Source organism: Acanthopagrus latus, chromosome 20 (assembly GCF_904848185.1).
Source record: "Acanthopagrus latus isolate v.2019 chromosome 20, fAcaLat1.1, whole genome shotgun sequence".
Lineage (NCBI taxonomy): Eukaryota > Metazoa > Chordata > Actinopteri > Spariformes > Sparidae > Acanthopagrus > Acanthopagrus latus.
In genome coordinates, this window is record NC_051058.1 from 18,865,215 (window position 1) to 19,009,393 (window position 144,179).

Here is a 144,179-nt window from a genome sequence, read left to right on the forward strand (position 1 = left end):
TCTCTTCCCTGTACACTGATATCAAACTGAACCACCGTCAGTTTAAGTGACCGGCTAATTAAATACTGATCGACCTGCTGATTGATTGTTTCAGCTCCAGATCTGACCACACGGACGTCTTCTCACTGGATTCTATTTTTAAAGAGCATGTTTTATGGCGCTGACCGGATGATCCCGGCGGGGAAGCTTCATTTTATTGACACAGCGGGACCATCTGTCCATCTTCGCCCCTCAGCCAGATCTGTTGGCTGCGGACTTGGCACCAAGTCAAGCGAAAACGAGGACGCACACATGTTTAAAAGGTTTTCCCTTCGTTAGAGCCACCGCGCCCCCGACGGGCCCGTCCTTTAACTTTCTCACAGGAGGCGGGAGGGAGGGGAGTGGCGTCTAGATTGCAGCGGGATTAGAGATTAGGATCTGGACCGGACAGGGTAGATGTTGCATAATTAACTCCACGAGGAGAGAATCGGGGTTTGTTCCTCTGGCGCGCCGGCGTTGTGGCACAACGTGGGCGGCGCGTCGAGGAGCCGCGATCCGTGGCCGCGCAGGAGGAGCCACAAGCTGGATGCGAAGCAGCGGGACATGACGGAGGACAGCACGCGTGTGGAGGGAGTCCTGGTCCGGGGCCAGCAGTGAGGAGAGCCGGGGGGGGGCACCGCGGTGTCCGGGGCGGATGGTGCGCGTCTTTTTTTTTCTCTCTCTCTCTCCGAGGCGGATTCAGTTTCCAGTCCGGTAACAGACACTGACGGAGGGACTTGATTTCCGCAGGTCACCACCTGCGGACCAGCTGACAGATCACCGCCGCTGGACTCCTTCATCAAAACCCATCTGAGGGGGATCGACTGGTGTCTGTGGAGGGCTGATCTGTGGCTCACCCAACATCTTCTTTCTTTCTTTTTTTCAATTATTTTTGCGCAAAACTCAGAGGATAAAAACAACAACAACAACAACAAAAAACCCCACTGTAAATCAAGTGATCAGAAGACGTTTAATGAGAATTATGTGAAGAGTTAACGTCTGGAAATGCGTCGCAAATGCTTCTATGTGCTCCAGGTAAGTTTGCGCTTTTTTTTTTTCTATATCTCATCTCCTAAAATTGAGTGTCTCTTAATAGCAGCGAGTCTCATGCTCGAGGATTTGACCGTAATCTTGATGCGAGGAGGGATTTAACACCATCATCCCATCCAGATGTCAGGTCTTTCTTTTTTCTTTCTTTCTTTCTTTCTTTTCTTTTTTTTTTTTGAGGGGTCTCTCCTTCTCACAGACATTTTGAAATATAATATCCATTAAAGAGAGAGAGAGAGAGAGAGAGTCAGGACTGTGATCCTCGGAGGGTTTTATTCATTTATTTATTTATTTTTTCTATTTTATGATGTTAACATTTAGAAACAGGCTGCGCTGAATGAGTTGAAGGAGCGCTGGAGCTGCAGATGTGTTGGAGGAACATGAAGCAGGACTCAAAGCGATCCCTCCTCTCTCTCTCTCTCTGTTTCTCTCTCTCTGTTTCTCTCTCTCTGTTTCTCTCTCTGGGGCTGCTGATGCTGAAAAACCCGGATTTGGGACACTGGAGATTAAAAAGTGTTAATGCAGCAAGTGCCCCGCTCTCACTGCTGCTGTCTTCAGTTACAAGAAAAGTGAACCGCACACAAAAATACCCCCCAAAAAATGAAGTCGTCTGATGTGAAGGAAGGAGAGAGGGGGGGGGACATGTGGTGTCTTTATTTTCTGGGGCTGATGTTGTTCCAGATGCCTGAAGGTGAATACTTCATCACCTCCTCCTCTTCCTCCTCCTCCTCCTCCTCCTCCTCATTGTGTGGAGCGGAGCTGCAGCTCTAAGAATAACTGAGAATCCTCTGAACCCTTCTCTGAAAATCCCCCCTGCTTTCTATTCGCGTCCTGCATTGTTGTGATTTAAGAGCAGGCAGTGGCCCCACACACACACACACACACACACACACACACACACACACACACACACACACACACACACATCACATGTCTGCTGAGGTCATAAAAGTAACTGAGTACGTTTACTCGAGGGCTGCGTCACCGCCTGCACAGTTTCCAGGTAGGACAGTACAGAAAGTACTCGAGTATCTGCAGTGGGGTCGATCGATGCGGCTCTTTCGGGGCCAATATTGACTCGGATGATCAATAATCAAAGAGGCGGACGCAGAGAAGATCTTTGTGTCACACTGTCAAACACCCGGAGATGAAATAAACAAGTACAGTTTACTGAAGTACAATTCTGAGCTGCTTTTACGTTAAAGTTATCTTGCAGTTTCATATTGTTGTGTTGTGTATAGGCTATTGATTGTGTTACCAATCAATCATGTTTATTATCAGCAATCTGACACAAAAATCACAGGTAGTTGTGAAAAAAAAAAAAATGCTGAATATCATCCCTGATATCAGTCGAGTGATTATTAAGATGCATCTGTCAGACGTGTCGGAGTCGATATACGTCGTCCGATACGCACCGATATGAATAATTGTCGTGGTCATTGATAATTATGAATTTGAGTGAAGCTTAACTAAAGTTTTATTGCAGTTTCAGCATTCAAACAATCACAGTTACGTTCCGCCTGCTGCTGTTTTTCTTCCTCTTCTTCTTTTTCATTTCCAGCCAAAACGTATGATGAGAAATAAAAACGATTAGACAAAACAAAATAAGACAAACGAGAATTCCAGCAGGAAGTGTTGAACACAGGTGGACGTGAGGGGAAGTACGATTGACGCAAGTAAACATGGAGCTGATGTGAGCATGTGTACACACACACACACACACACACACACACACAGACTAAGATACATGTTTGATTTAAAGGTGTACAAATGTTCAGATCACCTCACTGAACAAGCAGAACCTGGAACAAGGACTGCAGCCATTAATTATTATATCTTGTAGGAGTCTCAAGGAGCACGATGTGTCCTGATGTGTTGAGATTAGTGTCTTTAAAGGAGCACATGACTGAATAAACAAGCTGTTCTCAGAGGAAAATAACATTCCCAGAACACTATCTGAAGCCAGAAAAGCTGGCAGGGTCCGCCACACATAAACCAAGTTAAAGAGTATAAAACTGTCTTGTCCTTTAAGGTCAGTTTGTTCTCTCAGTGAAGATCCTCTGATTAAAAATGTCACCTCTCCAAAACTACAGACTGCTCCTTTAAGTGAAGGCAGTGAAGGCATGCTGAAAGATTTACGTGCAGTTCTGAAGGATCAGCGGTGGAGATATAGATCCTGACGGACGTGTCAGCCTCAGTGAATAATATGTTGTCCGATTCGTACCGCCGTGCAAACTTTCATATGGAGATTATAAATCTGAGATGGGACTAATTATGATTGTGCCACTCTAACTCACCTCGGGCCTCCCTGTTCACGTCATACATGCTCTTTAATGATGTTGAATCATGAGACTGTGTGAAATCCCACAGCTCGACTCCAGATACTCTTTAATCTATATATTCTTGAAGTTTGGCCCTCTGAGCTGCATTTCAGATGTTTTCTGATTCTTTGTTTGCGTATTGTGAAGCTCACTAATCACTTATTTGTCACTGGATTGAGTTGAAATCTGTCCTGAACATCCAATGAAAGATGGAAACATTCATTCAGTTGGATAGTTGCTGCTGAATGGATTCAATAATCAGATTTATAACAGGAAGTCACTCTCTTATGTGTCGTGTTGATATCAACGATTTCTGGGAAGCGATGGTGATATTAGGGTGTCAAAATATGCAACACAGAGATAACAAACAGATGTGTGATGAAGGCAGGACGTTTTACAGTTTTTAACAATGAGCTTTATTAATGACGATACAAATAACACATTCTATTCACAGAGCAAACAAACAGCAACGTATGAAAGGCAACAAGGCAACGAAATAAAACTAAAACTTCTACGTGACTACGTGTAAAATCATGACCCTCACAGCTCGGCGCTGGTGTGACACGTGGAGTCAGAAGCTCAGCGTGAGAAGACGTGTTATGAGACGGGATCTGAAGGTCGAAGAGAGTCTATTTTACTCTGACGGCCTCGGTGATGGCTGAGGACTTCGCGGCAGTCGAGCGAGGAGAAGGTGTCGTGGGTTGGACGGAGGAGGCGCGCGGGATGGTGTGCAGACATAAAGCATTTCTGAAGTTATTCGAGGCTGAAGGGCTCCGAAGGTGAGAGGCAGGATCCCAAAATCAATGCGATATTTAACGGGAGCCGGAGAAGCTGCTGATGAGCCGGAGTGATGTGATCCACGGAGAGGGAGCTCTGGGCCAGCTGAAGTTCATGGAGACACTCGAGACCAGAAGGGAAAGAGTCTCATCGGTCAATACGTGATGTAATGAGGGAGTGAATGATAATGGAGCTGTTCTGCGTCAGGCGATTAATATTCCGTAGATGAAAGCGTGCAGACGGAGTAACGTTGTTGACGTGAGCCTCCAGAGACACGATGCTGTCAGCGATGACACGGTTTTTTCACACGAGGGGAAGAGAGTCCACGGGAGTCATCAGTATTCAAAGAAAAACGATCTGTTTTTATTACTGTTCAGTTTGAGAGAGAGTTTCAGGAGAACAAGGATTTAATTTCAAAAAGAAAGAGAGTGGAAGTCGATAAATTAATCCGGGAGTTTAGTCGAGACCTGCTCAATTTGGAAAGTGTTGTGGGATGACTTTTGTTGCGATTCTGCAGCGTACAAATAAAGACTGATGGATTGATTAAGCTGGGTATATCAAAATGCATCAACTGCATCATTTTCTCACTCTGGACTTGTGTTTCTGGCGGTCGGTTTGTCGGCCAGCAGCAGCTGATGTCGCAGTAGATCCGGCGGTCGCACCGAGCACGTTCAGAGACACTCCGGTGGTTCTGGAGGATTTGTGATACCAAGAGGAGCAGCAGAGATCCAGGACGGAGGCTGGAGAGGTCGGTGTGTTTGCTGGTGGGGCTACGACTCGGAACCGCTGGATCAGAACATAAGAAATAGCAGAAATTGCCAAAGAAACTGACGAAGAAGAAGAAGAGTAGACCTGCCCTGCACTATTATCACCGATACGTAGTGCTATAATTTCATTTCCCAGGACTATTAGTGTACTAAAAGAGTAAATTTAGTGGGATTTTTTTCATTCTAAATGATCCAGAGCATCTTATTGTGAAATATGTTCTGTAAAAAACAAGGAAATTTTGCCTTTTTTTAAAAAAAGTGGAGAAAATCAGCCGATCTGGTGTGAATATTTATCATCTTTTTCGCGACTCCGGTGCTGCAACTCGACTGATTCTCCCGGCGAGCGACGAGAGCCGACCGTCGTTTTGTGTTTGCGTCAGTGACATTTCGCAGGTGAACTTCACCTCTGCGGCTGTCGGTCCTTCAGTATCCAGTTCATGCTGAGGTCAGCTGGTGTCTGTGTGGATCCTCTCCTGACCTTCCTGCAACACACGAACCCTGACACTGTATTACAGAGCACACTGAGGACAGCGAACTGAATATTTAAGCTGATAATGTTCAGCTGCCCTGCAAACACACATGAACCGACCTAAACTATGTTGAATAACGAAGGAGAAAAGAATCCAAATAGAAGTGAACATCTTATATTGATAGTCCCGCGGAGATGACAGAGACTTTACAATGTGGCGGTTCCTGATCGCGTTTGATTCACACAGCAATATTAATACCTGCTTCACATCCTGAGAGCCATTAAAACCCGGGAAAGTTAGAAGAGGGACCGCTGAGCATGTAAAGATGTTTACAGATGATGATGATCCGACCAGAAGACGGATGGAGTTAAACTGGCGATACACTGGCGAGTTTTTCGTCGTTGTGCGCTTCAGTTTGGGGGCACGAAGTCTCACAGGAAAATGAAGGTCGAGCGCAATTTTCTGTCGGCTTTCACGTTTCCATTAGCGACCAAACGACTCACTAAACTCAATTTTTTTATCCGGTGTTGTCGGCGCTCGCTGCCCCGAGGAAAGCAGAGCAATCCGTCTGTCTCTTTCCCGCGATTCAAATCATTAAAATAACGGCTGCGACTAACGAGTGTTGTTATTATTGATTAACATACATACATTCTGAAAAGTAGTCCACTGCTCTAACATAACACTGCTGGACTGAATGATCAGATATCACCCTTTTTTTTATTCTATGTCCTCGGTGCTTAGCCACTAAGGCAAATGTACACACGTCTTCACTCAGGGGGGATTTGTCCCAGCTGTTCCTGAACGCAGCACAAAGAGAGCTGACGGTTGAGTCTCATTCCCAGGGACGTCAGACAGACACGTTTTGTGTTTGTAAAGCATCCAGAGTGGAAAATAAGAGAAAATAAGAAAATCCAGGCAGAGGCCCCGGTCTCGTATCGTCTCGCTACGTCTGAAATCACATCTTGTGATGTCACGGAATGAAAATAATCCATAATTCTCCTCCGATGCTAAGTAACAACCCTGTTTTGAAAATGTAAGTGGGAGGAATGTAGAGATATTTGTGCTCAGATGAAGGGAGGAGACGTCAAAGCTGTCAGAGAGAGAAATACTGAAGTACCTCCCACCTCTGTTAGTCACAGGCCTGCAACCAGCTTTTTTTTTTTTAATTAATCAGTTTCCTCAGAAAAAAGAAACCAAAACGTCCATGAAATCAAACTCATTTATTCATATTTCAACATGAATAACTAAACTCAATATTTGTGTCAACAGCTCAAAAACTCCCAAATTTTCAGTTTACAGTGAGAACACACATATATGATACTACAAAAAAGTCTTTTTGGCTTATTTATTCTTCGCTGCTCAATTAACTACAGTCAATACAATAAATGTACCTTGTGTATTATACCTCGTACTACCTGTATTATACTCCTGTACTACTAACAGGAGAACGGGCTGTTTTTTATCCAGTCGTCTTCGTCGTGGCCGTCGGCCGTCGAGCTTTAATTACTTGGAAGGAGCTGGACGGCCGGCGCTGAATTGTGATACCCGCCCGAGACTCAGTGAGCGTGAAACAGACACAGTGAGCCGTCAGGAAGCCCGCCTTGGAAATCTGGGCCACTCTGGCATTTTATATGACATGGTTACACACACACACACACACACACAGTGCTGGTATTTCACGCTGCTGTAAGCATCAGGTATGAATGTGCTTTTTAAAACACACTTTTAATTAAAGGCAGAAGTCAGGTAATTTTTTCCCTCCGCTTTCTGTCTGAAGATGTGAAATGTTAACGGTCTCAGATGAATTATTGATGGGGATGTTTTATTTAAGGAGGAAATGAAACATCTGCCTTTATAGGTAATAGTAGCCACCCCTCTCACGCCCGCGGGGGAGCCGACTCGAGGACGGCTGCAGCGACTGACGTGTTAACCTAGTTTGGGGTCAATTAGAGAGGCCGGTTCAGTCCGCACGTAAACCAAAAGGATAAACCTTTTACAGCCGTGTCTTCTTCCAGTCAAACGGCCCCGACGGACGCTGGCACTCAGGCGCCGTCCAGATGTGTCACCACTGCAGCGTATCGCACAGATATGTCGCCAGACCTTTCCCCGGTTTGTTGCCAGCTGTCACACGTCCAACGTAAATCCAGCTGAGATCGCAGTGTGTGGATGAAATATGAAATATTAATGCAGAACACTTAATTCCACTAAAATGTCATTTGACAAAACCTTAAAAATTCACACACACACACAAAAAAAGCAGCTCCTCCAGAAGTCATCAGACGTCTCAGGATCTCAACGTGATTAAAGAGGATTTAAAGAGCACGCAGATGTAGAACTCACCTTTTTGTTTTTTAACTGTTATTTTATTATTCTTGGTCTTATGGCTGAAAACAAGTATAAGCTCCGCAACGGGAAAGGGAGCAGAGGATTTGCATTAATAGCAGCAGGCTTTGAGACCAGCCGGTCCACCCTGGGGAGGAAGAGAGTCGGGATAATAATCATGCTTTGTTTAATGCTGAACAACGTGAAATCAGAGACTGTTTTGCCCACATCTTTGTAGAGACGTATGATCACCACAACAGCCTGGATCAAGTTGTTACGCTCGACTGGCGGACCGAATGAAGAGAGGTGGACTCTGTGTTTACGGTGTTGATGCTCACGTGAACTTCGTCGGGCTGCTGCTGTTTACATTCACCCTGACACACAAATTCTCATGAATTCCAGAGACTTTTGGAGCTGTTTTATGTTTTTTGGTTTATTTTTGTTTTGTTTTAAGTCGACAGCTACTTCAGTCATTTAGGAGGTTTCTGCAACGCTGCTTTTCTGTGAGGCTCCAGACGGTGTATTGTGTTGTTTTTATGTAGTGTACTGTCCACATAATTGACTTTTCATGTATTGTGCTTTTATATGATGTAGTGGCTGACTGACTTTACTTTAAGTTGCCTCTTTCCATTGAATGTTGTGTCAACAATGTTCTCATGGTCTGATTAGGTTTAGGCACAGAAAACACTTGTTTCGGGTGGGTTCAAAATCATGTTTTTGCATAAAATACCTGTTTTAGGATTGTCCCAAAGGTCTCCTTAAAAACATCCCCCTGATTTCATGCTTACAAATGTTGGAACACAGTGGTGAACTGTGGTCACTGGCTTCACGGCAGTCTCACCTGCAGCTCCTCCACCTTACGGATGTCAAAGTCAGGTCGTAAACATGTAATATGAGGTGTGATGTGACATGTTTTGTAGAAATGTAAATGTGATAGTGTGACCCCATGTCAAGTCCACTAAACATGACTTCCCTCACTCACCTGGACTTTCCGTCTGCGTGGTGGCGAGCAGATAATGAGAGAGCTGTTCCTCTGACTCGAGGGTCTCCTCTGTTTCATCAGTGTGTAATTGGATCGTACCGGCACTTCTGTCGCATGAGACCCGGCAGATGTGAGCCCTTCCTGAGCGTCTTACTGTAGTTTTTTTCTTTTAATTATGTGCATTATTTAATGCTCCCCTCCCTCCTCTGCACACATGATAAGTAGGCTGACTGCAGCCACCCACACGATGCACAAACACAAGCATTTTCAATACAACACGATCAACCTCCTCCAGGAAGGCAGCGAGGAATTTCCTTTGCCTTTAAACATTATCGAGTCCTTGTATCTGTAAACATGAAAGAGTGGTTGACGGGGAGCGATGATTACAGACTACAAAGTGCTGCAAATTGGCGCGAGGAGCTGTTAATAAATGCATCATGTTGCTCAAGGGCACCCAGAAGTCTCTTAGTTTGATTCAGCTGAGCAGCGCATTAAAGGAGCAGGTTGTATCTGTCGCTGTGTTAATGTTTGATTCACTGATTAAACCCCCCCACTGTCTCGTCTCTGTTCTCAGGTGTGTGCCGTCGTCAGCCTCCTGCCTTCAGGCTCGCTGGCAGATCTGACATGTGAAGCTCTGCTCATGCTGTCGGGGAACGTCTCACGTAAGTCGAGGGCGAACATCAGCTGCTACAGGCTTTTAAAGCAGCACTCGGGTCCAACCTGAGAGTCCCACTTCAGCTCGCGAGGCCGCATTGATTTTCAGCCTTTCCCATTTTCGCGACCGCGACCACTAAATGCCAAACCCTCTACCTCGATTCCAACTTTCTCTGTGTGGATATTGGGGAAATGTCTTTTCATGTTGCTCCGTTTCTGTGGCGACCTCACAAGTTTGGTAATAGCAGCTCATTAAATGCACGCCCAGAGAACACAATCACGCTCACATTTGCAGGAATGATCTTTGTTTGCAATTTGCCTCGGGTGAAACTCATAAATATGTTCCAGGTAGATCCGAACAGGCTGATAACAACGGCTCGCTGCGCTTTGCTACGATGCCGTCACTCGACTCCGTGATGAGCCGACTGGGTGTGAACTTTCAGAACGACGAGTCTCTGGAGGATCAGGTGTCATAAAGCATCAAGCAGGGCGGCAGAGAACAACCACATTCATTACTTTGTGACTCATCATCCAGTCTCTCCTTTCTGAAAGTGTCACACGTGGAGTGAATCTCCTCACATGTTAACTTAAATTCGAACGCGAATGAATAAAAAAATCACATGTTCAAATTTAGATAAGATACAGTGCTTTGATATGGTTGTTTTTCTCACATGTTTTTCACGTATTTTCACATGTGACTGGCAATTAACATGTGGATGTAAGAAAAGATAAGATGTGCCTGTGTTGTCCACGTGTCGGGGGAATTCAAAACATAATGTTAAGATGATAAGATGATAAGATAAAGATCCTTTATTGATCCCCCTCGGGACGAATTTGCAGGTAACAGAGCAGTACAGAGGGAAATAAGTAGCAGCACAAGAGTAAAACTCAAAAAAAGCCAATAATAGAGGGATAAAATGTCACATGTTCATCGTACACAATGAACATTTTCACGTGAATTACAAACATTATGTATATATGTGATCGTGTTTTGTTCACAGGTGGTAAATGTCAAAAAACTGACTGATTATTCGATCTAAAAAACAAAAAAAAAGTTACCTTTTTAAAACACATGTGCTACTTTTGCTCAATGCAGCATGTAATCTGTAAAGTAACTAGTAACTGAAGTTAATGAAATGTAGAGGAGTAAGAAGTCCAACAGTCAAATTGTACAATCTGTGTTTGTAATGACGGTAACTCATCATAGCCAGAAGTGATGATGATGATCTCTCCGCTCAGCAGAATAAATAAAATATTAATATTACAGTGTATGAATGTTTAAATAGACTGCAGTGTTTTAAAATGCATTTATTCAGCCCAAATCCTGTCACCTGCCCCTCGACAGGCTTCTGAAAGTTTGTCCAATCAGAAGAGAGTGGGAGGGTCTGCGAGACTCAAATCTCTGAATATAAAGCTGGAAATGAGCAGAACAGGTCCGCTTTAAAATAACAGAGCATGAAATGACTTGATGTGATGAAACTTGTAGTCACATCAGATGTTTGTGTGCAAAACTGGTGGATTGTGCCTTTTAGAAGTTCCCGGATAAAAGAGGAGAAAGATAATTTATTGTGTTAAAAGAAGCAAACTATGACAGCTGGTGATAAAGGAGATAAAATGCCTTCAGTGGTAAAAATGAATCAAAGTCAGATTACAGAGCAGACGGATAAAAGTGTTGTAATTCACTCGGCTGTTCGAGGATTTTGGACAGGAAGTGTAAATACCTCACAGCTGGTTCTGTTGTTTCACCCGAGGACAGTTTTAAAACCACTTCGGGCTCATTTGATATTTTACATAAATTCGTTAATTTTCTCTTAAAACAGGTTGGTTATGAAACATCTGAACACGCAGGACGGAAGTGTCAACTTTTGTCTCGCAGGACATCCTTATTTCCGGCTCTTTTCCTCTAAATCGTCCTGAGTTATTACAGAATTAATAGCCCGACCCCTCGGGGGCACGTCTACATTCATATTTGCTGCTACCGTGCTGTTATTGCTCCGGGAAAAGGTCTGTCACCAGTGTTTACCGTTGCCCTTTAATGCTCAACCCTTTGTAGCTGTTAAGCTGAATCTAATGAGATTTTCATAGCCTCCATCTGAACCGAGCAAACATAGATTGAGGTTATTGATGAGTCTCTCTCTCTCCTCCCCCCCCATGCTTCTCGATTGCAGTGCAGTCCCTGGCCTCCTCCTGGAACCAAACCCTGAGCAATGCCACAGGTCAGTGGAGCGGTGAGTCGGACACGTCGCTCTTCCTTGCATGTGTGAAAACTGAATCCCAGAGCTGTTACTACAAAGCGGGGCCGTTGTGGAAGACCCCACGGGGGGGGCGGGGGGGAATAAGTTTGATCCGAGCTCAGATTATAAAGACTAACATCAAAAGACGAGAACAATGCTGGAAATAGACTGTTGGCGACGCGCCACAGGAGACAACGAGTGTTCATTAAAGCTCGTGTACACAAACAGCTAATTCAGCGCCGGCGGGTTTCGTTGCCAACATCTTTGGGAGCATTGTCAGAATTTCACCATGGCTATATGTAGATGTTAGGCGTGTCAGGAATGTACGTCCGTGTCTGACCCTTCTGTCCTCACGCTTCAGGCTCGGGACTCTACTGTGACACCTCCATCGATGGCATTGGCACCTGCTGGCCCAGGAGCAGCGCCGGCCAGATGGTGTCACGACCCTGTCCAGAGATGTTCTACGGTGTCAGATACAACACCACCAGTAAGTCCTCGCTGTCAGCCCAGATTTGGAAAACAAACAATAGATTCAAAAACAAGATTTAATTTGATTCCCCACCACCACCACTGCCTCCCCATCACCGCTGACTCGTCTTCCCCTCGGGCAGATCCTGTTTACGTAATTGTGTATACAGAAAATTAGCATGAGCATACAAATTAGCAAGAAAAAAGAAGAACCCCAAACGTGTACACAAAGTAGGACTGCGGATAATACGGCGTGGAGTGCCAGAAGAAAGGATGTAGTAAAAGGGAGGGGGGGAAAGACAAGTGGAGCTGATAGATGTATATTTTATCAGACGTTCTAGTTTGGAGAATAACCAAAATCCTGACAGTTGATTGGTCAGGATTAATCAGGATTGGTTGGGATTAATCCTGACCACCAAAGTAATGAGGATTCATCCCCTGAGGACCATTCATGGTCCTCAGGGGATGTTTCCTCGTTACTATGGTGATCCTCTGACATTTACTCTAGTGCCACCAGTAGATTGATATTTGTTTTATTGATCAAATTATCACGACACATTTCAGATGAATATGAATAAGGCGATGAAATTTGGTACAGATATTCATGATCCCCAGATGTTGAATGCTAATGACTTTGTTGATCCTCTGACCCCTAGTGCCACCAGAAGATCAATATTTGTTTCTTTATCAAATAGAAATATCTCAACAAATACTGGATTTAATTGTGTTACATTTTGCACAGACATTCGTGGTCCCCAGGGGATGAACCCTAATGTCTTTGGTCATCCTCTGACCTTCACTCTCTCGACACCAGCAGGTTAATATGTGTTGACATCTGTGTTTCTTCATGGAATATCTCAACACATATCAACTGAATGTCATTAAATGTAGTACAGATATTCATGGTCACCAGGGGATGAATATTAATGACTTTAGTGATCCTCTGAGCTTTACTTTCTCAACACCAGCAGGTTTATGTTTAAGTTATTTAGCAAAATGTCTCAACACATATCAGATTAAAGCAACTGACTTTTGTACAGACGTTCATGGTCCTCAGAGGATGAAACCTAATGACTTTGGTGATCGTCTGACTTTTGCAGAAAGGGAACCAGTGGGTTAATTATCGTGTTTTTTATTCAAATATCTAAACACAGATCAGTTGCTTGTCAATAAATGTGGTACAGACATTCATGGTCCCCAGAGGATGAAACCTAATGTCTTTGGTGATCCTCTCTCTCCGTCCGACGGGTTTTATTCAAGGAAATCCAAGTTTGTTTTTAAAAGCTCAATAATCATATAACATTTCACTAAGCAAGTCATTAAGTAATCATGTTAAATAACTGTAATTGACCAAATAACCCTGATTATGATTGTTGCCATAATGGAGCTGCCTTATTATCTCTTTCACCACTTTTTATTACACATTACAGAAATGTAATTTCTGATGGATGACTTTGTATCCACGAAGCGTCTCGTACTACTCAACGTCTTGTGCCTGAACACGGACTAAAAGCACAATGTTGACATACTGATGTTAAGATCCTCCTCGTCTCCCAGCGTCTCGCACCAACGAGGAAAAAAATGCTAATTAAATCAGATAGCGTCGTCATTGTCTCTCGTCTCAAATGGCAGTGATTGATAACCGTCTTAACCTTTTCTTGATCTCATTATTACGAGATTAGAAGTCACAGTTCTGACTGATAGAAGTCATAATCAGAAGATGAGGCCTCACACTGAAAGCAGCGTGGTTCAGTAAAAAAGATTCAAAACATTATTTGAAGCTGAAAACACTGAAAGCTTCGATCCTTTTGAGGGATTTCTTTTGCTCGAACATGATTGATAATTAAAATAGTTGCCAATTGGTATTTTGTCAATTCACTGAGGACCCTGTTACAACATAACATAGTCCAATCTAATATTATCTAATACACAGTTTGGTACGTCACGTTATGTCACGAAATTATTACCCTACATGTCAAGTTTGTTTACATTTTGTCACATTATATCACGTTATGTCATGTTAGGTCACGTTATGTTACTTCATTTTGCATTGCGTTACATCAAATCATGTCATGATATGTGACATTATATCACGTTATATCACGTTATGTCACGTTATTACACACCACGTTACATCATGTGTCATCATATCATGTCGCATGATATCACACGATGTCACGTTACAACTCATGTTTTGTCACATTATATCACATTATGTCGCTTCAAATGACATCATGTTATGTAAAATCACATCACGACATGTCATATTTTGTAATGGTCTATGTCTTGTTAAGTCCCATTAAGTCACATTATGTCACACTGTGACATTACATCCTGTTGAATCAAATCATGTGACATTTTGCCACGTATGTAACCCATGCCATGTTATATCACGTCCCCTCACACTGTGTCACATTGTGTCTCGTCGCATTGTGTCATGTCGGATTACGTTACCTATGTCTAAGTGTTTCAATTACGTCATGTACACGAGTTAAATAAGCCAACGTGTATTTATGGATCCACATGCACAAAACCTGCAGCACTCTCCCGGGTCGAATCCTGTGTTTGACCCGTTCATCCGCTCCAACATCCTCCCTATGCAGACCACGCAGACCTCTCCTATGTCTTTATTAGACTGTCGTTAAAATAAGAAGTTTGATATTCAACCAAAAATAAAAAATCTCCTGGCAGCGAGTCTCATCCAACGTGAATCTGCGCCCTGTGATGTGAATCTATCTGGGGCACTGCGGCACTCTGAAGGTAAAACAAACACCACAGAGGGGAAATACAGTAAACACAATTAAGTAAATTTAGGGAGATAAAAGCAAATGTGTTTCTTGGTAATTTAAAGTCGAAAACCCCCACAGGACCCCGAGGGTGGGCGAGAGAGGGGGGAGGGAGAGGGAGTGAGAGAGCCGGGCTATAATTCAGCTGCAGCTCGACAGTAATTTGACACTGCAAGGTTCATTTCACCTTCAGGATTAACGTAATCTCTATTCAAGCATAGCCTAAAAGCCTGAAAAAGACTGCCCATCAGCTGACATTACCAGCGAAGGTCAACAGCGTCCAGGATGCAGCATGATGACGAGTTTACTCTCCCGGGATCTGACATACTGAACCTTAAAAATCCTCTGCGGTATTGTTCCTGAAGGGAAGCCGTGGATAACTAATGAAGCAGAACTACTTCAAGGTGTATTTTTAGTGTGAATTTATTATTCAACATAACATAAATATTTGATATTTTACACTGATGAGGGAGAACGTTTAACGAAGCAGCCGACACCTGAGCCGTCACGTCCGGAACTAAATGTTCAGAAAAACACATTTTTACTGCACAAATGCTTTTTTTGTTGAAAAGGTAGAAAAACAAAAACAAAAAAAAAAAACACAGTGACCTCTCAGACTTTTTTAAAAGGCGTCTGTTTGGAACTTACTCTCCTCCTCAAGGTTTTACATCCATCACGTGGAGCTGAAAGCACCGGGCTGTTATGTTAAGTGCTCTTCAGTTGAATTCAAGGCTGCGAGAGCTTTCTGTTCACAATCAAGTTGTTCAGTAAACGGCAGCAACATTCAGACAAACAATCCGATTCAGGGGCGGAAAGTAACTGAGTACATTTACTCGAGTGCTGTACTTCACTATTTCAGAGAAGAGATATTTTATGTGACTCCACCACTTCAACACAAGCTTGGTATTTAAATTCACTCCACCTCGACCAACTACAATATTAATAGTTATACTGTAGTGATAATAATTGGATTATATGGTATATGATCTGATTAACATTTGTACTTTTTTGTCGATACTTTTACATGTTTTCTGCTGTCGGCACAGCTCAGTCAGTCGCTCGTCCAGCCTGAAGTATCTCAACAACTCACAGACGAATTCAGACTGCTCAGACTGACAGAATAAATACTTGAAATATCTAAAGTTAAAAGGACACATTAGGCAAGATAACCTTATTATTGTAATGACATTTGTAATTCATTACCGTCTGGCAGCATCTGAATGTTGTTAAGGTGGAGCTTGTTTTAATATCTTGATATATTCATACTGTCGTTTTCATGTTTGACAGTAAATCTCAACCTCAAGTTATTATCTTAAACTCTACTCGAGTACTAAAAACTGCCAGAAACTATAAGAGCCTGTGATTATTCCCGTCAGACTTAATACATTCCTGCGACTTTGGCCGGTTTCAGCAGAGTCATGAGGTTTTCATGTCACCAGACTGTTCTGAAATCTGCTCCACTTCACTTCTTCTTCCCTCGTCTGTTCTCAAAAAATGAAAAATTCGGCTGTGTCTTTTCTCCCCCTCGAGACCTGCCGAGACTTCAAACATGAGGAACAAACTTCAGCTTCCTCCTCGTGTAAAGTGTCTGAAGTTTGAAGATTTCAGCTCAGAGCAGCAGCGTTAGTTTGTTTGTTATTTGTACCTTTGTTGACTATTAGCAGCTCATCTTGAACGCAAATAATCAAACATCCCCTGATTCCAACACAAGTAAAAGTAATAATATTGTAAAAAAAAATTACAAGTTACCATTACAAGTTGTTTCAGCTGCAGTGGCCGTAGCTCTTGAGCCGCCTCCTCGTGTTTTACCGTTCCTCAATTTATTCCTTGTCTTGTATTCCTGACTAATCACGATCCTCCTCGTAACTCACCGGCCCACCAGCAGCCAGCTCTCTCCGGCCCCCTGATTCATCCACCCTGCTCCGGCCAATCCGGCCATACCTCACCGCCGCCCTCTTGCCCCTCGGCCTCCTCTCGACTCATTCCACCTCCATTCTCTAATAAATCCACTTAATTCATCTCACTCCTGAGGCTGAGGCTGCGCTCGCGTCCACGCTGCTAAATCACAACGCTGTCTGAAAAAACTGAGAGAATGAAACCTGATTTCATAAAACACTTGAAGCAAATTGGTTTGAAGTGAAAACAGACGGTAATATTCTGACTGGATCTGTGCACATGTTTTGAGGAAGAGGACTCAATTATGCTCTAAAATGACTTGATTAGAAGGAGATTTCTGCAGGGAAACAAACCATCAGATGATTTTGTACCATTCTTCTTTTCATGCTTCTAATCCGCAGCCTTTATTTACTTGTTACTTTACAAACTTAGCATTTTACATTCAAGAAACATGGGTTTGTAAGCAAGTGGATGACTGGAACAATTATTTGATAACTAATTAGTTGCCGGGTGAAAGTGAATGAATAGCATCTACTGATTAGGGCTAATCATTTTAATTTGATTAAGTGATTCTGAGGAATAAAGAAACAAATCAATCGGTCTAATCAGCAGAACATCATGCTAAAATAGCTTTTTGCCCTGTTAGCTACAAAGCTTTCTATTTCACAGTTAGCAAGCGAGCTAGCTCAGATTTCTCTCTGTTAAATAATTATTAATTGACTGAAATTATTAATTGACTGAAATTAGAACAAATGTCAGTAATTGTAAACTAAAGGGAAACTAGAGAGAAGCTTAGACAATTATCATGACTGCTAAGTGTGCGCATGTCACGAGCTAGTTAGCATAATGCATAGCTTCCCAATTAGCCTAAAGTAGTTTGCTAACTCACCATATCCAAGTTTCTTCATATTTGATGCGCGATTTCACGGACTAACATTTTTGGTGTGATACGGAGTTTATTTTCAGGATTTTTTACAACAAAAACAATTAGTTAAATCAGGAAAACATCATGCTAGTGCAGCTTTTTGCCCTGTTAGCTAACAAGCTTTCTAAGTGACTGTTAGCAAGTGAGCTAGCTCAGATAGCATTTCCTCCTCGTTAAATTAATCCTTATTGAATGAAATTAGGAGAAAATGTCAGTAAATAGTCCACTTCAGAGAAAATATTGTGACTGTCAAGTGTTAGTGTGTTCCTCGCTGGTTAGCATGTTAGCGGTCCAGCTAGTAGTTTTACTGTAGTTACTTTGAATACTTAAAGTACATTTTCCTGATTTACATACTTTTACTTAACAGAGTATTTTTACAGTGCCGTCAGAGTACTTTTATTTATGTAAATAATCTGACCGCTTTCCCCAACATTGATTGTTGTGGAGTAAAAAAATGGTTTCCCATATTTCCGTCTGAACTGAAGTGGAGTAGATGATGTAGTGTTTGAGTAAATGTACTTTACTTGAGTAAATGTATTTTACTCGAGTACTTTCCATGCTTACATGTCCATTAGGTGTTAAAGAGAACCCATTTTCTGCCTGATGAAAACTGTTAGAGGGTTTAATCTCCTCTCAGATTACTGCAGCAGTAACACTCACACAGCAGTACTCTTCTTTCTCATATTTATTTTTTCTCCCACGGGTTCAGTGTATCATCTGATGTCTCCCTCTCTGTTTATTTCAACACATTCCTGCGACTAAATGGATCGGCTCATTTTAACCACGAGCACATGCTCGACATAATCTCTTGGGTTTGAAAACACTTTCCCAGATTTTATTGCAGTTTAGAGACCCGGCCGTTCGGCTGAGGCGTCGAGATGCGATGCCTTTAAATTTTAAAAGTCGACGCGCCTCGCAAACCAAAATAGTCACAAAGAATGTGGAGAGTCGGGCCGAACGAGCGAGTCTCCGCTCCACAGCACGGGTGAATGATTTGCACAGAGCTGAGACGATATATATATATATATATATATATATATTCATTTTAACGCACTTTGAATGCAAATTTTATGAAATGACACAGCTCCAAAAACAAAACTTTAGCTATTACCCTTGATCTTGGACTTGTAGACATAATTATAAGTAAAATGGAGGAATATCTGCAACCTGTGATGCGTGGAGGACCAACGCTGCCAAATAAGTAAATAAACAAATAGATAAATGATTCAATTAATGAACTGATATGACATTAAAATCACAATGACTTAAATTGATATTTCTATTTTGAATTGCGTCTGTATTTATCTGTGATAGTCTTATTCCCTGAAATAAAATATAACCTGGAGGAAAAAACAAATAAGACTCGTAGGATTCTGGATTAATATTCTTATTTGTGTTCTCCAGTAGATTAAAACTGTATTTTCTCAGCGATACGACGTGTATCGCTGAGAAAATAGGTTCAGACGCAGGACAATGGTTTATTAAAAATAAATAAAATACTTGGACAACACTCAGTTGCCCGTGGAAACCACTTCAACAACCTCAGATTATTATGACAGTATTTGCAGTATTTGAACCAAGACTGCATGAAAAACAGCAGCAAGATAAGAACAAAATGAAATAAAGATGAAAGTAACACATAAATAAGTATGAAAAACATTTGATTCCGACTCCTATCACCTTTCAGAAAAGATCTGAAACATGTCCGCAGTCAAAAGCGTCCACGGACACTCACCGCTTTATTTTTGCTGTGTTATTTTTGGCGCTGGAGTAAAAGGTGTGAATTACAGCCGGGACGTGTATAACACAGTGATTTATGGACTGTGTTGCCCTTATTTCAGTCTGAGAGGAGGACAGCAGTCACTGCTCAGGGCTGAAATATCTCCTGACACTATCTGCTGCATTTCTGGAAGAAGCGATAAATTAAATGTCCTGCCTTGTTTTGATTATTTGCAGCTTTAGATGCGAGAAATACTGTGAAAGAATCAACATGTTTAATCCACGGAGAAAAACGCACAAAGCATTTATTCAGACGCCGCCTGCAAACGAGCTGTCAGCACCTCTGTGATGTTGTGATGTCACAACTGAACAGCCACGCCCCCATAGGCATGGTGGGCGGTGCCTGCTCGGGCCTGTGGTAGCTGACCAATCAGAGCAGACCAGGCTGTTCAGGTCTATTGGACTGTTTGAGAAGAATCATGTGTTTGTTTTTTATATTTAAGGATGTAAACATTTTCTAGAAAAAATGAGCATATGTAATCATTTGATCATTATGATGTCATAATCAAACATCGATAGATAGTTTATTGATCCTGAAGGCAATTAAGGCCAAGTGGATGCCATTGTTTGTTAAGGAAAAGATAAAATATGATATTATTTATAAATTATTGTACTTATTATTGACATTGGAGGTTAAATGGATGTCTAATAGTGTTTATATCTCGTATTCTTACATGACATAGATGAATATATTAACACAGGAAATAGTATTTGTACTTTCTTTACTGCTACCAGCACAACTACTGGTAGCACTGTTACTAATACCACCACTACTTTTACTACATCCATCATGATATTAAAAATAACAATAAAGATAATGAGAAGAAGAAGAAGTAAAACATGTAATATCATTCATTTATTCTTTTACATATTTACCAAAAAATGTGTTGCTAAAACATTCACATATAGAATCATTTGATAGTTTTCAGACATTTTACACTGCATGAATATGATTTTTTTCCCCATAAAAAATAAATAATTATATCAATAGCAAGCATTTCAGCCATGCTTTTATAATTTCAAATAATCTAAATATTTAGATTATATCAAATTAAAGTAGATAGTAATCTGTACATTCCTGAAAATCCTTAAAAAAGTTGAATTGCTTATCACAGTAAAGCACAGTGAGCCAGAGGAAGTATCAGCAGTAGTAATAGTGGTGTAAGTAGTATTAGGACAATATTAAGTGGCTTTAGGTGAAGGCAGCGCAGTGAGTGGCTATAAAAGCCTGAGTGGTTGTAGCTGCTGGTCTCAGATCCAGAGGGAGATTACTGCAGAGTTCAGGTCGACGAGTGCACGAGTCAACGTCCCTGTTTGTTCGAGGCGCTGATGCAGAAAAGAAAGCCAAAGATCCGCAGCATATTTCTGCCGCAGCTCGACTCTGAAGCCGGAGACAAATCCGCGACAAGATTTACAGACGAGTAAAAAAGATCTTAAATTGGATTCTGAGACTCGCTGCAGCGAAGAGGAAGAGTGATGTGAATTCTTGCTTCTGCTCCAGTTACAGAACAAAATGAAGCAGACGAGGAAACTCACAAATATTAAAGCGTATCCGACCTCGTCGTGACCCGCGTCGAAGATATGAAACTTTATTCACAGCGGAACATTCAGAAGATTACTGAAGGAGGAATCTGTGTACAGCTGCACAGACATAGAGGCGAAATTTACATAATTTACTTCAGCAAAACACTGTAAAAATACTCAGTTACAGCTGAAAGTCCTGCACCGGACACCTTCAAACATTACAATTATTACATTTATTTGATTATTTGACTAATTGTTTCATCTAAACTTGTTTAATTTATATCAAAACATCATATTGAGGCTGTCAGACAACCTTAACACAGTGGAGCAGTAACAGAGTAAATGTACTTAGTTACACTCCACCGCTGCAGCTCCAGGCTGAATGTTTGTGGCCGATGAAGTTACAACATGTTCGCTATAAATAAGCTGTTGCAGCTAAAAATAGTGAACAGAAGTAAATCCATTATGCCTGAGCTCGTTCGCAGCAGCACTGTTAAAACTGCACTTCTGTGAATCTGGACTTCTGGATTTTCCAAATTAGTTACCAGTAGACGTGCGCTTGTGTGGTTTCACTCAGTTTATCAACCTAATCCTATCAGGAAAGATCAATACATCACTGGCCTACATTAACCCGTCAGGTCCAGAGTCCTCTGTAACTGAATCAGGGCTGCAGGCTGAATCACAATGTTAGCTTACATGCAGGTTAACTGTCTTTTTTAATAATGCGATTCCAAAGTGTTTACATCCAAATTAATCTAAAATTTCTGTGAAGTGCAAAGTGACTGTTGTTGTTACCGCTTCGTCAAACTGAGTCGGTCCAGGTCCGGGTTAAGAGAGCGTTCACACTGGCACATTTTGTGTGAGTGGGCTAACTCCGACTTTAGCCTCGGCTTGCTAACTTTGTGGGGTTAGCCTCAGAAAATCAACAAAAATAAAAAAACAGGGCTAAAGTAATCAGAGTCTTAACATCAGCTGTGTGTTCCTGCAGTAAAGCCCTGGGCTGATGTTGACCCGGGTTAACATTCTGTGTGAAAAGAGGCTAACTGTTAGCTTTTAGGGCTAAGGGTGATCCTGGGCCAAGAATATACTGTGTGAAAATCCCTATAAGTGGACCAACCCTGACTTTAGCTCAGGGATCGCTGGCTCTACTCCAGAACAGTTATCTTTGGAGCTGCAGGGTTATTCCCTTGCATGCATGTTACCAGGAGAGCTATTTATCAGCTTTATCTCACACTGTGTTTTAGTTATCCAACCTTGGAATATGAGCCTGCTTGATGAAGGCTGGATGAACAAAACATGGTATGAAATAAAGAAGATAAATAGCTCTTCTGGTAAAGTACATCAGACTGCTGAGGTTGAGATCAGGGCTTCAGATACTCGCTGTAATGTTTGTAATGCTGCTTGGAGTAAATGTTAGCTGTCATGAAAACTTTAATTATGAACCCTGTGAGGACGTCACTTGGATGAAAAGACGTCAAACAAACTTTGAGTCTGGCTCTCCGCTGGACGGCAAAGACTTGTGATTGACGTCTTTTGGATTTTTGTTTTTGCTCAGTGGGTTTTAAACAAAGTTTAAATCAAAACAAAGATTCAGAGAATCACCAACGGCAACGTTCATTCTAGTAATTAGGTTTCAGATATCGTTAAAACTCTTTACCTCCCAATCATTACTTTTTTTTATGATGTCTTATTTGTGCTGAAAAACATGATAATTCGGCCTCAGCGTGAGATGGGTGAAGAAATACCAGCTCAGAAAGTCCAAGCTGCACTTGAGTTAACCTTCTCGCTGAGACAGAGAGAGAAGCCCTAATTGGAGCGATCACCACACGCTAATCGTGCTAATCATCGCGGCCTCCACGATACGTTTGATGCTCGCTCAGCTGATTGCAGCATGTTGTGAAGCATATGCACGGAGGGGATGACAGACGTCCAGAGGCCGTTGTCCAGATCGCTCAGCCGCCGATTGGTGACAGACCCTCGCGGCGCTGCACGTCCTCCTCTGGGCCCGTGACTCAGCCCGGCGTGGCTATCTTGACACGTCTTGCCCCGCCCGGAAACCCCTTCACAATACAATGCCGTGCTTGACTTTCCCCTTAAAGGTCCCCAGAGGGAGGCCAGTGGATTCTCATGTGTGTGTTCGCGAGCAATCCCCGTGTGAACGCACATTTCCCCGACTTGCTGTGAGTTGTCGGGTCTTGAGCCAGTCACAGCAGATAGAGGCTGAAGGGGAGGTGGTTTTATTTAGAGAAGTGCTGCCGGTCAGGGGGTTGGCAAAACCCCTCACCCCGACTCACCCTGACTCACCCTCCTGCTCACTCACAGGGAATGCAACGCGTCCGCTTGTTGAATGAGCTCGGCGGAGCATCCGTTGAATATTAATACGTGTGCGGACGGGCAACATCAAAGACGGGAAATAAATCTGAAGGGAAAGATCTGAACGCGATTGTGTGAAAAGTAGCTACCTGTGCTCCTTCCTCGCAGTCAGAAGAAGGAAAGTAGATTATTCCCATCTCTTTAGAGCTCCGTCCAAAAAACAGTCAAACCCTCGAGGTGTCTGCAGAACCAAACAGAAGTGAGCCAGAATACACACCCAGCGTGAACACTGGCATGTATTCCCCTCAGTCCAGACCGCCTACGACTCCTCACGAGGCGCTCCGTCTTCCAGTAGTTGGATGAATTTAACAAGACTTTATGAAAATGAGCTGGCAGCAAAACCTTTCCATGAGCAGCAGGGACGCATGTTTTCAGAGCACAGGTACGGCGGCTCGTCTGAATACTCGTCATTATTCCGGCGTGGAAGTGTTTGGGAGAGGTGGAAAGTGTCAGCGATGGAGCTGCAGTCTGGTTTAACTCAGAGACGGTCTTAAATTTGGGATTTATGAGTCGTTAGTGAAGAGTCTTGTTTGTCACGGAGAGAGACGAGAGTTACGTAAGGATTAATTCCACTTTCGACAGTAGTGGAGGAAGTATTCAGATCCTCTACTGTAGTAAAAGAACTGAAACTACACCGTAAAAACTCTTTGTTCAAGTGAAATGTGAGGATTATCAATAAAATGTCCTTCAAAGTAAAAGCAAGTTTATTATGTACCCTGTGACAGTTTCCTCCAGTCCTATGATCCACTGAGGTGCCACACTCGGACCGCAAACAGCAATAGAAATGAATTATGGTCCACAGGTGGTCCAGATCTGGTAGCCAGGACGAGGTTTCTCATGACATAAGCATGCGTTCTGGGCCAGAACAGCCAAACAGTTGGCTGATCCCCACCCTGCAGGCTCGACCGACCCTGTTGATGCTGTTGTTCATACAAAACATATTCATACATATAACAAGTTCTCTCTGAACTCCTTTAAAGAAAACGTCTTGCCGGCACCGGCAAACGTGACTGAATGTAACGTGGATGAATCTCGATTACGTCGACTCGCCTGCGAACGTCTCCACTTCAGTCACGTCGGACAGATTTGAACCAGCGGCTGTGGTTTGAAAATCCTGTTTATATTCTACTATTTTGCAGCGGCAACCGGGAGAAAAAAGGGAAACCTACTGCCGACTCAATTATGTTTTCAGTTAGAATAACTAGAAAATGTTAATCAGCAGAACAAAGTTGCAAAAATGTGAAATGTTCACTTCATTTGTTTCCTGCTGAAAAAAAAAAACGACTCGCAGCATCAAAAGGAAGAAGCGAGATGTCTCGCTCCTGAGCAACTGTGTCTAATTCAGAATATTATTATATATATTATCAATTAGACTTTTTTGGACAACATCTTCTAGATCTGCTGCTTTCTACGTCCTACCTGCCTGTTTTTCCAAAAACTAGTCGGCTGAAAGAAGCTGACTGCTGATCACTTGTGGGTTTACTCCTGTTTTAAAAACCTGCTTATACGAGCTTCCACCAACAACCGCTGAACCGCATGAACAGACGTCGCGTCACAGCTCAGGATCCCACCGTCGGTTCTGCTCGACGGAACCTGCATTAAAAAAACAATTAATTTAGTGCAGATAATATGTTATTTTCTCCTCCGCTGCTGCTGCCATGTTTTTAATTAGCTGCTCAGAATGCACAGAGGAGGAAGATCCGTCTTAGCTGCAGCCATTGATCCGACGTGTTGGAGTGCTGAGCAAGTGTGACTAAATTTGGGTCAGCATATTCACCGGTGGAGAAAAAAAAAAATACGGCAACATTTCTGCTCTGTTCTGCATTTTTTTTTCTATGGGGAGGACGCGCTGTAAATGATCGGTGAGCGGTGGGTTTGTTCTGCTTGGAAATAAAAATGAAAAGAGGATCGTTTAGCCTCCGGGGTTTTTGGAAATGCGCCTGTGTTCCATCCACATGTACCTCGAGCTCCTGTTTCCACAGGGAGGATTTAGCACCTGGCACGGCCCGGTCGCTGTTTTTAACACCCATTCAGAAACAACAATGGCCCGGTCGCTAAGCAAAGATTAAAACTCGTATGTACCATGTAGCGTGCATCCCTTCGAACAATGAAATCCTCCGTGAGCCGACCAAGATGCTCCACGGACGAACCTGACTGCCGTTAATAGAACTCCTGGAAAAACTGCCACTTTGGCAGCAGCTCCTAAATGACATCAGCAGTTATTTTAGGGACCTTTCAGCTCATGACCGCGTACAACTGGCGTTTTACGACGCTTTCAGTAGCCCATTCTCTGCGGCGTTAAAGCACCGCAGGAGAAGTGCCGCCGCAGTGCGAGTGAAGTGTACAGTAGCAACATAAAAAAAAAGGAGGTGTTCAGTCCGAACACGTGCTCCTCAAAGTGCACCCTGGGACTTTTTAATGAAGTGAGAGAGAGACGGATGATTCCAGGAGAACCTCAGGAGCTGGCCTCCGTCCCAACACGACCACACGAGTGCTGAGCTGGGCATGTTCTGTTCATGTACGGTATTTAACTCAGTACATTAAAGGAGGAGTTTCACATCTGGGATAGTTCTTCATGTTCTTTCCCAGAATGAGATGAGAGGATCGATATCGGTCTCATGTCTGCACGTCAAAGAGGCAATATGGAGGAATCTTAGAGGAGAGCAATCATCAACAGATGATTAAAAGAAGAATAAAAACTTTATTTATCACATCTGTGCATTGTGTTGCAGAGATCTGCACTGAAGTTAGCATGCTAACCAGCTAGCCCTGGTCATGTAAACACAGACGCTTTCCTGCTCTGAGCTCCAGGTCCGGCCCACTAGTTGCACGGCTAGCTGAGCTAACTAGCTAACAGCAGGTACAGCTAGCAGCAGTTAGAGGTCACTATGGTGATTTGTTGCCATCCCATTTTTTTTTTTTTTTTTCAAGGATAAGGGTGGCCAATTCTCCCATACTGCACCACAAACCTGCAGCGGAACGCCACCACAGATTCAGAGTCAGGAGGTGATTAGCCTAGCTTAGCGTAAAGACTAGAAGCAGGGGGAAACAGCTAGCATCGCACTTCCAGTGCCAAAGAATAATAATGGCTGCCGTAGCACCAAACTACAAGCAGCTTCTTCCCTCTGGCACTAAGTTTCCTGAATTCATCTCTTTACATATTTTAAGTATAATATTGCAGCTATCTTTGTACAGTCCCGGTTGTATTATGATTATTAAACTGACCTTGAATTCTGCAACGTGCACTTTTTTTAAAAGTGTGTCTGTATTTGGCTTCTAAACACTGAACAGATGTTTGCCATTAAACACAACTTCCCCTAAAAGAAACACACACAAACTGTTGTTGTTCTTCCTCTCAGTTTATATTGGGATTAGAGCAACCAGCTAGAATATGTTAATTATTGAGCTGCAGAGGTGTTGGATTGTGTGTCGCTGGAGAGCGGCAGCCTCAACCTCAAACATTTGCCTCTCGTGTATTTCAGCCCAAAAGGAAACAGACGACTGCTGCAAACAACTAGAAATCCAAACAACAGTGATGCTGCCAGAGTGTCGTCTGGGTATTAAATCCACTGTAATTTAATTCAGCTGTAAAACTCCCTCGTGCTCTCTGGCAGCAAACAAAATCACAAAACATGAGACTCAGACAAATCCAGTGACATTTATTCTTTGTCGTAAGCTAGCAGAGTTTATACTGTGTGTTTTTATAAGGTTTAGCAGTATTTTGTGTTTATATGTCGCCACCGTTCTGTCACACAGTCCTGTACCTGACCTGTTAGAGCTGCAGGTGAGTGCAAGTCTCTGAAGAATGTACTATTGTGTTCCGACCTGCTCACCCATTCGCCGGTGGAAGGAATTGTTCCGGCGTGCGGGGAAGTCCTCATGTTCGCTTTGTGCTCAGAGTAAGATGAGAAGATTCCTTTCCTGTTGAGCTGTGAGAGGGTTTTTTTTTTTTTTTTTTGTACCTTACTTAGATATCACATTTTTTCTTTCATAACCATCTCCTGTATTCTTCATTCCCTCCTTCCTAAAAATAATCATTTAAAGGTTTATTAAAGTCACAGTGTGCACAGATTATGTTACAGTCATACAGGTTTACAGGAAGGTCATCACAGAGGTGCTGAGTAACAGTAACAACATGTCGAAAACCACAAATTACCGTTTTAATATTTCTGGTCACGTATGGTTGGCTAGCTGTTTCCCTCTGCTTCCAGTCGTTATGCTAAGCTAAGCTAACAAATTGAGTCAAATGAGTCAAAAATGCTACGTAGCTTACAAAAACGGTAAATGCTGTTTACATTAGGCACTAAGCTAACTGTGACAGAAGTACGTGACGTTTAAGTTACCGTAGAGTCAGTTTAATTACTTTAGTTTCATACGTATCATTAATCGTACTTACCATTTGTTTATATGGTGTCATTTCAGATTACTTAAATAATCATCTCAGTGTCTTAGGTAGCCGTTAGCTTGCTGCTCAATGTAGCAACAGCGTTAGCCTCATTTTTAGAGCTGAGCTAACGTCACGTCACTACAGCCCCTCTGTGCTTGAAGGAGCTGCCAATAATCAAAGTGACAGCAAAACTCCAACCTCACTGGTTATAAACCTCACAGCATTTTTACTTCAGTATTCCAGTAAGTAATTATCAAAACCAGTGACGAGCAGCTAACTTGATGATGAAGTTTGGAGGCGAAGGTAACGTTACGTAGCGCTGACAGGATGCAGACAGACGTGTCATTTTTATAACGTATAACGTGAAACTGTAGCTGCCAAGAAATCTGACACCCATCAAAAAGCAAATATTCCTCCAACTTCTCCTGATTTTCCACACATTGCATCCTGAAATGAGCACTGAGGCAAATGGAAACAATAGTAATCCTCACAAAAATACGACTTCTACTGTAACTAACAGGTCATAAAACGGTGCCTGGGCATTAAATCCACCTTAATTTGACTCAGCTGTAAAACTTCTTACACCTTTTTCCTCATTCAAACGATGCCAGAAGATAATTTCACTGTTAAAAAAAAACAAAAAACACAAAGAGGGTTACTGACGAGCGACTTCATTTTGCTTAGAAATATCTTCAGAGACACATCCGCTCTTTGTTATCAGACGTCAGGACACATTCTGTCTGTTTTTTTTTTTTTCTTTTTTAATGGAGAGGTTTAACGGCCATAAATCACTCTGTGTTCCCGTGCCAGAACGAATCTATCTCAAGGTCACGCCGCTTAATTTGAAGGCTCCACCGTTTATACCTTTAAGCTTCTGGCTCGGCATGTCGGCTGTGATGTCTCATTGTTCGGGCCTGTTTTTGTTTTTGCTTCCACACATTTGGCTGGTGGAGCTGAAAGAAAAACCGTCCGCTGCTCTTTGTTTTTTTTCTTTGTTGTTATTTCTTTTCTGAATAAAGTGACTTCAGCGTTGTGACTGCGATCCCTGCAAGTTATTTTTTGCAACGATGAGCCCGGAGGGGGAAGTCGTCCGACCGCGCAGCATCGTGTGAATATGATTTGAATAAAAACGAGGAGGTAATGTGTTTGTCTTTTCGGTGGAGGAGATTTTTTTTTTTTTTGGTCCGATGGAAGAAAACTGAGCTCAAAATCCCCCAAAAAGACAAAATATTTGGAGACATTTATCCCTAAATCTCATCATAAATCCAGTAAATTTAACAAAACCGTGAACTCTCTGTGCGTCGTGTCTGTAGTTTGTTCCAGAAACTTTATTAGTCTTCACTTTTGACTTTGACATAATCCTCCGCAGACGGGTTTTAAAGCTCTCTAGGATATTCCGTCGGGGGGTTAAGGGAATATCACGAGCTAGGTAATCTTGATCGGGGATGACAGTCCCCTTACACTGTCAACATGCTATTTTTACCCAGCTCATTGCACATTATTGCCCTCAGGCGACCCAATCCAAACCATTTCATCTCTTAACCCTCCTCCCATCCCCCCCAAAAAATTCTCATTACTAAAACGTGCATTTAAGGTGATCGGCCCTCATCTCGGGTCACTTTCGCGCTGATGAGGATTCAGTTAATACACGGCTTTGTTTTTTCCATTTTGGGGTTTAACATACAAAAACAGAGCGTGTCTGCAACGTGGACGGTTTTATAACAGCAGCCTGAAATCAGAACAATTCCAAATGGACTTATGGACTCAGTCTGGTGGTTATAAATGATAATTGACTGAGGGGAGAGGTGTTCCTGCCTCTCTTTGTCTTCACTTATCGTGCTTTATTGTGTTATTCGCTGCTGTGGTTGTCAAAGCGGGTCGTGGCACCACCAAGGGTCCAGGAGGGGGTTTCATGGGGCCTCCTGCAAAAAGGAGAATCATACATTTTCAATATAATTCCACCCATATATAACAAACATATGAAAACATGCAAAAAAAGTTATCAGATGGGGCAAACTGTGATGAAACGGAGCTTTGTGGACCAATTTGTGTCTGTTTAGAGGTCAAAACAAGATATTTTCATGTCGAGCTTATCACATTACAAGGCAAAACTTTTCTTGGTAAAACAATGTTCTATTTAGATTGTTATAACATAGACTTAGATGTTATGAAGTGATAATATATTGTGAAAATGTCTTGTTATAACATGCAGCGTTTTCATGTTACAACGAGATGACTAAGGCGTTGTTATGACGTGAACTTTAATTGTTGTAACATAAAATGTTTCATGTTCCAGCAAGATATTTTCGTGTCAATACAAAACCTAAAATCACATTATAACAAGAAACTTTGTTGTTGATATCGCAATGTAATATTTATCTTAATATCACGCAAAACGTTTTATGTTATAACAAGATTAATAAAATATTGTCACGTTAAGAAATTATAATGTTACACTGTGTCTGGGTGATACGACCTTAAAATCACAATATTTTGTGGTTGTATCGCGATACGCGATATAAACCTCGATATTTTGAGACCAAATCAAATATCATGATATTTCAGACTTTGGATGAGACGAGACGCTGAGATTTATGATCTGAAATCATCCCTTATGTGGATATAATGACAACGTGAGTAAAAACAAGTATTAAAATAAGCCGAACAGTCTGGTAAGTTTCAGAAAACAACACAACTTCACTTTAATGAGCCTTTAAAACCAGGAAAATACGACAATTATGACATTTCACAATATCCAAAATCGAAAAACGTTCTATAACAATAACGATCCATATTGTGTTTATGATAAAGTAGCTCATTTTGTCGTGATGTGGGTTAGGGTTGGACATCAGATCAGCAGAACACCTGCGGAGAAGGAAATTCAATATTTGGCTCGATGTTTTTCCAACACAAACCTCCTGAAAACAAACAAGCGCTCCCTGTGACTGATGTTGCGTTTCATTACGTCTGGATGTTGACAGCCTTCAAACTGTTTCCTCTCAAACAAACAAACAAACAAACAAACAAAGCGACGCAGCCGTAACTGTGTCAGCGGCGAGCTCGTCTCCCTCCTCCCCGGCTCAGCTGTGACTGGAGGAGGCGGCCCAGCGACCCGAGTCGACCCCGCCTGGAGCTCGGGGTCAGAGCTGTCTGTTGAACTTCACCGAGAGACGTTTCCTGTAACGGGGACGAGCGATTAAATAGCTGACACATTCGAACGTGCTCTCACTGCTGATTGTCACCATCGTCCCACGCCGACAGAAAAACAAAAACAAAACCTGAATGTCGTTCCAGCAACGTAATTTTCACCTGTGCTCGTCATTAAATTAGCTGATCCTCGAGCTTTAGTCTTGAACGTGTTATTCACGATCCATCGGCCTCACCTGTTCCCCCTCCCCCTGCAGGCGGCCGCGCCAAATAATAACGATAAAAAATAAAAAAAATGTCTGACATCTCTCCTTTCAACTTTTAAATTGCCTCATTTGCTGTATTTCAACTCCGCCGGGTCCCATTTGACTATTTCATTTTCTTTCATCTCGGGAAATAATAAATGCGAGATGACAAATGTGAAATTTGTTCCAGATTATTTCGAGACGCGGGGCGAGAGAAATGTGTGCGATTATACGCCCGGGCCCGACAGGGGGAAAAATATCACTTTTCCCGTCACTTGTCAGAACCTTCACACCGACCCCCACTTTTTATTTTTTATTCTGAGATGATCCAGCAGCAACAATACTGTTATTTTAATAGGAAATCTGACACCCTCATGCTGCTTCGCTCTCCTGAGTCTTTCTTTTGATGCGACGCAGGAGCTACAGATTGAAATGTTATAAATAAATATGCACTTTAATCGGAGCTCGATGAGTTTCTGCCTTGGATGGTGAGTAAGGGAGGGCCTCGGCGTTAACTGTGAGCTCTGAAATGTACAGAGTAACAACAAAGCTTAAGCGAGGGAGAGGGGTGGTAGACTGTCCTGACAGCGGGAAAAACGTGTGAAAAATCACAGCTTGTGAGACTTCCTCTAATGATATCTCCCCCGATTAGTCTCAAAAGAAAGGAAAAAAGGTCACGGTGCCACTACGCATCGTGCAGGAACTCGCGTCTTGTACATCTGCGGCGGTACAAGGCCGAACAAATGAGAAGATCTGTAAAAAATGAAGAAGAAGAAGAAGAAGAAGAAGCATCTAACAGCAGCTCCTCTGTCTTCTTTCTTCTCCTCCTCAGATAATGTTTACAGGAAGTGTCTCGCAAATGGGACGTGGGCGCTGAAGGGGAACTACTCCATGTGTAAGGCCATACTTCATGAGGAGGTAAGACCTTCATATGTGTGTGTGTGTGTGTGTGTGTGTGTGTCCTGATTAACAAGGCGTTTCCACATAGAGCCCTCTGAGCATGAAACATACATTAATCAGAAAAAAAAAACAAAAAAAAAAACCCAACAACAAAAGGCGAGGTTGGCAGCAGGTGACTCCGGGCTTATTTATAGTAAATATGGATCGAGGTCTGGTTCGGAGCCCCGCGGCCGTGACGGGTCGCTACAGTCAGACAAATGCTAAAAATACGCCGAATGTGCTGTGAAATGCCTCGAGAGCGTCACTTGAGCGAAGCACAATGAATGTTCTTCGCATTAAAAGCGGCTTAAACGTCGTCTCAGCCAAAGATTTCATGTGTGTGTGTGTGTGTGTGTGTGTGTGTGTGTGTGGGTGCTTGGCTGTTTTTTTTTTTTTTTGGAAGGCGGGAGCTTGAAATCTGCAGATCAAACCTGCAGCTATTCCCTCTTTTCATTCGGTAAATTCCTCAAAAAGGAAACCGTAACAGTGATTTCTCCAAACAGCGCTGCCCACCACCTCCCCCTCCCCCCCCGAGCGGTGAGAGCGACTTGTGGAAGCAGAGAGGAAGAGAGAGAGAAAAAAAAAAAAAGAAAAACAGCCGGTCAGGTTTGGTTAAAGCAGCAGCAGCGTTCACGTCCCGCTGTGCTCCAGATTTTTATCCACCTGTGTTGTTGTCTCTGCTCTCAGCCTCCACCTGGACGTTTGCGTTGGTGACGGCGACCAGGCCGCTGATTTAAAATTAGGGTCGGACAAAAGCGCTCAGACGGGAACAGTCTGACCTAAATCAGGCTGTGACATGAAGTATTGTATGTGAAATTTAAAATGTGATAATGGAAGTGGGCGACGCAGCGTGTTTGTGTTGAACTGGGCCGCCTGCTGAAAGTGAATATTGAGCAGCTGAGTTTCCACAAACACCGTAATCCTGCGCTGGTTCAGTACGTCTGTATGTTTCATTTGCTCCTTTTCTCGGGAGAATTTCTGCTGAAATCCTTCAAAGATAATATTTACTTCATTCTATATTTTTGAAAGACCAACAACATGTGAGTCTCAGCTCCTTGATGATGAACAGTGAGTAGAAATATTGCGTTTGCTGGGGACTATTTTCAGCTGTGGATTGATTCGCATCTGGAGCTGTAGTTAGCATTTACAACAGCCTGAGTATCTTTTTATTTTGGAAACAGGCTCAGAATGAAGAGATCTTCATTCAGACTAGTGTTTTAGAGATAATACCCCACACAATGCAGCGGAAAACTCAAATATCAGCGTGCAGTAGTAAACAGGAAGCAGATTGTAAACGGCGGTCGGCTGCTAAGCTTCAGAGAACACTGTGAACGGGGCAGAGATACGAGTCAGCAGCTGTTAGTTTTGTCTCTTTTGCATGATGGTACAAAAACTGATAGACGTGTGTGTGTGTGATCATTATTCAGAGTTTCTAAACATCTGCAACATCTGCACGCTTGAATCTTGGTTTTAAGAAACGTGTGGACATTTAAGTTCATGTTAGTCGATGTTTGAGGGTCCGTTTGTTTTAACCAAATCTGTCTTGTCAACACAGAAGCGTTGTTAGAGGTCGAGTTAGTTAAGTAACACCTGTTTTACACCTGCATCAGTGTTTGTACGCAGGTTCTTTATATTAGAGGTGATGGAGACGGAGGCGTTGGATGTCACGACAGGTTTTTAATGTCTTTTACTTTTGTCTCTCTTTTAAACTCGACGGCAGCCAAACAATGATCGAACGCTTCTTGAGACACAGATATCTTTAACTGCCAACGCACGTCGTATGATTAGGGTTGAAGATTAGCACGTTCACCCCGGTGTCGCTCAGCGTGGCAGTAAAAAAACGACATTTTTGATGTTTCTGTTTCTTTATTTTGGCAGTGATACAGAACAAACACATGGTGCGAATGTGTTTTTAATCTGCAGACCGTCTGCTTCCAGAAACTTGTTCCTGTTAGATCGTGCGCTGGGACGACGTTTGACATTTGACAAACACGTCTCCGGTGTCTTAAATTGGCGGGTTGGTTCATCTGTTCACATTACTGTGGAGAAGCTGAACGACGGCGAGTACGTTCACCAAAGCGGGAGCTGAGGCGGCGATCGTCCAGCAGCTGTGATGAAGACGACGGAGATGCGGTGACTGAGGCGTTTGATTCGGAGGATCTGTACACAAACAGCGATGTGAAACCTCCCCGACTCAAACTCCTCGACGCGCAGACATCAGAGCAGTATTGATTTTCTCATCCAGCGCTCAGTGATAAAAATCAATAGGCATTTTGTACAAAATGTCGAGCTTTTCCCCTCAAGAGTTATCTCCGTGATGTGATGCGCATCAAAACCTGAATTCTCATCGAAACTGCTAAACTCAGACTGGGTTAATTGTTTTTCCACCCGCAGCCACACAGACGTCCAGGAGCTCAACGGCAGACTGTTTAAATCCTGAAAAATGAAAGACTGATTCAAAGTGAAGGAACGTCGCCCAGCGTGGATGATCGATCCTCTCATAGTTTCATCCGGCTTTTGATACACGCGGGACGCTCGTCGGCACGGTCGATTCTCGCTGATTTCTGTGGGATTCGTTAACAATAAGATAAATATAAAATGTCGCCTCACAGTCAGAGGGATTCTGTCTAACACGCATGTTGCTGTGTCAGTTCGGTCTCCAGCTGCATCACATCCGAACGTTATAGATCTGCGAGCTGGAGGAAGACGGCGCTGCGGACTGAGACCCTTCATTTAGTGTTTTCCGCGAGACTCAGAGCGTCTGATGGGGGATCGATCCCAGCGGAAGATGGATATAGAGCGTCTGACCTTTTTAAAATGTGGGTTTGATTTCTTCTTCTTCTTCTTCTTCTTCTTCTTCTTCTTTTCTTTTGTAGCCGTGAAATAAATCACCAGGTGACTGCGGCCAGGTGATTGACATGAGGGAAAATTGAAGGGGGGTGGCGGCTCCTCTTTAAAGTTCAGCCTGTATTGAACCACATATTCTGAGCTCCCACTGGGGAGAGAAACCGCGTGGCTCAAAGGCTTATGGGAAAGTTTGTTTGAGGGAAAAAAAAATAATAAAAATCCTCTTTTTTGCGTTTGGGACTTGCTCGCGGTTATTTTTCTGAAATATACGATGAGTGTCTTTTGTTGTTTCTTACAGGAGGAAGGTGAGTCAGGTTTGGGTTCTGACTCCGGGCCCACACACAAACACACACACACACACACACACACACACACACCGAGGCGGCTGGTGGTCTCATATTATCCCCTCGTCGTCCTCCCCCTCCTCCTCTGCGGCTCCCCAGCTCTCCATCTTAAAACCTTCTGTTGGTTTGATTTACGTGCTGATGTGTCAGCCGGGTCCGGCTCGAGTCCGTCTCTGTTCGCTGCCTGACTCAATTTTTTTATTTTTTTTTTCCTTGTCAGGTCTATATCACTGCACACACGCTCTCGTGAGCGCCGATAGTGTCATCATTCAATCTGTGATCACTCTTTTAGTCGTTCTAATCGTTCCTGCCGACAGTGAAATCTCCTCATCCTGCTGCTGCGAAAGACAGCGGGGAAAATGGAAAATGAACGGTCCTTGTTTGGTAGAAAAATGTATTTTACTGCAGCTGAGGGAAATGTCCCGCTAGAAGCATTTAGGTTTCTTTTTTTTCTTTTTTTTTTTACTGAGACAAAACACCAGCAACACATAAAACTCCCAGGATGAAAATACCCACGTGATTTGACTGCTGATGCTTCACATTAGCTGCGGATGAGCTTTACAACGCTTTCTCTTCCCTTTAAAGATTATTTTATCGGCTCTTTTTTAGCCTTTATTTGACAGGACAGCTTAGAGAGGGTGGCAGGAAATGGGGTGGAAGACGCACAGCAAAGGACTCCAGGCCGGATCAGAACCGGCCTGTAGTATCGCTTTGGACTTCAACAAGACATAAAACGTTCGCATCGGTTAAAAACAATTGCGCAATGTCGTATTTGATTTTGTCCTTTCTACATACGCCGCATGAACTTTCCCCAGAGACCAGGAACCTTTGGAGGGACTGTGTTTCCACTCCAAGGACCAGGGTCCACATCACATATGGGTACACTACGGCCCGGGGCGGGGGGGGGTCGGATCCAGCCAGAACAGAAGCAGAAAATAAGTTAATGTGGTCTAATATGAGTCTGATCTTTTCTTCTTCCAGTGCTGAAGGTCTGTTCTGCGTTTGGTACAGAGAGTGGTTTATGATTCAGCGCTGTGTGGTCCAAATTAAGTTCTTGAGACTTTAATTGACCCTCAAAAGGGAGAAATTAAGTCTGGATACAACCGCCGAGGCAGTCAGAGCCCCGTCCACTGCTCGTTGGTCGAACCAGCTCGACTTGCTTTCTGTGAGAATGAGCCCACAGAGCGTCCACACGAGGAAACACCTGAAACGTTTGGTTTGGCGCCCGGCCAACTGCACTAGAGATGAAACGATTGAATCACGCAACTTTCCAAGTGTTATCGGACTGAACGGCTCAAATTATGACAGCGAGACGAGTAATTCCAGGGGAGCTGAGACGCTCAAAGAATAATTAACCACGGTGTTAGTCGTGGTTTTGGGTTTAGCCTCGGGTCTCGGTGCTACCCAAACCCTCAGGAGGAGCGCCAGGCTTTGAAGCCACTTTTAAATAGTTGTGAAACCATGTAATGACATCACATGACACACAGGAAACCAGCTCACGTTTTAAAGGAAGCGGCTGTAAAATGGTGTGAAATGTCTCTCTACCAGAATCTGATCCATTTGGTCCAATAACATTTGGAGAGTCTAGAAAAGCAGCACAATTAAATCATTTGTGTCCCTCTTTAAGTCAGTGACGGGCTAAACTGAGGGGAAGTCATGATTCACAATTCACAACAATTAATTCTGGATTCAGCTTTAGAGGCAGAGTCCCGTTAATTCCTCTGAAAGCTGCTCAGTGGCGCATGAAGCCAGAAAAAGATCGATTTATGAATATAAACACACCCAGATCTGCGGTGCTGTGCGGCCCAAAGAGCGAGCGTACTACAGACTTCCAGTTTAGCTTCCAGTTTAACTTCAATAGAGATGAAATAATTTAATCAATTTAATCTATAATGCCTAAAAACTGCTTGTAAAAACAAGTTTGTCTTCCCAGGGTCCAGCAGCAGGGGGGAAATAGTTAATACTTGAGGTTGGATTCATTTTTGGCAGCTTAAACCACCTCCAGTCTGTTTAATACAATACTATAAAGACTCATAATCATTAATGTGATCATTTCTCCTCAAACCTCCTGACAATCACACAACATGTGTGATCTTTAAGAAGTGATCGTCGAGAAGCTGAGAGACGTGTAAAAGATCTGAACTCGTCTCTCAAGTCGTCACTTTTTTATGTGTGATAGGGAAAAAAGAAAAAAAACGTGAAGGAGCAACACTGTCTGAAAGCTCGCATCATCATCTCCATTAGTACATCTGCACATTGTGTCGATGTCAAGACGCACAAAAGGCAGGATTCTTGGAGAGCGATCGGGGGGGGAGGCGTGATGCCGCCTGGAGGAGGTTATCACAGCAGCGGCCTTCAGAGGAGACGACACTTCAGATCCACCTCTTCTGTTCCCGGCTGCATCCTGGATCTGACTGCCAGCGTGTTGTCTCTGGATTTATGAGCACAACATCAGACCACTGACAGGCTTCATGTGAGAGATATCAGCTTCAGCTCGGACAAGATGGATTACAGTATCAGCTCGTTTGCTCCTCATCCTGTCGAACTGTACGATCAGAGCTCAGGTTGGCAGTGGGAGTACGGAGCGCTCAACACACCTCAGGTTGAGGAAACACATTGAAATACTGTGAGGAGCTCGATCACTGGCTCTTAGATCCGACACTAGATCCCTCATTTGTCCCACGACTTGTGGAAATGGTCACCGATCTTCTAATCTGTGGTCTATAAATTGTTGTAGTAACGAGTCTGACGTCATGAAGAAGAATTCATCGTGTTCAAAATCAGTAAAGATGCAGCAAATAAATAAAAACAGGTTAATGTTACAGATGTCGGGGCAGAGGACGCTCACATGACGAGTTCTATAATCATCATATTGTGTTTTTCATGGAAAGGACTTTTTTTTATAGTCCAACAAATATCTGTCTCTCTTTAATCATTATTCTTATTATTTTGTCAACTCTTTTTAATGTGTTTTGGTGTCTATTTGTCTTATTAACTGTGTTTTTTAATAGTGTTTATCTACATCGATGCTCCAGCTAGTGGGTGGAAGGAGAGGAGATGTTTCGAGGGAGTCTTGACTGATGCAACGTTTCATGTAAAAAAAAAATTTAAAAATCAATAACGATAAAAAATAAAAGTCAGAAAAAGCTCTTGTCACATTCTGTAAGCATCAGCCGAGTCCCTTGGAAGGAAAATGACACATAATCAATTTCTTGTTTAGGTTGGAGGACGTTTTTCAGTCCCATGAATATCTTTCGCTCTGGATATTTACAGAAGCGTCACACAGACGCGAGGTGCTTTACATTCATGAGTCAGAGAGGAGCGAGTCGGCGGCATCAGATACTTTCAGATACGGTGTCACGTCGTTCGTCCACTGGAGACTTAGAAAGAGTTAAAGGTTCGAGCCGCCGCACCAAAATAAAGTGAATGGGGAAGATTACGTGTTTCGGGGCGGGTGGCGCGGGGATTAAACATGCCCACGTTTAATCTCGGCGTAGACACCAGTAGGTTACATAAATCCACTTACAGCGCAGATTACTGTTGGTTGTGTGGGGGGAATCCGATCACAATGGATATCTGAGTCACAGACAGTGGTCTTAGGAAGAGATTCAGAGAAAGATGTGTCCAGGTTCTGCGTAAAATACTTGGCTACGGCAGGAGTAACAGAATACCTCGTGCGGATATTGTCATGTGAGTGTGTGCACGTTCCCGATATTCATGTTTAATACCAGGAGGGAGGTCGGAGCGGTGACAGTTTGATTATTATTATCATGGATGCAATCCTGAACAGGCTCCTGTGTGGAGGGACGGTTGACATTTCTTATAGAAAAGTCAACAAGACAATATAAAACGAGGCAAATGACCACAATAAAATGCGAAAACGACAGCAGGGACACAAAAATGACGGACACAGAGACAGAAAACACCCACTGAGGGACAGAAAGTGTCCATAAAGTCACGTAAAATGATATCAATGGCACAAAAGATCCATTAAGAGATGGAAAAAGACTGCAGAGAGACAAAGAATTATCAAAAACATACCAAAAAAGATTCACAAAATGACGAAAATTACCCCAAACAGACACAGCAACACCCAGCAGACAAAAAGAGTTATTACAAATAGACAAAAGAGACAAGAAAGAAGAAAGAAGAAATAGAAAAAACACACACAGACACAAAACAGACGAAAAATGACGACAATGGGATGGAAAATTTACATTAAGAGACAGGAAATGACTACAAACATTTTTAAAAAATGACCACGAACACACGAACAAGCACTAAGTGACAAAGAAACATTACAAACAGCCAGTGAATGTCTAAGAACACAAAAAAGGGGCAAAAAAATATCCGTGAACAGACAGAAAACCTGCACTGAGACACAAAAAACAACCAGGTATGCTCACAAAACCGTTACAAACAGAGGAAGAATGACTACGGACAAAAAAACAACCGCAAAGAGACAAAAACATACACGACAGTCAGACAAAACACAACCACAGACACGAAACAACAACAGTAAGAAATGGAGGGTGAACCGAACGACCAGAATGAAATGGAAAAGTGACGAGACAAAAAATGAGCACAAACAATAAAATATGACAAAAATGAACACAAAGAGATGAAAAAACATCCCAAATGGACTGAAGGACTGCAAAGAAATAGAAAACAACCACAAACTGACCACAAAATTAGTAAAATGATTAAAAATGACCAGAAATAAATGGAAACCAACCATAAACAGACATAAAAAGCTGCAGAGAGATTAAAGCACCCACAAAGACATAAATAACCACAACTAGGAGTCAAAAAAAATAACCACAAGCAAACAAAAACGACTACAAAGAGATGGAAAATAACCAATGAGACAAAAAAAACGACTACCGTGACACACAAACTGACTACAGAGAGACAGAAACACATCCACAAACACAAACAAATGACTGCAGTGACACAAAATAACCACATTAAGATGCAAAACAATAACGAACGACCACAAAATGAGCACAAAGAGGTGAGAAGCAGTGGTCGGCGAGTGTGTCGTTACAAACAGCTGCTGGTTTCTGATATCAGGTCGTGTAAGAATGTTTCCTGTTGTTTGTTCGACAGTCATTTATCAAACAGAATAAACACTGGAACTATTAATAATGTACACAGTTTATTATTTGCCTCTTTAAAACCTCGTCCACTCAGAAGCCTCTGAACTCGTCTCCGTTTGAGAAAAGAAGCACAGCAGGAAACATAAAGATGAAAAACATTAAAAGAGGATTTTCAGTCTTTATTAAATGTTGTTTTCTGTGCAGCAGAAACACCCAGAGGACTCATCCTGTGTGTGTGTGTGTGTGTGTTTTTTTTTATCTCCCTGCAGAAGAAAGGCAAGATGCACTACCAGATAGCTGTGATCATAAACTTCCTGGGTCACTGCATCTCCATGGTGGCGCTGCTCATCGCCTTCTTCCTCTTCTTGTGCTTGAGGTAAGTGTCGGTCTCGCTGCCACCAGTCCGCTGATAATCCCGCAGACATCCATGATGTGACGGGAACGTCAGTATTCCTAAGATCCCTCGTTCAAAGCGCCTCTCGTTCTTACTCAAAAACCGTTTGGTCATGGGATGAAACATTCCCTATCTCAATCCCGCAGATGTAAAGGGGTTTAGACACCCGCAAAAAAAAAAAAAAAAAAAAAAAAACTAGGGCACATTTCCCCCCACAAATGGGAATAATATATCCATCTCCACCAGCAGTCGTGTGGTCGGCTGGGACGACCGGTGGAGGTGGGTTTTTTTTTTTTTTTTTTTTCTCCGACGATCCGAAAAAAGGTCTTAACACCCTCAGCGCCGAGACTGCTATCGATCCCCGGGAGACCACCGGGGTGAGAAAAGCGTGAAAGGACACGGAGAGACGTAATAAATAGACGTTTTACAGGACGGCGTTTATGGACAAGCCTTGTTTTTGTGGGCCAGAGTGGCTCGGACGGGAAAGGCGGAGAGGGGGAGGACCGGTTTCAGCCGGGCTAAAAAATGGCATCGGGACCGGTGGAGGACTTTGGCGTTTATCACTCACCTTCTTCTCTTTTTAATGAGACTGAGGACCATTTAAGGGAAGGTTGCCGCCGCCAGAGTGATGGAGAGTGATGTTGACACAAAGGGATCAGGGCTGAAGAGACGAGCGCTGAAAAGTTCATCCTGAAATCACAGAAATGGCAGCTGGCACATCCTAAGCTCCTGTTAATGTGACATACAGGGGGGGAAAAAAAAAAAAAATCACTAGCTCCAAAAATAAGTTTCAAAGTCAACACGAGGCTTCTAAGAAGAAAAATAAATCTGTCAGTTGACCGTATTCATCAACAGAGTGTGGGAATGTGACAGATTGTTGGCATTTCTCTTCCTGATTGATCAGAAACTGAAAAGACAACAGTGAAAGAATTAGAATTAGTTTTAATTTCTCCTATTGTATCTTGGAATGTGTATCAAACAATAACGTTAGCTTGGAAGTGGTTGAATGCTAACGTTAGCTGAAGTCTAGCGGAAGCTAACGAGATCTGACACAGAAATAAACCCACAGTGTCCTTCAGGATTTTCACAGCTGTTTCGCTTGATGATCAATCAAGGCAACAGTTCTGACAGCTCATTAGCTAATGTTAGCATTCAATGACATCCAAGCTAACATTAACAGTTTGATTAAATTAGTCTGTTGTACATCTGGGTTTAAATATCTGTCCAAAATGTGCACTGATTTTTTAGAAATAACGTTTACCTGGAGGTGGTTGAATGCTAACGTTAGCTGCAGTCTAGCAGAAGCTAACATACAATAAAATATATTATCTAATATGCTGTTGTACCCAGAGATATGACCCAATGTCCTTCAGGATTGTCAGTATCTTTCCACTCGGTGATCAATCACATTCGGTGCCTGGTGACTGACAGTTGGACCACTTCAAGGTAATGTTAGCTGGGAAGTGGTTGAATGCTAACGTGAGCTAACGGGTTTTAAAAAAAAATGTTGTTTACACAGATTTTCTGTCAATCATGTCCCCCAAACAGAAAAAAAAAAAAAAAACAGACCTGTTTAATTCAAAATATCTTGAATTTATTGCCAAGAGATTTTAAAATACTGACTTTGATTTTAATTGGCAAATCAGCATCAAATTAATTGGAATATTCCAGAGCTTTATTTTTCTCCAGAGATCCATCTGAGTCACAAGACGCAGAAAATCCATGAAGATAAAAAGACATTTTCCCTCGTCTTCCCTCTTCACACTGGAAGCTCAGAGTAACTCCTTTTCCTCTGCAGTCAGGCTTTAACCTTGAGAGTAGTTTGATTAAATACTTCAGATGGCCGTGATTCAGGAAGCACGAGGGCAGGCACTGAAATGTTGTAGCCGCAGACGACGGTTAGCCTTTACCCTCACCTGCCTCACCTGTGTTGTCAGATCAGGAAGAGGACAGCGTTAATAAATTAAACCGGAATCGCCCTCTGTTGGAGGTGTTAACAGGGTTCCTGCCGACAAACACACCTCTGACCCGTCGTATCGCTGCACCATCTATATCCCCACACACGAGTTTTACAGAGGACGGTTCAGAGCAAAGACAAAATCATCTCAGAACATGCAGGGGAAAGTTACAGAAGTTTGTTTGAGGAGCGTCCGTGTCACCTGGACAACAACTCAGTGTCGTCAGTAAGTAATACTTGTTTCTGTCTCGTGAAATAGTTCAGCAGTAAAGTGGTTCAAACTCCAGGTGTTGTATCATCTTGTTGCCGGTGTGTGTAAAGTGCGGCGGTGACGAGAGGCATGCCCGCTACATACGTTACGTTAGCATTAGCAACATGCGTCGTAAGCTTGATTAAATCTAGTCCGTGATACCGACACGATTAGAAAGTTTAAAGAAAATGTCTCCAAGATGTTTATGGTGATACACTATCAAATGTTAACCTTATTAGCCAGGGAGCACATGGAAGCTAACGTTAGCTGGTGTCTAACGATAGCTAATTGTTTTACCTTGAAATATGGTCTGATGGATTTTCCGTCTATCTATTTCTTTTCATTTGCTGACTAATCAATCAATATTAATCAACATTTGAGCTGATAGAAAAGATAAGTTGTTTGGGATTTGCTAACATGAACTGTTAGCCCAGATGCTACCTTGGACCAAAACAACAGATTCAAGCTAGTTTAATTGATCATTCGCAACTACAGTTGTGTAAATTGTTCCCCTAAAATCCAATCTGCTCTAATAATTCTCATGATTTTCAGCTTCAGTCTTGCTGTGAATCAGTGCTGAAGAGAGTGAGAACATTATTTTCTCTGCTGTTATTGATCATTTAATGTCCAGTAAGTATCCTCCATCGCTATCCCGCCCTGCTGGATTTATTCATCAAGCATCAGAGTATCAGCCTCTCCTTGTGTTTGCAACTGTGGACTATTCTCTGCATCTTGTTGACGTCTCGTAAAGTATTTTATTGCAGGAAAAAAAAAACGGGGGGGGGGGGGGGTCAATAAGAAGATCAATTCACTTTGCACACAATGCAGCCGCTTCTCCAAACAGCACGTCTGGGAACGCAGGAATGGATTATGTGACATGTGAGCTTCCCGGGAGCGATACGTTTAAAAATAAGGGCGTTCATTTGGAGAATGCATTTATTTTAAGCAGACCAATAGTTTGAACATCTTGAAAAAAATGGATTAAAGTTCCCATGAAACAGCTGATTGATCGCTGTAACATGTTACTTGTAAAAAAAGCATTTATTAAATTTATAATTAGTAAATGTCCTGATAGTGCAGGATGAGTCATCAACATTTTGAACGTTTTTCCAGGAAGTTACAAACATAACATACCTACAGAATATCTTCTTGCCGCTGATTATTTAATGGGGACTTTGTAGTTATATTATAGTAAATGTGGAAGTGGAAAGATGACAGAGTTGATGATGTTAGACAGACACACACACGGACATGATTAAATTGAGGATGTCTCGGAGGCTTGCAGGAAGGTATCGCCATGCTCGACGTGCAGGAAGTCCAGGACGATCTTGTCTCAAGCGGGAGGACAAGAAGACGCGGCGGCAGCTTGACAGCGTGCCGAAGACATTTCCCGTCACCCTGCAGCCTGTAGCTGAAGACCCTCTGGCCTTATTGTGAGAACTCAGCTGGGTGTTGAGGATGTATATCATCAGCGTGGGGAGGGGGCGGGGGGGCGTCTGATCCCCGTCCTCTGGAAAGAGTCGCCGAAGTCTGGAATCTTGAAGAGAGACTAGGAATCTGTAGCTTCTGTCAGCACGTGATAAGACGGCTTCTTCTTTCCACTCGTCTGGGGTGTTGAAGAATGAAATGATGTGTGGAATATGGCTCAACTGTGTTCGTCATTACAGGATGATGAAGAGCGAGGGGCCAGAGAAGGTGATGGAGGAGACTGAAGGGTGAGAAGCAGCAAGCCGAGGAAGATGATTAAGAGCCGTATACGCCTATTTCATGCCTCCCCTGATGTCTGATTGAGATCCTGGGCTGACATCAGTGTCTTTGCGGACCAAACGCACCCATAACTTGCATTATCTCTGACGTCACCATGACCTATATGGCTCCCTCAGGAGTAGATAGGTGCTAATAAAATACTAAAAATATCTGGCACACAATAGCACAGCATGCAGAGTGATTTCTGGGGACATCTGGTAGCCTAGAAAACATGCTGGTTTCACTTCGACAAAATGTCCCATTTTAGCTTAATTTCGTGTCCCATTTTATGTAATGAATTCAGGTAAAACGGGGACAGACGCTCAAAAAAAGTGAAGTGTGCTGTGGAAAATGCCGGCGATGTGTCGAAACACTTAATAAAATGAAACATCCTGCGACCGTTCTGGTGTTTTAACATTATCGTTCCACCTGCAGCACAGTTCTTGGAGCAGTTATTTTGTTTTTTTTGTGCATCATTTTCTTCACACATCATCATTATCTCCAATCATAATTATTGATTCGTGTCAAGGTTATTTTTGTGGCAACACATTAAAGAAATCCTCTAGATATATCCAACCAACCATGATATCTGAACTATATACTGCACAATGGTACATAAGTATAAGCAATAAAAATGAATAATCGTGTTTTTATATCATATTTTTAGCTATATCATAGTTTTCTCTTTTATTTTGATATTATACCACTATTACATGTTACAGTGTTATTGCTGTTAGGTGTGTGTATATTTGATAAACTGCAAATATAAATACATATACAGTATAAACTATATGTAAAGGCCAAACACTGTAAAATCTGACAAAGTCGTATGTATATCTTGTATAAAGTTGCATTGATTAACCCCTAATTACTTTAATTAGTTGTTTTGTTTTTATTTATTCATTAGATGAGATTAGATAAGACAGTAATAATAAATAAGTCAAATAAAACGTATTGTTATTAATATACGTTGTTCCCTTAGGAAGGAATAATAAAGTGTAATGTTGTGACTTATGTTATTAGTATAGTCACACTAATACAGAACTATAAACATTTTAACTCCACTACGTTTATTTACTTCCTTTGCAGATTTAGATGACTAATACAAAATATGAATAAAGTAGCAAATGATGATGTGTTATTATAAGTTAAGCATCCATAAGTAAAATAATTGAAATGACCTAAAAGCTTCATCAGCTGCAGTAATAAAACGATGAACACATTAATTTAACTTCAGTATTATATGTGTTATTCTGAAACGGGTCATTCTACAAATCAGCACTTTACTTTGAAGCTTTTGTAGTTTTACTGAAACGAGTCTCTTCACTCTGTCCTGCTACTTTTACATTTCCATTCATTTCTGAGCCGTAACAAAGACGTGTCTGCGGGAGTGTTCGTCCCTCTCCTCTTGATTAATACACATCGGGCCGGGCCGGGCCGGGCCGGGCCGACCCCGGTGGCAGGATGGAAGCGAGGTCACGAGGAGTAATGAATACGACTCCCTCTCGGTGCTTCTGGCTCAGTAGCCGCTGCCTTTGTGACACTAATGGAAACTCCACTAACAGTGCAGCACAGAGAGGGAGACCTAGCTGCTGGTTTGTGGGACAACACGCTTTATGAATTATAAGTTTACTTGTTTTTTTTGTTTTTTTTTTGTACCCTGGAGGATGTTTTTCACTTCTGTGTAATATTGTAATTATTCAGAACCACAGCCTTTGTTTGCAGCGTCTCTGTGCAGCTTGTTTTGTGTTAATGAGGCCGTTATTTTCTTTAAGAGATGCACGGCTTATACAAAAACATTTGTAACATTTTTAAAATGGAATAATACAACATCGCTGGAAAATTCTTGCTCGTGCTCGTCTGCTCCGTCAGCACAAAGCCAGTGCAAGTGACACCTATTAAGAATTCATGCTGCTGAAAAATAAATCATGCCATTCATGGCTGGCAGAGGAGGAAGCAGCCTCTGCCGGCTGATAATGCCGTCAGCTGGTGACAACAAATGAAGCTGTCACTACAGCGACCGAGCTTGGTTTGTTCTGTCCGTAGACTCGTGTGCTTCTATTTTCGGCCGCTCGCTCTGAGGCAGTTAAGCACATTTTAATTGTATCCTAAGGTCGATTTATTTACAGCATTAAAAAAAAAAAAAAAAACATCAGACGCTGAGGACATGACACAAACGGGGAGCACAAACAGTGGGAATGAAATGTTACTTCATATTATATCAGAGGTGAGGGGCGCCGGGGACTGATGGGGAAAGTTTCTTTGAGGCTAAATCGCTTCATTATTCATATTCGTCATCTTGTGTTGTTCTGAGCTTAATTAAAGGCTGATCTCACAGCTGAGGGAGGGAAAAAAAAAAAAAGAAAAACGCTAAACACAGTGACTTTAACGTCTTTGTTTAAAATACACGAGAGCGCAGATTTAATGCGGATCACTTCCACCAGTTTGCTCACATGTTTGCTTCCACATGAAACGTTCTTCTGTCATCGCTCTTCTTTCTTCTCCGTCTGAAGTCATTTTCTTCTCCCCGCCACTGAGTCTTTTATTCTCCTTTTATTTATTTTTTCTTGGTCCGTCTCGCAGGAGCATCCGCTGCCTGAGGAACATCATCCACTGGAACCTCATCACCGCCTTCATCCTGAGGAACGCCACCTGGTTCATCGTCCAGCTGACCATGAGCCCCGAGGTGCACGAAAGCAACGTGGTACGTGTCACCTATTGATCTTTGATAACATGCACTGAGAATTTAATGGTCAACAAGTCCCACGAAAAGATCGACAGCAGCAGTGAATGTATCCAACTCGGGCTGAGAGTGTATCCGGGACAAATAGTGTCATTTTCAAGTAAAAACCTGAATAAAATAAAACATTTTCATAACTTAGACAACTATTACAGATGACTCCAAAACAATATCTGACACGTTTCCATGAACAACAGGCAAACTGGACCTTCATCGTATGATCAGTTGGGTTTACACAAGAAAACTACTTGGTTAGGTTTAGGAAAACATTGATGTTTACATGACACACACACACAACTTGAGTTACACAACATACGTAACGTAACTTAATATCATCAGTCAGTTAAAATAACTCTACGTTGACGTTTTCTTTCACACCAGACGCGAACACAGTTTGGCCCAACTATCCACCTCCGTCCTCCTCCTCAGCGCTCTTTATACCTCTTTGCCTGACGTCCTCCTTTGCTGCTGTAATAAGTGATACAGCCACTAGAGGTCGCTGCTTTGCAAGAAACGTAAATTTCGGCTGTATTAAGCTGCTTTCACAGTCAACCTACATGGTCATTTTTCTGATGAGGGCTGTCTGGAGTAAAATGCGTCGATATCCGTCTTCGCGATGAAGGAAAATCCTCGCTGACTGACGGTTATTTCTTAGAGTTTATGAAGAATTGCTCTGTAAATAGTTCTCTTTTGATCTGAAGCTCAATTCTGAGGCTGGTCTGTTAATAAATATTGCAAAAAATAATAGATATAAAAACTTCTGCTCATCCCCAAGCGGAAATTAAACAACTTGACGTTCCAGCCATTTATCCTGTAAACGGTTTCTAATGTCCTGTTCTACATGTGTTAGCTGAATAAAAATGATCATCCTGCACTGAAAGAAAATCATTAATCAGCTGTAATGTATTCGATTGCTGAAGCACGACAGGCGACACATTTCAAGTGCTTTCTCTCTGCTAAAAAAGTTTGCGAGATTCTTCCTCGTTGGCGTTTTCAAGGACGGTGCAGCAGCTGAGAAGTCACGACTTCTGCCACGTCACGAACGGTGAATAATAGGCGTCAAATTAAAGCACACACACAAAAAAAAAGTGCAGTAATGTGATTTTCAAGGTGTTGTATAGCCATGAGCCTCCAGAAGACTTTGAATACGGCTTGTCACCCGTTCTGCAAATGTGTCAAATCTTTTGAAAGGAAAAAAAAGAGCACAATCTGACACGTCGCTCCAAATTCTCACATAGATGTTCAGTTGGTTCAGATCTGACAACTCTGAAGGCCACAGAATCACCACAATTGTGTGAGCCCTCGTCATATGTTATTACCGGTGTGTGTGTGTGTGTGTGTGTTGCGTTTAAGTTCCTTGCATTTAAATGTAAAGCTATAAATCTCCCTGATTACACGATAACGACCTGCAGAACTTGTAGCATAAAGATACTCGACAGTGAGATGATTAACTGGACGTCCGAGAAACTATAAAATGTTAAACGGGAGGATTTGTTTCGTAGGTTTGGTGTCGTCTCGTCACTGCCTCCTTCAACTATTTCCACTCCACCAACTTCTTCTGGATGTTCGGCGAGGGCTGCTACCTCCACACCGCCATCGTCCTCACCTACTCCACCGACAAGCTGCGCAAGTGGATGTTCATCTGCATCGGCTGGTGTGAGTAAAGAGAAAAACAAACAAACCTGTAAAGCTGGACGGAAAAAAATGACTCATCTTTCTGTGAATTAAATGAGAAGAAAACTATTATATATGTTGTATACATTTAAAGCGAGCCAGGAAGTGGTTAGCTTAGCTTAGCATAAAGACGTGTAAATTCAATTACAACTTCTAATTTTACTAACCATCGGAGAAACTGACTTGACCGCTGGCTTAGCGTAGCATAAAGAGTATAACCAAGAGAAAACAGCTACCCTGGAAATATCAACCGAACCCTCTAAAGCTTAATAATTAACAAGTGCTATACCTTGTTTGTTAATAAAAAAGTATAAAGTAATAGCGATGCTCAGCTAAGCTGTTCATCTTCCACCTGTAGCTTTGTCGGTATCCATATTTTCCTCTAACTCTTGACAAAAACAAGTGAATTTCACCCTTAAAGCTCAAGAATTTACAATTTCATATATCCTGCTTGTTTCATGTGTCTGCAAACACAAAAGTAAAAGGGACAAAAAGTGGTCTTACATGGTGCCGGGTTAGCTGTTTCTTTTGTTGTTTTGTCTTTATGCTAAGCTAAGCTAATCACCTTCGGACTCTAGCTGAATAGATATTGCACGGACATTTGAGTAAATATAAATCAGGCAGTCTGGGAGCCCGTCAGCTACCATCTAATGAAGATTAAGCTTGTGAGAGCAGCACCGAATAACTTCCAGGTAACGGATACACTCTGTGCCTCGGTCGGTGTTCAGAGCCCAAATATCAACTCTCCACGCAGACCGTCCACCTGCTAGGAACCGAAGTCCGCTTCAAAAGTGACCGAAGCAGAAAACCAAACCAGAACGCTTCTGATATCTAAATCTGGCTCTTTGCTTCCAGTTTCCACATTCATGTGCAGATATCTGTCTATAGAGATTAGAAAAGCAAGTAATTGTATTTCCGTAAACTGTTCAGCGATTCGTTTAACCGCAGTCACTGTGGGTGCATTTCATCTCGGCAGAACAAAACCCGGAGGTCAGATTCAGATTCAGTCGACAAAGGGGGAGCCGTTGACTTGATGGAGAAAGCGGGATTTCGTGTGGCAGCTGGGAAATGTATTGGTGTGGAGTTCACTAACACCCCGTTTCACACTGTCAAACTAAACTATGTGCTGCTGAGATTAGGTGTATTGTGCCAGCTGGATTACATTTCCCCCCCAGGGCAGCGTGAAGCCTCCGCATGAAGAGGAGATGGCAGCACATTTCAGAAGAAGGGCCGTGAAAAAAAAAAAAAAAAATAAGATCAGATTTTATTTGCTCCGCTTAGCTTTGACTCGGTCTTCAAGAAGCAGAGATATTATATTAAGGCAGGGCGGTGCGGACGAGACGTGAAAAACAAGAAGACAAATTACATTTTTCGAGTAATCCGGAGCCGTGAGCCGAGATTTTTTTTTTTCATTTTCCCGAGGTTTTTAGCATTCCGCTGATGACAGAGTATCGCTAATGATGTGGAAACTTTCCCGAGACGTGAGACTTGCACGTGTGACGCGGCAGCTGGCAGCGTCGTCTTCATGGCTCCTCTTAGTGTCATTTAGATGTAAGTAATGGCTGTTTGTCGGCCTTATTATAGCCCCTTCAAGTCAGCCAGCCAGACGCTCACTCCGCATCACCGTCAAACCGGACTCCAGCTTTTCATTCATTCACAAAGAAAGATTCAGATGGTGACAAGTCCTGGCGCGCATCTGCGGATCACGGCGCACCAGCAACAATTGCTCCTGACAGCGTTTGGCAGGCGCCGGTGCAACGCTGGAAAGAAAAAAAAAAAGAAAGGACAAGGATTTCATATTGCAGCGATCCCTGGAGGGATAATTTGTGATCTGAATGGCGGAGAGAGATGAGAGAAGAATCACTTTGTCACTGTCTTTTTTTTTTTTTTTCCCCTCCTCAGGTATACCGTTCCCCATCATCGTGGCGTGGGCCATCGGGAAGCTGTACTACGACAACGAGAAGTAAAAATGCTTTTGTGATGTTAAGATCCTACTGAGACACTCAACTAACAGTCGGTGTGATGAAAGCACAAGGAGCAAAGTCAAGCGCTGTTTGGCTCTAAAGAGATGGATGTCTATTAATAACCTGCTTTAATCACATTTGCATCGTACAATATCGTTAATTACACGTGAACCCCGTGGCCAGCTGCGCTCTGATTGGGAGTGCTGGGTGCCTGATTGATGCGAGTGTTGAGGGAGCTGTTAGGAAAGGTGAAAAAAAAACATTTTTTGCACTCTGATCAAGTCTCTGATTCAAGTCCTCAAAGGACAAGGTTGGTGAGATTCAGTTTTGTTTTGTTTTTTTAGCTGTTTTATGTGAATAAATCCCACAAAGAGATGACACTGAAGTGATAAGAGCTGCTCTGGACACTTCAGAGCTTCATTCATCACGATTCAAAGTTTTTAATTGACATTCAGATGCTGTGTGGGTTTTTTTTTTTTGTTTTTTTGTTCAGTCTGCGTCAAGGTTGTTCCTCAAGTGTTTGTTTCAAATTTACTACAAGGCTCAACTATTCACTGTCAGGCCCAACAGCAGCAAAAAAAAAAAAGTATTTTTAATGGCGCTTCAGAGTTTTTAACTTCCTGGAAACATCATTTACATTGTGACTGGACTTTATTTCAGGATTTCATATTTCAAGCGTTTTAAAACCAACCTTCAGTTTTTCCTTCCCTTCCAGTGCAGCAACTTGCCTCATTCTTCTTCTCGTTTCAAGACTGAGACGCCTAATTTCTTGCTAATTATTGCGACGAGATCCGTTTTATTTATTTGCATTAGTCTCGTTACACTGGCAGAGGAAAAAAAAAAAAGATGCGCAGGACTCAACTGTGAACTGAATTACGCCCTATAAATTATATTCTAGTACAATTACAGACTGGAAAATGTGTTTACAGTCATCAGCACAAATTAGAAAATTAGTTCCAACACGTAGGGAACTCGGAGGGGAATTCTTCTCGGGGAACGATGACTGACGGCATAAATACGTCGGCCTGTCAGAGCTGAACATGGCTGATTGCCTCTGTTGACATTTCAGGTGCTGGTTTGGGAAGCGAGCCGGCGTCTACACAGACTACATCTACCAGGGTCCCATGATTCTTGTGTTGGTGGTAAGAGTCTTTTTTTCTGTATTCGTCCTTCAGCAGCAGCAGCAGCAGCAGCAGCATTGTCCTCTGACAATTAGTCTTCATTATGTCTTTAAAAAGCCCGGCAGGTGTGAAACGTTGGAAGCCGCAACACATTCTTCACGTTAGCGATGATGAATGTGAAGCCGTTGTCGGGTATGACTTGTTGGAGACGTGCAGCGCGAGGATACTTTTGGATTCCTCGCTGAAAAACAAGAATGAAATCCAGGGATGTGTTCGGTCTTGTGAGGAGTTACCTCTAACATGGGGTCATTTTCGCACCCTGAGGGGAGGATTATCACGCGTTCATTATTTTATCAGGTGTTCAGGATTATGAGGCTGTGTGTCGTCAGTAAACCCTTTAAACCCTGTGGTAGGAACGATCCAGCAGAGCCTACTTTGGTATTTATTATCATTGTGATGTCATTTCTTGGAGTATCGTCAAGTGCTTCATATCCCTGAAATGTGTACAACCAAAGCTAGAAGCGAATGTACATCAGTTATTGAAATTATGCTCAGTATTCTTTACAAAACATGTTAGAAAACTACAACTACAACTTTGCTTTGTCTCTCTCTGAGAGCTTTCAACCTGCTTCCCTTCCTCCCCTCCCCACACTCACTGGCACCTCCGTGCACTTTCATCACATCTTACAACGTATGTCACAAGATGTTATGACATCATCATGTACTTACAACATGAAAGTCTAAGCTTCCTGTTGTCAAAAGAATGAATATTCAAGCTATCATAGTTTTTATATTAGATCAGTTTGAACAAGATCACGTAAACAGTGTTCCTCACCGCCATTTTGGGGCAATCCTCCGGCACCACTGCCCATTTCTCCTGCTTACATCACGTGACATGATGACATCATTACGCACTTTCAACACGATCAGGCGGAAGATTAAAGTTCAAGCTTCCTGTTGCAGAAAGAAGGGGTTAGCTTTCATAGTTTTCATTAGTTTAGATGGATTTGAACGGGATCATGTAAACAGCGTTCCCCACGGCCATTTTGGGGCAATCCTCTGGCACCACTGCCCATTTTTTCCTCATCATGTGTGGTGATGATGTCGTCATATGTATATTTCTGATTCCTGCTGCAAAAAAAAAAATTAATATAAACAAGGATCATGTAAACAACTATCTCCCGCTCTGTTTTCGTTGGGTTGATTGAAAGCCACACTCATCAGCATCCAGCTCCACGTTCAGGAGCTGAATGTTGAGTAACAGCAAAGAGGAAAGATATTATAACGTCTTTAACCAGACATCATCCACATGTAAGCCCTATCCTTCGGCATTTCAGCTGTTTCTGTGACTCTTCCTCACCCTGCTAAGAGTCTGTGATGCAGACGCTCGGCCCTCCGGCCGGGCTCGTGGGGATGATCCTGCAGATTTCGGAGATTGTCGGGGGAGTCAGCCCGGCTCCATGTACAAGCTTTAGTCATCTCTCGTCTGGACTACAGTAACTCCCTCGTGGCCTGGCTTCCAAAATACTGTCCTCAGTCGTTATCCACATGCGTGCTCTCACACTCTGACCACTACCTCTCCTCTCGCTGTGACGATTTGTCCGTTTTTCTGCTCAGTTTGGACAATTTCGTCCCTGCTGGCTCTCCCGTGGTGAAGTGACCTTCGCATCCCTGTCAAAAACAGCACATCGCCTCATCTTCCCTTCTTGTTTGAAAAAGTCATCCCTCCAAGAGGCACTTTCTGTGCTGTCTCTCATGCCGTACTCTCCCCTAAAGCACACATCTGCCTCCTTTAATATCTCTTTGCCTCTTTCACCAAAAAAGAAAACAAATCTCCAGTCTTGCTTTCAATAGCGAGTTTCTCTCAGGCTTGTATCTCTTTGCTTAGCACTTGATCCTGCAGGATCATCGTCCGGTCATCAGAATATTTGTGGTATCTCCCGCCAGGGTGCTGCGGCTGTGAACTTTCCATGCCTCCCAATCGGTGGCTTTTAATGTCAGTGAAAAACTGATGTAGTGTTGCAACGGATAAATAGCCCCCAGGATGTTATTAGAAATGTTAACGCAAGCACTAATACTTGGGGTTATTAAGGACCAGGAGAGTGGACGGTTCTTGAAAGACTGCCATGCATCTGTTCATCTCAAGGTCGGGTCAGCTGAGCCTGGAAAGTATTCCTGCAGCTATTTTTGCTCCCACGTTACATCATTCACACCTATTGCACGAGTTAGCCTATTGATTTTTTCATTCATCACAATGTGGGAACATATTCTCAAGGAGCACTTCGGATAGCCAAGAAACGGTTTGCTGCCTGGAGCCATAATGGAAGGAAGGCGGAGGCCGACGAAAGCCGACAAGAGATTTGATCGTACGTGCGTTTGATCTGTGCAGCTGAAGCCTGATTCTGCTCAGACTGAAGGACAGCTTAGTTTATTTAGAGTTAAATCCACATACACCATCCTGCTGCCACAGAGAAGCAACTGGATCCTTGTATTTAAAGGTATAATGCCACAGTGGGAAAACACTCAAATTTCAGCCTTTAAAACCATAAAGAAAATGAGTGTCGCCAACTAAATGTACTTAAAGAATTAAAAATACATGAGCTGCTGTTGTTGCTGTTGACACGCTCACCTTTATTACGTTTGTTTCCAGTCTTTATGCTAAGCTAAGTTAGCTAAACTGGAAATCTGTGCCCTGAATCACACACACGATGTTTGTCAGTTTAAAAGAAAAATAAAACAAATGAAATTTCAGACTGTGAAAAATACATTATGATAAGACTACACGGGCTGTAGACCTGCTTCTGTATGTTAAATCTCATTTCTCGTAACTGCAGTTGTCAATATGAGCAGATTTATTGGGATCTTCATCTTTTTTAGCACCTTCTCTGAGCTGAGTTGGCGACCGTGTTGGTGTGGAGAGAGGCGATGTAGTTCTGTGAGCGTTTTAACACAAAACGAGATGAGTTTTTTAATTTAATTACGACAAACGATGGCAAATCATCTTTTTAATTCCCAAACATCGTGTGTGTGGGGATCAATAACAGAATTTGTCGCTCTTCATTCACTACCAGACAGTTTTTCTGAGATGAGATCCTGTTTGGCTCTTGATCTGTGACCACGGGATGTTTCTTTTCTGTTTTGTTCATTTAAAAGGATTAAAACAAAATCTGTGTTAGCGTAAAAATCTTATCAATCATTTTTCCAGTTGTTTGACATGTTTCTTTATTTCTAAATGTTGTTAATTGTTCCTATATGAGCTGTTACTAGGCCGGGGGGGGACGGTTCCTCCACTGTTGATCCCAGTGGCTCCGGAACATAAACCAGCCTTTTATTTGACATTAACAGACGCTGTAATGTCTTTCTAAAGAGCCTCACGCTGCCTGTGTTGTGTCTCCCGCAGATTAATTTCATCTTCCTGTTCAACATCGTGAGAATCCTCATGACCAAGCTGCGAGCCTCCACCACGTCAGAGACCATCCAGTACAGGTACACTTAACCCTCACCCGATGTAGCTCAAGAGACGGAGCGTTTCAGCGTAAACACCTTCAATAATTCATGTTTTACACTCTATCCGTTGAGTGTTTTCTCCGTCCGGTGCCTGTAGACAAACGTCTTCCCGACACAGTTGTGTGCATGTGCGTGTCATCACCGGTGTCGTCATCTCTTCGCAGGAAAGCCGTGAAGGCCACGCTGGTTCTTCTCCCTCTCCTGGGGATCACCTACATGCTGTTCTTCGTCAACCCGGGAGAGGACGAGATCTCCCAAATCGTCTTCATATATTTCAACTCGTTTTTGGAGTCCTTCCAGGTACGATTCAGCGAGCAGGTTGTCAGAGACACGCGCAGAGTATAATGTTATCGTGTGGGCGTATCTTTTTTTATAGAGAGGCTCAGTAATTGTAATGAGTGTACAGTGGCATTACAGCGCTCCCCTCCAGAGATGATTGAATGAGTGTAACCAGTGTGATTAAAACAGGATCAGGCCGTTGTGATGTTTTGAACGCTGTCCTCTCTGATGATGATGTTTTGTTCCTCTCTCCATCTCCCCCCCCCACACCCTCTTCCTCCTCCTCCTCCTCCTCTCCCACACAGGGCTTCTTTGTCTCCGTGTTTTACTGCTTCCTTAACAGCGAGGTAAGCACATTCACATCCGCTTAATTGATCTAACATTTTCTGTTTCCCCCCCCTCCTCCTCCTCCTCCTCCTTTTTGGATTATTATTTTGAACACCTCTCTTCAGGCGCCTCAACTCTCCCTTTTGGTGGCGGTTGCTGCTGAGTGATGAAGCTCGGAGCACTTATATTTAGGGCACAATTAAGACTTGTCATGTTCTGACATAAGTGACATCACTTTCTACGCTTTATGACAGCGTCAGCCCGAATTTGGCTCCGCGGACGGATCGGGAGGGGGGTGAAACCCTCTCAGAATAGCGCCGATGGATTAATATGCATGCATGAAGAAATGCAGCCCTGATGTTTAATGCATGACGTTATTACTATTAATGTTAACGAGGAGTAGTAGTAGTTTTATTAGTCTCAATAGTACGACTGAGATCTTCGTGGTATTCTAGGGTTTGGTGTCCGTTTTGGGAGATGGACAGTGATACATGCGCGCTCACGGACGGACACGGTTTTTATGTCCAATCGGACTAAAGTGTTTTTAGATAACAAAAAATGATATCATTCCACCAAACCTCATAATCCTCCACTCCACCCTGCCTGTAATCCACCGCCCCTCTTTGCACAATCACACCAGATGTTTCCTCGCAAGCAAACAAGCGCGCTAATGTAAACAGTTATTTCATAGTTTAGTTGTTTTGGGTTTTTTTTTTTTTTTTTAACACTAACAGAAAAAAAGTGATAAGAAGGGGCGAAGCAGATGTTGCTAAGACATCACTAAGCTGTAGGTTTTAATGGCAGATCTCCTCTCGGATCAAGAATAAACCTCGGCCACGCTCAGAGCTCAGCGGTGCTGTGAGTGTACTTTAAATACCCGACTTGTCAGGTTGATCTCTGGAGATAATAAATGTTCATGGGATCACCACGTATCTGGAGCGAGGACCACTGGGGATGTACAATATATATCGAACGGTTAAATTATCATCCCAGTAACGGAAAATGTACATTATTGGTTATCAGCAGATAATTTAAGCCGATAATACGGAGCCAAATTGCTTTTGTCGCCTTAAAAAGTGCAGTGTCTGCACACAGTAAGTGGTGGTATGCACCTTTAAATTTGTTTTGTGAGCACAAAGAGAAGACAGAGAAGAAGAAGAGCAAACTCGCTGATGTGGCGCTCATGGTGTCAAACTGCTGCACCTGTGTGGAGCCACGCAGTGTAGACAGGAAGAGCACAACACGAGGGAAACAGTCAGCAAGATCTCACCGCAGCTGTGCAGTGTCTTTGCTCACTACACGTCAGCTTTTCTTACACTCAGGTGTGCATGAAAAAGCATGAAAATGTAACGTATCAGCTGAAAAAAATCCACACCGTGCATCCTCAGCGTGGACTCTACTGGTGCTTTTAGAGTCCAAACAGAAAACCAGTTATCAAAACTGTTCCAACTCTGGTTAAAGAGTTTGTGTTCGTGCTGGAAGCTGCTTGAGGAAGTAGCTTTTTTTTCTTTTCTTTTTTTTTTTTTAAATTAAAGGTTTTCTCCCGTCAACGGCAGCTTTTTACCCAAAAGCGTAAATTAACTGCCATTGCGCGCTCGCCAAAGTTTCGATCGTTACCCTTTTGGCTAAAAACTGAGAAATACAGCCTGACGTCACTGAATTGATCCTAATGGTGCCAAATGAGGCAGAAAGCAGACGTGTGGATAATTATAGTGTCACTTGACCTTTTTCCATCGCGGTAATGAGGTCTATTTTAGATCCTCAGGTTCATCGAGCAGACCGGCTGGTTCGTTGGCTGAATCATAACGCGGAGGCTGACGTCTGAAGACACAGTAATCATTTCTCTACTTGTTATTTTCTTGAATGGCGAGAGGATGTAATATCAGCTGACTGCTGCCCTTTGGTGACCGTCCCCGCACTGCGTTCGCCGGCTGGATGATGAATGAATATCTCATCATGAGGCGTGTTGTAGCTCCAACAAGGGGCTTAACCAACATGTGTAGCTTACAGAGGATATTGATTTAGTGTTTAGTTGCAGGCTGAGAGAAGCAGAAAAGCAGGAGGGGAAGAAATGAGACAGATGAACGGAGGATTCCCGGGGTCACATTCAAGAGCAGAGGAAAACATTTAGCAGCAGAGCATTCGGAGGATTAAATGATCCGACTTTGGTTCTGGAGGACAGCGGCCAAACAAAACGCCGGTTAGCGCGCTAATGGACCAAGCTGTAAAAATATTACAGCGTGTTAAAACAGCGTTGGGTATTTTATCTGGATCAGATCTGAGGCCGGAGCTCTTTGAGAGTAAACTGAGATCACTGCAGGCAGGGATGCACCGAGGTGGACGCGGGGGACGATTGATTTTGTGAATGTTGGAGAGGACGAAGCCTTTAAAATCATAATTAAAGTGATTCATAACATGTTGTGAGTATAGATTTATCCTTTACAAATACATCAAATAATTGGAGCTCAGTTTTAGAGTGCAGACAAATATAAATGAATTAGATTAATTTAAAAAAAATATGCAAAAATATAATAAAAATCATTGATACACTTACTAATTTTTACTAAACTCAGAAAATTTGACTTAATATGTCATAATTTTGACATAAAGCTGTTAAATGTAACAATTCTGCATTAAAATGAGCTCTTTTTGTATATATTTTGTTTACCAACATTTTCCCCAATGTTTCCGTTAATGTTCAAACCACAGAAATCCACAAATTCATTCAAGGTAACACAACAGTGTGCAATAAGATGACACTAAATGCACCACGACAACACAGTTGCCTCCATTTTCAGCTGCAAAAAACGACTTTAATAATAGATAGATCATTTTGAGTCAGTTCTTTAGAAGACATTCTCTGATTCCAGCTTCCTAAAAGTTGATCTTTTCTGGTTTCTTTCCTCCGCGACTGAATACAAACTGAATGTCTTTGTATTGCTGCGATGAGAACGAATTTTGGATCAGTTTAACCATGATCACACAAACAACAGCCTATATTTAGAAAAGACACAAACAGACACTGATAATAAAATCCTGGAGAGGAGATGACAACGGCTGCTGACAGCGGTTTGTTGATGTATTATCCAGAAAGATCCTGCAGAGAGCCGACACGTCTCACTGCCTCGCGCGTCGTATATTTTTGTGTAACTACGCAACCGACCAGAGTAAACAAACTGCTTCCTGTTTACAGCAGCGTGCGGCTGTCCAGTGTGCTTGGACGGCCGTGAGATGTGTGTTTTCAGGTGTGCTGTGTGGACGGAGATCATTTCTGAAAGATTTAAAGAATCAAAAAACTATTATTTGTATTTCCAAAAACATCCGTGTACACGGGTGTGTTTTTGGAAAGACAAATAATAGTTTTTTGGAGAGACAAATAATAGGTTTTTTTTTATTCTTTAAGTCTTTCAGAAATGATCTCCGTGTGTGTTTTCAAAAAAACTATTATTTGTCTTTCACTCTGCATACGCAAGTGATGTATCAGCAAACACATGAATCACAACTTAGTCGACGCGCAGATCAATAAACCGCCGTCCTTGTTTGACAGGTGCGGTCAGCCGTGAGGAAGCGGTTCCACCGGTGGCAGGAGCAGCACTCCATCCGAGCCAGAATGACCCAGGCCATGTCCATCCCCACGTCACCTTCACGGGTCAGCTTTCACAGCATCAAGCAGTCCACATCGCTATGAAAGAGGAGACCGGCTTTGTCCTACAGACGTGCTTTTGGGAGAAACCACCACCCCCCACCGCCGCCGCCGCCGCCGCTGCTGGCTGTCGTCGTCATCGTTTTCTGCCACATCACTGGAGTACACTGAAACACTTTCTGAGCTGGAGAGTGAAGCGAGAGAGAGAGAGAGAGGCTGCATCAGTCTCCGAAACCTCAGGAGGGACGTTAGACAGAGTTTCAGGAGGAAATGGATGACGGGGACGCGGATAAAGGACACTGCAGACTTTATGAAACGAGAGGTTGGTGGATCAAAACGATGCACGTGACCAAGCGGAGTTCGGATCTGCGTGACTCTGGACGTGAATGTACAGCACTTCGTATTCTCTCATGTTCGCCTGCCATAGAAATTCTTCTGTCGTTTTCCTGCTCGCACACTTTGTGTTTTGCTGCTCAGTGAGAACTCGGAGCTCGTGCTGCTGGACTGCACTGAACTGGATTCCAACCAGCGGACACTGGACTCAGATCCCACAGGAGCAGTGACTAAGTTATTAAAAAAGACAATTTCAGATTGTATTTTCTTTCTTTTCTGTTTTTTTTTTTTTTTTTTTTTAAATTTCGCCGTCACAAACAGTCGTCCGGTCCTGGTGTTTTGTTTAATTTTGTGTTATGCTATCCTTCCTCCGTTCTCAGTCAGCTTGCTGCCGTCGTGCTACGCTCATCAACTTTTCTGAAAACACATTCCAGACTTTCTGCCTGAAGAGTTTTGTTCCAAAATAACGAACAAAAGTAGCAGTGAGGTTTGAAGTCGCTCGCCGCCTTTGTGAGAATTAGCTGAGAAGATTGGCACCACCGTCTTGTTGTTCATGATGGAGTGCTGGAGCTTGGAGGTGATTAGCCTAGCTTAGCATAACGCCTGGAAGCAGTGGGCAACAGCTAGCCCTAGCCTTTCTTTAATGTCTGAAAATAAACCTATGAAATCAAACATCCAATCATCATGAACATTACAGCGAACCAGCGTCAGATGTACCGGACCTTGGTGGTGCCATACGCTCGCAGCTTGGTTGTTTTTAGGCAAGAAAACCACTCAGACGGTTTTAGGGAACACATTTAGGGGTTTGGCTAGAAATAACTATCATGTAAATTCAGTCGTGAATGTACCTTTAATGCGTATGTAACTGCAGTACATGATGTAAAGGACGTAAATTAACTAAATCGTACGTTGATATATCTCTTTGATTTCATGTTTCACTTGTTGTTTAACCGTTTATTGCTCTACAAGCTGCTCCTCCTTTGCTGCTGTAATTATGATTACATCCACCAGAGGTCGCCACCCAGCAAGAAACATAAACACGGGCGGTAATGAGCTGCTATCACAGAAGGAAAACTCATGTTGTGGCGATTTATTATATGCGCTTATTTTGGTGTAAAAATGGTAAATAGCTGAACCAAAATAATTAAAGTTGCAGGCTGGTGAACCAAAACCAGGAGCTGAATGTCATCGTCATCCCATTTTCACATTACTCATTCAGAGAAGTTATTGATTATTGCAGCTTTAAATCAAGTTCCTCTTATCAGCCTTTTCCTCGCGGTGACAGAAAGCAGCTACTACGTGATTGTTTCGTTACGATTATTTTGTCCAAGTCCTGTTCGGTCCGTAACGTTGTGGAACAAAACTCTTCAGCCGAACAAAGAGACTTATATATCGTTGCCTCTCGGCCAGCAGACGAGGAGAACCGTCGGTTCTTGTATCTGCACGGAGACGTTCTGAGGTGCTGGCTCGACTCGAAGTGCGACGTGCGAGCGGGCCAGCAGTAACTCTGTTTACTGATTCATTGTAAATATATAAATACCGCAGCGGGGGGGGGAGGGGTGGAAGATCCAGAGGAGTCATCACAAATGTAAACCAAAAAAAAAAAAAAAAAAAACCACAAACCACACACTGTGAATCATATGGGCACATCATCCATGTGATCAGCAATTCACAGTCCACATTCCTACGATACCAGTATGCCTAGCACCTGTGCATTTTTATCAACTGCTGTTTATGTCGAATTGTATATGAACCTCATCTTTCTGTCGCCCTGAACTCATGATTTCTTCTTCTTCTTTGTTTTTTTTTTTTTGTTTTTTTTTTAAACCCTTTCCAGTGATGTGTGAGCTCTGGTTGTGATGAACTGTGGGATTATTTAAGACAACAGAATTTCACATGCGACTGTGACTTGTTTTATTCTAACGTTCATCATCTGAGCAGCCTGTGCAGCTGCTTCCTGAGTCATCCGAGGGTTAAAGTTTAAAAAGGGTTAAAAACAGACTGAGAAGAAAAGTTATTTTGAGGTTTTGCAATGTGAAGGAACTTAGCCAAAAAGAAAAGTCTGTGGGGGAAACTATAAAGGTCAAGTCCACCAATTTTACACATTAAAGCCTGCTAAACTCTTGGATTTGACTCATTATAGACACATGATAATAGTCAGTACAGCAAAAGCAGAGATATCGCCTCTTTTGTTCCAAACGTTTCTCTTCTTTTTCAAAAACCCACCGCCCACATACCCAAAGACAGAGCTCAGCAGTGGCCACCTACTTTTTCAATGTTTCTCCAGCTCCATTCATTCACTCCATTGACGTTTCAGAGTTTTATTATCCAACTACCAAACATACCTCAAAATCAGACCAGACAGAAATATACACACCAAAGTTTCAGCCTGAGCCTAACCTACATGACAAAGAGTGTCCCACCCGGATATAACATAGCACGGACTTCCACTAATGGAATTAAAATGTCTAATAAATGGACCCCAGATACTTCCATATTTATCACACAAATTCATGTGAGTTGCTCCGGAGATGTCTCAATTTCAGAGCTCTCCATGGTAGTCGGTGTTACGCGATGGCTGGGCTAACACAGATAACATTACCTGTCCACTGCCCCCGCCATGGTTTTCCTTTTTTGACAATCAATACGTTGCCGAACAACGGACTGTACCATTACAAACTGCTGCAGTTAATGTTACTGAAGGGGAAAGGAGTTTGTTACCTCGCTGAGAAGTTGGCCTGTCACGGCTTCTGCTTGTCCCATTACTCCCACAGACTGAACCAAACTCCTCCTTGACATTCAAAACTGAGCTGCTGTCGACAAATGTTTTGCTCCGTAGGCGGCAAGTGTTAAACTCTCTGATATAAAGTTTAGAGAGAAGAGACTGGAGCACTACTCATCCCATAAACCTTTGTGAATTATTTTATAACAGCCACTTCCAACCCACAGACCAGGGCTGCCAGCAGTCCTGCTTGTGCCCAGGACGAGATGATCTCCAGAGGCCCCATCAAGCATATTTCTAAAAGATCAGATTACTTACAGCTTCTTCCTGAGCCACAAACTATTTCATAACACTATTTTCCACTCCCCAAGACCTGTAAACACGCATTAATGTGTAAAATGGGTGGCGTTACCCTTTAAAGGTCCAGTGTGTTGGATTCAGTGACATCTAGTGGCGAGGTTGTAGATTGCAACCAACTGATTAACCCCCCCCCTTTTGTCCAAACAACAAAGATATTAAAATCCCTCCCTGTTTAAATTAATTGAATCATAAAACAGTAGATCGTCCTGAATCCTGCACACTGCACCTTTAAAAAGAGTCGAACGTCAGCAGGAATCAGCAGCACAGGATGTTGGTGACGTGTTTTCATTCCAGCACAGTGAAAAAAGAAGAAAAAAAGAAAACATTTGGTCAAAGAGAAAAAGAAAGGAAAGAGAAAAAAAAAAGGATAATCGACACCGACTTCTTGATGGTTCTGTGGTCCATGTGGTGGTCGGTCAGTCACGATGTAACTCACGACATTATTTATTATTATTTATTTGCAATATTGTTGGGTTTTTTTTTTTCATACTTGAAGAGATGTGAAGAGATAATAAACTGTGTGTTGAATGAAACATTTATGGGCGCTGTGCTTTCGTACACGGAGATGTATCCACGTTCACCGCAGTGCCGCTCGGGCTTTAAAGGCTGAGACCCAGATCGCAGCGCCATTCGTCTCCAGCGTCCCCCCCTGAGACAGACGCAGACAAGAAATACCTCTCCAGCATTGTGTGATCCTTTTAAGCTTTGTGTGTGTGTGTGTGTGTGTGTGTGTGTGTGTGTGTGTGTGTGTGTGTGTGTGTGTGTGTGTGTGTGCGTCTCAGAGGGGGAAAGCTGCTGAACACCAGCTTTTAAATAAGATCCTTCTGCCCAAGTGAACATCCACCATTTTTTTTTTTTTTTTTCCGAGAGTTGCTCCTGCTTTTAATCTGTGATGTCACGCCGATGCACGGGCAGAAAACAGAGGGAACTCTGGGAGTTAAATGCAAAGACGCAGATGTCGACAGTGACGAGCGTTCGTGAGGGGTTTCAGCAAAATGTGTTTTGATGTCGAGCCTCTTTATTTTTTTTAAATTTTTTTTTTTACTGTGTCGCTTAATTGGATGTGAAGTCGCGTGTAAACACTTCCAGACACCCACTGAGACGCTTCGGGGGGAACTTTTAAAAGCCGTTCATGCTTCCAATCAGAGCTTCTGTCTGTGGGAGAGCCGCTCATCATCACAGTCAGTGTTTAGACTTCAGTCAGGATGATTTAAGTCTTACTCTCATTAGCGTAACAGTCAGAGCGGCTCCGATGATTACATGATGACAGTGTTAGTGTGCTGCGGTGGGGTGTGACTCAATCACTGTGTTTAAGTACAGTTTTGAGGTACCTGAAGTGACGGTGAGGGGTTGTGTGCGGTACTTGTTCCCCTTCAGTGTGTTACATGCAGTAGATGACGCCGCATGTGGAGGAAGCAGTGGTTCTGAAACTGTACTACACCTGAAATACATATCTGTTTGAGTGTACGCTATGTTTTTAACATTTTTTGCCGCTTTACGTTGCCGTTGAAAAGATTTTCCTTTGGCACTGCATTCCAGCAACCATCAAAGATCGGTATTCATATGCACAACTGGAGCTCCATCCACCATCATCCGCCGTTATCCAAGCCTCCAGAAGCCCTCAGATTCCAAAGCTGCTTTTCATACCAGCCCTCATCGGACGGGGGTATACTAAGGGAATGATTAACGTCCCACAGCTCCTGGAGACTTGGATTACGCTGGACTGAAGCATATGAAGCCACTTTTTACATTAAGATTTACATTTTAGGGCAGTTATCAGACACGTTTGTCCAAAGCGACTTACAGTTATCCATTCATACACTGATGGCCGTGGCTGCCATGCAGGGTGTCGTCCAGCACATCGGGAGCAGTTTGGGTTTCAAGGACAAAATCTAGGACACTTCGGCATGCAGACCAGGGGAATTGAACCAGTGACCTTCCGAACCAGAATGAATTGAGCAGCTCTTCTAGACTTTCCACATTGTACTGGATAGAAATAATTATGACAGTGAAACGAGTCATTTCACGGGGTTGTGATGCTCCAAGAAATGTACCTACAGTTGGACAGACCTTTTCTTTTTCAGTGTAAGCTTATGGGAAAAAATATTTTTCACGTGACGATGTAATAACACGCTTTGACCACTACGAAGGCTCGCTTCAGAGTCTGCCGCTCCTCCTGCAGGCTTTCGTGAGGAGACACCGACTGAATCTTTATCCTCCAGCGAACTGTTTCCTTCAATCAAGCGGAAACACTCCAGATGTCTCCTGCATCGTTTTACACACATTTCCCTCCACCCCAAAAGAAAAACTCCTACAGACATAATTGGTGTCTTTTGAGTCTGGAATTGAAAATAAAGATGAGTTTGTTTGTGAACTTTAAACTCTTCTGACCTCATAAACAAACAAACTCATCCCGTGCAGTCAAACATCATTCAGATTCAGAGGACGTCTCCAAATCACATTTGCCATCATGTCCAGTCCAGCTGAGGGTTTTGGAGCGTTTTCATGTTTGATTATGTGGTGCTGCCAAAAGAAAAAACGCACAGGTTTTGAATACATTACCCATCGTGCAGCTTCAACAAAGAGCTGAAACAGACTGTGTGGAATCAGATGAGTTGAAAAAGCGTAAAGCTGAAGGGAACGATGAATGCTCGGCAGTTAGACATTATGATAAACGGCGGAAATTGAGCTCAATTTGAGCACAGGAGGTCTCTGAGGTTGATCCATCACGACACACGCTGATTCTGAAAACACCAAACACGTCAATGTGAATCACAACCAAAATGCAGAACACCATGACGCACACAGGAAGTAGCGTTTGTCTCATGAATAGACATTATCATGCTGATGAGAGCGTTCGTTGCCTATTGTCTCACCTGTGTTTCGGTAATTGGATGATCCTTCATGGAGAGGAAGGCGAGCTGTTATCCACAGACACTGAAGAGGAACGGCAGGGTGACTATGTTTCAGCATGTATGATGGAAATAAACACTTTGTGGTCAGAAACAAGCTCAGCAATTCAAAATTCGACATTTTACCCGTGAAAATAAACTTTTGAATCAATATTTTTATATGAAAACACAAAGAATTGTTGGCTCTGTTAATTGATTGGCTGTGTGTTCAGTAAAATGTCAGCAAATGGTGAAAAAAGGTGAAAAATGTTTCCAAAACATCCTCAAATGTCTTGTTCTGTCCACAACCAAAAGATATTCGCTTTACTGTCACAGAGGAGGAAAGAAGGCAAAAATTATTCTCATTTAAGAAGCTGGAATCAGAAAACTACTATATTATTTTTCATGGGTGTAAACAACTCTGAAGTGAACTAAAGGGAATAAATCAATGCTTTCACTTAAAGACCCTCAATTTAACATTTATGAGCTCTTTATAAAGTGTTGTATGTAGATTTAAGTGTTTATTAATGTATTTATCAGCTCCATCAGGTCGAAAAACACCCTTTGGTTCGAAGCTGTTTAAAAACATTAAGATTAAGATATTTGACTAGAGAACCTGACATGATGCATCAGTGCAGCAACTAATGATTATTTGTCACTGTTGACTAATCTGTTTCAATTAGTGCTTATAGACAAAATGTCAGAAAATGGTGAAAAAATGGAGGAAAAACCTGAACATATTCACATGTAAGAAGCTGGAATCAGATAATTTTTACTTTTCTCTTCTTAAAAATGAAGAAGATTTAAAAAAAATAGTGGGAGACTCTCGCTCTACAAGACATCACATGTGTTATTCAACCAAATGATTACCTGTCTAAAGTATTCTGGGCCCCTAATTAGCATTTATAACACGCTATAATGCAGTTGTACACAGATTAATGTATATAAATGTATATAACTGGTCCTTTCAGGAGGGAAAAAACATTTTGGTTGAAAAATCTTTTGAAAATAATCTTTGAACATTTTATACATATTTTATACATTATAAATATTAAGTCCCTGCAGGTGTTGACAAATGTGTCTGACTGAGTACTTGACACAATATATATTAGTGCTGCAACTAACGATTATTTTCACTGCTGATTGAATGCACTTAGTTTCATTCCATCACAGCAGATGATGGATGATAATAAAGTAAAACAAACAGTTTAGCGTATAGAATATTTCTTCACATGAGACAAAAGTTCACATTAAGAAACACATAAAACGTTCTTTTATCTGCTCACAACTATTATAACATGATATAAACTATTAATAAATGAAAGTTTGCAGCTGATGGATGCTGATGTGTGATCAGAAGTGAGTCCAGCAGCTGAGTGATGATGATGATGAATGTGATGTTTCAGCTCCATCTAGTGTCCCGACACTGAAGCTACAGCCAGATGTTTCCTGTGTCACGACCTCTTTACATCTAAGAAATCATTATGATCAAAAATAAAAGAAAACACTGACGGTTTTACTCAAGTCTGAGTCACTTTACTGGAGTTTGTCCATTTTCTGCTACTTTACACTTATTTTATTTGATAACTAGCTGCTTTTCAGATCACCTGCTGCAATCAGAGCCAAATGAGTGAATGTTTTATCTAAGTCACTATATCAACAATCACATAAAAGTTACATTCATGTTAAGTTCATGTAAAATAAGACACTTTAAGACTTTTACTCAAGTACCATATATATGAGAGACTTTCACTTTTACCAAAGTAATATTTTAACAGTTTACTCAAGTATGACTTTTGGGTACTTTTAACAACACTGCATGAAATATACAGTGTTGTCAGTACTACCCCACAGTGATACTTGAGTAAAAGTAAAGACATCTTTTTGTAATACTACTCTGGGAAAAGTAAATGCCCCCTGTTTTTGATTTGATGTTCCTTTTTTTTAAAAAAAATCTGATTGCTGAAATAAAGTATTAAATAAAAAATGCACTACTCTGACAGGACATTCTGCAAAATCTGCAAAGTAAATAGTAACTTCAATAGTCAGATATATACCTGTACACAGCCGAAGCTCATTTTCAACACCGGTCACTTGATGAGCATTAATGATCCGTGTACTCCATGACAACAACCATCTCTGACACACACAAATAAACCAATCAACCAAACATAATGCAGGACTTGGTATCATGATTACAGCTCTGAGTGATGTTGACTTGAGATGTTTTCTGAAAGGACTGAAGACGAGCCGAGGATGGAGAGAGAGGAAGAAGGGAGGTGGAGAGGAATCAGTGCGGAGAAGCTTTAATCCAGACGGAGCTTTGCTGAGCTGAGCATCTCGTCCACAGTACTGCAGCTGAGATGGACGAACATCACCAACACAGAGAGGACAAGTCCAGGTTCTGATCCGAGGACGAGTCGCAGGTTCTCACAGGTCACATGTTGACAGGATGTGAGGGCTGTAGTCTTAAATGAAACCTCCCAAATTCAGAGTGAGGCCGGGTGTTGAGTTCGAGCCTGGATCGGGCTTGATTGACCTAAAGGGGCCCGCTGGGCCTTGGCGGAGGTATACACTCTAGTACTCAGTTCTGTACTTTAATCAAATAGTATTTGAATGCAGGAGTTTTACTAAATGTACCTGTATTTGTTTACATTGTGGTGCAGCAAGTAATCAGATACTTAACTTGAGTAAAATTATTAATACCAATAAAAGACCTCACTGTCATTTGGTGTGGTTCTGGATAAAAGGATCTGGTGATTTCTGTCTCACTTTCTTTAATCAGTTAGTCAACTGATGGAAATTCAACTAGTGCTGATTTAAAAAAAGTATGATTCCAACATGTGAGGGTTTTAATCTTAATTTTTTTGTAATAGTAGAGCGTGTACACAAGGCCCAACAGCCACATTTAGTTCAATCATGCCTGTTCCAATATGTTAAAAACAACAACATATTCAAATCTGCTCTATCTGGATTTTTATTTCAAATTGAGCTCGCCTGCCAAATCAAACCCTCATTCATGAACGCCACGATGACCTACGATCAATGCAGCTTTTACAACCTCATTTCCTCAGTGAGGCATTATCAGATTAATAAAGTAGATACGTTCCCTCTATTTGTATAAACTGCCGTGTTGTTTTATAACACAGCACACGTTTTGACTGCATGAATCCTCTTTTGTAAAGTAACTGAAGCTCTCAGTGGAGTAAGAAACTGTATTTCCAACTGAAATTTAATATAAGTGGCAAAAAAAGAAACAATCATTTAAAGAACAAGCTCCTCAAGTTTGTACTGAAGGATAGCACTGTATTTAGTTACATTCCATCACTGGTGGCGTTGCTACTGTACCTCGAGGAAAGGATCTAGATGTTCATCATTAAAAACACTAGTGTGATTAAAAGACGTATTTATAAGAAAAGTAGATTCTGATGCAGAGGGATGGTGGCCGGCCCGTCCCACAATCCCAAAGCACCAGCGTTTAAACAACCGAAAAATCTACTTTTGTTACAAATGGGACCTTTAAGTACTACAAATTTAAACAGTGCTCTATACCATCTTGATTTTTATCTCATTTGATTGGCTTTAATTAGTACTCTGTCAATTACTTTAGATTTAAATTGTCCTCTTCCTGTATATTTGATGTCTCACGTTGGTATTTTATATTCATCACATGGATGTAAAGCACTTTGCATGCTGGTTTGATAGGCGCTCCATAAATAAAATGTGTCAATATAGTACTTTTATTATCATTACTCCAGTAAATTGTACTTAATTACATTCCATCACTAGTGGTATTTCTACTTTGACTTGAGTAAAGAGTCTGAATTCAGACATTCACATTTATGCAGCTCATTCGCAGAAAAGTAAGGAAGAAGTTGGATACAGGTGCCAACACTGCATGCATAAGAAACATTATTGTAATCAAAGCATGACTAATATTTTTTAATGAGCTGTTATCCCCACATTTAGTATCAACATCACATCAGTTTTGGAGAAAGTCATCGTCTACTTCAGGCCCGTGTTGCTCAGCTGCCAGGCACGAGGGATGGGGGTCGTTTTAATCCACTCTGAATGTGACTGAGGGGTCAGACTGAAAGACTGAAACTTCACCGACACTCTGAGGAAGAACGCTCAATCATTTCACGGGTACATCTGAGGACTGGATATTCATCCCCCTCGCCTCAGCACTGCCTCATTTAGATTTACACCCATCCTCTGCCTCTTTGCATAAATCCCCCTCCTGTCTCCACCGGCTCCATCTTAACTCCACTCTCACAAAGTACAAGCCTCCTCTCGTGCCTCCTGTCCCGCTTTTTTAGGCCCGAGGTCTGGACCAGCCAGATCTCACCCCGCCAGCACAAATCTGTTTACATTTCAAAGCAAGAAATAAGATCAGTTTGAACATAACAAACAAACTCATCTTGCAGACATCAGCTGTGTCTGTCAGCTGGTGTCTGGCTGTGCTGTGGAAGCCAGAGGTTCCTTTATGAGTGAAGTCCCACAGACAGAGCATCAGAAACACCAGGTATTGTTAGTTAGATTGAGTGAATATACATCAGGTTGGACTGTGAGTAGTTAGCATGGCTGCGGTGTAAACAACACTCGTGTATTGGCGCGGTGGAGGCAGCCATTTTAAGAAGGTGGAGAGCTTGTGGGACTCGGGGAAACATTTTCAAATGAAAACAATATTTTCGGATATTGAAGTTTCGTGCTATGAACTTTCGTCCACATTTCCGCTGTACGGGCATTTGTAAAGACTGACAGCCGCGGCGGCCAATGGGAAGCCGCGAATGGAAGAATCGACCAATAGGAGCGCGGGGGACGGTTGTTATCAAGTCGTAAACGGTTAGTAACAGGACAAGCAGGTAAGTAAGATTTTGTCTTGTTATTTTCTCTAAATTAAATGAACGCTACGCGTGTCAGGAAAAACTAGTCATTTGGCTGAACCCTCTGCTGTTCGATTTGTGCAGGTTGGATTTTTTCCCCGCACTTTTCTGTCAAACGTGCAGAAAACGGTAGTCATTGAGAAGTCAGTGTGGGGATCGGGAAGCAAACAAGCTAGCGAGCATTAGCTTAGCTTGCTAGCTAACTCGCCTGCCATTGGCCAGCCGCTCGGCGTTAGCTCTCTACGTCGGTGCACCTCAGTCTCAAACATTAGCTCGGCTAGCGTTAGCTCCTCAACTAGCGTCAGGAGAAAGTACTGTTAACTGTATCACAAAAATCACTGGCGTTACATTCTTGGACTCGATAGTCAATAAAGAAACCCCCCTCACAACTTGCTTTTGAGTTTCAAAGCCCAGTGTCAAAATTATTCAACATGTAAAACTTTTTCATTATGAATTTGCAATGATAACGTTCGTTGTAGGTAACAATAGCCAGCTAGCGCTAGCTTGCCAGCTGGACGTAAAGAAAATCCTTGAGACTCGCAGCGCTGCCAGAACAGTTGACAACTTTATTTACCGAGCCTGGCTCTGTCCTCAAGTGTTTGTATACGATTAATTAATGCTCGTCTTTTTATTCTCCTTATATTTCAGCTGCCATGTTACCCCCATGTGTGGCAACTGGAGTCATGGACCCGTGGATAACTGAATGGAGTATGTCAACAATTGAGTCAAAGGTATTCCTCAACACTGAATATTCTTATTTGGCTTTTTCATTTTTGTTCGTTTCTGACGGGACCTGAGAGTGATGCTCTCCGTCAGTCCTCACCTGTGGACTGAACCTAGAACAAGAAAGTGAGGCTTGCGGAGACGAGACATGAGTTGCCTTTTTCGGATGGCCCACCCCAACAGGGACAGCTGCCCTGTGGCCTGGCAGGAAGCCACACGAGGTGCATCTAATTCGGATTGACACGCATCCCATGCTAGTGGAGGTATTTCAGTTACAACGGGCGTGTCCGACTAGGAGAAGACCAAAAAACATGCTGGATGGATTACATCTCCCATTAAGTGTCGGGACCCCTCTAAATCCAGCAGGAGCACCCAGGAGGAGTTCAAGCAGCGGGAGGCATATTCAGCTTTTCCCCAGCCTGTTGCTGTTCTGACCTCTGAAGAGGATCAGAGGATGGATGTATGGATGGATGGGTGCTTTAAACAATTCCCAGTATAGCACAGGAGGATTACCTCAACTCATTGGATTATTTAATGGATAACAGTCAAAGCCATCAGCTCTTTTTGATCCTGACATTTGTTGATCACCTCCTGAGAGTTTTATGCAGATTTGATTTTGATATAATAGACTGATAGACAGTTGGTCCCCCTCTTTCCCTCACACATACACACATTGATAATTACTTATTTATTATGCATGTCTACCCCTGTAGCCTGATAATGCACAGAGGCCATGCAAGACCCTGCAGGAAATAAGTGCTATGCATTCATTTGCATCACTTATCAGTAAAATTGATATACAGCAAGTCAGAAGCACTGTCTCATCAGAGGCAATGAAGCCTTTTTAATTCACACCACCTACGTAACCCATTTCTGGTGATTACCTGGCTTTAATTAATGACTTTATTATGAACATTTATGCATTATGAGTCATCAAACGCAATAAGCATTTCCTGGGATACATGAAGTCATAAGAAATTGTTTATGCAAAATCTGTAGCAGATAAACTGGATAAGCACAAGCAACCGTAAACAAATGATCAAGTACAAATAGGCAACTAATGGAACTTTAAACTTCCTCACGGGAAAAGATAAAGATATCAGTACTGTATATTAGGGGTGGGAATTATATCATACCTCATAATTCGTCGTCCACAGAAGCAAAACTATCACAATACAGTGATTCTGCAGTAATCTACGTTGCAGGACATTCATCTAACAATACAGCACGCTATCTGTCAGACTAAAGAATACAAAATACCCCTAAAATGGCATAGTGCAGGAATTAAGTATTTATTCACGGAACTGTGGCATCAGTTTCACAAAATTTGACATGAACTGAAATTTTAAAAAAAGTATAAAAAGCTAGAGTCTTAGCTTAGTGCCCCTTCATCACACACGCAGACTTCAGCTTGTCAGTGTGTGCCATTATTGAAAAGACTGAACAGTTCTGCAGTTAAAATGTTTGTTTCTTTAAAGTAAACCACTGTGCCTCACTATACATCCCTTTCAACCTTTGCAAATTACGTTTACAGAAGCTTTACACCATAAGGAGTCATTAAATGGTGGCTCTAGTAAGTACATTTGTCAGGGGAATCTGTTTAGGGCAAATGCATGTTTTATGCATGCCGTATTGATATTTTCTTCCATCTCTACTGTAAATACTGAACTGATCTTTGTGAAGAGTTGCACAAATCAGTGTTGTAACAATAACATATCAAAACGGATAGTTTTAATTTATAAAACACAGGGCAGTTACATCCAACAATTCTCTTTATGTACCATGTAATACACTGTTAAAATGTGAAAGATCTATAAATTACTTAGTGAACTATAACTTGTGTTCCACCACCACTCGGTAACATCATGCTTTATTAATAATAACTGCAGACAAATACTGAGCAGAATGAAACATCAAAGAGCCGAGTTACAATTCCCCCGTTATCAGTGTCACATGTAAATCTGGTCACCGCAGGGCTGAAGACAGACTTTCATTGTGTGACTAAATCTATTAGGATCTTAATATAGACCTGCATGCTATTGAATTTCAAGGAATTCAATTTATGTATCTGCCAGTACAAGTCACAATAGCTGAATACTAATAAAAGGCCTCATAGATACAAGTCCAATTTCTAGTTTTCAGGATTACATGAGGTGGACACATGTAAAGGACTACCTGTACAACAGAATGCTGTCCAACACAACAGCCCTGCAAAAATTTTGATCTTTTTAAGCTGAGGCTAACTACTTATTTGATACAGACTAATGTGTCCATTACACCCAATGTCTGTCAAAACTTGAAAGCTTGTTATCTTATTGTTTGATCAAGTAGTTTCAAATTCAAATCAAAATGGACTCTTCTTTTTGAACGACTGCTTGTGGTTATATAACATTTAACATTAAATTGTTATTTTTATTCACCATATTAAATTGTTAAAGTGCTTCGTGGCACATGAAAACAATACTCTGCACTATTCAAAAGTCCACTTTGGAAAAAGTTGATTTCGAGTCTTATTCCAACTCAACAAAGCTTGTATGTAAAGTTTTATTGAGTATTATGAAATATTATATTATTAAATTCAGTTTTAATCCAGTCCAACACAACCAACAAGCTACAGCCTTAAATTATAGCTTTTACACAACATTGGAATATTTAGGCATTTTAAAATCTCTTTAAAATCACCTCATAAATAGGACTAGGTGACAAATGAAATATGATATTTATGTCATCAGGGATGACTATTGGTACGGTCATGAATTTGAAATAAATAATCATGAGTAATGACTAAGTAGGTAAATGCAAGTGTTCAAACAAATAAAACAGTTTAGTCATTTCAGAAAGTGATGCAACTTTTAAAACCAGGAAATAACAATATGATATGTAGTTTCATATAACAGTAGTGTTGTAATGTAGACATATGGCACGGCCCTTTCCCAAATTACTAATCAACCGCCTCTGAGATGGACTAAACAAAAGATTAAATTGCATTTTAATAATATTGTTGTGTTAATGTCCACTCCAGTAGTTTAAGTAATCAGTGTAGGCGCTGTAGCTTTTTGATTGTTGTACATATTAGATTTTATTTACCGCTTTCCACCAGCCCGGCTCTCCCACAGCTGGATGTTGTTGTTGTTGTATTTAGGCTTTGGCTGCATTTAACCATCAGGTGGAGGAGAGCTCCTTCACGTGGCCGCTGGCTGTAGGTGTAAGGCTGCTGCTGCTGCTGCTGTTCTGGTGCTGTTGTGGTGGTGGTGGTGGGCGAGTTAGTTCCTATGAAATGTGACAGGAGAGCCAGGCTGTCTCGACTCGGCCCAGTTTGATCAAACGGGTGATCCCCCCCCTCCTCCTCCCCTCTCCTGTCCTGTAATTCCCAGCATTTATTATAATCATTATTGGGCTCTTTAGATTGTAGATATCAGGTTATTCTCTTGTGTGTACAGGGTTTTTTTTTTTTTAATGGATAATCCTAGTGTTTTTTTTAATGTAGGTCGACATGAAACATAATGGTGTATTTACTAAACGCGTTGGTGGAGGAGAGACATAAAAATAGCAGCGGTCATGTTCTCCCAGTTAAACCACCTTCATGCAGTCCGTGTCTAACATGTGCAATATTGACACTGCGCCGTGTTTTTTTGAAGACAATGCCCTCCTGTGGTATCTTCTTCTGGGCTTTTATGTCGTTTCTTATCTGCCCTTTACTCTAGTGGCGAGTATGAGAAATGTCTCCCGCCTACCAGCAAGCAACACACACACTCACACATACGCACGCACGCACGCGCGCACACACACACACACACACACACACACACAGCCCTTCTATGTTTGTCAGACTCAAATCCGAGGGAGAGGAGCTAGCCGCCATTTTCTAAGCGTCTCTCCCTAAAACGAGAGAAAAGGGCTCGCGTCAAACTGCCTTCTGGATTACCTTCCGCTTACTGAGAATCGGAATTTTTGGTACAGGATTGCGGTGAAATCGCCTACGTTTGAAGTATTTCGGGGTAGAAAGGACTGTTTCACGGCCTTGTCTTATATTCGCCGTAGCGGCGAGGCGAGCTAGCTGGCGAGCAAGGTGTAGATCGTTGATTCGCCCATTGCCCGAATCCGGAACGAAACCCGAGCGGCTCTGTGAACCGGGCCCTTTCGGCAATCTGGCTGCATTTTTGGACTAATTAATGGCAGAGTGATCGAATCGAGCCGTGTTTTTTTGTGTTAGCACCCTTGGTTTTTTTCCACCAAAACTGCAGGGGATTGTTGCCGAAATTCCCTCGGATAGTGCAACCTCGTCACGTGGTAGGTTCCTCCTTTTTCTTTGTTAGCGAAGCTAGCTAGACTGGCAGGGTCTACTCCCCAAGTTCTCACTTTTTGACATATGTGCATTAACGCTACGTAGTGTTTGATTACCCACCACATACTGTACTGAAGGCCAACGACGGTCCCCGTAGATTTACAGCGGGCTGCCTTGTATTTATTTCCTGAGTCTAATTGCAATGCACACCATGTCTCCGCTCTGCAATAGATCTCAAAGCGTTGTTTTAAAATAAGTTGTGATGCATAACGACCGAGGTGTCTTGTTATTATGGCCAGATTCTCTCCGTTCATGGTGTTTCACGACCCTGGATTTAACTCTGACGTTAATTGCACGTGTGAACCATGCCTTTTAACGCATAATAAATAATCCTCCAGGCGTTATTGACTGGAAGAAAAGAAAAAACTAGCACTGATGTGAGCGTAGGCTACGTAGTTAGTGTCTAAAATGTTTACTCGCCTAACGAGGTTGGCGTAGAGCTCAAAGTGGGCTAAAAAAAAAAAATAACCCCCCCAAAAAACAGAAATGGCCAAGTCGTGCCACTAGAAAGGAAAGCTACCAAATGATAGATAATGTGATGAGGGTAGGTAGCGTTTCACTGCAGTTGGCTTATGGGAGCCTCACGCTAGCTTTCCAGCAGGTTGTGTTTCTTACATCAGCAGCTTTCCCGAGCTAACGTTAGCACAGAAGCGAAGCGCATTAATTTGCACGCAGTGTATAGAGTGACATGGTTCACACAGATAATTATCTTTCGCTTCGCGCAGTTTGGTTGTGATGTGACGATCGGTGGCTGGGGGTAAATTTTTTTCTTCATTTTTAATTTATTTATTTATTTATTTATTTTTACTGGTACGGCTTCACGATACAAACCACTGATCTTATAATGGTTTTCCGCGGAAGCTGCTGAGAATGAGAGATTATGAAATAACGTTATTACGCGTGTACGCATCTAAAACAGAGGAGCCAGCCCTCATTTAAAAATATGAAATGTTTTTTGTAAACATCAGGAAGACATTTTGGTGATTACGTTATGGTTGGCTAACGTTGGATGTGGACATTTTTGTCGCATCTCTGGCGATAAGATTACAGTTTATATTACTGCCCGGTATTATGATGCATGATGAATCCAAAGGTTGTGCATTTACTGGTGTTGGTTGTTTAGTTTCCTTGCATGTAGCATGAACAAGTGTGTTAGGAGCGGAATGGGCGGTTTTAGGTAGATGAATTGCATTGCATAATCTGCTTCGGAAATACCAACATGGCGTAGTGCGCGCTGACTAGAAACTGCGGTGAAATACTGAGCCTCCATTCATCTGAGCCTGCAGACGATCCGCGGAGATGCAGCTCGCTTTTATCTCCTGTGTCAAATGAGGGAAGGCTTTTTAAAAGTTTGATACGTATATGAGGCAGGCGGTGTTCATGACATGTTAATCACGGAAGCAATACCTCGCCTTGATCTTTTCGTTGTGTGTGTGTCTCTCTCTCTCTCTTTACATAGTGCATTTTAGAATCGTTTTCGCTGGGAATAACATGTAGAAAATCGTGATGGTTCAATGAGTTCAGCTGAAATTGTCTCAGGAATATGGTCAGGATGACATCATGTGCTTTGGACTAATGCTGGGGCCTAAATCCACCTACTTACTTACACTGCCTGTGTGGAGCCCTGCTGCACACACTGACTTACCAGGGCACATATAGGGCAGTGGGGTTTGGACAATCTGCATTTGCTTTTCCTGTGTCCTCCTTCATCTGAATTAAATTCCAAAGCGTATTCTATAAAGGGGAGCCTTGTAAGTAAACAACAATGAGGGCTTGTTCACACTAGCATGGGTGTAGTTGGAATTATTTATTGGCCTGAGATGTAGCTCAGATGTCTGCTGTCATTCCATCTATATCGTTAGCATCCCATTCACAAGGTCAGTGCATGTTGTTAATTTTGTTTTTGTATTTTTGTTAAAGCCACGGAAGAGGGTCTCTGCAGACAGAAGCATTATTGTGATTACAGTGGAATAAGATGACATTTTCTGGAGTGATTGTGAGAGCTGAGTTAATGCACAGAGAGATGAGTGTATTTGATCATCTCAGATGGTCGTCCTCTCCACCTGAAGTGTTTCTGCTGGTTCCATTTATAGGATCAATTTTAGCAACACTTGCAACCAGTAGGTCAACAAAATGTCACTGAGTCACCAGTTAATTTCATTAGGCCTTTAACTGGATTAGTAGTAGACTTTCATTATAGGTTTGCTCTCAAGTCAGTATGTTAGATAACTTTAATCTATTATATTTCGTGGCAGATTTTTTAAAAATGTTGCTTTCTTTTTGGCAGTGGTTGGTAATTTTCCACTCACACTACCGCCATACAGAACCTGTAGTGCAAGTATTTCAGTTGTTTGTTTTATTGTATATAGGTACAGGCTGTCTTCATGTTGTCACCTAAATAATATATAGTGTGGAGTATGTAAGTATGTAAAAGCATATTAATGTCTTAATTGAAGTCAAAGAAAGATGTTTCATCCACTTATACATAAAACACACTTTCTGCCCTTTGAGGTCAAACTTGTGTTTTATTGTCAGTTCTTCCTTGAGCATGTGTTTACGCTATCAGGTTAAGTCTCATTCCTTACTTGACTTCTTTTCCTGTATATGCTAGTTTACACTATGTGGTTGTGGGTCTGTTACTGTACAAGGTTGTGAATGTTAACTGTTAAATGTTGATGGGAAAATGTCTCCACCTAACACCTTCAGACACCAACTTGGATTACAGTTTGATGTAATAATGGGTTTAAATCACACTTGAGTTCCTCTGACTACTTTGTTTAACTTTATTTTTGTCTTCCCTCCCCTTCTTTTGTCTTTATGTCCAGGCTGTCCTCAGGTGGGGCAGTAAGCGGGTGGTGTGGAGCAGGCCGCGGTGCCCGTCCCTCTGCACTGCATGGCTGCGATGGCGCCCGCTCTCACCGACGCCCCAGCCGAAGCTCACCACATCCGCTTCAAACTGGCTGCCCCATCCTCAAGTCTCTCACCGGCCAGTGCAGAGAACAACGGTAACGCCAGCAACATCCTTATCCATAGCAGCGGCCCCGCCAAGTGCAAGGCCACCTCCGAAGAGTGCCCTCTTGACTTTTGTGGTGGCGACCAGGAACAGCAGCAACCACAGCCCCAAGCCGACTCAGTGGCTCAGGCCTCGGCCCTGGGCAAGCTCCAGCCGCTGGTGGCTTCTTACCTATGCTCTGATGTGACACCTGTCCCTTCAACTAAGGAGTCAATCAAGCTGCAAGGAGTCCTCATCAAACAGTCTGTGTTGAAGAGCCACAGAATACTGCCCAGCTCCCTGCTCAACGGCGGAGGAGACTTCCTGTTGAGGAAGAGGCAGGCGATTGAACTCTCTGGCGGCCAGTTCAAAAGCCTCATGAGTGGCAGCACCAACGGAGGTGGCCAGCCCATGGCACCTGTCAATGGCCTGGCCAAGAAGCTGGCCACTATGTCCGGCCCTGGCTGTGTGGTTGCAGTGAATGGTGATAAGCCTTCTGCCACCACAGACTCTCAGACCCAGAACCTGCCCCTGGACTCAGAGACCTTGACAGCAACCTTATCAGGGCACATCCCGGTGAAAGGAACCCTTAAACAGAAGCATTCCTCTGGGGTTTCTCAAAATACAGATGGAAAAAACCTTGAATCACCAGTGCATCAGTCTGTCGCACTTTCCCCCTTTACCCATGACAACCCTAACCCCACTGAACAAGCAAATTTAGAGGAGGCTGACTCACACATGCCTACCAGCCAGCCACAGGGTTCTGATAGGGAGAGACCAGGTAGCAGCCAGCAGGGCTCCCCGTCTTGCTCACCTGCACCACAGCCTCCTCTGCCCTGTAGTTCTTCCTCGGACAGCCTTGATGCTCACGTTAGGGAGCGTACCCTTCTCAACAGCAGCCGCCAAGCTGAAATTGAAAGCCGGCTAAGGCGCCTGCGCAAACGTCTTCAGGTTGTACAGGCCAAGCAGGTGGAGCGGCACATTCAGCAGCAGCTGGGTGGCTTCTTGGACTCGGCTCTCAACCGGCTACTTGCAGGTAACCGCAAATCAGAGACGGCGACTCCTACAGCTACATGGAGGACTGGACGCCACTCTTCTTCAAACAACAGAGACGGCCTCCGTCGCTTCCTGAAAGGCGGCTCCATGCCCTTGGAACTGGAGAGGCTGTATCTGAGCGGAACTGCCAACCTTCATTCAGCAGAAAGCGCCTTTGACTCAGATGTAACAGAAAGTAGCTCTGGAGGGGACTCTGACCTGGAGGAGGAGGAGCTGGCCAGAGTGGACATCGAGCAGCGACATGTGAAAATGTAAGTTACACTGTCCTCAGCCACAGAGGCATCAAGCTTATACATATGTCCGTGACTCTGCACTAATTTCGAATTCATTGCTCAGACACAAGTTGAATGTTTAAAGCAGCTTTCGTGAAAATGCAAAACATTTTTTGATTGAATAGGATTGATTTCTTCATGCCCAAGTAACTCATTACACGCACATTTCCATAGTACATTGAGCTCTTCAACTGTCCTGGTAACGTCCCTGTATTTCCAGGCCCTGCAATATGCTATTCAGGCCTAGCAGGTGTTAATGACAATCATAACTGCCTGGTCTGCCTCACTAGTGGTTGGGTCAAACCCCAGGAAGGGGTAGAGATACCATTCGACCAGAGAGCATGTATAGTTATGTGGGTGGTATCATCCTGTAGAGAACGAACAGGCTCGAATGGACTCAAAGTTAAAAGCTCTCTCGTCACACAGTGCTTCCTCCTGAGAGGGCCAAGGCTGAAACTGAACGTTCTGTTTATCTGCAGAGCGGACAAGTGAGCACCCTCAGAGGTGGTGAATGTTTTTATTTAAACTGAAACCGAGAAGAAACCTAGAGTTGGGGGTGTTGGCGGTGGTTTTGCAGAAGGTGTGGGTTTTTATGTTTTTACATGCAGAATGTTGTGATGGCAGGTTCACCCACAGCAGGAGCTTGCAAACGTATTCCATGAGAAGCTCACACCAGAGTACTGTTTTTTTTTTTTCCTGTGTCATTAGTGTGTGAAAGGAAAAAAAATAGAGCAGGTGGGTTAGGAGCATTAATGGACTTACTGGCCTGTGTAGGATTGGGTAGATTATTAACAACACAGCTCAGAACACTGATTTTTATTATCCTTCACTGTGTTGACTTTAGACCTTTGACCTAAATATCCCCACAATGTAACAGGAAGCGTCTGTGTGTGTGTGTTGCATGCATGATAAGAAAGTAGAGAAATTGTTGTAATGTATTCATAATGTGTCTTTTGCCACTGAAGGTTAAAGGGGGTGTTGGACCAGCAAGTGTGCAGATTCATAGCATTTAATTTTGAAGCAGAATGGAGAGTGAGCTACATTCATGAGGCCTGAGAAAGTGACATGTCATTATGAGTACGACTGGTTCATGTAAACAAAGGAAGCAAACAAAAATGGCTTTGAGTGTCACATCTTTAATTCTAAAAACAAAATCCGACATTTTCTCTTCATAACCTGAATATTGAGTACTTCTTTTGACAAATGGAGTAACACTAAACATTTTCAGTGCTTTTATCTTCAGATAACAACTGTAGTGTATAAGTATTTATGATAGTGAAGGTAAATGTTGCAATGATGAAGTTTGTTGACTGAAACAGAGCATTTGATAATGGGAAAGAAATTTAGGCCTAACAGCTGTAGGATTTACTGTGTCATGACTTACAACATAGTTGAATTATTTTGAAATAGTCCTCTTTGATATAAATGTTTTATTGGATTCTGTAGTCATAAAATTACACATCAAGGCAATAAAAGCTTTTGAGCTGTTAACTAAATATTATGGCTGTATTTGAGTTGAAGTCCCACTGTAGCAGAAAACAATTTATGCTGTCTGGGACAGAGAAATTATGAGATTTTTCATCTGAATTCCCAGTATCCTGAGACTTGTGGAGTATTAGCACATTTTTATTATGGATTCAGTTGATGAATTTGTTTGTTAATCATAAGCAATCTTCCAGTGATGCAGCATGAATTGTGCATCCTCACTCTTGTTAGGTTATTTTCTAAACTGAAAGTGAAAGATGTATTTATAAAGAGGGGTTCTGAAAATCGATCCCCTGGGATTTGTAGGTGCTTTCCACAATAATTAAGGAGTATATAGACTATGGTGGAGAACAGTGAAGGATATTTGTCATGTCAGCTACACCAGAGTCATGATGAAAGTGGAAATGCTAAGATAAGTTTCTTGTTAAATTAAGAACATAATGATTGGATATGATATTTTGGTACGTCCTCATCATTCTGAATTTGGTTTTGACCAACACATACTAAACTATTACACCTCATAAATATAAATGCCACGCCAAGGAAATGAGGTTTAAGGCTACATTAATTATAGACCAGCGTGATGTTCATGAATGTGGGTTGATTTATAGGTGAAAATAAGATTTAAACCTTTTGTGGTGACAGTACATGAGCTCAGATGATTGACATACATTATCAAGCAGCATTTTTTACATACCAAAGTAATTATGTTTCTATTCGCTCATTATTTTCATGCTCTGGTTGTCTGCTGAGCTCAAGCAGACCAACCAGATTTCTAGCAGTCTGTAACAGACTGACAGGAATCCTAAAGACATGGAGGTTATTCGTCAGAGTCAACAGTAGGGATAAGGCAGCTACCTCAATACAATGGTAACATGACTCCTGCAGAGCTCATTACAGTCATCACTGCTTTTTTTTGTGTGTGTGTTCTGATCTTGACCTAGCGCCCTTTTACAGTCCTTAAACAACCGGGCAAAATTGCTAGTTGCGATCTTGTTTTATTCTCATCTTCTTCAATCTGAGCTGCAGTAAATCTTCTGTTCCAGCAAACGTGACACGTCTTGTTCCAGCTTTACCATGAATGTGCTCCAGCGGCCGACCATTGTTGGGGGTTTTATTGTGAAGCAGCTACAGCTTCTTGCAACAACAACACTGCTGTTAACGACTGCTAAGTCCTCAGTGTGTAGAAATAGGTTCCCGTAAATGTATAGACATTTTTAGTGCTTGTTCGTTAGAGAATCAGTACCATGGAATTGTGAAAGAAGTTTACAACCAAATGTGAATATGAAACCCCCAACACAAAAGAAAATAGTTGCTTTTGTACTCCTTATTAAAGAAGCTGTTGTTAAAGGTGGGCGATTTACACTCGGTAAACAAACTTGCTTAATTTCCCTGACTCAATAAACGTAATAAACAAACTGACCTCAAAGAACAACAGTTTCAGTTCTGCTTTGTTTATATTTAGAAAACTCCACCTTCCAGGCTTCAAGCGGTTTTCTGGGGACGTTATTTTCCTCTGAGAACAACTCGTTCATCCCGTATTGGAAAAATAGATATTAGAGAATACTTACTATTTCATTTATATTGTGTATATATAAAAAAATAATGTTTGCCTTTTTTCTCCAAGACTACATAGTGCCCCTTTTTGCGAATGTTTAACGAGTGTTCATAAACTACAACACCATTTTACTTTAAGAGTAAATACATAGTTCTTCCTGCACCTGTTTAAGAATGTTTGCCAGACCTAGTGTGCTACAGTATACGGTATGGTTCAGTATAATACAGAGTTAATCACTGATAACTGTAATACATTAGCTTGCTGTGTGAGTCCATATGAGGAAGACACAAGAGTCAGTAAGCTCTGAACAAATATTACAATGAATCTAGTCGACTGATTACTCAGTTACTGTGATCTTCAGATGCTGACCCACATAACAGCCTGCTGAAGCAAATATTGAGATGTTGCCTTCCCTGCAGGAGTTTTGTTGAGCAACCCAGTGTCATTTTTCACTTAAAACAATAACCCAGAACTGAGTGCACTTGACAACTGGTTCAGCCATGTTTTATAAAGGCACAAGAGGTTAGCTGACCTGTATTACTTGCTACACAATCACAGTAAGATGAAGGAAGGAATTTCTGTCCGTCTGTGTGTCCTTGGTTTTGTCTCAACAACCACTTATCCAATAAACTAAACAGTAGTCAGGTGTATTGCTAAAAGCCCAAGGAAGTGCAGGTTCCATGAGTGGTCCTCAAAAAGCTAAAAAATGTGGCCCTTCATAACCCCCACAGTTTTTGACTTTGCAGTTCCAGACCCACAGTTTCAGAGTTTAAATAATCTGATTATGCTATTGTAAGCCCTAACCCCATCTCTCAACAGCATGAATCCACAAGTTTTTATTAATAGTAATGATATAAGTAAAATATGAATAATTTGTTGTTACATCTGGATGAAAAGCTTCGTTGAAATTAAATTCAGCGGCAGGGCTTTTCTTAAAGCATCCCCCACAAATGTCGATAACATTAGTCTTAAATCTGATATTCAAATAGTGTATTCTGACATTTTCAATGCATAAATGACTGCACATTTGAATTTTCATGTGCGCTGTGTGTCTGGCCTACATTCAGTTCACTAAATGTCATTTAACAATGAGGCAGACATAACAAAAAGGAATTTTGTGATTATTAATAACCAAGGTGTGGCGCATGTTTTTGGGAACACCGAAGTAAAACCGGTGGTCTATAGAATGGAAATGTTCACTCAAAAATGAAAATATAGTCACTTTGCTGAAGCTTTTCAGCAATAAACTGTTGAAGCATTCTCCTTAACAACTGAAGCAGCTGGAGAGTTGTTTTAAAGCATAAAAAAAACAGCCAAAAAACATAAAATGGCTCCATACCGATCGTCCAGTGTAATCCAAGCCTCCACAAACCCAGAGATCCATAATTGATTTGAGAAGATGTTATTTACACCCTTGACATGTGGTTGAGCCTGTGCACCCATGTAAGACAGGTCCTCCGTAATGCTTTTACCTTAACAGCTACAGTGAAGATTTTAGCTTAGAGGTTGTAAAACGACGGGCCCAGAACTGTAGGTTCTGCAGGTCGATAACACCACAAGCCAAGCAGTGAGCCTGTTTTTGAACAGCAAAGTGATCAAAACAGGCTTGTAGAGCTTCGTTAATGTGCGCCGATGTTTTGAATAAGCCACTTGTGAAAGTTTTTTGTATTGCTGTCACAAGCACCTGTCACGTACAGATTCGCAAATGTTTGCCAAGTGGTAGCACACGTAAGCCTAATAATTATCTGTACAGGGAGTGAAAGCTGCCATGGACATTTAAAACTGTCCATCTGTAATGCCTGTAAGCAGCTGTCTGATGCACATTGTATAATCATCCATCCCACAACACATAAAGAACTGGTTTTCAGCTCCCAGCCCTGCACAGGAGAAACCCTACCTCACTGTGAACACTTTATTGTTCTAGCAGTAGGGTGTGTGTGTGTGTGTATGTGTGAATATACCCATAATGCCACATTTTCACAACTGACATTTTCTCTCACTTACCAATTATTGGCTTATAGCACTACAACGATCAACACTACAGACAATGTAACGTCTTCTTCAGGCAGCAGCACCTCAATTATTTAACGTCAGCTGAGTTTACAGCAGTGTGGAAAATAACCTATTTGGGCTGCTTGTTTGGATGCAACACTGCTTACAGCTAATCCTGTCATCCCTGTCTATACTGTAGACGTGGTTTCCCGTATCTTAGAGGATTGGGGGCCAGCCAACATCTGTTGCCGTGCTTATGCTGCAGGGCCATTCTGCTGTAGCCACTGTGTGTGTCTGTCTGTGAATGTGACGTCCACAATGGCCTCTACAGGGTGTGGGTGCTGCTAGCTCAACAGCTGAAGTCTGCTTTTAAACGAGCTGCAGAATCACAGAGACTCTTTCTGATATTCGTTGAAATGTCTGTTATTTAGGCATGTTACATGGAGCACGGGTTGTTCTGTGTTAAGAAGCGAGTGGGCACCGTTTCTGGTTTCTGAGGCAACAATAATGCTCATCAGGAAATCTCAGAGCTTACATAATAAGTCATAGACAGAACAATGAAATGTCTGAATTTTGTTATCTTAACAGCACTAAAAGGTACCTAACTGTGCAGGCTTCTTGGCTGTTAGATGATGAAACCAGGTTTAGGTGATCCAGGGTACAAGTTTGTATGATCTTTCATGCAGTAAGACAGTTAAAATGCCTGTCTGCCTGCTGCCCGCGAACTAGGGTAACTGGGTTGGCTGAGACTACAGCGTGCCTTTCATGCTTATGGCTCAGCATTACTCTGCAGTCTGAGAAGCTTAGCTACGTTTTTTTCCCCCTTTTTTTTCCATTCCTGTGTGTGTCTCTGTGTGTGTAATTTATGAATGTATGTGAGTGACTGTATAGTATAGGTTTCAGACCGGTTTGACACATCTGGATGTGTTTAGCTCGGTCCAAGTTCCTCAACACGAACCCACAGGCGTTACATAACCCCCCTCTTTTATGTAATGACTGCTGCAGCTCTCTGGCTGCATTTGCCCTCTCTAGTTTTTCCTGCCCCACACCCTGTCGGCCTGCCTCGTTCACAGTCACTGCTGCCGAGCACTTTCTTCCACTAGGAGAAGAGTTTAACCAGCTGTCCCATGAAGCACCAGCCAGCCATCCTGACACATTACAATAAACCTGAAAAATAAGGCAATGTTCATTTCCCATAAATGTTTCAGTGTTTAGATAATTTTCAGCTCTTTTAATGTGCTTTGAAAGTCTTTGACTCTAGAGAACAAAGAAATTAAAATGACAGCTGCTGCTTTGATTTCCCTTGTTCTTGTTACTGAGCATTAATGATGACTGAATGGGTTGTGAGGCATAATTGCAAAGTGGTATTTTTGCATTTCATATGAAAAGCAAAATGTCTGCAGACCTTGTTTTACCTCTATTCATAACTGTGTTCCTCTGAAAGATTTTTGTACAAAGAGCTCACGTTTCAATATATGAACATGGCTATGATAAAGAATCATTAGTTCTCACCTAATGCGCATTAAAACCGAGATAACTGCCTTGTGTAAACAGTCCTGATCTTTTCCCACGATTAGAGTTGATATTGGATATATGTCGCTTGTCTGTATACACTAGTTAGTTTTGCCTCTCCCATTTTGTATCTTAAAGTGTGTTAATAGGTCTTGGCAGTACTGCTGCATATCTGAAAAAAAGTAGTGCAAGAACTTTTGTAGCTCCAGAAGAAGCTCAGTGGCGTTGTGGGTAATGTAGGCACCAGGTTTTGAAAAGCGTGTTCTGGTGCATAGCACTCATTATGCACAGTTTCAAAAACAATTTGATTCAGCAGTACAAGAGATATCTGTAACGCAATGCAACTTAGCCACTGAGTGACATCATTGGACGCAATTTATCAGATTACATGCAGTTTCCTCTGGAGCCACAAAAAGCTTTATACTACTTTTTGGGGGTTTTTTTTTACATCTGCAGTAGTCCTCCCCACTACCTGTAAACACACTTCAGTGTGCGAAATTTGTGGAGTTACCATTTAAGTCCATGAAAGCAATTTGGCTTTGTCTTACTGTCTGTAGTTAGTGGCTGGATTTTCACCAATATGATTATCAGCTTTATATGTATGTCTACATTAAATATGTTGGTCCTTGGTGGTCCAATGACTGCATTTAGAAAATATAACCTGCATCACTGCTTTGGTGTAGCAGTTTTGTGTAACCTTGTGTCTTGTAAGTCTCTAAAGAAAGTTGGATGGCGACCCATTTGGGAAACCTTACCTCCTAATCGTTGCAATTCTCAGCAAAATATAGATATTTGAATACTATTTTCAGTCAGTAGCAGCAGATATGTCTGCAGATGTGCCACAACTCTTTTTGGTGAATAAAATTAATGTAAGTAAGGAACAGGGACAGATGCAACTGCAATTCTGTCTATAACTCACAACTGTCTATATTGGGGCTGCACAGTTATTTGACATATATTTGAATTTGCACTGTGGCTCAGTACAATATCTGTTACAGTAACTGAAGTTTTTTGATGATGAAATGTGACAGACAGCATAATGAGGTATAATTCTATAATAATAATAATAATAATGATGATAATGATGATAATGATAATAATAATAATAATAATAATAATAATAATAATAATAATAATAATAATAATAATAATAATAATGCTACGGAGATGTTGCAGCCTACAAATGTTGTTCTTCAGATTTAATAAAACATGTTTGTGCCGCACAAACCCCAACAAATATCACATCATTATGATTTGATATTTTTCCAGTGAACATGGAAATAGTGATGTGAAATGATCATTCCAGCTAATTGTGAGTCGTATTGCTATTTTAGTAAATGTCAAAATAATCTCTGATTTATTTGTACCAAGCCATTCAGCCCCAGCTTGCATTATGCTCTGAGTCAGAGGACACAGCTGAGCACCGGTCCAGAAATGAGCAGCAACCGGTGATGGACTTGAGTTTGATGGCTTAGTATTTTGTGCTGTTTAGAGGCAGTTCAGTTCACTGCCTTCATCATATTTAATATGGTCTGTGCGCACTGTTTTGCCCTAAAAATATTTATCATTTTGTATGGTTGGTCCAGTGTTTTCTTTAGATTAATTCAGGAGTGGTGGACACCCAGAATGAGAACATAACCATCATGGCTGTTTAAAATGGGAATTTGAACATTTATAATCCGGATAACAAGACAAAAACACACAATACCAAGAAGCATATGGCTGTCTTGTAGAGGCAGCCCTTAAGTCATTTTGCTTGACAAATTTAATAATATTAGTTCTGTAAATTACTTGTAACACCAAAACCAAAACTAAGATAAACAGGGATAGACCCAGAACAAAAAACAAACATTACCTACTGCCACCACAGCTACACAACAGTTTTTTTGGTTTTCCTGTCACATTGTATTCTAATTATTGTTCCATGAACTAGGGTTTGATAAGATCATTGAAACAGAATAACCAAAAACCTGATACAATTGGGATACTCTGAATTGTATTGCATTCCTTAGGAGGCTTCCCTGCTGCAGTTTGTAGCAGCAGTATATTGTGATAAAACTGTGCAGCAGCAAACAAATTGCAGTGCAGTCAGTTCCATCTTGTGTCTAAATGTCTGCATAGTGGAATGTGGGTTTAAATGGGTTTGTCAGAAGTCTTGTTTCTGGGTAGCCCTTTCATAAAGAAGCTTGTATATGATCCAAGAAAGAGAGAAGATGATTGGTTGCTGTGTGTAACACAGTATAGATTGTGTCGGATACTCAAGAGAAAAGGGAGATCCCAAATTATTCATGCACTCCCTAAAAGATAATATGAAGTAAACAAGGAGGTAAATGTTAAAGAGCTTTTATTCTCATGGTGATCATTGGAAAAAAGCCAACATTTTTCAACCACCAGGTCTTCATCGTGGCATGTATACAGTCTGCTGAACATGCACTCATAGTGCTGAGTGATGACAAATGATGAGAAACCAAAAATGGCTGAGCATGATTATAATTTCTAGAGAATTACTTATGAAATGTACAACATAATTGCGCTGCTTCTTACAAGCGTATACTAAGTGGAGCGGTAATCTTGTACCAGTCAATTGTGTGTCTATGGAAAGGAAGTACACACTCCTACAGTATGAATAAACACACACTATGGAGGGCAGGATGAATGAGTGTAGAGAAAGACAATTGTACGAGTGCAAATTTAACCACAAGGGAATGAGTTGTTGACAAAAATCCATAGTTTGGCATTGATTGATCATTCTGTCTGGTAGCATGAAGGAATATCACACACAAATTTTTGGTGCAAAGGTTTATCACGTCATCTCAGACTTTGGTTTTATGGTGATGAGCTGCATCTAGGTTTGTTGGTTTTGGAGGAGACTGTATGGTACAGGGGTGTCCAGCACCATACAACATATGTGCTGCATCCAGAGAAGCACCACAATGGAGAATGTGCTGACGGCCTGAAAACGGCGGCCGTAGTGATTGCCGCTGGTGCTTTGTGTGTGGGAGTAGGGGGGAGGAAAATATGTCCTGGTTAGAGGGGGATGGAGCTCCTGGTGTTGGGAGAGGGGGGGGTTCCTCAATGCTGCTCGCTGACCCCTCCTCTGTCTCTATGACGATTAAGGTCATTGGACTTGTAATGGCCTCTATGTGTTTATATTTTACTAAACTACAGATTTAGCTCTTCCTGCTGTAGCCTGAGAACTGATGAGTTTTCATTTTATTAATTGGTTTAGATCAGAGCTCGGGTTGGGATCCTCCTCTAACCTTAATTTCCTCTCTTTCTTGATCAGTTTCCGTCCCCGTGCTCTGTGATCTATGTGGCCATATGGTGTTTTTTTTTTTGTCTGCATCTTTTTAAATTGTTCCGAATGAGGAGTGAGCGTCTGCAGCAGCATGCAGTCACCCAGTGAAAAGGCGCAGCGCCCAGTCTCTTTTTTTTTTTGACCACTCCGCCTATTTTGTGCACCTGCTTCGGGTTCAAAATCTCTCAAATTTTCAGAGAGGCGCCGGTGACGTCACCATTGCTCTTAATGTTTTTCCTGACATCAGTTATAATATTCACCATATTTTTTTGTCTCTGACGGAGCACGTCATGCGCCCACGTACTGCACCTTTGATCGTACAGCGGCGGTTGTCAAGATATTTGTTGTCATAGGTACGAGATGCACGTGCAGCACCTTTTCTCTCATTTCCTCCTCAGCCGGCGCCTCTGCCCAAAAAACAGAATGCTATATGGACCCGGGCCTTGCTCGCCTTTCTAAACAGAGTATGAATCTCCTTGAGATCATCTTCCAGTTCACCCTGAGGGACACCACACCTGGCCTGTCCTCCCTTTGTTGTATCAATTGTCCACCCACCCACCTCTGGGTGAATCACAGCTCACAGTCTCAGACTAATTTGTGCAGTAGATCGTGCGGCACACTTTGGGCCACCCGTGTTATTGTAAGATGGGTCTCCACAGGGACTCTGGGATGCAAATGAATTGCCCGTGCATTGATCTAATGCACAAACCCTGGGCGTGTTCAGGAGTGTTGCAGTGTTGGTGAACATTCAGTGGCATGTTTGTTTATCTGTGCAGATCCAGTCTATAGAAAAGCAACAGGAATTGTCATTAACACTGCAGCAATGTCCTTGTTCCTGTAGTGCAGTGAACGAGCTATAGATTTGTAATTGTGGTGGCTGAGTAAAGACGGGAATCAAGACATCTCTCACTGCTCTGATTAGTGGCTGATGTCTGCGTTGCAACCTCAGTAACTCTCCTTCCGCTCAGCTCCACAATAAGACAGGATGCCTGCTTGGATTATTGGTGATCCCAGTGTCTGCCGCACTGTTCCCTGACCCAGCCCCACCCCCTCCAGCACCCTGTGGCCTGTAGATTGCTTTTAAAGCCCTTCTGTTCCTCCTCAGGCTGCCAGAGCTTCCCATTCCCTGTTGTCTTTCTTGTGCTCCCCCTCTTCCTCCCCTGTCCCTTCTCCCTCTCGCAGCAGTAGCCGTTCTCGACTTCCTCCATCCTGGTGGAGCTCTGGAAATTGAAAACAGAGACGGGTGGAGGGTGGGGAAAGCGCAGAGAAGTGCAAGGTCTATCTTTGTCTGCCATCTGAGTCATTTTTTTCATTGTTCAGCCACGGTCGCTGCAGCCCACAGTTTGATGAAATGGCGCCCTCTGTGGCCGCTGCTGCACGGTGCAGAGCAGACATTTTCCTCTCATGTCTGCCTTTGAAATGCCCATTCTGTGTGTCATACTGGTAAAATGGAGTACTCTGTTCTCAGCTGGCAACCACTCTCTGCCACGAAATAAATCACTGCACTGAAAATCCCCATTTTTATCTCTGTCCCACACTTCAGATGGATGCCTGGTCTTATTGTTTCTCTCTGGAATGTTTTTTCCAGGGTGCCTGCTGTTCACATTGCTGGGAGCTTTGTAATATGCTGATTCACTGACCTCTGCAGTCTGACAGGGGAAATGCGTGAAGACTCACTAAATATTTAATTAATGTTTCAATGTTGATAGGGCAGTGATGATGGCAGGTCAGGCATTTATCAAACTAGCCTATACACTAGGGCCATGGGTGATAATGTTGATTAACGTGCTGATAATTTTCTTGATTTTAACGTTAGTCTTGAGAAAATAGGGAAGCTCTTTAGGGATGTGGTTTACCATTCTTTTCATTGTCAATTAATCTGTCAATTGTTTAACAGTTTTTTTGCAGCCAAAAGTATTATGTACTTTATCCATTTGTGCAAAAAGAAAATGGATCACATTTCCCTTTTGATTTTTGGGCCTCAGTTAAGGATTGTTTTCATAGTTGTCTTATCTCTTGATTGTTTTCTTGATAAATCAATTCGTTGTTACATCTGTTAAATGTTGTTTCCCAAAGCCCAGGATGATGTCCTTTTTAAATAGCTTCAGGGTTAAGGTTAGGGTCTTGTTTTGTCCACAACCCAAAGATATTCAGTCGCTGCAGCTCTAAATCACTCCATTTATATGTATCATCAGTGGTGAACAGTTTTTGGTGCAGAATTTTATCTAGAATTTCATCTCTCGACCTTAAAACAAGCACTCACACCTATTTTTTCTTTTACCCCCAGATGGAAGCGGGCGGAGAGCCGCTACACCGTGGAGAGAGCCGCCATCATCAGCCACTGGAACTGGCTCCAGGCCCACATCTCGGACTTGGAGTACCGCATCCGACAGCAGACCGACATCTACAGACAGATCCGCGCCAGCAAGGTCAGTCGCTCACACCTCTGTTACATATGTATGTATTCGTATGTCGGTCGTCTGAGCTGTTTGATCAGTTAGTCACATCAATATGGTGCTTATATTTATCTTTGGGGTGGAAGTGTAACACGCAGGTCTTGATTCTGTAGGGCTCAGTAGAGTTGGGAGGTGTTCCCCCCAGCATGGTGTCTGCAGGTGGGGCAGAAGTGAAGACTGAGCCTGTAAATACTCAGGTAAGCAGAGTGAAACTCAACAGAAGCTGAGCTTTATTCTGTCTCGTGGGTAGAAACCAAATTTTTCTGCGATATCTGCTGCCTCAAAGCAGACTCACCAATTAAGACCCATCCACGGTTGGAGGAAATCTTAAATCTAGCTTTCAGTGTTGGGGATTTTGTGTTGCATCCTCCTTTATAAGCCTCACCAGGATGTTGAGGTGTTTTTTTTTATAATCTTTGTAGCAGAAATGACAGAATTTGCTTGTCCTTTTTTGGATGATACATCGTGGAAATGATTAAAAACTGCAAGGCCTTTGGGGGGTAAAGTTGTACTTGTTTAAAGAACACAGTTATTGTGAATGAGTAGAGTGGGAAGAACAAGCCTTAGTGACGCTGTAAATTAGGTCATTTCTTGTAACAAAGGCTCAGCACAAAACATCAGTGCGAGGTTAAATCTTGAGGCTTCAAACATTCTCAGTGAAAAAGCTGCTTGAATAACATGTGAGCCCATTCAAAATTAATATACAATGTGAGTGTGGGCTAAAATCACACTTACGTTGCTGTTAATGCTTGTTGTAGAAGAAATGAAAGAAATCAGTCTCCAGATTAAACCAGCCTTCACTCAGCACGAGCCTGTGATCATTTATTGGCAGGTGACTTCATTCATCAGCTACCTGACAATCAATGAAAGGTTTAAGTTGTTTTTGTCAAATCATCTGCTGCAAATGAAAAGAGAAATGTTGACAGGAAATTGTTTTTAGTTGTTTTTTTTCCTGTCTCTGGGGTCTGAAATGAATCAGACACACAAGCCTTTGTGTAATAAACTCCTTCAACCTTCATTTCCAGATTATTGCCAAATAATTTATCACAGGATCTCTCACAGGTCTCCGGATATGTTTGTGTTGTTTGTACAAATGCTAAACCAGTTAAACCAGCACCACTGCAGGAGTGGCCTCCTCTCCTGTTTTACATTTGCACTGCCGTATTTTGTTTAGTCATACTGTCAGTTTTCACTTTAACCTTGTGGTAATGGTGTCATTGTGTGTTTGCTGAGTCACAGTGTTGATATAAAACAAACATAACCTGCATTCATGGAAAGATTTCTGAATAAACAGTATAGAGAAATTAGAAACTAGACATGTGATTGAAAGTTGTGTTAATTCCTGAGTTAAAAGCTCATGTGGAGCGAGCTGGCAGAGAAGCTTCTTGATGACAGTGCAGAATAGGTTTTTAAGTTTTGGGAGAACCCAGCACTTTTCCACAAATCTAGCCTGAATAATTTAAGACCACAGGACCAGGATGATTCAGTCAGTCTGTGATGTAGTTTCATTAAATATGCTGGGTTGGTCACACAGCGTCTCTGTGCCAGTTAATACGAGGTGCGATCTCACTGGTTTTGTCTTATCTGTCGATGCAGGATGGTGGTTCAGAACGGCTGGAGCACACAGGCACCGCCCACGTCACCAACGCAGAGGCCGGCCCTTTGAAAGGTCAAAACGCACAACCAGTTAACGGCGTCCTCAGCAGGTACAGCTCGTAACGGTTACCTCATGTCTAGGCCGAATCACAGGAGCTGCCATGGTTTTGATAAAGGCAAAATGTGACAAAGAGATATTATGATGGAGTACTGTAGAGCTGCAGAGATGTCCTGACCTACTAATCTTGTTCTCCAAAAATGTTGTTTGGTCACATAACGAATTTGATAGTGACAATGGAATAGATAATAAAAAAATGTTTGCAGCAGCTTGGCTTCGTTCAAGTGCGTACATGTTACAGTGACACATATGGAAAGCCAAAATGACTCTTTAAGAAGGAAATAGATGACGAACATCCATCTTTCTCACGGGTGAAAAAAACAATCAGTTATCAGCTTGAGAGTCAAGGTGACCTGTAGATGTGATTTTAATATTTTTTTTTCAGTGAAAATGAAACTTGTGTTGATAAAATTATTATTGCCACAAATTGTGAATCATATCACAATCATAATATATCCGAAAAAAATGTTGCAGCCCTACTTGTTTCATTACTCTCTGTGACACACAAGAGGGGAGGTCTTGAGTAATAATGGATTTTAGCACTTTGTAATTATGAGATTTTTTTTTTCTTTTACAGCTGTTAGTTGCTTAATCATTGGATCGCTCAACAGAAAAGCAATAGGCAATTATTTTGATAATTTATTTTGTCATTTTTTTCAAGCAAAGTCACTGAATATTTAACATTTTCACTATTTCAAATGTGACAGTTTAATGCTGTTCATCATAAATGATGGTGAAGTAAAATGTTTTCCTCTGTTGCACAGTTTACAGGGCTGTTTCTAACAATTGATTATTCAGGGAAATCTTCAAACTCATCTATTTGGAAACAAATCTGTTTTTGCAGGTCTCAAACTTGGATTAAGTTGGGAGGATTTTACCCTTTAATATCATATTATTTCACTTTTCTTGCTTAACTCAGAGATGATAAGACAACTACTAGTGTATGTGACGCATTCAGTTTTAAGCCACATTGAATCTTTTCACGTAGGCCAAAAAAAGTTTCATGTCACTGATATCTTTAATTAACTTGGTTGTCACTTGAGACGAAGTGTGTTTCTGTTTTAATCTGAAGGTGTGAGATCTGTGGCCTCACCTGCTCTGCCTGTTGTCTCTGTTTTAGGATGGCAGAGAGTGCGGACACCAAGCACCAGCAGCCGTTGCCGTACGACAGCACATGTGTCGCTGCGCGTACACGACCGCTCGTCAGCTGTCGACGACGGCGGCTCATTCAGCCCAACACGGTGCCCAACCTCAACGGCAAGGTGAGCTGGACTGTTTGTGTCTGTAGACTCGTACATGCCTGCATCCTGAACTGTATCCAGCCTATGAAGTCATTTAATACTTTAACCTTAAAGGAACTGGGAGAGTGTGGTTGTATAAATGTGTGCGAGGTGAGAATGTAGGATTATTGGTTGCAGAGAGTCATGAAGTGAACTTTTTTATTCTTGAAGAACATCCTCTGTGTTTAACGCTGAACTCACTGATGAGTTCTGCGGTTTGTAACTTTATGGCTGACTTTAAAAACTAGGGCGAACAACAAAGAGGAGTAATCAGCCTTGTGACAACTCACAAGTTTTATTTGAAAAAAGGAAAACATGGAACCATTGGCTGCTTTTCCTCTGCACGCACACACGCACGCACACACACAAAACACCCCCACTCAAGTTTGGCATTTAAAATGTCTTACATGAGCTCTATGCATACATTTTTTTTAACAATGCAATGAGATTTCTCATTGGTGCTTTTTGTAGATTTTGATGGTATGATTATACTGCTTGCTCACAACACAGCGGATGTATAAAGTCACATGAGCATCTCTAATAAGAGGTTTTATTGTATTTTGTCTCCACTCCATTCTCCTGCCTTTCAAAGTAGAATTAATACAGTACAAACTAATGAATAAACATACACACAAATCAAATCAGGTCAAAGTGCAGATTTTGTAAAAATAACAGACAGAAATTGGAAACATCCCTTACGCAGGTGTTGTGCCCTTGAAGGGATTACATGCTGTTTTGGTGAGGATTAATTTATAAGAGGTGCAACGCTCCTTTTCCTGCTTTGTTATTGTTGGTTTACATGGCAGTGAAAGCCCAGTTCTTAACACTGCTCTCGTGAAAAATATTGTGCCATAGGGAGCAGGAACACTATGTGAAGTTGAGCCTTGACGGTTACGAAGCTGTGGCATTTGAAAGTGCGGGTACTTCCTCATTCTCTTCCGGGTTTTTAAATCGACACTCCCAGTTAGCTGTCCGTAGAGACTGTTGGGTAGGTTACAGTGCTCAGACCCTCACAGTGGTTACGTTCTGAAGCACAAAAACAGTCCTGTGGGAAGCTGCATCATTGCTGGATTTTTGTGTGAAGTCAGCCGAAGCTTACACGTCATCCTGTCCACTGTTTGGCTGCGGACCAGCAGTTCAGTCACACCCATGTTCACACACAGACCTGTAGCTCTCAGTCAGACATGGATGTTATATAGTGGGCTGTATATATATCAGTGTCCTGATGCAGAAACAAACAAACATACTTTAATCAGGACTAAAATCTTTGGATTTGAGTACATAAACTTAACTGTGAAGCTACAGAATGATCTAAAAATATTCAATATCACCTTTTAATCACGGCATCCCCAGTGCCACTGTTACATTAACAGTTTTAAGTACAATCTGAAAAGGTGTGTTCAGTCCTTTAGATTTTACTTGTATTTATTCTCGTTTATATGCCTTATCATTATGAGCAGCCAATTCAAATGCCCTATCTCAGTAATGCTTTGAGGGGGATTTCTTCAAATTTGGCACAAACACCCACTTGGACTGAAGGATGAACTGATTAGGTTGTGTTGGTCATAGTTTTAAGGTCACTGTGACCTCACAGCCATGATTTTGTCCTCAGCTTCTTTAGCAAACAACTTACAGGTGCAATATGTAAGAATTTAAGATTAAAACATGGAACAGATAGAACTTAAATTGTATAGAGAAAATGAAGACACACAGGTTGTCTATGTATTGTAATGTAGAGATCTCTGTTGGGGTTAGCATGTTAACCAGCTTGCCCTGGTGTTACCTGTCTAAAGCTCCTGTGCTAGCTGTATAAACAACATTTCATTCAGTCTGAGTTGTCCTTGTTGTGTAGATTGAAGAGACGCTAGCACAGCAATGTAATACGTGGAGAAAACACAGCAGAAGCAACTGATCAGATCAGATCAGGTCAGAATAACAACTTGAACTTTACATATTGTTGCTGAAACTGACAACCAAAGTTTGTTGATTTCACATATCTAAACAATGTGACTCAACATCCCTTTTTCTGCCCGGAAGTGACAGTTGTTGTTAGACGTCACAGTGATTCGCTCTATACAGCCGGTTTGATTATTCTGCTGTCCAGTTCTGAGTACAACTAATATTAGTCCCTTTAAAAATCCAGGCACTCTGTCACCATGACGCTGATGGCTTTTGAAGAGGGAAATGTTTTGTTTGTTTTTTTCTGGGGTGACTCACTTTACTCCTGTGGTGCATTAAAATGTAGAAGATTTCCAGAACCCTGAGTAATATGTTCTTAATGGGTTAATCTCGACTTGTTATCCACACACGCTGCTGAACTTTACATGGTTTTCCTGTTGTGCTCCCACAGGCCCCGAGAAGCAGCTGTGTCCAGTGTAACTGCAGGGTCAACCCCAGCTGTGTGATGTGTGGTGGCTGGCCCACCCCCAGAGAGGACCCTCAGTATGAGCTGCCCACCCTGGAGCGCCTGTCAAGACTGGATCTTGGCGTCCACCCCATCCTCTCCTTCCCTGACGGTCAGTGCTCAGTTTACGCAGGCATTTCCTACTTTACATCTGGAGGGGAAGACAAACAGGGAGTGGCCTCACACAGGCAGGAAGTCCTTCGGGAACATTTTTCAGCGATTTGGACAATCTTCTCAAGCTGTAATGGGTGTCATGTTCCCCTGAATAAGTGTTGTTTTCTCAGTGGCTGGGTCCTTTCACCATTCAGTGATTCACTGATGTCCTTTTAGCTTTCAGAGTCTTGTTTTAATGTGTGTATTTCAAGGAATTTGTTTTATCTCACAAAACAAAACACGAACTACATTAGACTGATGCATAATTGAGACAAAGTTGTATTTACAACCACACGACCACAATGGATTTGGCTCGAATAGCAGATCGCCCATGGCATTGTATAAATCTTGCATGCCGTCGTGAATTGCTAATGTTGAGCTACAGATGGCAAATCTGACGTATGCTGCTTCACACTTGGTTGCACGCTGGTGAGATCTCCTAATTTAGTTTCCTAACACCGGTGTTTACTCGTCCCTCAGACGTTTGTATAGGCCTACGTCTGCAGCAGGTGATGAAGAGCCAGTGGCAGAACAAGTCGCTGGAAAGGAGTAAACCACTGAAGAAGCTCTCCCTCAAACACAAGCTGTCCTCGTCCAAAGAGAAGCACAAGTTCACCAACTCACTTATGGCAGTCAGTAAGTACAAATGAGGCTTTCAAACGCTTTGACAATCAGACACATGACTACAAATTAAACTTCGTGAGGTGTGTGCATATTACCTACAAGCTGGTAAGTAATTCAAGACTTATCAGTTTTAGAAATAAACATGAGATGAGGAAACACTCATAAGAATAAGAGGCAAACTGTGTCACCATGAAATTGTGATAAAAGCCAATAAATACTAAAGTCATGATGAAATATTTTTTTCATACAACCGGTTCATCTCAGGTTGTTTTCGTTTCACAACGTTTGTCCTAGTAACTGTTTGATTTCACAACACCTCTTACCGTTACGTGATTGGCTGTTGCCGCCCAGCCCCGGTGAAAACAACCTATGTCACAGCTCCACAGAAGCTTCACTTTTTTTTATTTTAGTGCTGAAATATACATCGACACATTTCATACCCTGTGTAGTGAATATTATGAATTTAGGAGCTCGTGGAACCCCAGTAAAATCATCAACTGCCTGTCAGCAGTGTTTCCAGTACATTCATTCAGGAGTTGTGGAGTTCAAGGAGTTGTCTTCAGCTAGATGAAATTGGAAATTAAATATTAAAATTTAGATGACAAAAGGAAGAAAAAAATCAAATTACTACGAGAAAAAGTTAAAGCCAAGAACAACAGGGATGGACATGGAGCAAATATCTAAATGTATCCCTCCACTGTAACAAAACACTGATCTGTCTAGTATGTAGAAATACAGCTAGACTCATTTCTAAGTTTTGAATAAGTATGTAAGAAATATTTTTATTTTCTTGCTGCTTTTTTATTCTGTAATATAAAATTCTGAATGTCTGAAGACATATTGATCACAGTAGCAGAGCATGGTGTTTACCAGTGAGGTATGGCTTGTGACTGAACGCACACTCCCACACAGAGCTTCCTCTGCTGCAGCGCTGCAGTGTAACGAACTGCATGTACTGAAGTTCTGTACCAAAGCACTGTTTTGAGGTACTTGTACATAAGTATGTGAGCTTCCATCTATGTCAAAATGATCTAAATAAATCTATGGACAAGCCTGGAAGTTTTAAGTTATGGAAAAATGGCAAATCTGTAGGAGCCCCTATTAATAAAAATATTATGGCTGTTTGCTGGTGTTTCAGGACTGGGCCACTATAAGAACCGTGCTGAGAAGCCGAGGACAGTGGAAAGCAGCGTGGGCAGCAGCAGCGCTGTTCTGAACACGGCCCGGCTCGAGGGCCAGGCCGTGTGCAAGACCGAGCGACTGCAGGCCCTCTCCACCCCGCTAGGGCCCTTCGACAAGAACTATAGCCGCAAGAGGTTAAGAGAGCACTCGCTGGACAGGACTGACTGTGAGTGTTAAATGAATCCAGCCCTGCTATAAATGTACTCTCTTTTAGGCCTCTTTTTGATGTGATGTGTGTGAAAACTGTAAGTAATTTGAAATCTGTGTCCTCCAGCCTCCCCCAAACTGTTCCTGGATACGAGCAGCCCCTGCACGACTCTGGCCAACATGCACTCATCACTTCACAGCCCCCTCCAACGCCAGCTGTCCACGTCCTCAGAGAACTCCACACCGCTGGGCCCCGGCAGCCAGAGCGTCCCGAGCACACCTGTAAGACAAACACCGCACCACGTCTCACTTCCTGTTTGCTTACTGAATTAGCTGTCTGCAAAGATGTCCCCAAGTAACACACCCTTTTTATTTCCTTGACTGATGTGTGCAAGTCTCCCTAACACGAGTGTAAATCATTTAAATTAGAAGCAGTTCAGTGTGAGGTGGCTGCTGTGTGCTTTGAGACATGAAACTTGAGAAATACAATAAGTGTGAGAGTATGTGGCCTAAATACAGTCTGATATCAGACACGGGTGACATGCAAAACAAAGATAAAGCTTGTGAGAGAGCAGATGAGAAAGAGAAACCAAACTGAAACTTCATTTGCCTTGTGGGTTTTTTTTTTTTTGTTTGTAATGTTTTTTTTTTTTTGTGGTTTCGGAAGCAAAGAAAGTGCCGGCAAACAAAACACTGCAGACTCTGAGTAGTCTGAACAGTTATCAGGCAAGCAGTCGTTTTGGATGCTACTGCAGATTTTACAGATGAGCATGAGGAATATTTTCAACTCTTTTTGTGTTAGAAATTGCCCTCAGAAGTCACACAACATAACAACACAGTGTATGGTCTGTGAAAGCCCTGAACGATGATGAGTTGGACATATTTTTTTCCTCAATTTTCCCATCATGACAAGTGAAATTCTGTTCTGTCAGATAACAAGAAACTTTTCTTGAGATCTTTTGAAAACAAGCCTTGTTATCCTGAGATGACAAGATAAATGAATCCTTATTTCTTATAGTTTAATATATTTTTTGATCAGTGGCATGCCGGCATCCTTACATGGCATTTTAACAAGTGCATCAACTGATTCATGCTGAAAAAAGTTGAGGTGGTTTTGCTTTGAAATGGCCAAAACCCAGCTCACAGAACAGTGTATGCAGTGGTCTGCTCTTATGACTCATATGAAGTTGTTTTGTCGTGATAAATCATCTCGTGATCTTGGGAAAACAACATTTGTTATCTTGTGATATTGATAGTGATAATGTTTTCTTGAGCTCTCGAGAAAATTATGTCATTATCCCAATTAATTCTCACCCCCACCTGCAATAAATAACACCTCTGAAGATTTCATAGTTCAGATGTTGTAGAAATGATGTCACAGAACTGCTGAATGGACCCCGATGTCACTTGGTGTTGTATAAACTAAATACATCTATATTCAGAGTGTCTGCAGGTTATTAAAAAGTCTAAAAATGTCTTCAGTTGGATAAATATTTGATTATTTAATATTTTTGGTCGAAATGAGTCAAAGATTTCCTGCAAATCCACATTTCTTTAAACATAACGCCCTCTATAACACTGTATGTTCACTTCATACTTGCACTTACATGTTAATTAAATACTTGAACTCACGCTAATAACCATTTGTCCTCCATACAACCTGCAGGGCCACACATGTACTATACACACTTTATGCTTGCCTGCAAAACTTGAAAAAGAAAAAAACATGATTAATCCAGGAATCTGATTTGAAAATAATCTGAACACGTTCTAAAAGAGATTCAGTTTAATTATCAGAGCCTGATATTGACTCCTCGCACCCTGTTTGTCCCCCAGCAGCAGCCCATCAAGAGGAGGCGAGGTGAAAGCTCCTTTGACATCAACAACATCGTAATCCCCATGTCTGTGGCTGCCACCACCCGGGTGGAGAAGCTGCAGTACAAAGAGATTCTCACACCCAGGTAAATTATCCACATGATGTGTATTCTGTGAGTCACTGGCTCGTCTGGTCGGGTTCCTTTTTTCACAGTATTTATATTCTTCTCAAAAAAGCTGGTCTCCTGTGCTCATGTTTGATTTTTCTGTGTGTGTAGTTGGCGATCAGTGGACATCTTCTCTCAGCCCATAACTGAAGAGGAAAACGAACGAGAGGTGAGTGTTTACTGGTGTTTATATATCAGGTGTCCAACATCAGGATCACCTGAGTTTCACACATGGTACTTTAAAATGTGCAGAAGCTCCGTCGTTATTTATTAACACATAATATCACCTGTAAACTCAGTTATGCTGTCTGTCAGCGAATGAACAGTGACACCTGGTGGTCAAAATTTCAAGGTTATCTCTTTGTGCTGTCAGTAGTACACACAGTCTGGAAAATCCCCAGACTGTTTTGGTACTATTGCTCTGAACTCTGACCTAAATATGATTCATATTAATTAGTTTTGTGTGAAAACTGTTTGATTTTCAACATAATCTGGTGTTTCATCAATACAGTCACTCATAAAAAACACAAACTGTTAAACATTTACAAGAACAAATAACATTGATGTTGCTGTATTTGTTTTTCTCCGGGTGTAAAAATTGTGCGGATTAGAAAAATCATGATCAAGTGATACAAAACAAACATCCATTTATTTCTGTAGATTTAAAAGATCTCTTTATCTTTACAGTTAGATTTATAGCAAGAAATATAATGCGATGAAAGCTGTCGGTTTAAAAATGTGAAAACAACAAATTTCTGTCAGCTGATTAAAAGTTTTCTGTGCGTCTGCAGGTGGAGGATCTGACAGACGCAGCCTTCACGGTGCTCCATCAGGCCCAAGAGGATCAGGAGCGTTCCCGCTGGACCTGGATGGCGCTGGCTCCGGCTAAGAGGAGGGGCAGCAGGTTGGTACAGCGCTGAAAACACACACAGTGACACACTCATTTTGGGTCGCAGGCTGTAGATGTAAACTCTGATCCGTGTCGTCCATCAGGTCGTACAAGTCTGTGGACGGGCGAACCACTCCGCTGCTGTGCGGGACCAACCCTCCCACCCCTCAGCCCGCGTCTCCGGACCCGGGTCACTGCCCCATGCTGCACGACTACAGTCACGTGCCGTCACCCATGAGTCCAGCCAGCCCCGACACCACCTCCAACCCCCACACGCCCTGCTCCAGAGACTCCCACCGGCTGCTGTCCAGTGAGGACACGCGGTGCTCCACGCCGGACTTCACCTTTGAAGAGCGGGTACGTGCTGTGACTAACTGTGGTTCAGGGGCTGGACAATGGACTGTTTTCAACGCTAGTTATGTGCTTCAATTTGATCATTTTCAACATAAACTGGTGTTTCATCAACACAATAAAATGATCCCTTTGTCACTGGGTTTGTTGACTTCTGGTATTTTAATAGACAAGACGATTTGTTAAACTGAAGAGTCCAATATTTGTAGACAAACTTAGTGCTGCATGTGTTCGATGAAAAAGACTTTGTGAGTCTGGAAATATTTGATTGAGGCACCATGAGGTGATTGAATTTTACTACTAAAATCTAATATGAGCCTTGTTGTTTGTTAGCCAGGATTATATAGAAATGTTCTCATTGTCTTTACTGAACGTTGTGTGGTATTTGCAGACGGTAGCGCCGTGGGAACGCCGCAGCTTCCCGTTGCCAGAAGACCCGGCCCCGGAGCCCGAGTCAGAGAGCGACCACCACATCAGGCCCAGAATGCGCAGCATCTCAGGGTGCCGAGCCGCCACCTACGGACGGCTCGATTCGGACGAAATGGAGCTGCCGTGTGACGACGACGGCAGCGGCCCGAAACACAAGGCCCCCACCCACCGATGAATGACTGACAGGCTGAGGTCCCCCCCCCACCCCCCGACCCCTCCACCCACCTACAGCTCCTCTCTGGCATTAACAAGCAGAACCTCAAAGCAGAATAAGATATTAAATGGGTTCCTGTTGTTTGATATTCAAACATCAGTCTAATACTTTTCACAGTTTTTAGTGAACATTATGGAGATAGAAGCCTTTCCCTACACTTGTTTTTGTCACAGGAAAAAAAGGATAAATGTAAAAAAAAATAATAAAATCCAAAAAAAAAAAAAGTATAAAACAACACGTTACAAAAAATGTTTTCTGTAGTAGGCTAAACAATGTACATGGGGGCTTAGTGGTGTTTCATATGTCGCGTGTACACTTGTAGCGCACTATGTAGCGGACTCCTCAAAATATGGCCAAAGGGTGTTTTCTATTGACTAGTTTGCTTGTAATTCCCATGTACATTTTTAGTGGAGTGACAAATAACAAAACAAGAAAAAATCCCCCCTTCCTCCCCCTCGTCCTCCTCATCCAAATAAACAGGTACATTTGAGATGTGGTTCCCTTCTTCTCCCTCTAGAGGTCGCCTGAAATCACCAGAGCACTTCTCCAACTGCCAAGTCTAGTTTTTGTTGCTTTCTTTGTTTTTCATTCCTGACTTGTTTTATTTGTTGTAACACATTATTTTGTGTTTTTTTTTGGTTTTTTTTTTGTTTTTTTTGAAAGAGTAAATCATTCCTTTACAGAGTGTCCAGCTCCCGTCTCCCCACCCCCCGCGGCCTCCTCTCACACTCTCAGTTCTGTTTCTCAAAGAGGCGTGGAGAGGACCGGGGTGTCCTTCGAGCACTTGCCCTACAGAAAGCGCTGCTGCATGCTGGAAAACATGCTCATGTTAGTCTTATCACAACAGCACACAGTAAGAGTTCCACTTATTATAAGGAAGTAATAAATCGCAGGTTAACAGGGATGATTGTACCATCTGCTAAGTTCACTCCCTCCTCCTCTTTGCGTACAGTCGTTGCTGTATTAGAAAATTGTGGATGAATAAAGACGTAACACAATTGTCCCCCCCACCCCACCCTCCTCTTCTTTCTGGTTCAGCTTGACAAGTTTTCTCTCTTGCAAAACATTTCAAATGTAGCAGCTCTCGGCTAGAAGCCACCCCGAGCTCAGGTTTTTCAATTTAAGGGAAGATTTTATTTTCTGCTGTTTAATAGTTTCACTCTCGGATCACTCTCTCTGATCAGATTTAGACTACTCTGTTGCAAGATGGATTTTGTTTTCTGCCACCCCACAGTGTCATAACCACACTCTTTGCCCCCTCCCCCTCCCCCCATCCTTAAGTAACTAATTGCTATGCAAAAAAAATCTATGGTTGTTTTCATTTTACACCTCTTTTTATGCCACAGCCATTCAATCACTGTTTTTTCTTTCGTAGTTAAGCAAGATGTCAATGTACCTGTTCGATTGTTGCAGCAGTTAACCTAATCAAAAAGCAGACTTTTTTTTTTTTTCTTCTTTGTTTTTTTTTTTTTCTTTTTTGTAAATAGTACCATTAAAACATTTATGTTTAACTTGGACTAACTGTTCTGGCCTCAAGTCCTTCAGTGTCTGAATCACTCCCTCGATCACTCGCTCACTCATTGTTCACTGTGGAATTTACGTGTTTACACTTTGTGGCATCATGACTGTTAGTTTTGCACCAACGAACATCTAAGAAGACAAATTTAGGATGCATCATTTGGATTTCTGCTGATCTCCAGATCATCTACAGCAGATATTTTCTAGCAGAAAGAAACCCTGAAAACAAGATGTTTTCATAACAATATGGAGGAACTGGTACTTTGAATTTAAGCCATCCCAAGTGTGCAATATACACATCCAGGCTCCCTCCTCAGATTTGAGACTTGATTAGGGACACTGACTGCAGAACGGGTCATGGTCACGTTACCTTCCAGCTTCTGGATGATGCTCCAGTGGGATTTGAACCCTCAGTGTTCTTGGTGTACCATTGGGCACATGACAGGTCATGCCCCACAAATGCATTTCACCATCACCGTCATGCCACTAACAGCAGCACTCAGCCTTGAGTTTAATCTTGTGATTAATACAGTTACCAGCTAGATTAAAGATGTGGTGTCTTATCAAAATGTATCAGTCCTTTAGAAGAAATCTCTCAAAATAATAACATCTTATTTCAGTTTCCTGGAAACACGTGAGACAATTTCTAGTCTCTCTCTGCCGACCAGCCAACTAATAATAATTAGACTGATGGTAACACGCATGTTTGTGAACTATATTTGATGGCTTGCATGATCTTTTTAGTCTTCCTTGTCATTCAAATACCTGAAATGGCCCCAGTGTGCTCTTTAAAACACTCTGAGCAACAAAAAGTCCATGTTGTTCCCACATTGAGTTGACGCACATAACCACTCTGAAGCTGGAAGAACGACTTTAAACTCAGGCATTGTGAGCGTTGGTTTTCAATCCGGGAGTCAGGACACCCAAGTGGATCACAAGTTAATTTCCAGGGGTTGCCAGATGTGTAATACGGGGAATAGTTTGTACGTTACGTTGCCTGAACCACTGGTATGATTTGTATTTAAATAGATTTAGAGTTTGTCTGTGACAGTTAACATCACTGGACACACACACACACACACACAAAAAACATCCTTGGGTGTAAAGTCCAAAGATAAAGTTGGGAACAGAACCGTCCCTCCTGTCATAATGTCATGAGTCAAACATGAGGATTGTTGTGACGAACACAAACCTGATTTTGCCGATTGTGATTCTCAACCATGTGAATTTAAAGAAACACAAAAACTGATTCTGATAATCTGAAAAATGGTAAATATCAGATCCAATAATCAGTTGACCCACAGTGTAGAGTTTATTCTGCACATAGATGTAAATGTGTTATTTACTTTAACATGTTCTTTAGTATATTAACACTAGAAAACAATAACTATGTAACACCAACGTCGAATATGAAGCTGAAACAAAATGGTGGACGAGTGGTGTGTATAATGTGACTTTGGTGATTTTTCGTTTGTTGCGTCTCAAACTGACCACAAGCCCAAAGTGACTTCATAGCATTTATTTTCAAATACACATATACAGCAACGAGAATCATCATAAACCAGTTATTGATAAAATGCACAATAACGAGAACAATCACATTTCCACAACTGTACAGCGTCAGAAGTAACCAAAGAAAGGTGATGAGTTTTGTTACTGCAGAAAAAGAAGAAGAAAAAAAAAAAAACCTCTCCGACTGCTTCCAGCACAAACATACATGGAGAGGAGCCACCAAAAGCACACAAACTTTACCGCACACTCATCATCTCCTCCTCCTGCGCCGTGGGAGGGTTGAGACTCCCGTCCCTCAGCATCACGTCTGTCCTGCACACTGAGACGAATGTGGTCTATTTGTAATAAAAGAACCAAGAATCTAGCATGCAGGTAATGTTTGCAAGCACACCCTTAAGTCCTATGTGTCTGCTCTTCGAGCCTAAAGTAGCATCTCTGCGATCACAGAGACACGATTTTAATCTCAACACACACAGTTTGGGAGCAAAGTGTGGGACGTTTTGACTCTTGATAACCACCTACGACCACATGTATTTTCAGTATATCCCTCCAAATCCAGAGAGTCGAATATAAACAGGATATACGAAGAGACCACTTAGTGAAAGGGAGGCAACAAGCAGACGGCCGTCTCTTACATGAGATGCATGCAAGAAGTTTCACTTATATCAATGCAAGTATTAAGTGATGAATCACCAGGAATACTGATCAACATTAGGACATTTTTTTCGAGCACATGAACGGAGAAAACTTTTGAGGAAACAGGTAATTAATCTCCGGCTGGTTGCATTCATTTCATTTAAACTCCCTCGAACGTATACGGAGAACCCTGCAAACTTCCTATTCGCACATTTGGCAGGAACATTTTTTTTTTTTTTTTTTTTTATCAAATGCTCAAAATCTCCAGTCCAGTCAACTGAATGAAATGCTGGCATTTTACGTTTTCTGCAAACCACGGACTTGTTTCATACATCAACATTCCTGCGACGTCTACGTGTCGTATGACGCTCTGATTACAGGACTCTCTTGTAACGAGGTAGAGGAGGAGGTGGTGGCCTGATCGCATCGGAGGTTCAACAATTTGAGCATTTGAACGTGTGACACTACTGGAAATTGTTGGCGCGACAGCTAGGAGAGATGGCTGCCGAGTGAGAGACCACTGATCAAGATGCACCTTCAACATTGAATACTGGACATTGGACATCATCAGCCTGACAGCTTGGTAAGATGGCTGCCAAGGAAGACGCCACTATATGAAACAGAGTTTCAACATTTGTTTTTGCAAAACCAGTGGATATTGTTGGCGTGCCAGCTAGGAGAGATGGCTGCCGAATGAGAGACCACTGATCAAGACAGAATTTCAACATTAAATACTGGACATTGGACATCATTGGCTTGACAGCCTGGCAAGATGGCTGCCGAGGGAGAGACCACTGTTCAAGACAGGGTTTCACCATTTCTTAAAAAAAAAAACTAGACATTGTTGGCGCGCCAGCTAGGAGAATGTGTGTGATTTCTAGCTATTACAAATGTGAAACCACTGAATATTTTTAATGAGACGTTGAGACATTTTCCAGCCATGTTTGTGGCAACAGCACCTGGGAAGAAAAAACATGATCTTTTCCAAACACTAACCAAATGGTTTAATGTGCCTGAGGTTAACCAGACCATGAGAACAGCACCTTCACGACATGACATTAAAAACTGGACATAAAGATGCATAAAGTTTCAGTGGTTTCAGTTTCACACTTGTGAAGCAAATGGATGATTTCCTGGAAAATCCTGCAGCCAGGCTCCAACACTGCAGTTAAAAGGTGAAATATCCAGATGTCCACCTACATTTGGCCATTTAGTTTCTTTGCAGAGAACTGGAGTATATTTAAATCAATGAACGTAAACGCAACCAGCGGACAGTGACGCCCTCATGAGTCCTACATGTTCAGTGCTCAGGTACAGATACAAGCGTAATGATTAACCAGCCCGAGCAGATGAACTCAGCGCTGTACAGTTTCACTCTTGCTGCGTTCCGAATCCTTCTTTTCAACTTGGCCCAATCAACCCATCCTTTCATCGTCCATCATCCATCATCATCATCATCATCATCATCATCCATCCATCTGCTTCAAATAAAACAAGTCATTCTGGTTGAGTGAAGTTTAAAATACTAGTTGTTGTTTTTTTTTTTAACCTTCAAAGTGAGACTACAGCAACGTTAGAGAGACGAAGTAACGTTATTTTGATTTGACAAAGTCGAATTCATTGAGCAGTAGAAGCACCTTCGATCAGTTAAATACACTGAAGAGTTGTTTTTTTTTTTTTTTTTTTTGCGTAAGCCTTACCTGGTCTGGTGAGACCATTAGCTTATGGTGGCTAACGTTAGCTGAAGTAAATATAACAACACTGGGTCGGTGCGTTTACTTTTGTGCTAGTCTTACCATAGCTTAGCATTTTAGCATCTAGCATCGTCTAATAAATTTCCCTCCTGGTGGCCCTGTTTGTTTAGCAGAAGTTACGTAGTCTCGCTTTTAAGAATCGTCGTATTTTTCCATAAAATTGCAATGAACATTATTCTAGCTACCTTTAATGTGCATATAGCAGTTTAAATACAGTAATCGGTGATGAGCTCGCCCTCCTCTTCAATTTGGCCATGAAAGTTACACTTTAAATGCCTTAAGGTTAATTTTTCCTCCTTGTACGTCAAGCTTTTAGCGCATTTACAATAGAGCAGTAACAAAAAAAGAAATAATAATAACACTGACAGTAGCAGGCACAATACAAATGTTTTCTTCATATCAAATACATGTCATATATCCACAGAATACGATTATAAAACTGTGCCCAACACAAAGTTTCTACTCTAGCCGTTCGTTTTTTTGTTTTTGTCTTTTTTCAATCCGGGTTACACCCCTACAGTAGCCGGAGGTGCAGCACATGTCGGGACTACATGAAGCGAAGACAGCAGTGAGGTCTGAAAGCATTTCTTTTTTTTTTTCTGCCTTGACGAAAAAAAAAAAAATGTTGCTACTTTTCTTTCTTTCTAACGGTTTTTCCTCTCGTCACACACCTCCTCTTTACCCTGTAACTGCTCCTTCTGCTTTAGCACAAACTGGCACCTAACAGTCTGCATCTCCCTCCAGTTTACAAATTAATATTCTGTGTTTTGTTTTGTTTTTTTTATCCAAAATGAAAAAGAAAAAAAAGAACATCAGGGGGGAGGGGAGAGACACCCATCGAAGGGGAGATTAAAGACCATTTCCTAAAAGGGTTCACAGTCAATGTGACAGGAAACCGAGAGTTAATGACGTCAGATTTTTACGAGGATATGCATATGACGATAGTTTCAGATTCACAGGGAGAATTTTGCTCTTCTGGGGTGCTTTAACTCTTAAAGGGAGACTTACAAAAGGTAGAAAGAGCAAATAAAAGAGATCAAAGACCACAGAGAGAAATCAAATACATTTTGGCCTTCTTTGTTAATGTGTTGGTTTTTTTCTTTTTTTTTTTTTTTTTTCTCAAGACCTCTACGAGTAACGCCTCAAGAACAGTTTCAAAGGTTAGTGAGGGATAAAACAGTGATGGGTAGCTAAAAAAGTCCTGTGGAAATAATGAGGAAGGCATCACAACTCCTCTACGTGGTCGTGTGTTGGAGGTGGAGGTGGAGGTGGAGGTGGAGGTGGAAGGGGGGCATTCACAAGCCTTGTTTGGCCAGAGAGGCGGACACCTGGTCGGCCAGTGTGGAGAGCTGCGGGGAGTCGGCCATGTTGATGCTGCCGGAGGAGGACACGGTGCTGAGCTGTTGGGGGGATTCTTCCAAAGAGATGATCTCGGCGCCGTGGTCAGTGCGGGCCTTGGCCGTCTCACGGAAACTCAGTTTGTGGCTCTCAATCTGCGGGAAGGTCACAGGTGGAGGTCACACACTGTATGGAATATCAACTTAACATGTCCAAAATTCAACAACTAATGATTATTTTGTCATTAAAAGTTTGATTGTTTTCTTGATTCATCTATGAGACGTCTGGTCTAAAAAAAGTGTTCCTGAAGCCCAAGATGACGTCCTCAGATGTCAGTTTACTGTCATAGAGGAGGAAAGAAGCCAGAAAGTATTGGATCTATGCAGCCCTGAAGGGCAAGGAAGGTTTTTCTCTAAGTTTATTCTAAGTTTTAAAAAGAAGTTACATGTCGTAAAGCGCCCCCTGCTGGACGACAGTGGCGCTGACTGATGCTCTCAGTCTGACTGAAGCCGCTGGATCGCAAAATGGGACCAAAATCATTCAGGGTCTCTCTGTGTCATCTGTTGTAAATTCGCAGGTTTATAATTGGTTTATTGGGCCCCTACTAAAGTTTTCGGTACATTAATCATGTGTTTTCTGTAACACTGTGGCATCTTTTTATTCAGGTGGAGGCTTCAAATAAGCCCTCTGGATTTTCTGCCTCTTCCTCCATGTGTGTTACTTTCTATCCTTACTTTTTTTGTGCAAAATAAAACCCATTGTTTTTCTTTACAGGAATACACAAAATATACTATGTAGATAAACCAGCGCCATAAAGATGTTGGATGTGAAACCTGTTTGAATGCACTGATGAAAACAAACGTGTGTGCTGCAGGTTGAAGCACATCTGGCGAGTACTTACAGGAGTCCTCAATCTTTATGAGGGGGTTCGTCAGGATGGGGGTGATGGGAGCTGAAGGGACAGTCGGAGGTGACTGAGGGGGGGTGACAGCGGGGGAGGGGATGGAGGGGCTGTCTGAGGTACTCCCCTCTGCCTCCTTCCCCTTCTCCCTCTACAGACGAGCCCCAGCGAAAGGAAATGACACGGCATGCAACGAAAATACACGTGATGGCGTCAAACAGAAATCAAAAAGGCAACACAACTCGTGTAAAAAGCAAAAACAGAAGAGAAGAAAAAGAAAGAAAAGAAAACGACAAATAAATTATGATGAAGGTGAAATCAGCTGGATGAAGATAAAACGTGAACAAAATGTGATGTCAAACTCAGGAGGAAAGGATGAGATGAACGATATAACGGTGTGTTTATACCCCCAAAAGTGTCTTTGATAAATCAATGTGGACGACTTCACTTCTGTTGTGATTAGAAAAAGTCATCAGGCCCTCGTTGACTTCATGCAGACGTAACACCTGAGAAGCTTTCACAATTTTAGAGTGAACATGAAGGAAAATGCAGAAAACTGCATTGTTTATTTCAATTTCCTACATTCTCTTTCACTTCCTAAGTTTTCGTGTATTTCCTGCAATTTCCTTCATTTCCTACATTTTCCTGTATTTTCTACATTTTCCTTAATTTCTCTCATTTTGCCTTATTTCAACATTTTCCTTTATTTCCTGCATTTTCCTTTATTTCCTACATTTTCCTGTATTTTCTGCATTTTACTTTATTTCTTGTATTTTCCATCATTTCCTGTATTTTGCCTTATTTGCCTACATTTTCCTTATTTTCTGCAATTTCCTTTATTTCTTGTATTTTCCTTCATTACCTGTATTTCATTAATTGCCTACATTTTCCTGTATTGTCTGCATTTTCTTTCATTTCTTGCATTTTCCCCTATTTCCTACATTTTCCTGTATTTCCTATATTTTCCCTTATTTCCTACATTTTCCTTATTGTCCTCTATCTCATGCTGCGTTCAAGTTCATCCGTCAGTCATTATAATGGGTGAAAGCTTTATGAGCTCCTGTGCGATCAGTCGAACATGACACCATGAACACTGAGTCTGGTCTCGACGTCCTCACCTTTCTCTGTCCGCCTCCAGGAACGTGGCCGATGTTGTCCAGAGAGCCGATCTTAGACTGGACTTTAAACTCCAGCTTCTCATTCTTGATCTCGATATTTCCACCGCCTGATGAAAACACAACATGATGACATTATAAAACCAAACGCAGAAGCACGTAGGACGGCAGACGACCAGATGAAACACGCCGATACTTCATTGTGTCTTAACTCATTTTCTTTTACCTTGAAGGACAAACAAGCCCGATCGTACCTGGTTTATGGCGAATGTTGACTTTCGATCCACATTTCGACTGCACGTTGCTCAGATCGATCTTTTTGTGCACAATCTGAACCTGCGAGGGCAACAAAACAAAAGACGAGCAAAGTTTGAATTCAGCGCGACACTCAGACTCTAAACTCAGTGTACATGCAGCTGATCCTACAAACTATCAGTCGTCTACACGTGTTACCACATCAGAGACACACTGATCAAACGGGTGAGGACACACTGGGTTAGATGTTAAACTTCTGTCATCCGTGACCGTTGCAACGTTTACTGTCATTCAAAAACAAAATGCAGGAAAATGATCCGTGTTAAAAAAAACATTTAGTGTGAGGTTCAATGGATCATATTCTGCATCTTTAATAAAAGCCGTTTCATTGATCATCACAGTGACCTCATCGTCTCTCCTGTCATGGCCGATTGTCTCCCGACACAAAGACTCGAGTCTCCCGGCTGAGGTCACGTCAGCGCTCAGCCCAGCAGGCACAAGAGAGGACAGAGCCTCTGTGTTACTGACGGAGACTCCCTCTGCTCAGCTTCATGACACGATCACTTCACTCTACCACTCTGGGATTAAGATTCTCCGCTTGTGAGGAGGATTTTTTTTTTCAGTTTTACAACTCGAGGCAGGGATCAGTCGGACTCATGCAGGTTGTTTCAGGGTCGGTTTAGGTGGTAAAAGTCTCTGAACATCAAACTGACTGACGAGCACAGAGTCAACAGGTTTATCACGCTTACATTAGATCATGAGCATTACATCACACCGTGTGCTGCGACAGAAGAGACCCTCGACTCAGTGACTGTAGACAGAAATACAAGGTTCTTGTTCCTGAGTATTTTTTTTATTTTGGACAACTTCAAGCTTCTCTCTCTCTCAGAGGAAAATAATTTTACTCTACTAGATTTGCTGTGATGAAATGTAACTTGGTGTATTTACTCGAGTACTTTGTAAATACTTTTTACTCCTCAACATTTATCTGAGAGCTTTAGTTACAAATATCCTGACAGATTTTTACATACATAACATAAAAGGAGCTTATAAAATATGATTTATTTATTATAAATAATATTATACATTCAAAAAAGTACTGTACATAAGGACAATTTTGAGGTACTTCTACTTGAGACTAGAATATTTACATTTTCTGCTTCTTTCTACTTCCACTCCACAACAATTTGGAGGAAAACACTGTACGTACTGCAGCTCATTTATTCAATAACTTAAGTAAATTAAATTTCGCATTGTCACAAAGCTGTTCCTGCATTACAAAATGACTTTTCAGAGAACAGCTACGCTACAAACGTGATGATCTTATAGAATATGAAGCATTTATGTAGATTAAACTAGCCGACAGTACATAAAGGAGTCAAACGGCTATAAAAAATGCAACCTACACAATCGATACGGCACTAATTCTAATAAGAAACACAGCAGATATAAGAACCTACATGTACTTTTTAAGATCTAGCACATGCAGAGAGGAAACTACAGGTGCGTCTACGGTTTAGTGTTATTGTAGCTGTGAGTATGAAATGCTCATGACTGTAAAGTCTGATGATAAATCTGTTAATAGGAGGTGTTAACAGAGTGTTTGGGGTCATCGAGGTTTCACACAGACGGGAGGTTTCGTGCACTCGGACATCCTGCTCCTTTTGTGAAGATGCATTAAGTAGAAGCAACCAGAAGGTTTCTGGCAACTGCTGCCCGTCAGCAGCTGGCTACTCACGTTGCCTCCACCGGGTACATGTTTTATATTATCTTTGGAGCCACACCGGGACTGCACATTGCTTAAGTCCAACTTCTTATCAAGAATTTGTACCTGGAAAGTTGATATGTGGGGAAAGAAGATGGTTATCCTGGAGAAAGCAACAGCGGCAGGGCTGCGAATGAGGACCATTTTTCTGGAGAGGAAATTAGATCTTTGAGGGACGAGTCGGAGGCTCGGGGGGGGAGTGAGGTCTGACCGGGGCTGATTAAAGAGGACGGGGGGGAGGACTTTCATTTATTTTTTAACAAGTTCAAGATCAAAACTGCAGAGATACTCAAGAATCTTCTGATGAGCAGATCCTTTAGTTACTCACATTACCACCTCCGGGTGTGTGTTTGATATTGTCTTTGGAGCCACACTTAGCCTGCACATTACTATAATCCACCTGCTCATCCAGTATTTTAACCTGGAAGAGTGCAGAGGTAAGGGCAGTCACTGAGAAGAGCCAGGCTGCAGGTGAAGCCTCACACCACTGTAACAGCACCAAGTCAACCTCCAGTTTAAAGGCATACTATGCAGGATGTGTCGGATTGTAAATGCGCCATTCAACACTGGCTGAGGAGTGAATGAGGAGAGTACAGAAGCCTCGAGGGACAAAGGAGGATTTATTATTTTTTTTCCAGTTGATTTGAGAGAAGAGAACTGTTTTCTCTTCTGTGTTTGTGACTTGAAAACTGATGGAAGAAAAATGTTTTTTTATGTGAGAAACTGGATGAAAACAAACAAAAAAAAAAAATCTGAGACAATTTTCAGAAAAAAACATCAGACAAAAAAATATTCAGAAATTGTTCTGAGACAAAAAGTCTTTACATGTTAGAAACAGAGTGAACGATTTTTTCCCCATCTGTGAAAACGTGAAAACATGGAAAGGTTTTGCCAGGATAATGTTTCTAATTCTCTTGAAAAACAAAAAACAATTCCAGAGAAAAAATATATTTCAATCTGTTTAATGGGTAAAAAAAAGTGAAAAAAACAATTCATGAGAAAAGTTTCAGAAAAAAATGTTCAGAAACTTTTCTGAAAAAAAAAAATAAAGAGAGAAATTTAAAAAAATAAAATAAAAATAAAAATCTTGCCAAAAAACAGAGTGGGCCTTTTTTCCCCCAAATGTTTTTCTGAAAATGATTTTCTGACAAAAAAAAAATTTAAAAAATTTCCTGACGGTTTTTTTCTTAGTCTCTTATTTTTTTTTCCATCTGTGAAAATGTGAAAAAATGCTTAGATACTTGTTTTAAAATTGTTTAAATTTCAGTTTCATACTTCCTTAATTCTCTTTCCATCTGTGAAAACATCAAAAAAAAAAGAAAGAAAATGTTTAAAACTGAGTGATTTTTTTGTTTAACCTTTCTAAAGTTCTTTTGTTTTCACATCGGTGAAAACGTCAAAAAATTTAAAACTTTAGGGGAAAAAAAAAGTCATGTATGGAACTATTTTTCAGAGTGAAAAAATAGATTTTTGAAGATGACAAGATAAAAAATGTTTCAGTAGAAACAAACACCAACTAATTTAATAACGGAGCCTTAACTCGTTCCTCTATAAGTCGCTCAGAAGGAACGATTCATTTTTTTTTTAATCTAACATAACAACCGAACACAGAAAACACAAGCAGAGAGCCGATTCACTGCAGATACTGACACCACCACACACGTCTAGTGAGCCATAAGTGACGACTGAGACAGATCACTCCTGTACGAGTCTATAAATCCTGCATAGTATACCTTTAATAAGAAAACAATATCAGTGAGAAATGTTGATACCACAAATACTGTAGCTGTTCTGTATAAATAAATGAAAATGCTCCAAACATGCGACATGTTTAAATTCCCCCTTATTCCTACAAACTTCCTCCACTTCGCGCCGAGGAATCATTTTCGTGAGCTCAGAAATAATAAAAGACTCAGATTCCTCACCTTCCCTCCTCCAGGCGTGTGCTTTATGTTGTCTTTAGACCCACAGCGAGCTTGGACGTTGGACAAATCCACCTTCTTGTCCAGGATTTGGACCTGCAAGGTGCGTGAAGACAAATAAAATCCTTCAGACGTGACAACGGGAGTCGCTGCAGGAAGGGGATCAGCCCAAAAAGGAGGAGATAAGATGTTGAAGGGATGAAGACTAGACATATTTTGAATGATCTCATTAAAGCTGCCATCCATAACTTTGTACTTCTGTTCCAGCTGTTTGATTTAAGCACAGAAACACTGCCTGAGGAGGCAACGTGTGTTACTACAGCAGGTATTCTTGTACTCTTTAGTGCATGAAAATACAAATATTGTGCAAAATGTGACAAATAGCAGTTTAAAAGTGTCTTCAAATGTCAATATAAATGTATGAATAGCTACTAAAAATGTTACAGATGCCAACTTTAATCCATTAAAGCAGTGAACTTTTGGTTAAATTCACATTGAGCTTTTAGTGCAAGAACTAAAAAGAAAAGCTAATTAATTATTTAAAGGTTTTATTAGTGATTGTGACTGTACATCTTCTGATCATTTATTTCAACATGGAGAGCACAAATAAGAGAGAACACTTTCTGCTTTTTACCAAAAGTTGGTTTTGATGATCATAACTGCAGAGATACTCAAGAGTCTGGTGTTGAGTTCATCCCTCAGTTACTCACATTGCCGCCACCGGGTACATGTTTGATATTGTCTTTGGAGCCACACTTAGACTGGACATTACTATAGTCCACCTTCTGATCAAGGATTTGTACCTGGAAAAATGAAAACGTCAGCTTTTAGAGTTTGAGCGTGGACGATGTTTTGAGACATGAGCTGTGAAGCCTGAAAGAGACCGACTGATTCAGGAACAAAGACTGTACGATAAATAGTGGGCGAAGCCATCGTGACGCACAGTTTTGTTTGGCATTGTTGTCACCGCCATCTTGTTTTTTTTTTTTTGGATTCACAAGTGACCATATTTGGGCAGAACTTGGGAGGATATTCGAAGACTCGTACTGCGCTGAGGTGATGTAGAGGACGGATCCAAAAACTCTTGGTAGGTGTGAATCATTTATCCACCAGAACAGACAGGGCCCTGGTTTAAAAATACAGGAATGTCCCTTTAATGAACATCATGAAGTATTGAAGATGGCTTGAAACTGGCAACTGAATTCATAATACTTGATCTGAGCTGCAACCCATCACTGTATTCAGGTCAAGTGTAAGTGGGCTGCGTGGCCCGTTACTGAACCGTTACTGGTCCAAACTCATTTTGTCATGTGGTTGTGTGAAAATGTTTACAAATGAACATTTTCTCACAAGATTACAAACAATAAGACGTCATTTTGCAACCAGTGGTCACCCCCTGCAGACTGCAGCGTTAAGACACTTCTCAGGAACCACCGTCCACTATTTTATACAGTCTTTGTTCACAGCTGAGAACTTGTGTTGCTTTTGTGTAACCACATGCAGGTTGAGGTGATTTTATAAACAGAACAAGACCGAAGAGGAAATATTACAAATCAGCAAGAAATGAGCAGAAGCACCGTTTGTATGCAAGCCAGCTGTGAGGAGGTTTTCAGGAGATTTGTATTTTCTTGTTGTTTTTTCTGGTGATTTGATCTGCCATTTAAATGTCACTGAGACAAAGACGCCTCCACAGAGTGAACTCTCTATAAATATCACAACTCCTTCTAAACTTCGGCAGGGAGGCATCTGACACGTGACTGCGGCCTACGCGCTATTAGAACAAAGACATGCAGAGCTTTTGATGCTAAAACACATTTACACACAAAAAAATGTTTAAAAAAAATGTTATATCCCAGCAGTAGTGTGTTGTAGTGAATCTAAAAATGTTTTATTTGATATTGGATTAGGCTCTACTGACTGTAGCAGTGTGTGCTCTGGTTACAAAATATATCTCTGTTTCGCAAACCTCTCCTACTTCTTCTGCGTTTATCAAAGTGTGGCCAACGTCTGGTGAAACTACACTTTGCATATCCTAGTTTAAATACTACAAACAAGTTGATGGATACGTGCCAAGTTCTCCTTCTGGGATGTTTCAAAATCTTGCTTCAAATTCGCTTGACAAAGTGTCTTTAATGTGGAAACATCAGAAGCTGTTTCCCGCGGGACGGTTGATGAGGCGTCTGGATCTGCCTACTGATCAAACCTACCAAAAATAGTATTTCTGCCTCCAAAGCTGCTGCAAACTAAACTGAGGTCTTGGACTGTGTGCAGTGTGAGGTGTCGTTACCTTTCCACCTCCTGGCTGGTGCTTGATGTTGTCTGTGGAGCCGATCTTGGACTTGACGCCCTTCAGGTCCGGCATGGGCGCCGCTGCAGCCAGAGGAGCCGGCGGGCGGCCCTTCAGCGAGCCCGGGGACTTGGGCGTGGAACGCACCACCGCCACCTTCTTCACCTTGTTGGCCTCGGCCGCCGCCTTCGCTTGGCTGGCGGGAGATTTTGGAGTACCAGGGCTGCTCTGTCCACTCTGGGCATCTTAAAACAGTCGGAGAAGTGACGGGTTAGAGGTTTGAGGCGAGAAAAATAACAGAGAAATCATATTAAATCATAAGGATGAAAACATACAAAGAGCTCTGTTGGCTAAAAGCTGGCCAAGTTTGATCCTGGTCCGGATCAGACTGTGGCGCTGTGGCTGTGCGCGGCTACAAGTGCTGTCTAATGATTCGTGCTTTGGCTTTCTTACGTTTTACCTTTGTCATTTTTTGGAGTGGGAGGTTTCTTGGCATTAGCTGTATCACAGAAAATATGACACATCATAAGTGATTCTTAAAACCCCAGAAAAAACATAAATAAATGAAAACAAAAGTAGGTTAAACGAGGTGAGGTCCTGATTCTGTACCTGGTTGAGCTGAAGTTCTGGGAGTGGTTTTGGCTCCAGGGGTTTGAGATTTTGCACCCTGGAAATCGACAACACAACAACAAGTTATTCAGTTTTTGAGCGGAGACGTTACCTCAGAAAATCACACAACTCTGATGTGATCGAGCGCATGAGCGTCAAACTGTGATGAGTGATGAATGGACGAGGTTTTGGTTTGTTAGTGTTCGTGGCGCTCCAGGAAACATCCATCCATCCGTCCTGAACCGGGCTCAGGTCTAACCTCTACGCTGCATTCAGACCTGTACTTACTCCGGCCTGCCTGGGCCCTGTGCTGCTGCTGCTGCTGCTGCTGGTGGTGGTGGTGGTGGATTTAACGGGGATGGAGCTCGGGCCGTTTCGGGGGGAAGCGCGTGTTTTGTTGCTCTTGGCGACTACAGATGGTCTTTTAAGGGAAGAGGTTGGTGTGGTGGCAGTTTGAGTCTTTTTCATGAAGAGGAAAAATGATAATGACAGTGACTGAAAAACAGAGGAATGATTCAACAAAAGGAAAAATGATGGAAAATAACTGAACAGGTAAAATGTGAAAGGATCATCCTGGTTCAGTACAACTTGGGTTTTATTCTCAGAGTCTTGGTCGTCTTTTTCTATTTGTTGTCAAAAACTTTGCACGTGCCAAAATATTTGCTGCGGTCACAGAAAACATTTGTCGTGTTTTTCATTTGTTGGTTCATAACTTCACAGTTCAGTTCTGCTCTCATCACTGCAAGTTTTGTTGGTGTCCAGCTTATAAGTCAGCGACTCGCTCATGAACATACCGGAGCGAGAGGCAGCGAAAGACATTTATTCTCCTTCAGGAGTTCAAACAGACAAAAAAAATCAACCGCCCTCGCAGGCTGTTTGCCTCCGCGCTCCGGTCGAGCTTCCTGAACATCTTTTACAGAAGATCATGACGCCCCAGTGAAGCTGACCTTTGACCTCGTGGATATAAAACGTCATCATTTCATCTTGTTAGACATTTGTGCAAACTTCTAATGACTTCATCCTCGACTTCAAGTGGATATTTGCATCAAATAGATAGATATTGTGTTCACACTGATTTAAAAAAAATGCCTCAGCCATGGCTATCGCAGGGGTGAAGTATAAAGACGTGTATCTAGAGGTGTGTGTCAGACTCACATCCATCTGGTGGTCAGAGAATTGACTTTAAATTAAAGCTGATGTTTCTCCATAACCGTAGAGTTTAGACATCAAAACTACCAGGTCAGATTTAAGAAAAAAAATGATGGTTTTGGTTTAAATAATTACATAAGTTAAGTTATGCACATAAGTTCTTTTCATCAGCCTATCCAAGAAGTTTCTGAGCCTAAACTCAACCAAAATCCAACCAAGACTGTTTCATAAGGAATTATATTAACACAGCTTGGAAATAATTGCCTGTGGGATCTCGTCCCAATAACCTCCTGATCTGGAGATCTGATCATCTGGTTTCTCGTGTTTCACTTTCTCCAGTGCCGCCACGTTCCCATATCTCAGCAACACTGTGGTGTAATAAATGACAGAAGGAGACGGACGAAGCCGCAAAAATATGCTCCAAGTTGTAATAAAACAGAATCCTCCTCTTTAATGAAAAGAAAAGTGTGACACACCTTTAATAATGTTCTCGGTCACATACCTTATCTGCAGAGCCGTTATCCATCTTTGGAGCTGCAGAGAGAAGAGAGAGTAAAAAAAAAAAAAAAAAAAAAAACAGGCTTGAAACATTCTGACCCAATTTAACTGTTAACATCTATAATTCCTGCTTTAAATCCACCCGGGTGAAATAAATGAAGACTTCCAGGTGTGTGCCTCAACACATTCTCATGGCAAAGAAAGGAAATGTCACTGGTGATGTGAAGAGATGCAGCATGCGCGGTGACACAAAGTGCTCGTGGACAAAACAAAACGTGGCTTTTTGTTTGGGGGGGGGGCTGCAAAACCAGCAGAGTGAGCAGAGATGGAGACATGGAATACATTTGTAAAAGAAAAAACAACAAATAAAAGAAAGCTAAAAAGTGGGGAGGGAGGACAACAAGCTTCTCCTCGGGGTCAAAGTTAACGTCCGGAGAAAGAATTCGGAGGGAGAGTGCAGCGTGACAGACAGTAGAAGCTGCGTTGTAAATGAAAGAAGTGGAAGGAGTTTAACTGAGGAGGACTCTGAACTGTGAACATGACAGCAAACAGACCTTTGAAAACCGGGACCGGCACCAAAGACTTTCGGACTGGGTTGGGGGGTGTTTTCTGGGGCCCGGCGGTACCGGTGGTCTGAGCCACATCGCTCCTCATGACTGAGTCATTAGAAATGTCAGGCTTTGAATAGCCGGCCCTATGTAACGATGAGTCACTGCTGCCGTTTTCAGCGGCCGTGCCAGATGGCATTTTGGTTAAAAGGCTACCCTCGGAAATGTTCCTACTGCTATGAAGATCCTCTGAATGAGGATCAGCGAAGGGCTGGGACTCATTTTGTTGTGTTTCTGTGCTTTCAGAGTCACTGCAGGGCTGAAAAGCTTCTCCATCTGCAGCCACTCCGTCTTGTGTTTGCTCCTCGTCTTGATTCGCCCACATGCTTCTGTCTCCGATGGACGTCAGGTCTTCCAGCGCCGTGCTGCGAACCAGAGACAGATTGTTGATTTCAGTCAGGCACTCGGAGGCGTCCAGGCTGATCGCCCTCTGGGCGTCTGCAGCTCCGGTCCACTCAGGGCTCCTCCTGCTGGCTGGTGCGTCCCCTCTTATCTCCGGCCTGCAGCTGAGGTCTTCGGAGGCCCATAAAGAGTCACTTAGCCTCTTCCCGCACTCTCCCACCGCCTCGTTTCCTGGGTCCGGGGAGCAGGAAGCTCCCACGAAGTCAACGCCCTCCCCAGCAGCTCCGTCTTCATCGGGCTTTGATCCGTCGCCTGCGAACGCAAACTCACTGCGGACTCCAGAACCAGGCTTTGCTAATTTGTTTGGAAAGCAGATTAATGGTGACATTCACAGCACTCGTTTTCCATCTCCCCATTGAAAACCAAAAAGAAATAATCAAAGAAGGGAACAGAACCGGGCAATTGATGTCCGTAAGGAAAAATAAGAGACTAATTCATGAACCAAATTTTAAAAAAAAGGAAAAAAAAAAAAAACACTAAAGAAACTATAAGAAGGTGAAGATGCAAGAGACGTGATCAGTGGAGGAGAACAGCTCACATGAAAGTAAAATGAGATGAGATGACAGTAATGCATCACGCTGGGGTGACAAACGACAGATGATGCATTCCGGTGAACACAATGAACAACAGACCGTCAAAATAAGTATTTTCACTACAAAAAAGTGATCAAAATATAATATAAACTACTTCTTAATATAAAATAATTTAGAAATTTTGTAGTATTAAAGCAAAAATATTAAAGAGCTATTAAACAAGTTGGCACCACAGTTACTTTTAGTTATTTAGCATCTGAACCTAACCGAATGTTTGGTGCCTAAACCCAACCAAGTAACGTGACAGCGGTCATGATATATGACATTTTGGGAGTCAATGGCATCAACAATGTCACAATATAACGATACAATATTGGACTGCAATGCAATGTCAGCAATATAAGACAAATCTGCATCTGCATCAACAGATTGCAGAGAACATTTAGTCCACCTGTGGTCATGTCTGTATTCATATCAATCTCCTGGAGTAAATAAATTCAGTCTGAGTGCGATCAATAAAGAATTAAGAGCCCACCTGTTGAAGTTGCTCCTCCTGCTGCACGGTGAACATGGTGAGAGGGATGGAAAAGACATTAGAGACATGATCAGTAACGACTTCCCGTCAGTCACGGACGATTAATACACTCACTCACTGCAAAGAAAATCGATAGGAAGCCCACATACAGCACGTCGTCGGTTAAAGCAGAAAGCCCAGAGCGGAAAGCCGTTTAATATATTGCTCAAGAGCATAAAGGTGCGGTCGGGTGTATGCAAGTCTGAGGTGGTGCTGCAGTACCACACCTCAGCCGGTCACTCCATGTGGTGCTTCAGCTGGTTTTAACATTATTCTGGCGTTCCCCCCTCGACTGGGAGCGCTGCATCTGCTCAACAGATCACAGGAGTCTTAAATCTGCCTGTGGTTTGGCCGCACACACACACACACACACACACACACACACACACACGCACACACACCCCAAATTCTGAAATAGCCGGGATGTAACCATCTTTTTTTTGTTTTTTTTTAAAAAAAGGACATGTTTGAGTCTGCTTATGATCATGTTTCAGTTCTGAAAGGAGCAGAGCATTAACCATCAGAGCGAGCGTAAAGAGAGAGAGAGAGAGAGAAAAAAAAAGGAAATGAAGCCACAAGAAGAAAAAATAAACACAAACCAAAAACACTCAATTCCAGTAAAGATGCTGAAAGAAACAGATTGTAAGCTTTAGTTCACACTCCAACACACAGGCAGCTTTGGTCTGAAAACTTAATAAATCAACATTTTGGGAAATACACATATCTGCTTTCTACCACCCTGAAGCTACAGCAAACAGGTTAGCTTAGCTTAGCTTAGCATACAAACTGGAAGCAGGGAGCCTGGATTAAGCTCTCAATTTAAAATGTAGGATGCTGGTACCTTTGGGCACAGCTAGGCTAACCATTCCCCCCTGTTTCCAGTCTTTATGCTAAGCTAACAAGCTGCTGGCTGCGTCTTCACATCCGTCACACAGTTTCAGCGAGTGGTATTGATTTTCTGCGCTAGCTCTCGGCAGTAAAGCGAACAAGCGCATCTCCCAACATGTCCGACTAATCTTTTAAAGATGCTCGGGAACAAAAAAAAAAAACAAAAAAACAACTGAATGCACAAAGCAGCTGAAAAGAAGAGGAAAGAGCTGGAAGGCTGGAGGCGTACCGAGCTGCCCCTCGTCTTCATGAGAGCCGCTCCCCGTTTCTGAGAGCTCGGCTTCGACGCCGCCCGTCTCTGCAGACGTCTCTGCTGCGGGAAAAACGGACGTCGAGTCAGAGAAAACAGGAAGGTTTCATCTTTAACTCTAACCTCGGTGTGACGGGCTGCCCTCAGGTTGACTCAGCTAAATCGACACCTCCTGACCTCGTGTTTGGGTCAGTTGTGGTATTTCTCACGTTCGCTGTTTAAACGGATCAAGGGAGGCTTTTCAACCTGATGACCCTCCAACGCCGCTACGCTTGTCACTCTCAGTATTTATGATCAAAGCATGCTGGACCCAGGTTGGAGCGGAGCTACTGTGGCTAATTCTTACAGGCACAGAGCGCCTTTATTTTCCACGTTAGTCATGCGATCTGTGGCACCGTGTTGGGGGATAACGGGCTCTTACAGCAGTGTGTTCAGGTGATGGCATGGCTACCTCACTGTCACCAGTGAATATCAGGCAGGTTTAAAGGAAATATTAGCACACAAGGAAGGGAACAAAAAATTCAAAACCAAGGTGGGTTAGAGTTTAAAACTGTGAGGTGGAAAGAAAACCAACAGAAATCAAGATGTCTCCAATTATTTCTCTGAAACAAACAAAAAAAAAAACGTTATTTGAGATAAAAAAGGATAAACGTGCTACATGAAGGGGTTAAGGGTCGGGTGAAGGCGGGCGTACCGGGCGGCACCTCGTCATCACAGTGGCTGCTCTCTGCTTCAGAGAGTTCAGACACAGATTTCACTCCGTCCTCACCGACTGCCGCCTCGTCCTCTGTGAATCAAAAGGTAAACTGGAGGTCAAGACTGAGGCTCACTGCCACAGACGGCGACGTTCATCTTCAGGTGAGCTGTGAATCAAAAGGGTTATGACCTCGACAAAAGACAGACAGTCACCACCTCACAAGGACAGTTCAAACAAATAACACAGTTTCTTTCTTATAACATTCTGGGAGAGATTCATTCAAAGAAACATTTAGAGGCTTTCATTGTTCATTTCAAATCGAGAAAAATTAAAAGGAAGGAAAACACATGATTCATGTTATCACACGATATAACAAAGACAAAAACTGAGATTTTGACAGACAACAGCGCAGGACGTAAACATTACTGACATTCTCCTTGGTTGAATCATAACGTTAGCTAGCTTAGTTAGCTTCGTTGGCTAGCCTCTCGTCCTTCCACACCTACAAAAAAAATAGTTCTACATGAAACCGCTCACAACAAGATTATCTCGAGTAACCAGGTCATGATCTTATGAGAGAGAATCACTGTTGAGGTTTTTTTATTTGCATTTTATAGCCGCCTGCCACGTAGTTCCATTATACTAGAGAGATAAACCCATAATTAGCATGAGGGGGGATGGTATGAAAATTTAATGTCACGATTATCCAGATAACATAATGCAGATAATCAGATTAAATCCTTTTTTTGTGGGGGGATAGCAGGAGACAGATTTAGGATTTTTGGAATGACTGAGAAGATGTTCGCTCAATTTAAAATAATCTGGAAATTTATATTGGACGGTTAGTTAGCGAGCTACACAGCTTGTTGAGGAAAAGTCACTAAAACTCTGCAAATTTACACCAAAACAATCTTGATGGTTAACCAGAACTACACAGAAGAGGGAAAACATACGTCTTTGACCTTTAAACACCGTTATAAGACTAATTATAAGTCCAACACCAGTATATAGGTTCTCCTGTGTGGCCAAGAAACACATGACTTTCTAATTTGGGACTCAGATGCACATGTTCATAGTCATACAGAGAGTTGAAATGAAACTAGAACTTCCAGAACTGAGATCAACCTCAGTCAATGTCCCACTGACAGCATGAACCAGGTTTAAAAACTAAACATTAAGCCATTGAACGGATCTTTTCTCAACAGTATGTGTCGTACGTCGAAGTAAGGACTGTAATGTTTTGAAAAAACAGCCTAATATCCAAAAAGCCTGAGATGTTCTTGGGCTCAGCCACAGTAGCGAGTCCATCAGTTGCACTTTATTAAAAAATAAAATAAAAAAATGAGAAAAGACAAGAGGTATGGTGAGTTTTGGGTGTTTCTACCTTCCATCATGTAGATTTTATGTACATTTTATCAAAAAACAAGATATTTTCTCAGTTGTTGATCTTTTTAATTGATGATCCAACAGTTTCCTGTAAGTCCTGGCTATAGAAGTGGAAGTTTTTAGGGTCTTTAGGAAACAATTTGACAAATAAAATGACACATCATCACCATATTTAAGTTAATATCATCCATTTCTGTCTCTTCTTGCTCCGTTTTTGGTCTCCACCGACTAAAATCTGACTCTTTAGCTGCTAAATACTCCGATTTCTTCACCAGCGAGTCTCTAACTCTTTCAGACTGCTGTTTGCTCTCGAGCAGAAGTAGCCTAGTGGCTTTTTATAGCTTTAAATCTGAAAACGACACTGTGAGAGTGGTAGGAGTGAACCAAAACACAGAAGACCAAGCCATATGAAACTATCAAGCTCTCAACAGCTAAAAGGAAGTCGGAGGTTCATCACTACCATCACATTATCATTTTAAACATCTCTAAAAATTTAAATTACAGACATTTTAACTCAGAAGTTAACAACATCATCTTTAAAACCATAATAAACACCATTAACTGCTCTACATTGAAACTACAACCACACAACCAACTTTACACTATAAAAACTACGCTACTTCTACTCCAACAGACCAGATACTCACCCTGTGTTTCACGGTTGATTAACGTGCTGTTTACGTCTGCGGACGGATCTGACTCTGTGTGCTGCTGCTTCCTGTTTGTACGTGACATGATGGGAAGTGGAAACGGGGAGAATGACTGCACTAGTGAGGGCTGTAAACTGGGAAACGCTAGGCTACGCACTAATTGGCCATATGGTTCATTGGGACGAGAGGGAAGAGACTGGAACTGATTATTAGCTACACGCTGAACAATCTTTCCCCGCTTAATATTCATCTGAGCAAGACCGGAGCAGACAGACAACAAGATCTTCCCTTTTTCAAATCAATCAGCCATTAAAGATGTGGATTTCTTTTTTTTTTTTTTTTTCTGTGCTGCATTAAAAGCCTGATTGTTTTCCGAGCTGAATTGGTAGCGTACAGTGACACAGGATGGAGACACAGGGGCTCGTTCTGATGGGGTCTGACCCAGATGCTGGATTACAGAGCACAGTGCAGCTGCAGTCGGGCACTCAGGGCCGGTCGAGCATGTCTTGTATCCATTATGTAAAGTGGGATTAAAACAAAGCACAGTAGAACCTCGGGAGCCCGGAGCCCTTTTCCCCAAATCTACACGTACCGCAGTGACTTTCAGGAAACCGCACACGGAGATATAAACCCTGCTGTTTGAGATCGGTTAAGAATATATTCTGGGATTAAAGCGCTGAGAGAACGAGAGAGTGATCGACCTGCTAATATTTAACCTGTAAATTGGGTCAGATGATTATCATCTCCTTTAAGCAGTGCATTAACATATAAACACGGTGTCATTTGTAGAATATGACCAGAATTCAAAGACAGCTCCAAAAAAACAAACAACCTCAGCTGTAGCTAGCTAGTGTTAGCTAAGTGGCTCCTGGCTCAGTTAGCCGTGATGCTGGTTAGCATGCCGTCCACTCATCAACCAATATTCAACTTTAATCTGTAAGCAAGTGGCACAGAGATCAGATTTCATCTCAACAGACGCTGTAGGAGCGGAGTGTTTCACTGACGACTGCACAAAACACACATTTATCGTCTTATTCACTGATTTGGCTCCTCCGGCTGGTCTTGTTGCTAACAGCAGCTAACTGTTCTGGGTCCAAACACAAAGTCCAAGACCATCTGCAGCCAGTCTGACGACAGGGACTCTGTAGGACAGTTACGGTTGACTGGTTTGGTCGTTCAGCTAACGTTAGCGGTCCTGTCGCGCCAGGAGCCAAAACCTGACAAACAAAACCACCTTCGTACGGTTTTCCGTTTTGTCAGTTGGCAGTCGTTGGGCTCGGGTGCTCGATTTTGGCCGGCCCTGTGATCACATAATCAGCCGGGTTCACTCGAAGGTCCTGGTGATCCGGTTTCTCCCTACCTGATTGTGCTGACTAACAACACTGGAAGCAAATATCAGTCTGCCTTCTGATTCAGCTCGACTTTAGAAGCTAAATATCTGAAAAACTGCCTCTTTACAGCTGCATTAAACTGCTTATAAATGCTTAATATCAGCCTCTACGTGTTTATTTCCATTTGTGCTTGGTAACCATTCAGAACTTTTGTGTTGTTGTTCTGGTATTTCTGTTGTTGTTGCACATAAACAAGCTATATTAAACCAGTTACTCTTTCTTTTGTTGAGCTGCAGTCTGCTCCTTCAGACTAATTTATACCAGAGAGATCAAACCTCATCAGTATCACTCAGTGAATCTGTTGATGTCTTGGAACAACAATACGTGTTTATTGGTTTGAAACTAAAACATTACGTAACACGTTTTTTTAAATAGCTCGCTGATTCACACGCCGGTGAGTGTGAGGCTCTGCATTGTCTGATGTCACGATAAGAAGATAATGAATGATGACATCGGGATTATGTCACCTTGTCCCAGACGAGACAACAGCGCCGCGAGACAGAACCGAGCCCTCGCTTCGCCTCACCGGGACGACCGAGCCGATGCGGCAGGAGTGCTGACGGAGGAGCTCCTGCAACTTCTGCTGCTTCACGATGTGACGCGACTGAAAGCTGCAGCGTCGGCCAATCGAACACAATATCGGATCCCGCCCGTTTTTTTGCATCTCACAAAGCTTCAGACTCATTTCTACCTGTTAACGTCGCCATTTATCCTGATACATAAAACAGAGGAAGTGTCTCTTTGGTTCGTCTGACCTTTCATTTTGGCGACTCCATTCTCCTGGTGGTGCTGGTCGTTGATGGTCATGTTGGCTAAGGAGGAGCTCATGGTGTCTCCAGAGCTGTAGCTGTTGTTCACGTAGTCCATTGCCAGTCGCAGGTCAGGCTGCAAGAGTTCAATAAGCGAAGGTCAGGACAGATGTCACATAATGACCAAAACGCCTGGTTTTTAAGGATTAAATGTTAAATGATGGCGTACTTCTCGGACACTTCCAGCCCGTCACCCTGAAATATAAACAGACACCGTGTCTGTGAAAAGCTGTTATTTATACATCCTGACGTTGGGTCGGTGCTTCAGGTTACAGCCTGGCTGATAAAAATAGTCCCTCCTGACCACGTGCACGCTGTCCTGATGAGCTGCACTTCCTAAACAACCACCTCCAAACAAGCGCAGCGCTTGTGTTTCATGTACCGACACATGTCAGCACAGAACAGGCCGTCGTTGGGGAGTAATTAGTAGCAACTGGTATCCATTACAGGTGCGAGTGAGTCAGAATGTGTAGTCAAATTACAGCTAATGATCAACATCTGAATATGGTCTTAGGTTAATCATTTCCTGTCAATGCAAAGACGTGAATTTGCATCTTTTATCGCTGGGTGATGTGAATGACTCGGCAGGGATGTTTGGACAACAAGAGACTTGTTGTCATTCTTGTAGATTACGAAAATGTCATTTCTGGGATCAAAAAGTCGATCTAACTTCACTCCTGCTTATCAACCTGACTGCAGCAGCGATCATTACATAGTGTCAAGATTCAAAACCTGCTCTTGAGGGACAAAGTGGCATTAAGAGACTGGCTGGAACGTGGCTAACTGGTTAGCATGCTAACTTCCTTGGATGTCTTTGTCACCAACACTGTCGTTCTTTCACACTCTTTTTTTTTTTTTTTAACGTTTTGAAATAAAAATGTACCAATGTTCCTTTAATGTAACCACAGTCAGTCACATAAAATGAAATTCCTCCTGCACCTTGTTATTGTTATTTATGTGTTTTCAAGAATTTAGCGGGTTTAATTTAGCATCTGTTTGACTTTTTGGCGTTATTGTCCATCTTAAAACTAATCAACAAGTCATAAATATAAAAGTTGCAGTGAGTATTACATTTGTAGTTACAGGGTGGCTGGTAATCTGTGACCTGTGACTTTTAAAAAGTAACTTTTTTATGCACTAAATATTTCTGAACAACCGTCCCGACTGGCTCCGTCAACCTGCAGCGGGATGTGAACTGCGTCAAATCTCATAAAAAGAGGATTACATGTCAGATTAAAGCCGAACCTCTGGTTACATCAGCACTTTTCACTTTGAATCGTATTTTTTTTTTCTCCACTGCCCTGTATCTCACACACACACACACACACACAGAGGGGAGCTTATGGCGTAATCAGTGTCGCCATCCAAACTGCTCTTTACGTGTTTGTGTTGATGCAGATTTGTCGGCTGCTGGTCTTTATTTTCACCCACTTTGGCTCGTAAACACTCGACCGGGTTTAATCTGTCAGAGGTTCTGCTGGACGCTGCCGCTCTGACACAAAGGACTGCTTTAGAATATTTATGTTTCCCGTTTAATTTTTTTTTTTTTTCGATGCAAAATGTCTGTCAGTGATTCAGAAAAACAGATTTAAAAAAGGATTTGTTTGCGTTACTTTACTAGGGGGTTTAATCTCCCAGCAGAGAGCTCAGCACTTCCTCCACGTCGCAGCGATGTGACGGCACTCCATGCAATTGTCTCTTTACGAGCAGCAATGCCTCAACTGTTGCCGTGGTTACTCCACCCAATTAAAGCTCCTCCACGGGCTCGCTCGGCTCAGCTATGTGACCTTCCCTCGGTGCACCTTCGTATCTCCTGACCTTGGCTCTTTAAACAGCGTTAACACGTCGCCACTAACGGCATGAATGAGAGAGAGTGGCGACAGGATGACGACAAACGACACCATAAAAAGACCAAAACAAGCTCTGAGACTGAAATGTTCAGCCACAATGAGTCGATGTGATATAAAGTACTGATTCACAAAATATTCTACTGTTATATTGTGTTAATTTGGCCTCATGACCCATCACTTTATTCTGATAGATGAAAAAAAAATGACTGCAAATTTTTCTCTACATACGAACAACGTGGTGTAAATATTTTAATCTCTTTCTTAAAAGTTTTAGAATAAAATGTTGATGTCTTCCCTTAATAATCTAAGAAGAGAAAGAGAAAGATTCCAAAATACAGTTAATTTGTTGGCCATGACATGCTGCCCTAAAGGTCGTTAATGTTAAAGGAGCGGTTCACCCAAAAATGAAATTTCAGCCATTCTCTACTCACCCAGTTTAGTCACACTAACACTTTTAGCTTAGTGGCAACAGATGCTGCCAAAAAAAGTCACTAAAGCACCAAATGTGTATTAATCCGCTGCTGAAAATAGTCCCCAACAAATGCACCACTTCATCCAGTTTAAGTAACATTTGCTAAAAACTACACTGCCCGGCCTTTTGGGGGAAATAACTGAACCTTTTTTCAAAATAAAACTTTTGTGACAATATATTTTTCTCATCTTGATGTTTCACGTTAGCTTCTCCGTGTTTGCTCGTGCCGTTATTTTGCTCGAACCAATCAGCTCGCGTCTCCCTCCCACCAACGTCACTTTCAGTCCACGCAGCAGCGACGATTGTTAGTAGCCGTTAACATCAATCACTAAACCAAATTGCCAGTTTTTTTTGTTGTTTTTTTTAAAAGAGTTATTATCTTTCCATAAGTCCACTTACAGCTGCATCGATCTCTTCCACGCTTGCCGACATTTTCGAGGTCCTGCCTTTCATAATTTTTCTGGCGCTGGTGCAGGAACACAACGTCCCCATTCGTTAATAATACCCACAAAGCCCTGATCTGCTCTGCTGGTTCTCCAAACGCCCGTCAACACCGGACCCATCGGAATAATCAGCGATGTAGGCAGCGATTCAAAAAGCTCCGAGAGCCGCAGACGGGACGCTCAGACACACCAACACATTGTTTGTGTGAGTCTTTTCCTACAGTAAGTAAAAAATATATGAAAAACCAGCCAAACTGCGTTTAAAAAAACGAGGATATTGTAAGTGACAGGGTGATGTTTGTGCGTCCCATTGAGGGCCTAATGAATGGTGGACTGTCAGTGCTCACACACAGCTCCGGGACAGAACTGCCATTGTGGCATTACACATGACAGAATCCAAACAAGAAGAAACGCTGCACCCTCGCCAACAAAGAAGACAATCCCTCTGAGAAGCCGTTCGCTCTGCATCCGGGAGCTCAGACGGCTGGAGAGCAAACAAACTCCACGCCGATAAGAGCCGGATCCTTCGGCTGATACCCGTGTGTACAGAACATTAGTCTGCAGGAGAGAGAGGTGTAAATCTACTCCGTAAACACCAGAGCTTTTATTGTCTTTGTGAACCCTCCCGATGATTCAACTCGCACACACAAATTTCACCTGCTGCAGAAAGGGAACGTGACAGCGCTCTTTGTCGCAGCTTCATGAGGGGGGGAAAGGGGCTCGTAGGTCTGCTGATGCAGCTTGTTCCCTCTCAGGGTCGTGTGAAAATATAATCTTGGCACAGGCCCCGACCTCCCGAAGCAAACGGGACAGCTCTGCAAGGAGCTCGGTCAACAGGGATGTTGACACAGCTCCAGGAGCTCCGAGCAGTCTGATGCAGCACAGAGGGGCGACATGACATGTCGGCCTCTCCTGAGGGGAACTCCTCTGATTTCACACATAAAGAGCAGTTTTGCAGTCAGGAAGGAAACTGGAGTGTAAAATCATCCGTTAATCTGCAGGAGATAATAATCAGTTATCTCAGTTTGGGCTCGAGTCAACAAACATTTAGGGAGAAAACCTGCTGCTGCCTGGGAGGTGTCGGCATCCAGCGTCTAGCGATGAGTGTTTTTAGAGCTCGACCCACATCGCCGACTAGAAATCAGGATATTCCAGCCTGTGCTGATTCATATTTGACCTCCTTTCTGAATGCGGTCCCTCGCGTGTCACCGAAGAACCGCTTTCAAAACCGCTACAAGAGGTTCACGTAAATATTTTACGCGGAGACCAACGTGACGAATTCAGAATTGCTTGATGTCTCACAAACAGTCCAAAACACAAAGATGTCGGTTACATTTTCTATTTCTGCTGTGTTACAGCTCTGTACGTATGCTCTGGTCAGGTTTAGGAAAACATCACAGTTTGGCTGCTTTGGTCGCCACATTCAAAGATGGAGATCGTCCGAATTCCTGTCATTAAGAGCTTGTTTTGGTTTTCATGAGTCACGCTGGAAATGTCCCCAGTTCTCCTTAAACAAACACCCAAAAACTTCAGCAGCTTCACTAGTTTCTACACTGTCCAACCTTGAACTATTAATTCCAAACATTAAATCCTGGAGTCTCGGTTGATGATGTGTTTTGTCAAAGTACCAATACGATCAGGTTTTTGTGTCTGAGACTTGATCGAAACGAGACGTACATTTTTATCTTTCATCGTTAGCTGCAGCTCTCGATTAATCACCGACTCGGCTAATGGTTTCCGCTCTGATCCATGACCTCATAAATATGCCGACCTCGGGGGGATACAGATGTTAAAACATGCATGTTTTAATGTAGAAAATGTCTTCACAGGTTTGGTCGAACTAGCAGTCATAAAACCTAAAGATATTCAATTTACATCGACATTAAAACACAGAAAAGCAGCAAATCCTCACATTTAATGAGCCAGAATCAGAGAATATTCATCATTTTTGCTTGATAATGACTCAAAATGGTCGATTCTTTTGATGTTATTGGCCTAACTGATCCATCATCGACTTGTTTGTGAACTAAAGAGCACCAAAACCCCTCAAAAACCAAAAAGGCGTTGGTCTGATGCCGTGTCTCGTCCTGCAGGCTCACCAGCGCTGAGAGACGAGGATGCTGCTCTCATGCTTGATTGCTTCTGTATCTCTGACCTACTTTCCTCATCGTTCCCTCTCTCTCTCTCTCTCTCTCTCGTTCTGCTCTCGCTCGGCCTCCAGCAGCCACACACCGACCGACTCTACCTTTTCTCTAATGTGGGCCCGGCCCTGCAGTGGAAGGGGGGCTGAAAATGGAGCCCGTTTTCATCTCTGAGCGCCGGCGGGGGGAAACATCTCGCAGACGGCCGGCCTCCACGTGGCCTCCTGCTCGGCCTTCAAGTAGCCACATCTTCCACCTTTTGTTTTCATTCCTCCAGGATGTTAAGAACCACACCCTGCTACCTCTCCACTCATCCTCCTTCCACTCTCAAAGCCTCTTTAAAAAAAAAAACATCTGTTACATAATCAAAGCTCAAGCTTGCAGAAGAGCGAAGAGACACAACACGACGTCTTTTTAGGCTCCGCGGTCTCACAGCGTGGAGGGTTTCTTCTGGTGCCGTCAGGCTGCAGCTGCTGCAGGTTTCAGTGTGTACACAACCCCGACCCGGAGCTACACACTCACTCCCTCTCACACAGACACACAAGCGCTCTCATCGGCATGGTGCCAATTAACTGCGTTCAAGAATGCAGTTTAAATCCCGCTGAGGCTTTTTTTTTTCTTCTCCTCTTTAAACGAGGAGACGCAACCGGAAGCTCGTCTCTGAGCAGCTTCTTCTTCTTCTTCTTCTGGCGGAGGCGACGACTCTGACTCACTTATCTCGTCTTCTACTCGTTGAATGAAGGCTCTAAACAAATCTGGGGTTCAATCTGTCTTTACAATCTGTTATTTAAATGTAAAGAACAAAGATAAACTTGTTAAATAGCGACGATTCTCTTCACATTGCCTCGTCTGTGTGTTCAGAACCGAAACATACTTTGTTTAAACTCACTCTCTGCAGGTTAATCAGCTGATTGTTTCTGATGTCGGAGTCAAACGCAGTAAATCCAAGCCGACTGCAGAGGAGTCATTCCAGTGATGCCGGTTCTGCAGCCTCAGCTCGTCGGGCGGCTCCTTCCTAAATGAGGCCCGGTGGTTGGATTGGATGCGGTCACCTCTGGACTCGAGCCACCTCGCAAGCCTCAGTGTTTTTGCTAAATGGAGCACTTCAAACTTCACTGTGGATTAATTTCATAATCTGTGACGTCTGAAGCCCGTCGCTCAGAGGATGGAGCTGCGGTTTTGTTCAAACGTGGCCGTCTTGTAGTTTTTTCGGGGATTTCCCTTCGACTGATTGACGAGCAATCGCAAATTTGTGGCAACAACGTTTTTGAGCATCCACTTCAGCGTATCAGATTTTGTTGTGGACGGGTCGATTAAAGTCTCGGGCTGGTTTCCAACAGCGTCTCTGGTGCTTTCAAAGTCTTTCAACATTAATGAAGACAGAGAGAGAGAGAGAGAGAGAGAGAGAGAGAGAGAAGTGCTTCCTGTCTGACCAAAGAAACACTGGAAACTACAAACTGACAAACCGGACAAAAACTAAATCAACGCTTCATGTTGGAGCTTCCAGTTTGTAGCCGACTGTTGCTGCTGCTGCTGGTTTATCGATGCACTAAAGAGAAGTTACGCACAGAGCCGAGCCGCGTTCACTCCAATCTGACCCGGTGGACACTCATGGTACTGCAGCAAAAACATCCCAGCGGCCCAAAAATAATTTACTGCCGTTCTAACAGAGACGTCCCTAAAACACCAAGAACCTCAAACAAGATCGATTATGAATCTTTCTATCAAGCATTTTGGATCTGTGGAGGTTTTATATTACTAAAACATTCAATAAACTGAGAGAATAAATCTGTGACGTCAATAAAACGTCTACAGGCCCGAGCAGGAACTCACAGGCTCGCCGGCTTCAGTGAACAAGGAAGCCAGAAAACGTTTTGGGCGTATGCGCTATGCGAGCATCTCTCTCTGGTTTGGATGGCTGCCGTCGTCGACCTGCTCATGGATCCGCCCTCTTCTCCCGAGCCACAAAATTTAGCCTGAGAAGGTGTGAGGGCTCATGGGAAATGATGCTCCTTAAGGGCCACTAAAAACAAATCAGATAAACAACACGGGGGCGCTGTTGGTACAGAGGCTTTGTCCTCCGGTTCGAGTCCCGGCCCTTTGCTGCATGTCGCTCCTCCTCTCTCTCACTGTTTCCTGTCATTTCTTGAGCTGTTCTATGAATAATTTTTTTTAAAAAAAACCAAAACAACATGGCTGCCATACTGGCTGTGACATCACTCCTTCATGCTCAGTTCCCATCAGCTCCCACGTAACTTGAACCCTGATGAACGTAACTGAAGTTGCACATGTAACCAAGGATGTTACATTATATCCGGACACGGCCTCGTTGGCGGAGCCCCGCCTGTAAACGCTTAAAAAGTCTCTTTGGGTCGCAGTGCGTCACGTGACGATGTAATTACACAGTATGACCACCAAGAAAACAAGCTTCAAACCCCCCGGCTCGTCTTGGAGGCCTGGTGCCGAGTCGATAACAAACAAAACAAAAAAACGACTCGGGCACTGGACGGGTTTAGTATCGGACGTTTGGAGCGACACCGCTCTGCTAAGACGCAAATAAAAACTGGATCTTGACGTTGGAAGAAGAGCGGGAGAGTCCGAGGCTCGAAACTCGAGGATATCAGACCGGAGACGTGCGTTCGTGCGGCGGACACCGTACCTAAACCGAAGTACAAGGTCATGTGGGCTAACATGACGATGAAGGTCACCTGACTGAGTCACTAACATCCACAGAAGTTACAGAGGAGGCCTGACACACTGTCTGATGAGATGGTGCCCGTCAGCTCTCTGTCAGGGAGGAGTCTCGTTTCTCCAGCGTGGACCGGAGCCAGATCTCTGCAGAAAGTCTCTGCAAACACTGACAGAGTGACACTGAGATGTCTTTCATTCCTTTCATGCTCGGAATGGCTTCCACCACATGAGGATGGAGAGAGAGAGAAGGAGAGGAGGAGGAGGAGGAGGAGGAGGAGGAGGAGAGGTGTGTCTGAGGCCGGACAGCCAACAGAGCAGCGCGTTAAGCTCCATTGTTGTTTGCGCGGTGAATGCGCCTCCTCATGCACCTTTACCGAGGACCAGACCGCGTCTGCTGGCCCCGGGACGGATTACTGAGGAGTCCATATGTGTCAGATAAGCAGCCTGGTTCAGTGCTGCTGCTGCTGCTGCTGCTGTGCGGACACTCTCCACTGTTGATCACATGAAAAATGGGCTTGGCATTTGCGCACAGGCGCCGCATCATCCCGATCCCCTCCAGGATCAGCGCTCTGAATAATGCACGAATATGAATACAGAGGAAATCAATGAATCCGATACACCACGAAGGAGGAGGAGGGTGGAGGAGGAGGAGGAGGTGGAGGTGTTTGTGCACGCTCATATGAAACAATTAAAAAACAATTTAGGGCCTTGGATGAAAAAGAGAAAAGAGCGAAAGATCCAGAAGAGGGAGGAGAGAGGAAAAAAAAACACACAAAGAAGAGAAGAGCTGCTGCTGCTGCTGCTGCTGCTGCTGGAGTGAATGTGAGAGAAATAACATCGCGCTGTCGTCCTCATGGGATCCTTTAATAATGAGATTATAAATATTCTGCCCGGATTAGTCTGGTTACAGCGCAGCAAGGACGAGCTCCGTGCGGCTGAGGGGAGCAGGACCTGCTCCGGAGGAGGAGGAGGAGGAGGAGGAGGAGGATGGAGACATTTTTGTTTTGTGTTTCAGCTGAATGAGGAGACAAACATGTCCTGATGCACCGACGAGCCCGGAGGGAGGAAACGACGGCCGCAACACGAAAACACGCTCCTGCGTTTCGTTGGAGGCTCGATGGAGAAGATGAAGATGAAGATGAAGGATGAAGGATCGCGCACAATGAAAGTCTGATTTTAAAATAAAGAAATAAATAATAGGAATTTTAAAAAAAACACACACATAAACATTAAGCGTCTGTCTGCAGGAGGATCCGTGCACAGATCTGCTGTTAGGAGATGCGTTTCATTCATGTGCGTGATATATTTCTAAACGTGTAAACGCGCACAGGCCCAACCTCTCCCCTTCTCACGCAAATACGATATTAAGTGACGAGACGAATGCCGATGCAGAAAAATCGACGCTCGGCTCGCAGGAGCTCCGCCGGGAGCTGCCGGGGCCAGAACCCGGAGGTCGGATCCGTCAAGATATCAGAGAAATGTGCTGGTTTTCTTACCTGAGTGCGGACAGCGGTGTTGTCTCTTCAGCGGCGGCGCTCACCGGGATCACACAGCCTCTCCTCGCAGTGCAGCGGCCGGCCGGAGGGGGGCGCTGCGGGGCGGAGCGGAGCGCAGAGGAGGAGAGACGGGCTGTCTGTCCTGCAATGCAACCTGTCTGATCCGAGAGGAGGAGGACAGACAGGAGGACAGACAGAGAGACAGACAGGAGGACAGACAGGAGGACAGACAGAGAGACAGACAGGAGGACAGACAGAGAGACAGACAGAGAGACAGACAGGAGGACAGACAGGACAAATAAACGCAGAAATATGCAGACAAAGTCATTTCAGTTGACCCATATTACAATATCAATACACATGACATTTATCTTATTGTATATATTATATTATTGCTGTAAATATTCTAATCACTTTATCTATTTTTCATTCTTGTCCATATTTTATATTCATTCATCAAACAAAGAGCTGCTGTCTGAAACAATGACAATAAAAATCTGTTCTATATAAATAAATAATTTGCTTTCACTGGTAGGTTATAATTTTCTGCTGCTTTATTACTGGACACTACATTTTGTAAATATTGTGAAATACTTTTTACTCAACTACATATTTGCATTTTTTTTTATTTTTTTTTTGATAACTGCAGTTACTTTGCTGCATCAGAGCAAGATTGGCAAAGTTTCTCAGTTAATTTTACTTTACCAGCAATCAGATAAGAAAATATAAATACTAATTGGATCTGCACATATAGAAGAATATGTGTAATTTAGTTTTTAATGACAGATTACTTTTTTCTGGCGTTTCAGCAGTTTGGACGATTTAATTTAATTTAATTTATATTTAAACATGTAAAAGGGCATTCTGTAGACCGAGTCCAGTTAATATATATATATATATATATATATATATATATATATATATATATATATATATATATATATATATATATATATATATATATATATACACTCAATATATATAAATTATTACATTTATTTGGGCTCAACCACTAACATTTTACTTCTGGGAAAACAAAATAGTGGAAGATTTTGGACAATGGTGTCTTAATTGTTTGTCTCAGTCTGTGCTCAGTGTTTTCAAATATGCATTTCTTTTTTTTTTCTAACAGCTTGCAAAATAAAATAATATTAGAATATTTGTGTGTACTTGCGTGTGAAAGAAGACAGATTTTGATGTCAGTTGGCTGCAAATGTGTGTGTGTGTTTGGTGTTATTTATAGATTTCAGCAGCACATGTGAGGAAATATTCCTAAAATAGTCTGCGGAGAGAAACAGGACGCTTTCAGAGAGAACGGATTAATACGTACAGTGAGCACTGAAACAGGTCAGTCACACAAGAATACACTCAAAACACAGAAAACACAAGAGAAGTGAGGTGACTGATAGAGAACATATGGACTGCTGGGTCAAACCATTACACAGACACAAGGGGTGGACAAACAATACATACATGGACGACTACGGATTGCTTTTAATAGAGTATAAACTGTGAAAGAAAACGTAATTATTCTAAACTAAATGTGAAAAAAAAGTAGCCCATAAAACACACAGACATGCTCGCTCTGTAAACCCCCGCTGTGGCAGGTGTTTGGTACAGTCCGGGACTCAGGTGCTGGCATTTCACTGCAGATTGCATCAGTCAGTGTTTAACATGGTGGAGGACGGATGTTCCCAACACCTGCAGCACAGAAACCCAGAGAAAAATATATATAAATGCAACTTAAACATAACAGAATTGTGCTTCATCTAGAAAACAAATACAGGGAAACATAAAAAACCTGATCTCTGAAGGTGGGCTCCTTTTATTGAGGGACCTGAATGCTGATTGGCCGGCTGAACATATGAGGGAACCAATGAGCAGCAGGAGCTGACAGCACAGGTGCAAATCAATCATGTTGAGAGAAATACATCTAACATAAACTTTGTCCTGTCGCCATGTGAAATATGTTCCACTAAATGGTTCTAACTGACTCTAAATGTCAAGGAGAATTAAAACATTTAATTGAAATTATTATCACAGAGGCCTGCAGAATAATTTAAATGAAGTAGAAAATTCAGTCATCATCTCCTCACCAACATGCTGATGGAAAGTCAGGTGAAGTTTCTACCTAAACAGCTGCTGGAGACTTTTAAAACATACAAAACCAATAAAAAAAAAATCCCAAAATGGCTCCTGAAAGCTCGACTGTGCACCCATTTCAGACCAGTTGCATGCTAACTCTTTTAGCTTAGCAGCTAATGTGAGGATTTCAGCTTAAAAAAGGGTGTAAATAACATCTTTTCAACCAGACGAGTCATTTGTAGAGATTTAAATGCAGAAATGTTACATATTATATTTTTAAGTAGCCTTTAAACACAGTCAGTGTCTGAATAAGATGTTACAAAACTGACACTGTGCAGCCAAACTGTATTCAAACACAGTATTTTATTTCAAACACGTTTTATGAAGATACTAAATATTTGTGGTTGAGTTTTGGGGAAATGTGTTTATCCAATCTATTCTAAAGCCTAAAACAAAGCGCAAAATACGATTTAAAACCCTTAAACAAAGCGGAAAATTGCCTATAAACATCTTTATTATATTCTAAATGTGCAGTGATTGTGTGTGCGAGGCGTCCAGGCTGAACAGAAGCTACAGTAACAGATCGGTGTGCTCGGAGCACAAAGGTCAAGTCTTGGCACATGAACCGGTGGAGGCCTGGGGGACTAAACAGTGCACCCTTGTGTCGCGGCTTCTCGCCATCACACACACTGACTGCCAACTTTTACACCAAGTCGACAAACCATTCAGCTCCAGTGGAATTACTGACGGGCGGATCTGTTTGGGAAAGTTGAGGCTGTGACGTGTTGGCAAGACGAGACTCTTTGTGCCTCCTCGTTTCTTGCTTTCTTTTCTTTTCTTTTTTTTTCTTTTTCCGCCCTCCCTCTCCATCCGTTTTTGGAAAGCTGCCCGGTACAACAGCTGCCACTCGCTGTGAGGCTGAAGATGATTGGATTTATCCTGTGGGGGGGAGTTCACTGTAGGCCAGGTGCTGCCGTGGGATCCTTCTCAAGATGGAAATCTCCTTTTACACACCCTTTAAGCCCTCATGAGGTCAGCAGACTGTTTACCTGGAGCCAGAGACACTTCACTGACCGCAGGACGTTTCAGCGTTTCCACACACACTGACAGGAAGTAGAGTTCAATATAAGATGAGGGTTTGATTATATGAATAGTTTGACTTTCAGAGCATTAGATGAGAAGATCCAAATCACTTGTCTGTTTAATAACTATGAAGCTAAGGCCAGTAGCTTGTTAGCTTAGCACAAAGACTGGAAACAGATGGAAACAGCTAGCCAGGTTACACGTGACAAAATCTACCTTGCAGCACCTCTGAAGCTCACCGATCAACAACAACATGTTTAACCAATGACTTAACTAAACAAATCAGTGTATTTACATATTAAATATAAAGCTTGAAACAGCAGCTGGTTAGCTTAGCACAAAGACAGGAAACGGATAGCTAGCAGCTAGCCTAGCTACATGCAAAATCAACCTACCAGCACTTCTGAAGCTCATTAATTAACAAAATTGGGTTTAAACAATGACAAAGCAAAATCAACATATCCTGGATATGACGCTAAAGCCAGTAGCTTGTTAGCTTAGCACAAAGACTGGAAACAGATGGAAGCAGCTAGCCTAGCCTGGCTCCGTCCAAAGCTGATTAGCAGCTAGTTAGCGGAGGCTAGCTCTTCTAAAAAGTCACTTACAGTATTTTCAAAATATCAATCTGATACTTTGTTGTACAAATATTATTTTCTGTGTTCCACAATATTCACAAATACATGCCAGTCTATAAATAACAATAAATGATAATGATGTGTTGAATTAATGTGCACACAATTTTTTTTTAAAAAGAGCGTACTTCTGTCTGTTTTTAAGATGTTGTACTACAGATTCATTGTATTCAATCCATATTTCTCACTACAGAATAAAGATTTTGACCTGATGATGATCAAACAGGAATCTGTCTTCTGATCAATATTGCTTTTCCAACAGTCTTACACTCACATGTGATGTTCTCCGTCTAACAAGACCCATAAATTAATATCAAACGGATCTCAACTGCTAATAAAGTTAATAAAACAAGAGAATTTAAACATGATTTCAGACTTTTATGTCGACACCGCACAGTGTTGTAGGTTTATTACTAACTCCCCTGATGATCACTAGACAGACGCACGTCTTATTTCTGATTCATGTGTGAGTGGATTCATTAAGAAATGAAAGGAGTCCCGCTGAGGCTGCGTACGAGCGCAGAAACCCTCGTTAATGAGGTTTCGCTTTCAACTCTCTGAGATCTCACAGCTCTCGTCCTTCTTTCCTCCCCAATAACTTTGATACTCTCAACATTTCAACCTCCGTAAACTTCAGTGATCTTCTGTATGAGGACAATGTTTTTTGTTTTTTTTTCTCCAGCCTCTGTATTAAAGCTTAAAGGAACATAACAGAGTTTATAAGCTTTAGATTGACTTTCACTCTGCAGCAGCTTCACATTGTGTCTCGGTGTGACTCAAGTATTTGTGAGCCGGCTGTGACTGCAGATGCAGATCAGTGTTGACTGTACAAAGCACCTCACATCACAGTAATGAGTTCTCTGGATGCCAGTTTTAGTCTTCAGGCTTTCTGGAAAGAAAGTTAAAAAAAAAAAAAAAAACACTCTTAAAACCATCTGCCTCCCTCACTCTGTGAGAAGAAGACATGAAAGTTGTGTAACACGGGTTTATCGAAGTCAGACGGACAAGTTGTGGTAATTCCTCTGGATTACTGTCAAATAACTCACAGTCGCCATCACTTACAGGAGGCCTTCACTGCCGCTCGTGGAGGATAAACTGGTGTTTATATTTACAAGAACCAGGGACAAATCTGACATCATCAGACTGAGAATATAAGACTTTAATCTAAAGATCAAACTCAATCCAAAAACTGAATATTGTGTTTGTATAACATGCATCTTCTTTCTCCGCGTCGTAGAGTTACACTGTTGTTCCTTCATCACCATGAACACACACGCTGTAGTTTGTTTTGACACACACACGCCGTCCTGCTGCCACAAACACTCACCAGAGCACCAAACGTGGATCAATCCGCCTCTAAAAGTAGTCCCCCCTCAAAAAATGTACTGTAAAGTAATCTGAAAATTAAAGCTGTCAGACAAACGCAGTTGAGTAAAAACACTTTTTTTGCCTCTGAAGTGTAACTCTGGATAAAAATGTAAATATTCACATCAAGTAGAAGTACTTCCAGTTTGTACACAAGTGCAGTACTTGCTGGGTCTCAGTAAGTCTGACATCAAACACCAGAGGGAGACATTTCAGCCTCCTCGTCCTCAGACACTCAACCTGCTGCAGGAAGTAATCTTTCAAATTTCCA

The 144,179-nt window shown here is 42.3% G+C and overlaps 4 protein-coding genes and 1 long non-coding RNA gene across 28 annotated transcripts in view; 3 read left to right on the plus strand and 2 right to left on the minus strand.

The window, feature by feature from the left end:
• Positions 1-461: 461 nt before the first annotated feature.
• Positions 462-63,895, plus strand: LOC119010188 (corticotropin-releasing factor receptor 1). Of its 5 annotated transcripts, none has more exons than XM_037082149.1 (14): positions 462-1,053; positions 9,279-9,366; positions 11,527-11,586; positions 11,954-12,079; positions 31,955-32,040; positions 40,621-40,727; positions 47,282-47,402; positions 48,941-49,094; positions 51,015-51,075; positions 52,146-52,218; positions 55,598-55,683; positions 55,869-56,004; positions 56,289-56,330; positions 59,858-63,895. In XM_037082149.1, the coding sequence occupies exons 1-14, from the start codon at positions 1,024-1,026 to the stop codon at positions 59,996-59,998; spliced, it is 1,311 nt and encodes a 436-aa protein (XP_036938044.1). In that variant the 5' UTR covers positions 462-1,023; the 3' UTR covers positions 59,999-63,895. The 5 variants fall into 5 exon arrangements, with proteins under 5 accessions (XP_036938044.1, XP_036938045.1, XP_036938047.1 ...); XM_037082150.1 differs by having other exon boundaries at positions 11,527-11,574; XM_037082152.1 differs by lacking the exons at positions 462-1,053; positions 9,279-9,366; positions 11,527-11,586; positions 11,954-12,079 and adding an exon at positions 26,713-27,127.
• A 7,173-nt stretch (positions 63,896-71,068) lies between these two features.
• Positions 71,069-105,224, plus strand: kansl1a (KAT8 regulatory NSL complex subunit 1a). Of its 8 annotated transcripts, XM_037080910.1 has the most exons (16): positions 71,069-71,124; positions 71,794-71,876; positions 79,039-80,512; positions 92,666-92,807; positions 92,948-93,031; positions 94,431-94,540; positions 95,669-95,810; positions 98,179-98,344; positions 98,866-99,021; positions 100,139-100,357; positions 100,466-100,620; positions 102,175-102,299; positions 102,432-102,489; positions 103,112-103,224; positions 103,314-103,566; positions 103,952-105,224. In XM_037080910.1, exons 3-16 carry the CDS (start codon positions 79,107-79,109, stop codon positions 104,162-104,164), a joined length of 3,342 nt encoding a protein of 1,113 aa, XP_036936805.1. In that variant the 5' UTR covers positions 71,069-71,124; positions 71,794-71,876; positions 79,039-79,106; the 3' UTR covers positions 104,165-105,224. The 8 variants fall into 8 exon arrangements, with proteins under 8 accessions (XP_036936805.1, XP_036936804.1, XP_036936808.1 ...); XM_037080909.1 differs by lacking the exons at positions 71,069-71,124; positions 71,794-71,876 and adding an exon at positions 75,136-76,158; XM_037080913.1 differs by lacking the exons at positions 71,069-71,124; positions 71,794-71,876 and adding an exon at positions 75,136-76,158 and having other exon boundaries at positions 102,178-102,299.
• Positions 73,305-77,481, minus strand: LOC119009543. The gene is made up of 2 exons (XR_005071759.1): positions 76,274-77,481; positions 73,305-75,138 (listed from the first exon to the last, which is right to left on the minus strand). It is a non-coding gene; the product is annotated as an uncharacterized LOC119009543 (long non-coding RNA).
• A 2,001-nt stretch (positions 105,225-107,225) lies between the features above and the next one.
• On the minus strand, positions 107,226-132,692 carry mapta (microtubule-associated protein tau a). Of its 12 annotated transcripts, XM_037081438.1 has the most exons (17): positions 132,372-132,692; positions 129,597-129,726; positions 125,412-125,504; positions 124,697-124,780; positions 123,541-123,561; positions 122,017-122,766; positions 121,467-121,498; positions 120,104-120,274; positions 119,816-119,873; positions 119,667-119,705; positions 119,207-119,451; positions 117,630-117,722; positions 116,923-117,015; positions 114,971-115,063; positions 113,232-113,313; positions 112,981-113,087; positions 107,226-111,116 (listed from the first exon to the last, which is right to left on the minus strand). In XM_037081438.1, the coding sequence occupies exons 1-17, from the start codon at positions 132,462-132,464 to the stop codon at positions 110,919-110,921; spliced, it is 2,382 nt and encodes a 793-aa protein (XP_036937333.1). In that variant the 5' UTR covers positions 132,465-132,692; the 3' UTR covers positions 107,226-110,918. The 12 variants fall into 12 exon arrangements, with proteins under 12 accessions (XP_036937333.1, XP_036937336.1, XP_036937335.1 ...); XM_037081441.1 differs by lacking the exon at positions 122,017-122,766 and having other exon boundaries at positions 124,697-124,777; positions 132,372-132,672; XM_037081440.1 differs by lacking the exon at positions 122,017-122,766 and having other exon boundaries at positions 123,541-123,558; positions 132,372-132,672.
• Positions 132,693-143,977: 11,285 nt separating this feature from the next.
• The window catches only part of ghrhr2 (growth hormone releasing hormone receptor 2), a 5,124-nt gene continuing 4,922 nt past the window's right edge, over positions 143,978-144,179 (plus strand). Inside the window, exon 1 of one of the 2 annotated variants that reach the window (XM_037081450.1) lies at positions 143,978-144,179. This exon is cut by the window's right edge and continues 1 nt beyond it. The gene's annotated coding sequence lies outside the window, so the exon portion shown is untranslated. The other variant, XM_037081451.1, reaches the window with a different exon arrangement.

Coding starts and splice junctions, on each gene's coding strand:
- LOC119010188 (XM_037082149.1), top strand. CDS start 1,024: ATGCGTCGCAAATGCTTCTATGTGCTCCAG. Junction 40,728..47,281: donor TTCCTCTTCTTGTGCTTGAG/GTAAGTGTCGGT, acceptor TCCGTCTCGCAG/GAGCATCCGCTGCCTGAGGA. Junction 52,219..55,597: donor CCATGATTCTTGTGTTGGTG/GTAAGAGTCTTT, acceptor TGTCTCCCGCAG/ATTAATTTCATCTTCCTGTT.
- kansl1a (XM_037080910.1), top strand. CDS start 79,107: ATGGCTGCGATGGCGCCCGCTCTCACCGACGCCCCAGCCGAAGCTCAC. Junction 80,513..92,665: donor GAGCAGCGACATGTGAAAAT/GTAAGTTACACT, acceptor TTTTACCCCCAG/ATGGAAGCGGGCGGAGAGCC. Junction 103,225..103,313: donor GCTAAGAGGAGGGGCAGCAG/GTTGGTACAGCG, acceptor GTCGTCCATCAG/GTCGTACAAGTCTGTGGACG.
- mapta (XM_037081438.1), bottom strand. CDS start 132,464: ATGGGGACGTTGTGTTCCTGCACCAGCGCCAGAAAAATTATGAAAGGC. Junction 124,781..125,411: donor TGATGACGAGGTGCCGCCCG/GTACGCCCGCCT, acceptor TTTTTCCCGCAG/CAGAGACGTCTGCAGAGACG. Junction 117,016..117,629: donor ATGTACCCGGTGGCGGCAAT/GTGAGTAACTGA, acceptor CGCACCTTGCAG/GTCCAAATCCTGGACAAGAA.